This window comes from Perca fluviatilis, chromosome 14 (genome assembly GCF_010015445.1).
Source record: "Perca fluviatilis chromosome 14, GENO_Pfluv_1.0, whole genome shotgun sequence".
Taxonomy (NCBI): Eukaryota; Metazoa; Chordata; class Actinopteri; order Perciformes; family Percidae; genus Perca; species Perca fluviatilis.
The window spans coordinates 34221426-34339859 of NC_053125.1; the positions used below are offsets into that span (position 1 = coordinate 34221426).

The 118434-nt window shown below is 40.4% G+C and overlaps 4 protein-coding genes across 6 annotated transcripts; 2 read left to right on the plus strand and 2 right to left on the minus strand.

Annotated features, from left to right (window-relative positions):
• Positions 1-7436: 7436 nt before the first annotated feature.
• Positions 7437-63525, plus strand: LOC120572816 (low affinity immunoglobulin gamma Fc region receptor II-like). 3 transcript variants are annotated; one of them, XM_039822275.1, is made up of 5 exons: positions 7437-7801; positions 7881-8156; positions 8779-8940; positions 9272-9331; positions 63309-63525. In XM_039822275.1, the coding sequence occupies exons 1-5, from the start codon at positions 7447-7449 to the stop codon at positions 63422-63424; spliced, it is 969 nt and encodes a 322-aa protein (XP_039678209.1). In that variant the 5' UTR covers positions 7437-7446; the 3' UTR covers positions 63425-63525. The 3 variants fall into 3 exon arrangements, with proteins under 3 accessions (XP_039678209.1, XP_039678210.1, XP_039678211.1); XM_039822276.1 differs by having other exon boundaries at positions 9275-9331; XM_039822277.1 differs by having other exon boundaries at positions 7881-8123.
• On the plus strand, positions 39939-47764 carry LOC120572764 (polyunsaturated fatty acid lipoxygenase ALOX15B-like). Its single transcript, XM_039822191.1, has 15 exons — positions 39939-39975; positions 40118-40286; positions 41167-41359; positions 41535-41616; positions 41931-42053; positions 42159-42262; positions 42766-42932; positions 43100-43243; positions 43739-43942; positions 44143-44229; positions 44333-44502; positions 45112-45233; positions 45377-45477; positions 47107-47277; positions 47488-47764. Exons 2-15 carry the CDS (start codon positions 40143-40145, stop codon positions 47665-47667), a joined length of 1992 nt encoding a protein of 663 aa, XP_039678125.1. The 5' UTR covers positions 39939-39975; positions 40118-40142; the 3' UTR covers positions 47668-47764.
• Positions 63526-70934: 7409 nt separating the features above from the next.
• Positions 70935-72573, minus strand: LOC120572892 (Fc receptor-like B). Its single transcript, XM_039822406.1, has 4 exons — positions 72537-72573; positions 72248-72283; positions 71541-71804; positions 70935-71461 (listed from the first exon to the last, which is right to left on the minus strand). Exons 1-4 carry the CDS (start codon positions 72565-72567, stop codon positions 71166-71168), a joined length of 627 nt encoding a protein of 208 aa, XP_039678340.1. The 5' UTR covers positions 72568-72573; the 3' UTR covers positions 70935-71165.
• Positions 72574-80564: 7991 nt separating this feature from the next.
• On the minus strand, positions 80565-101104 carry LOC120572798 (zinc finger protein 239-like). Its single transcript, XM_039822247.1, has 4 exons — positions 100965-101104; positions 89405-89658; positions 88970-89141; positions 80565-82494 (listed from the first exon to the last, which is right to left on the minus strand). Exons 3-4 carry the CDS (start codon positions 89078-89080, stop codon positions 81532-81534), a joined length of 1074 nt encoding a protein of 357 aa, XP_039678181.1. The 5' UTR covers positions 89081-89141; positions 89405-89658; positions 100965-101104; the 3' UTR covers positions 80565-81531.
• Between the last annotated feature and the right edge of the window lie 17330 nt (positions 101105-118434).

Consider the following 118434-nt stretch of genomic DNA (forward strand, 5'->3'; position numbering starts at 1 on the left):
TGTGAATAGAAATATTTACAGTTTTTTTTTAAATGCAACCATTTGACATTCAAATTAAATAACAGCAGCCAATCAGAACTACTAGATATGTAACATTCAAACTATAATTAGGTATTATCAAAAGGCCTGCTGCATGGTGTGAACCTCAGCACCTTTATAAGATGACTATAATTTGAATGTCCTTTTTGGTTGTGAAGTGACCTTGGGTGTCATGAAAGGCTTTAAATAAAATGTATTATTATTATTATTATTATTATTATTATTATTACAAACACTAACAGTAGCCAATCAGAAACAGCTAGCAATTTAACATTCAAATCTATTTTTTATTCAAATTGTTCCAACGGAAAACAAGCTTGCACTTATCATGGGGTAAAAGCAGGATTACACGCACGCACACCACACACACACACACACACACACACACACACACACACACACACACACCACACACACACACACACACACACACACACACACACCACACACACAGAAACAAGGTTTTCATTTTGGTGATGACAAACGACTTGAAGAACGACACCTACTGCCGAATGGAAATAAGTTTACAACCTTTGAAAGTTAGTGAGAGCCCTTTGTTAATGCTTAGAAGAGTATAAGTTAGAAGAGTCTAGGTTAGAAGAGTCTAGGATTGAAGAGTCTAGGATTGAAGAGTCTAGTGGTGTGTCTCAAATCGCGCACTTCTGTACTTATACTAACTATTTGAGTACACTCAAAATTTAACTCGTCGAAGTGTGGTAAATGCAGTGCACTACAAGTACCCGGATGGTGCACTCATAACGGTGAAAAAGTTGAGTGTGGATCGATGGACACTTTCCACACTCAACTGTCGCCATCTTGGCTACGTAGCGGAAGGGGCGGAGCTAACAAAAGGTGAAAAACTTTCGATAATGGCGGCCGAATACGCGACAGCGAGACCCAAATGTAAGTTCAACATTAGTCTTTTTGCTATACTTGTTTAACATATACGCAACCTGTTTATGTATGTGTGGTTAATTTTGCAGTCAGTGATGATTTTTTTACCGCGAATTATAACGTTTATTTGCATCGTAATTTGACGTGCTATCAAGCTAGCTTTAGCTAACCTTAGCTAGCTAACAGCGGCGAAGTTACCGGTTCTTCTATACTCTTTGGTTTAACCACTGGCAAATAAGTTATAACCTAGCTAACGTTACATGTGTTGTGGTATACGGTTGTTGTTTTTAAACTATCGTCCTCACTGTAGACGATTTTAGCGTTAGTGTGATCTGGTAAATATACATTAAGCTGCCAACGTTAGTAGTAATGTTACAGTACGTTAATGTATGCTATGTTATATCATATTAACAGTGCTGTTTCTGTCCTGATCTGACTTATATAATCGTTAGGGACACGGACAATGCTGCCAACTTGAGCCAAGTCCTCCTCTGCTGAAAGGGGAGGGGGCGGGCAGACAGCGGGGGAGGAGAAGAGAGAGGATTTCCTGCGGGGTATTGTGGACAGCACTGTGCACTGTCAGTGTGCAAAGGCTCTGGCTAAACCACGATCAGATGTCCCGCTTGTGAGCCAAAAGAGGAAGACAAGGGCCTCGATGACGGGTCCCACGCCGTGCCGAGGATGTACCGTTAAAGGATCCTGCTGGAGAGTCTGAAGTCCACCCTCATATCACTTTCCCCATCAAAATACAGGGCCAGCAATGAATAGAACAATAGGATCTATTTAAATGTCTATTGTGTTGCCTCTGCTTTCACTCTTGTATTTTCACTGTAATTAATAGCTATTGCAATAAACACCCTTTATATAAACATATAATATGACTATTTTCTATGTTAACGTTATATGTCAGTTGGACACCATTTTAATTGCTCCAATTTTGCTAAATAACTCAAAATGGCCATTTGTGGTTATTTATTTTTGTTTACAATGAATTAAGAGCAAAAGCATGAATATCATCATACCTGGATGTTTACGGTTGCATAAAACAGAGGGCAACAATAAAAACAATCATTCATTTTGATGAACAAGGCAGAAATGTATGGTGACAACAGGTGGTGGGAATGCTCTGCCCTGGGTATAATTCACAACTTCACAGAAGAAGAAGGAGGAGGACTGAGATGTTTTGATCGTCACTTCCGGTAAGTACAAAAGGCAGTGCGCGATTTGAGACAATACTCCTCCGTCAGCGATTTGAGACACACTATAGGTTTGAAGAGTCTAGGTTTGAAGAGTCTAGGTTTGAAAGTCTAGGTTTGCTATCGCCTGTCTTGCGAGTAAATAGCAGAAAAAAACGTTTGGAGAAGCGCAACCCCACATCGCGCTGCGTTTTGAGGAGGTGGAGTCCCGTACAGTAAACAGTGACATCTCTTCCTCTATCGCTTCAACAAGAAAGTTTTAAAACAGCAAACACAAGCCCTGAATTGCCCGGGAGTTTGGGGGACAGCTAAATGTTTGCCAAACAACAAAGCACAGTCGATATCTCTCGCTCGTAAAAAAAATAAAAAAATCTCTCGCTCGTCTCTTTTCTCTTTTTCTTCGTGAAATTAAGCTGCCCTCAGGTACAGTAGGAAACGTTGGGTTCTATAAAAGATCTGACGAAAAACTGTTACTGTGAAATATAAAGTCTACTTGTGCTACATTGGGGGGATTAAAGAATACATCAGGACGTCGCACCACCCTGCGGCGATTGCTATTTTTTCTGAACGCAGCTTCACGCTGAAATACGGAGCTCATTTAAGACGATGCTCTGACTTCCGTTTCCGGTTGAACAGCGACGGGGCTGCGCCGAACAATGATCCACCGTCTCGTCCAGTTGCAGTGCCGTGAACTGGCAGGTTTTAATGTTGCAGAAAACAGTTTTTTGCAAGTAGTTTAAGTGTAAACATGTATTGTTATTGTGAATCTTTGGTTTAAACTAGCTTTCAAACAAACGCCCCCCAAGGGCACCTCAACGCCCCCCTTTCCAAAATATTGCTTCCAACGCCCCCCATCATCTTCTGAACGCCCCCTGGGGGGCGGTACCGCCCCCGTTGAGAAACACTGTTCTAGACTGTTAACTAGATTAACATGTTATGGACAATAACTTTAAACGCTGCATTCTTAATTAAAATATTAATTCAATTATTAATAATTCCTGTTTTTAAAAGTGCCTTTATAAATTCATTTATTTAAAAGACGGGAGCAGAGGAGAGTTGCTGTCAGCTCCTGCCTGCCCCTCTATGCAATCTGTCTCACTCGTTCCAGTCTATATATGGTTTCACCGCGAGGAAAAGGAAGTAGACATGAATCAAGCTCACTCCTGTAGCCAATCATGCTTTAAACTGAGGTTAGGACCTCCTACCTCATTAACAGAAATACAGAAATAAATAAATACATTTAGGTGGACTAAAATGTAGAAATAAATTTAAAGCATTAAGTAATTTATTTCTTTTTTTCTGTATTTTTTATATATTTATTTATGCATTAATTTATTTATTGAGACTTAATTCATGTTCCATCCTCCATAATTTTGAAGTTTAACTTTGAAACTCTTTCTATAGTTTCTCTATTAAATAATGGATTAATTAATACATTTGAAAACCAATTTAATAATTCCTGTTTTAATGTACAAATATAATTAAATAATTATATTCATTTCAATTTCCAAGACCATGGAGGTCCTCTGTCAAGTTTGAGAATAGAATGAAAAAGATTGAATGCGTATTTCAATATTTTGTCTGATATCAATATGTGTCTGTTTTTCTGTTTTGATGTCTTGTTTCATGTAAAAGCTCAAACTAACCTGAGGTTGATTTCTCTTTAGTTGTGACTTCACTGCTGGCCAGCCCAACTAACCAAGGTCAGTAAACTCCTCCTGTCACATCTGGTAGACAAGACAATGGTTGAGGAGCAGGGGCGGATCTACAGGGGGGCAAGGGGGGGCAGCTGCCCCCCCACTGTAGGGCCTTGCCCCCCCAGCTGCCCCCCTAACTTTGGCATTCAAAAAACTTTGCTTGTAAAAACAAACTGCCACTATGTGCACAGGCTTCTTAAAACATTGAAACAAACAATTAATTTATATTAATTCATAATAAATAATAATTGTAGATGTAATCTTAGCCCCCTGCCCCTCAAATACTTAGCTACGTCCCTGCATCAAACGTGCAGAGCAGCGTTCGCACATTCAGGCTCGCACACAGCGAGTCTGCTGCGGTGTGGGGCCCTGCATCCCGGCAAAGACTGGAGCGACTGAGCTGCCCCCCCTCCCCGAGCCTCTCAAAGTGAAGTCTGTTTCCCAGGTGAAGTTAAAACACACGTTTCATCTAAAGTTAAATTTGTAATAATTATAATGTCTGCTAAAGGCGAGTCAGTATCAACAACAGCGCGTCTGTTAGCCAAAAGTCAAATTGCTCCCTCGTGGGTTGTAAGCGCATTCTGCTGTTTGATTAGTTTGATTTCAGTAAAGACAAGAAGAGCATAATACAGAATATTACAAACTGGCATGTTTGAATTCATAACGTTTACAGAGGGTCGCCGTTTCGGTGGCGTTACGTTACAACACACTACACAGTGCTTGCTGAGACCGATCATTTGTATATGATTAGTTAAGGAGTAGGCTACTATAAAATCCACTTCCTCTCACATATCACGGCAATACGGCTGCACAAATTAAACCAGGCAACATACTTTACTGTCAAACTGGGAAAACAACAAATACAACGGGATTAAGAAGGCTAGTCTAAACATAACTGATGTGTGCATGTAATAAATCTCGTCTGATGTTATGTTTTTCAGGCTACTTATTAGCTACAGGGCCCTACAGTGTAATGTAATACAAGAATAACAAGAGCTTTTCACATCTTGACTTTTGCAGGCCAGAGTAGCTGGAGATATTAGCTGAAGCCTAAAAGTGGGGATATTGCCAGCCAAGAAAATCCTGAGTAGTGCACAGGAGGAAGAGGAGGAGGGAAATGAAGAAGGAGAAGACAGTAAACTGGAGAGACCAGGCAGGTCAGAGCAGGAGAAGACCACAGAAGGAGATGCAGAAATGAGTGAAAGAGAAGAGGGAAAGGAAGAATTGACAGTGAGGGATGAAGAGGAGGCTGCAGGTTCAGAGAGAGGGACAGAGGCAGAGAGTGATCAGGAGGATGAAGATGACAGAGAGGAAGAGGAGGCTGCAGTAACCCCTGGACCATATGGTTGGTTTATATTCTCCTTACATATAAATTGCAGTACAGTAACATAACATGTCCTGTGACATGATGTGTTTTCAGTTTTTGGCTATTTCCATTCTGTTGTATATGTTATAGGGTTAGATATGTAAATATTTACATATACAACAACAGTTCACTCTTCTCAAGACACTTTACAGATAGAGTAGGTCTAGACCACACTCTTTAAGTTACAATGACCCAACAATTCTCCCAAGAGCAAGCATTTGGTGCAACAGAAACATCAGACATATCCAGGGTCTTGGTGGTCGCTGGTTACATACAGATGGATACAGATATAGAGAATTATGATTCATAATAATGGTAATTATAGTAACAAAAAAGATAATGGAACTATGAATAGAAATAATAGTTGTAGCAGTTTAGGGCGTAGCAGTTTAGGGCATAGCAGGGCGTTGCGGGGCGTAGTAGGGCATATCAGTTTATGTATGAGGGTTTCCATGTACCGTCTTCCCCTGCCACCCTACCAAGATCTCTTGCTACCCCTTTGCCCCCCCATGTAAAATTTTCTAGATCCGCCACTGTTGAGGAGGGGAAGTTTATGAATACATTAAAACTCTAAATGCAGTTTTGATAGCAGCAGTGCACACAGACTGGAGAGAGAAGATACAACTGAAGATAAAATAAAATAAAAACAATTAAAAACCAGGGACGTTTCAAATGATGCACTGGCTGCTAGAAAAAGAGGAAACACTCTTTTATTTTTTTATTTTGAAGGATGAGAGTGGTTGGAAGGATACTTTCTACTCAATCTGAGTAAGGTATTCTGAATACTTGGATTACTTCCACATTGAATTGCGTTTTATAAGTGTAGGAATGCGGCATCACATACAGCTTAAACAGGCCTATAATGGTGTGTTTTTCTGTTCCAACTGGTTGAATGTGTACCTGAACAGGCAGATAGATTGTTGTATTTGTAGTACAACAATCAACAATCAATTGTAGTAAAACCGAACTGCATACTACAAACATCTACCACAGTCTAAGCTACCATGAGCTAATTTTAGCTACCGTTAGCTAGCATGTCAAACGGGGCTAGTCAGTCTTTCAACGGCTCTGGAGCTAGTAAATCAGCACGTAGGAGAATGTAAAGTCACACGACAACGTTAAAATAGCAAGGTGACCAGTAAAACTACAGCAGATGACTACCCTTGGCTAATTAAAAAAACTAACTTACTTTAAGATGCTTCTCCAGGTTGGAGGTGGAGAGATTTGGACGCTGAAAGGAGGTTGATTGCTGGCAAGCAGAAGTTGCAATGCACAGTAACATTTCCTTCTCCCTGTTCTTTCTTTAATGTGAAATGCTGTTTGAATTTCCAAGATAGAAACGCATTCCTGCCATGGCTAAGTTGTGCCGGTTCCGGCTCCACTGTGACTGATCACGCAAATAGCTCATTTTTTCATTTTCATATTGGGGCTTCTGGGAAATGCATGGAGATGCCTTAAAGGTCTCATGAGATGGTGCTCTTTGGATGCTTTCATATAGACCTTAGTGGTCCCCTAATACTGTATCTCAAGTCTCTTTTATATAGACCTTAGTGGTCCCCTAATACTGTATCTGAAGTCTCTTTTATATAGGCCTTAGTGGTCCCCTAATACTGTATCTGAAGTCTCTTTTATATAGACCTTAGTGGTCCCCTAATACTGTATCTGAAGTCTCTTTTATATAGACCTTAGTGGTCCCCTAATACTGTATCTGAAGTCTCTTTTATATAGACCTTAGTGGTCCCCTAATACTGTATCTGAAGTCTCTTTCATATACAGTACAGGCCAAAAGTTTGGACACACCTTCTCATTCAATGAGTTTCCTTTTATTTTTATGACTATTTACATTGTAGATTCTCACTGACGGCATCATTATGTACTTAACAAAAAAGTGTGAAATAACTGAAAACATGTCTTATATTTTAGATTCTTCAAAGTAGCCACCCTTTGCTTTTTTATTAATAAGGGGGAAAAATCTACTAATTAACCCTGACAAAGCACACCTGTGAAGGTAAAACCATTTCAGGTGACTACCTCATGAAGCTCATTGAGAGAACACCAAGGGTTAGCATGTCATAATTTGTATTCTGAATACGTAACACCGTTACATGTATTCCGTTACTCCCCAACACTGAGGATGGATAATAAGATGGTGATGTCAGGAGGATTATTGAGCCAACGTAATTAATAAATACAGAAACCTGCAGATATGGTTTGTTAGCTCACTGACTGAATTACAGAGAGGATTCAGCAGAATATGAGGAATGTGGACGAAATAAGCCTTAAAATGCAAATCATCTTCTATAACTGCGTCTTTCTCTCCCTCCTCCCTCCAGCCTCTCTGACTGTGAGTCCCAGCAGCTCTCAGATGTTTGAAGGACAGCCTGTCTCTCTGAGCTGTGAGGAGGACGACAGCTCTGCTGGATGGACTCTGAGGAGGAACACAACCAGAGACACCAGGACTCAGTGTGGAGATGGAGGTGACTCTGGCTGGGGAAAACCTGCTGGTTCTTCCTGTAAAATCAGCTACATGGCCCCATCGGACAGTGGAGTTTACTGGTGTGAGTCCAGAGAGGGAGCAACCAGTAACAGCATCACCATCACTGTCACTGGTAAGATCAGACTGTGGAGTCAGTATTGATGAAGCTGTGTGTGAATGGATGACATGCTGTAGTTTGTCTCTGTGTTGAGGTGGACCAGTGATCCTGCAGAGTCCTGTCCTCCCTGTGATGGAGGGAGAAGACCTCACTCTGACCTGTAAAACAAAGACATCCTTCATCCTCTCAGCTGATTTCTATAAAGATGGCTCCTTCATCAGGACTGAGCCTGCAGGTCACATGACCATCCACCATGTTTCCAGGTCTGATGAAGGCCTCTACAAGTGTCTCATCAGCAGTGTTGGAGAGTCTCCACCCAGCTGGGTCTCTGTCACAGGTGAGGAGGTTAAAGGTCATCATTCATCTCAGGGTGCGTTCACACCTACAGTTCGGTAGACAGTGTTACATTTTTGATTTGGTTAGGTTTGTGTTCACACTGCACTTTGTCAAACACCAAACATTGTCTTTGAGATAATAATGGTGTGTGGTCATAATAGGTTATGGATTATCCCTTAAATCAGAATGAGGTCGGTAAATTGTGTGTAAGGTTTAAACTGCACGCTTGTTATGAACAGAGAGCCCTCGTACAAAATGGTTAAAAAAACTAAAACAGCTCAGGTGTGAAAGCACCCTAACACACCGTCTGCTATTTGATCTTTTCTTAAACCAAGGGAATTCAAGCCATGTCCACACGGCTTCATCGTCCAAACGAAGGCTCAAGGGCAGCGTTTAAAAAGATTTTTCATCCTGGGACCAGGTTTTAAAAAGTGCGTCTTCAGGCGTTTACAGGATTGGTTTGGACGATCGGTCTAAACGATGCTAAACATGCGTTTACACCAAAAGGTGTCTGCGTGTGGATGGCCCCTCATTCAAACGCACAAGTTCAAAGTCTAAAGCTTCACATAGAAAAGGAAGAACAGTGTAATGACTGAACATGTTATCTACTTACTTTTATTTATGTGGTTTTAATTATATTCTTTTGTTCATTTTAGAGAAACCCACGACTACAAGTCCTCCTCCAACCTCCTCCAGTCCTGATTCTTCGTCTTTTTACCCCATGTTGTGGTCCGTTCCAGTCGGTGTTCTGGTTCTCCTGGTTCTCCTGGTTCTCCTGGTTCTCCTGGTGAGACGATGCAGCGGAAGGAAACGGAAAGGTTAGTCTCCGATGACAAAAAAGACGAATAATGTTACATTTAAACATCACATTTTACTGTTGATACTGTATGTTCTAATAATATTTCTGAATTTTAGCGAAGTGTTCAAAAAAAGATGAGAAATAAATGTTCAACTCCAATTAAAAACTGTTTCTTTAAGTCAAACCTCCGTTTTAAAATCACTTTTCTGTTGTTGACAAATCACCACGAGGGCCCTTTAGCATGCTCCGGAGCTTTTGATAGAATCCCATAATCTTCCTCATGTTTCCATCTTTACGGATGTCTCTTTAATGGATAAAATGATTGAAACTTTGGTTCATTTCATCTGAAGTAGAAGCTGAAGATGATGACGTCACATACAGTGATGTCACAATATCGAGACGGAGCAAAGGTAAAGATATTTTTATTGATTTTCAGAAGAAAACCGTGTGAGTTCTTGTTTTAATGTCCTGAAAGGACGTTTTGGGAAAAGAGCATTTTATAAAATAGGGATATTTTAACAGTCACAGTGTAAGGTCTATTTTAATAGATAATAGGGTGTGTTGTGCTTGTCATGAGAGTCTGGGTGTTTTGTACCCTGTGGTTAACACGTCTAACAGCTATAAACACCTCTAACAGCTCTAACAGCTATAAACAGCTCTAACAGTTTTAACAGCTCTAACAGTTTTAACAGCTCTAACAGTTTTAACAGTTCTAACAGCTCTGTGGTCGTCCAGTTTCCTGTTTCTCATAGCAACCCTTCAGCTGAGTGGGGGTCTGTTCACGCTTCACTGCAGGCCACAGGACTAAACATAGATGATATATAAACTATAAATTTGCAGATTTATATATCTCTGTATGTTATGATCACTTACAATATATCTGAAAGTAATGGAATATGTTCATGTAAAGAGTAAAATGCCGTTGTTAAAGGAACACGCCGACTTCTTGGAACTTTGTCTTATTCCCCGTATCCCCCAGAGTTAGATAAGTCCATACATACCCTTCTCATCTCCGTGCGTGTTGTAACTCTGTCTGAAGCCCCCACCGCTAGCCTAGCTTAGCACAGATCTTGTAGGTAACCGCCTCCATCTAGCCTACTGCTTCCAATAAGTGACAAAATAACGCCAACATTTTCCTATTTACATGTTGTGATTTGTATAGTCACAGCATGTACAAATAACAAGGTCACATGACACATGAGTGATTAGCGAAACACCTGAAAAGCACCGTTGTTACTCTCTTCTCCTCACCATGAGGCTTCTCAGGTGCTGCGAGCTAGACTCCACCCTAGTAGCAGAAGTAGCAGTGCTTCGCCTTCTGAGAATATAGTTCCCAGTATGTATACGGTTAGAAGATGGCTGTGTGTCATGTGACCTTGTTATTTGTACACGCTGTCACTACCCAAAGTGAGTAGAGTGCAGATTTGAGTAGCGCATGCTCAGATTTAAACGGTTTACGGCATAACGTGTCTTACTGAAATTTGTGTAATCTGTAGAAAAATAAACTTTTCTCTTTGCATGCAATAACAGAAGATGGAAATCATTTCAAAAACGTTTTAGCTATCTATGATTGTTTGGTTGCTAACGTTAGCTCAAAACGCCATTAGCATCTTGTAGGCTACTTGTCGCAAAGTGACGCATGCGCAACTCAAATCTGCACTCTACTCACTTTGGGTAGTGACACACCCTGTGACTCTACAAATCACAACATAAATAGGAACATGTTTGCATTATTTTGTCACTTATTGAGAGCAGTAGGCTAGATGGAACCAGTTACCTCCAGGATCTGTGTTAAGCTAGGCTAGATGGAGCCGGTTACCTCCAGGATCTGTGCTAAGCTAGGCTAGCGGTGGGGGCGTCAGACAGAGTTACAACACGCAGGGAGATGAGAAGGGTATGTATGGACTTATCTATCTCTGGGGGGTACCGGGAATAAGACAAAGTCCCAATAAGTCGGCGTGTTCCTTTAAGGAAACCTCACGAGCAGCACGACTCACATTCACATATGTGAAGAAGGTTCTGGAGACTTTGATGACTTACACAGAAGCATTTAATCAACTCTGGATCATCAGGAGAATCAGGAAAACAGTCCAGTTAAACCACGTTAAAGTGTAATGCCTCCCAACTCTGAGGGTCTGGGAGTCTCTAGACCTCGTTCTGACCTTTAAAATCTGGTCTGAGTGATCTGATGACAAGTAGACAGCAGAATCTTTCTCCAAATGCTTCCTGATTGATCTCACCTCCCCGCTCTATGCAAATAAACACGCACATCATTTCTGTTTAAGCACACAGATATCAAAAGGGCTTGAGCAGCTTCCTTTTATCTTCCTACAGAGAAAGTGACCTTTTTTAAATAAATGAATATAGGCATTTATATTCCTGTTTGCACACAGCTTTCCTGTCAAACAAATATATTTATTAAATAAAGAATTCAAATATCAGGTCGGGAGATTTCCGAGTTCTCCTGCCGGCTGGCCTCCCTCTCTCCCTCCATTTCCCTCTGTCTCTCTCTCTCCCCCTATCTCCATCCCTCTCCCCCTTTCCCTCTCTCTTTCCTTCTCTCTTGTTTCCTCTCTCTCTCTCCCTCTCTTTCTAATAATAATTTTCCACCGTCAGTTCTTCTAAATATATAATTTATTTGAAACTAGTAGCATAGGAAACCTATGCCTGCTCTCATGATGAGCCTAGTGAATACTAAAGCCCAAAGTCTCTGAGTGAACAGATTATTATGTAGTAATGTGTTGAGTATTATTATTAACAGTTGGGAGTGTAGAGGGAATTAATAGAAATTGATAAGGTTTGTGTTGTGTTAATATATTTACCATTTTGTTAAAAAAAGGGTTAGGTTTAGATAAATATAAAATTATTTATTAATCCTTTGACCTTAATTTCACTTATGCCCCCACCCCCCAAAATGTCTGTGTACGGCCCCTGTTCCTGTTTGCATACAGGCTGGTTGTGTGTTTATTAATGTCAGTTGTTAGTCTCATACTCATGAATTAAATCATACATTAAAAACTTGCTGTGAATTGAAAACAGTGCTGCTTACAGTCTGTCTGTGTGTCGACAAATGTACGCATGGAGGAGTCGTGTTATGTTGCTGCTGATGAAGACCCGACATTTCCTGATTTTACCATTTCATAATAAAAGCATTTCAATAAGAAAATAACGGGGAGGCTTTTATTGTGAAGAATTCATAGGAAATGAAACCATTTCACAGCGGCTGATTTGAGTTTGCCAGCGTTCTCCGTAGCAAAAACAAAGCTGTGTAACTCTGGCAATAGAAGACTAATAAATAACTAAAGGAGATGACGTAAGAGCAGGAATATCTGGAGTAATATCCTTCATATTGGTGGATTCTGGGACTTTTTACTAAAAATAACGTTACTGTATACCGGTGGCTGGCTTTTCCAATGAACAGCGCTGCAGAGAGCTCCCAAGAGCAGCAGCACAGTAACACAAAAGTATCAACAACAGTATGATATTAACATCCTAAACACATGATTTAGTGGTTTCTGGCATGAGAAATACTTTGGGTAGTTCTGCTCACAGTTGAGTAGGCAGTCCTAATGTGGCCCAGGACACATTTTCCGTTCTCACTGTTAATAAGAATGTGGAGTGTTTTCAGCTGTACTTAGAGCTGTTCTCTTGTGTTAGAAACAGGGTGCAAGAGGCATAAATCTCTCGCTCAAGCTGTCAAGTTTGTGTTAGGCAAATATATTGAGACGCTCAACTAAATTTAGTTCAGTCTCTTTCTGGGAAATTGACACACTTTTACATTATTTTGTGTGTTAATAACCAAGTGTTGTTTGTGCGAAACCCTGAGATGTTGACACCGTGAGTTGTTCCTCCTGTGGTCAACATGTCTCTAAAAAAGATCAGCTCTGTGAGTGTGAAGTCCATTTCACATGAACTGGGTTTCCTATAAGCCCTGCCATCAGCAACAAGTGTTAAGAAGAAAAGAAAACGGACATTCTAAGTTGTACTTCCCCTTATGTAGACTTTGACACGTGTCTTAAAGCTATATCCTGATATTTGCTGCTAAAATGTATTTACTATTAAGTCATTTTCTAATACTATTGAAAAAGTTTTATTGACTTTAGTAAAATTTAAATAATCAATGTCATTTCTTTTCCAGAGAGTTATTCATTTGCAATCTACTCCGGGTTGAGAACAGAAGAGGCCGATCCCAGCGGACAAATAGGGATCAAAGACAAGAAATCAACCAGGAAGAGACTATTTCGATTAAGCGGAGTAATCCTCATCTGGTGCTCTAGTGAGTATTTGTGAATGAACTCCAGTGTGTGTTCATGGTGATGAAGAAACATGTCATCCAGTGCAACAGGGACCATCTTTACATGCACAATATTTAGCCCTTATTCGAAAAAGATATTATTCCGACTAAGCTGTTTACAACTCAATAATATGACTTCATTTAACAACCCCCACACACACACACACACACACACACATACAAAATTATGAACTTACATAATTGTAAAAGAGTTCTTGACTGTTGTAGAACGAAGTGGCTGATCTTTAATGTAATATCTACATTGCCCATTATCACCAACCATTCACCCAATGTCCCAAAGGCCCATTCTGTTTACTAATCTGATATCATTTTAAAAGGCTAACTGAGAAAATATTGAACACTTTTGCAATGATGTAATCACATAATGTAATCTGAAAACTGCTGCCTTGGTTAAAACAAACAATGTAACTGATCTCAGCTGGTATTTTGGCTGTAATGGAGTGGAATGGAAAGAGAGGGAGACAGAGAGAGAGAGAGAGAGAGAGAGAGACAGACAGAGAGAGACAGAGAGAGAGAGAGAGACACAGAGAGAGAGAGAGCAAGACAGAACGTATATGTGCTCACTGCTCAACAGGGGAGATAGAAACAGAGATACACTTCCTCCTTACACTTTGGAAAAATAGCCAAAAAATAGCAAATGTCCCAAAGTTACCACCAGAAAAGAAGCTGGTAGTTCTCCTAGGAGAAGGGACAGCAGCTCTACTGGCAGCTACATATGGATCTGAGGGACTCCCCACCACTATGAGATCCCAACATTACACATTGGTTTAGGATTGTACAGCAACTATATTATACACAACTGTTAAGTATTATATTGTCTTATGTAATTTTTTTGTAATATGTGTTGTATAACTATCAGTGCAGTATAGAATCTATGTGACACCTACTGTATGTATTTAATATGTAATATGTACTATATATGCATTTTCTGTAAACTGCTTTTGCAACAACATGCTTTCTTTGTTAATACAAATAAAGTTAAATTGAATTTAATTGAGAGAGAGAGAGAGAGAGAGAAAAAAAAAAAAAAAAAAAAAAAAAAATGAAAAAAAAAAAAACTTGTTCCTCCTGCTGTCAACATGCTTATCTTACTATAATCTCTATAAACAGCTGTGTTAGTGTGAAGTCCATTTCACATGAACTGGGTTTCCATTTTAGCCCTGACATCAGCAACAAGTGTTAAGAAGAAAAAACGGAAAACTTTTATTTTATACTTAAAGTGCTCATATTATGCTCATCTTCAGGTTCATAATTGTATTTAGAGGTTATATCAGAATAGGTTTACATGGTTTAATTTTCAAAAAACACCATATATTTGTTGTACTGCACATTGCTGCAGCTCCTCTTTTCACCCTGTGTGTTGAGCTCTCTGTTTTAGCTACAGAGGGAGACATCTCACTTCTGTTCCATCTTTGTTGGGAGTCGCACAAAGTCCCGAGATGGTGCCGTTGATGAGAACACAGCTAGAAGTTAATACATGAAGTCAAAGCCAACTGGGAGAGCTGAAGGGCAGCAACAAGTCTGTTAGTTCTACCTCCATCTGAAGCCCCCCCCCCCCCATCAGGTGGCAGCACAGCACCTTCTCTTTCTTTACACATGTTCAGTTCAGCAGGGAACAGCTCACAGCTCTTTAACTTATGGAGTTTTAATTCAACCGTCACTGTATTAGAGGAACATTTATGCTACAAAATAAAGATCATCACCATGGCAACAGACACATGACATCACACACCAGAGTGTCCAAACCAACAGTTGATTCATTTCAGAACCAGAAAACACAACAGAGACCAAACTCACACAGTTCTACTCAAATGACAGCGGCATGTGCTACAAACAATATTAAGCTGCATGGCAACAAACCAGAGATATTTAAACAAGATTTACCCCACAGCAGCTACACACACACAAACACACACACACACACACACACAGTCTGTACCTTTCATAAGTTGCCACCATGTGGCTAAGGTTCATACTCCGCAACCGAGAGCGAAAGTAGAAACTGTGTAAGGTAGAGTGGTTAACCTGTTATAGACTTTAATCATTTATGAAGCTGTAATAAATGTTTTGATTAGTTAAATTATCAGAAAAATAATGAGTCCGATTTTGTCTTGTAATATATACATTTTACGCTGGGTAGCTCTTACATCACACATAAGTGTCCAGTGTGTGCACTTGCTACTTACAAAGATAACAGCTACAAGTGTATGCACTACACAGGATTTACTTTATCGACAGGAATAGATAGGGCAAACAGCCAGCCACAAATAGTCTACAAAGCATCAGGCTGTCTTTGAGATTTCACATGAACAACGGTTAAAGTTACTCAGGCTACCGAAGAATTAGACCTTAGAGATGCACCCCAAGCCTCCATCCTTAACAACCAGTCATGTGTATGGGCTCACTCAGTCTCTCCACTGCTGGCTGTTCCAATTTAACGGGAGAGAGGAGCAACAAGGGTTAGGATGGTGACCGGCCTCTGACCTCCATCTTCAGCCAGAGAGGACATTACTTCTTCAGCTTCTTCTTGCGTTGTCACCCCGGTGGGAGGTGTGCTAACAGGGCTTGCAGCAGGTGAATCGGTCGTGCTAGTAACATCATCGCTACACAATTTCTTAGTAAAACCAAAATTAATTAAATTGCCTTGTTTTCTTTTTGCCATGGCTTTATGATGCTTACTGCAGAATGGATTTCAAGGACTTTGTGCGCCGATTAATGGCCTCCAACGTTTATCTTTTTCCTACAAATCTTTGAGTTAACATGTAGGCTACTAAACATGAGTTGAATTTGCACCACAGCGCTGCCACGCGTTGATGCTCATAACAAGAATAGCATGTATAGTAAAGTATAGTATATAGTATAGTATAGTATATAGTATAGTTATCTGAAGTGAATTAGATTTAAATCACTGTCATGCATGAATGAATGATATTTTTGCAGTTTTACACATACTAATGCACGATCATCACATTACACAAAACTGAAATTGCACGTCAAAATGACACACTGTTAATATTTTTAGAGATCCCCCAAAATTTCACAAATCACGTTTTGAGGGGAGCGCATGTCTTATAGCTCCCCCGTAGTTTGCACCCTGCAGTGTTAATAAATAAAGATGCCAATCATGTGCTGAGGCTTTGAGAAGAGAGAAAGCATGATGTAATGCAGTCAGACAGCCAGCAGGAGGCAGCTTTCACCCTGTTCTCTAAGGAGCATTTCACTGGAAAGTCTCATTAACTCACTCAGCATCTCTATCAGAGCTCAAACACTGACAGGTCTATAGTATAGTATAGAATAGAATAGAATAAAATAGAACAAATCTTTATTGTCCACCAAGGTGGAAATTTTTCTTTGGCTCACCGGATCTACAAGACAAATAAACATACAGACAACATCTCAGACAATTCAATTCTGAATTCAATTCACACTGGCAGTTGAAATCAGCTCCGTAATACGCAATACGCCCCCAACGGTCCGTAAAGTGTCGGAAGGGTCAGAAGCGAGTGGAACAAAAATGGCGGAGAGATTAGAACAGTTGATTCGTGCATGTGGGCACAAACGACATCAGAGAGGGACGGTCGACAGCACTCCGGAGAGACTTCACCACTCTCCTCTCCACGCTGATGGGCACAGGTAAGCGGATTGTCATCTCTGGGCCTCTACCTACCTACAGGAAGGGTGCTGAGAGATGGTCCAGACTGTTCTGGCTCCACACCTGGCTGGAACCACTCTGCACTTCCCTGAGCATTCCCTATGTCGACAACTTCAACTTGTTCTGGGAGATGCCCAACCTGCTGAAGCGTGATGGTCTCCACCCAAACCGACACGGAGCCAGGATGCTATCTGACAACATAACGACCACACTGAAAGGCAAGTATTGACATTATGTTGAAAATATCACAGATTCATGTCCCCCAGGCATTGATCCTGATAGCACTATACAAGCGGATGAATCTGAAAATGTTTTCTGCAGGATAACATGTAGTACTAGTGTTATTCCAGTAACGTGTAGTACTAGTACTATTCCAGTAACATGTAGTACTAGTACTATTCCAATTATAATCAACAACAGACCACACAAAGTGGTGAATAGAGGGGCAATACTTAACAACCTAATTGGAATTAAAACTACCACTGCAATGATAGAAAAGGAGACGAAAATTAGATGTGGATTACTAAATATCAGATCTCTGTCTTCTAAAGCAGTACTAGTAAATGAATTGATATCTGATAATCAAATTGATCTATTCTGTCTTACTGAAACATGGCTGGGCCATGAAGAATATGTATAGTTAAGCGAAAGGGGCCCCCCCCCCCCCTTTTTTTATTACTCACATTTTAGGGGGCGGCGCCGGCGAGGGGAGTTGCAGCCATATTTGATTCAAGCCTGTTAATTAACCCTAAACCCAAACTGAATTATAACTCTTTTGAAAGTCTTGTTCTTAATCTTCAACATCCAACACGGAAATCAGAACAGCCAATTATATTTGTTGTTGTCTACCGAGCTCCAGGTCCGTATTCTGAATTTTTATCTGAATTCTCAGAGTTTTTATCATGTGTAGTCCTTAAATCAGACAAAGTACTTATTGTAGGTGATTTTAATATCCATGTGGACGTTGACAGCAATAGCCTTACTACTGCTTTCAACTCATTACTGGATTCAATCGGTTTCAGTCAGACTGTGCACAAGGCGACGCACTGTTTTAACCACACCCTCGACCTTGTGCTGGCATATGGTATTGAAATTGAGGACTTAAGAATATTTCCGCAGAATTTGGTATTATCAGATCATTTTTTAATTACTTTTGAATTCTTGCTACCTGACCATACTAAACTAGATAATGGCTTCTACACTAGATGCCTATCTGACAGTGCTATAGCTAAATTTAAGGAAGATATTACAACAGCATTTGACTCTATGTCGTGCCTTTGGAATAACAGAGGACCTTTTGTTAACCTCAGTCCCTCTCGGGGTTGATGCATTTGTGGACGGCGCCCGCGACTTGCCCACGGACGACCTTGGACTCTGTCGCTCCTCTCAAAAGAAGACGATGAAGCGAAGGAAAAAGCTCCTTGGTATAACGAACAAACTCGCAGATTGAAACAAGTCTCGCGAAACCTCGAGGGTAAGTGGCGCCCACCAAAGTGGAAGAATCCCGTCTGGATTGGCAAGAAAGTCTCAAAACCTATAGGAAGGCCTTAAGAAAAGCCAGATCAGACTATTACTCTTCACTAATAGAAGAAAATAAGAACAACCCAAGGTTTCTTTTCAGCACTGTAGCCAGGCTGACAGACAGTCATAGCTCTACTGAGCCATCTATTCCTCTAGCTCTGAGTAGTGATGACTTCATGAGCTTCTTTAATGATAAAATTATAACAATTAGAGATAAAATTAATCACCTTTTGCCCTCAACTTCTAACAGTTCATCTTTAAATACAGGACCGCTAGAACGAACGACTAATCCGGCATATACTTAAACTGCTTTTATCCTATAGACCTTCAACAATTAATGTTAAAGATATCCTCAGCTAAGCCATCTACCTGTCTCTTGGACCCCATCCCAACGAGGCTACCTAAAGAAGCGCCACCGTGGTAAACACTTCACTACTAGATATGATCAATATGTCCTTATTAACAGGTTATGTACCGCAGTCATTTAAAATAGCTGTGATAAAACCTCTTCTGAAAAAAAACCGAACTCTGGATCCTGAGGTCTTAGCAAACTATAGACCTATATCTAACCTTCCCTTTTCTATCCAAGATCCTTGAGAAGGTGGTTGCTAATCAGTTATGTGATTTTCTACAAAGCAACAGTTTATTTGATGATTTTCAATCAGGATTTAGAAAGAATCATAGCACAGAGACGGCACTGGTGAAAATTACTAACGACCTTCTAACAGCTGCAGACAAAGGACTTGTCTCCATTCTTGTTTTACTAGATCTTAGTGCTGCTTTTGACACTATTGATCATACAATCCTGTTACAGAGATTAGAACACTTAGTCGGAATTAAAGGAACTGCACTAAAATGGTTTAAGTCTTATTTCCTGAGCGCGATCCCAATTTGTTAACATTAACGATAAACCCTCCAAGCACGCCAAAGTCAGCCATGCGTGTTCCTCAAGGCTCAGTGCTTGGACCAATTCTATTTTCCTTATATATGCTTCCTCTAGGACATATTATTAGGAAACACTCAATTAATTATCACTGCTACGGAGACGATACCCAATTATATCTGTCAATTAAGCCAGATGAAAGTGGTCAGTTAGCAAGACTTCAACGCGTGTGTTGAGGATATAAAATCCTGGATGACCCGCAACTTCCTGATGTTAAACTCAGACAAAACGGAAGTTATTGTGATAGGACCAACGCACCGTCGAACTTCGTTGCAAAAGATATAGCTACTCTGGATGGTATTGCCCTGGCCTCCAGCACTGCGGTCAGAAATTTGGGAGTTATTTTTGATCAGGATATATCCTTCAACGCCCATTTAAAACAAACCTCAAGAATAGCCTTTTTCCATCTTCGTAACATTGCCAAAATTAGGAATATCCTGTCTCAGAATGATGCTGAAAAACTAGTCCATGCATTCGTTACTTCTAGACTAGATTACTGCAATTCCTTATTATCAGGTTGTCCAAATAAGTCCCTTAAGGCTCTCCAGCTGATCCAGAATGCGCTGCCGTACGTTCTGACGAGAACTAAGAGAAGAGATCATATTTCTCCTATATTAGCTTCTCTGCATTGGCTTCCTGTGAAGTCTAGGATCGAATTTAAAACTCCTCCTCCGGACTTACAAAGCTCTAAATGGTCAAGCACCATCATACCTAGAAGAGCTCTTAGTACCTTATTGTCCCACTAGGGCACTCGGCGCTCCCGGAATGCGGGGCTACTCGTGGTTCCTAGAGTCTCTGGAAGTAGACTGGGGGCCAGGGCCTTCAGCTATCAGGCTCGGCTTTATGGAACCAGCTCCCAGTCTGGGTTCGAGGGGCAGACACCGTCGCCACATTCAAGAGTAAACTGAAAACCCTCCTCTTTGACAAAGCTTATAGTTAGGAGTGAGGGGTTGCGCGCCACCTAACCCGGCCCACCTGCTTCTCCTCGTAAGTGTTATGCTATTACACAATTCTAGACTGCAGGGGTTGCTGTTTCCTTCCTATGACACACTGAGCTGCTCTCTCTTCTCTACTTGTTACTTCTGTATGCATCCTGTCCCAGAATTGCTTGTTACTAATCTAGCTCTGGGGAGTTTACTCCCCGGAGTCCTTATGTTTCTTCTTCGCAGAGCTATGCTCTGTGATTCTCTGCAAATCCCGGCCGCATCCTGCTGCATCCGCTGCATCCGCCGCATCCACCCATGCTCTGCAGCGCCACGTTTCATCCCGCAACGCCCTGCTGTGATGTTACTATGCACAGAGTAGTCTGGATCCGGTATAGGGGACTGCACTACTCAGTATGACACGATGTGCCCTGCTATGACATGAACTTCCACGATGACCTTCGACGTCACTGTGACCTTTAATGTGACTATTATCGCCACTGTTGATCACACCCCCAACCGGCCCGTCAGACACCGCCTACCAAGAGTCTGGGTCTGCCGAGGTTTCTTCCTAAAAGGGAGTTTTTCCTTGCCACTGTCGCGATAGCCACTGCTAATGCTTGCTCTTGATGGAATTACTGTAATTGTTGGGGTTTTGGAAAGTGTCTCGAGATAACTTTTGTTATGATTTGATACTATAAATAAAATTGAATTGAATTGAATTGAATTGAATTGATTCTGTCAGTGTCAGAATGAACAATTTTGTATGATCTATCTGATGAGGGTTACAGAGACATAAATCGGAAGGCTGCTGCGTGGAGGAAAGTTGCCCAGGACGTTGACATGTCAGGTCGGCTAAATGTGATATAGTGGTATAACAACCCAGTCTTACGGCCAGTGCCGATGGCATTACGAAATTAAATTTATTAGAACGTATACCCTCGTGCATTTTGAAGATTTACGTGTTGGGGTCACGTTTTTTTATACTAATGTATTTCAATGAGAAGCATCTTACATAATCACAGCACGAAACTTTCTGCCAGTCGGGCTGCAGCAGAGAAGCTGGATACAGCTTTGATATTATTGGTATTTTTCGCCCAATAACCGCTGTTTTAATCAATATTTATTCACCAGATCTTATCACGGTTTATATGTATTTCTTTTAATGTTATTATTTCGGTCTATTTCGGCCAGGGAAGCTGGATTGCTTTGTTGTTTATTGATATTTTTAAAACTATAACGCTACATCTTTCAACATGTATTTAGCTGTTATCGTGGTATGCATTTCTTTATTTTAATAATAGTATTTCGGTCTTATTGCCGGTAAATATTACAGTAAATAAGACAGAACAGTAGGTTACGATATGAGCGAGCTAGGCGCATTCAAAGCCGATGTCCCACGATGCAATGCGGGCATTCATTCACAGAATCAGACAGCGATCAGCGGGTCTTTAACGCCTGTATCACTTCAATGTACGTAAGGGATCATGTAGAGCGTTGTTATAGCGACTACAACAACGGCGGGGTGATCAGGACCCCGACGCCAATCTTCTTTCAGCGGATCGATTGATAGCTCTCCTCCAGAGGGAACAGAACTGCGTCCATGGCAACGCTCTGCTATGCATGGCAACGTTGTGTTACACTTAGCAACGGTCTGTTATCAAGAAAATAAAAGACTGTATTCTACATTAGAATTCAAGCAAGCCATGTAATAAATATAATATATATAATCAGTGGTTTTGTCACCTTGCTCAGTTATGTTCCAGTAACTTATGCACCGTTTAAAAAAATCAGCTGAAGACTCCGGAAGTGACGTCGTAATTACCGCTCGGCGGGTAGAAAAGATAAAAATACATAATATTCGTAATATTGATGTTTTTGTCTAACGTTGTATTTGAGGAGTTAAACAATAAACATAGCAATAATAATAAAATACAGTTTCATGTATTTGTCTCATGTACTGTTTGCTCAGCCGGCCGGCGGCATCAATCTGAAACGGTACGAAGCCGAACACGTCCGCCCACCCACCCCGGAAGAACTACAAGTGCTCAAGCTTTGTAACAGATTATGGGCCGCGGCCAAAGTGGGTGTTGTAGTTTTTAAATATATTGGTATATTTCTCATATGTAGAAGTTGGTAGTGTAGAATTTTGGATACACCCTGGGTTTATTTGGGATGGGGAACACACTGGTGTCATCAGGTTGTAAAAATCGAATCGTTAAATAGGTGAAAATAGCTTATTACCATATTTGACAGTGCTTACAGTGGGTAAACTTTGGTGACCATATCTACATGATAGCTGAGGTCCAGAGCTTTCTAGAACAGCTGGTCTTATGTGTGTAGCACCTTCTGTTGCTAAATGACAAGCCTTCAAAGATGTACTGGGTTCAAGGTTCAGATGTCAATATTTCAAAGCAGGAATAATTTATCCTCTTCAGACTGACATATGTTACTGTCCAGGCTGAGACCTTTCCAACGATGTGTTTGCTATAGTCCTACGACAAGGTTTTAATTTTCACATATCATAGGGACCATTTTGCAAGCAATACTTTATTATCCCCAGAGGGATATTTGCCTTGAGTTAAAATGCTTCACAAATAACACTTGACATATTGTTTTATCAGCATACAGATGACATACTTATGATAAAAAAACATAAAAAAGTGATATGGAGTCAGATTGAAGCACATCACACAGCCACAATCTATTGCTCATCTTTCACAAACAGTGAGCAACATTATTTTAACTTTAAATTGAGGTAGGTCCAAATTAGGGCTATAGTTTAGAATTATTTAGTTTACATTAGGGTACCCATTTCTTCTGTCAGAGGATAGAGCTACTTGGCATGGAGAATAAAGATTGATCAGACCATATTCTCTGTGCTCCCCTGACAAGTAAGCTTTAAATGAGATGTTTTTAGATATTGCTGACATATTAAAATGCTCTGTAATGCAGCCTTGTATAACATAAACCATCTGATTCACTGTGAGTGTCTGCTCTAAATGATAAGACACACTTTCAACACGGGCCTTCCAGCCAAATGTGTTGTCCATATACACACCATGGTGCCTGTAGGAGCAGAGCCCATTGATTGGTTCATCATTTATGACCTCTAATACCCTCTGACCCATGTCACGACCAACTCCTCATTTTGTGAAATGGTTGAATGAGATTGTTGGTTTGGCACCACATTCTGGTCTCTATTTTAGCAGAATATGCAAAAGTACTTGTGTCTGTGTGCAGTAGGCTGAGGTAGAAGTGTGCCAAAAATGCCAAAACACGTTTGTGTACACGTACCCATACAAAGCTATATACATCTCTGTGAACAAAAACCTCAGCAAAAATCTGCTTAAAATGCTTCCTAAAACTAGCCCCTTCTTAATTTTGAAAAGGTAGTCTCAGTAAAGGCTGCAGAGGTTATAGCTACAAGCTGTACTGTAACCATGCTGATTGATATCAGGATAATCTTCTGAATATAATAATTAATGATAGGCCTACCATAAATTGTTTAAAACAACTAATAATACAGTGTGATTTAAATCAAATTAAGTCCCATACATAAATATCCTTATGTTTTTTTTCCCCTTTAGTCTTTGCTATTAACATTCATCAACTGCAAATTTAGAAAAATTGCGGTTTTTAAATAACTATGCATGGAAAATAAAATGAAAAATGCTTCTCTTTGTAAGTAGTTTTATTTTTTTTTTCACAACATAGCCTACAAGTCAAAACAAATGCCCATTAGTCAAACAAGCCATTAGGCTGTAGTTCTAAACACTTAACTGTAGTTTGTTTATATAGGCCTAGTATTTTTCTGCGACAAGGCAAATCAAAGTGCTTAGCATAAAATAAAAATTTTCATTATTGGTATTTTTATTGTATAAATTCGCATAACGTGCAGCAATTTGTTTTATTTTTTACGTGCAGCAATCTTTTCTATCCGACAGTGGTAATTACTACGTCACTTCAGCAGTCTTCAGCTGATGTCATTTAGCAACAGAAGGTGCAACACACATAAAAAAGCTCTGGACCTCAGCTATCATGTAGATATGGTCACCAAAGTTTACCCACTGTAAGCACTGTCAAATATGGTAATAAGCTATTTTCACCTGTTTAACGATTCGATTTTTACAACCTGATGACACCAGTGTGTTCCCCATCCCAAATAAACCCAGGGTGTATCCAAAATTCTACACTACCAACTTCTACATATGAGAAATATACCAATATATTTAAAAACTACAACTCCCACTATAGCCGGCCCATAATCTGTTACAAAGCGTTGAGTACTTGTAGTTCTTCGGGTGGGTGGGAGGACGTGTTTGCCCGTTCGCTTTCAGATTGATGCCGCCCGCCCGGCCGGCTTGAGAACACAGTACATGAGACAAATACATGAAACTGTATTTTATTATTATTGCTATGTTTATTGTTTAACTCCTCAAATACAACGTTAGACAAAAACATCAATATACTTACGATATTATGTATTTTTATCTTTTCTACCCGCCGAGCGGTAATTATGACGTCACTTCCGGAGTCTTCAGCTGATTTTTTTAAACGGTGCATAACTTACTGGAACATAACTGAGCAACACGTTGTTGCTGGTGACAAAACCACTGATTATATATATTATATTTATTACATGGTCTTTTATTTTCTTGATAACAGACCGTTGCTAAGTATAACACAACGTTGCCATGCATAGCATAGCGTTGCCATGGACACAGTTCTGTTCCCTCTGGAGGAGAGCTATCAATCGATCCGCTGAAAGAAGATTGGCGTCGGGGTCCTGATCACCCTGTCGTTGTTGTAGTCGCTATAACAACGCTCTACATGATCCCTAACGTACATTGAAGTGATACAGCGTTAAAGACCCGCTGATCGCTGTCTGATTCTGTGAATGAATGCCCGCATTGCATCGTGGGACATCGGCTTTGAATGCGCCCAGCTCGCTCATATCGTAACCTACTGTTCTGTCTTATTTACTGTAATATTTACCGGTAATAAGACCAAAATAATATTATTAAAATAAAGAAATGCATACCATGATAACAGCTAAATACACGTTGAAAGATGTAGCGTTATAGTTTTAAAAATATCAATAAACAACAAAGCAATCCAGCTTCCCTGGCCGAAATAGACCGAAATAATAACATTAAAAGAAATACATATAAACCGTGATAAGATCTGGTGAATAAATATTGATTAAAACAGCGGTTATTGGGCGAAAAATACCAATAATATCAAAGCTGTATCCAGCTTCTCTGCTGCAGCCCAACTGGCAGAAAGTTTCGTGCTGTGATTATGTAAGATGCTTCTCATTGAAATACATTAGTATAAAAAACGTGACCCCAACACGTAAATCTTCAAAATAACGTGAGGGTATCACGTTCTAATAGATTTAATTTCGTAATGCCATCACGAACTGACGTGAGACTGGGTTGGAATAAAACCAACCACATTCCGATTTTAACAACATATTTCCGTTTCATGGTTAGGATAGGAACTTTTCTTAAAAGCCAGGCCTTGTTTGTGGTTGTGGACTAGGGTTGGGCGGTAATACGGTATTACGGTATACCACGGGGTTTGAAAATAGCAACGGTATCAGTTTCAATACCGTCATTAAAAAAAATGCAACGCACTTATATAGGAGACAAGGATTAAATATGAAATTGCGGTGACCCACAAGTAAGACAAAGGGCCCTATTTTAACGATCTGAAACGCAAGTATGAAACGCAAAACGCAAGTAGCTTTGTGGGCGGATCTCGGCCGCTGTTGCTATTATACCGGCGGGATAAATGACTCTTGCGCCCGACGCAAATCTAAAATAGGTTGGTCTGAAGTAGCTAGGAGTGGTTTGGGCGTAACGTGCAATAAACCAATCAGAGCGTCATCTCTCATTCCCTTTAAGAGCAGGGCGCTTGTTCCATGGCGGATTGCTATTATGACGGCGGGTTTGCCTGGCGCACGCCAGCGGGAGCTGTCCGAGATGCGGCAAAGTACTAAATGCCCGTCTTGACCGGGTGGCGATGTTGCTGCGGCCACTCGGGCGCATCTCCTCAAGTCTGGAGAGGATTGCTGCAGCCATGGAGCGTGGGCCTCCAAACACACCACCTGCACCTGTTGTGCCCCTTCCTCCTCCCCCCCACTCCATCTCCGTCCACCCGCCCGTCCATTGATGCATCGCGCATTACTCCCGGACCAGATTCCGCCGGAGTGTCCAATCCCACCGTAGTTCAACATCACGTCTCCTTAAGTCCTCTAATATTTCCTCATTTATGTCATCAACACATCCATGATTCATGGAAATGTGTAAAACACAACAAGCCACAAAGAATGCTGCGACTTTTTGAGGACTGTACTGTAAAGTGCCTCCTGACCTATCCAAACAGCTGAAGCGCTTTTTCAGTAATATTTTTCTTTGTAATTATGTATGGTTTGCAAAAATGGGAACTGCTGCATCCATTTAGATGAGAGAAGTGTATGCGCATTGTGTACACGCTACATTATGGCCAAGCATGCGCCCCTAAAATAGCATCTGAATAACGCGCTACTGACTTTAGACTAGCGCCACTGACTTTAGACTAGTACCACTGACTTTAGACTAGCGCCACTGACTTTAGACCAGGTTTTTCCTGGTCAATGGCGGAATTGTTTTCTGAAACTGCAGAATAGCACAAAGTAACGTTTGCGCCTGAACACGCCTCCTCTTTTCGCTGAACCGCCCCCGGGAGCGCAAATACATTCCCTAATTTACCGACGTGCGTCTGTGGAGGGAAAAGTCCGCTGTGCGTCGGGTGCAAAATAGGAATGATACATGCGTCGGTGTACAAAGGCAATTGCGCTGAGTGCAAGATAGGGCCCTAGGAGACATTCACCAAGGTACTGTACCTTTAAGGGAGAGGTGTTATGATATACGAGTTCTGGGGCTGAATTATGTCAAACAACGACGGAGGTGAAAATGCTGAACATTGCTGCGGCGGCGCCGGCTGCTGCTAGCAGCGCGGCTAATGTCGGTGCTGTCTACGCCGGCCACCATCAAGTTACCGGACTTTTAGCAGCACAACCCACGGCCGTGGTTTCAGCATCGAGGCCCAGTTCCAGCTGAGAGGAATATCACAGGACATTACAAAGTATTTCCACGTGGTATCGGCCTTAGATGCCTCAACAACAGCCAAGGCTATATGGCGCTGTTAGAGGCTCCTCCGGCTAACGGCAAGTACGACGCACTCAAAACATCCCTGTTGGAACTCTTTGAACTGTCGGAGCTGGAGAACGCAGAGCGCCTGCTATCCCTGAACGGCCTTGGCGACAGCAAGCTGTCCGAGTTAATGGAGAAGATGCTGGCTGTGCTGGGCGCGGCGATCCCTCATTCCTCTTCGCCCACATTTTCCTGCGGCAGCTTCCAGCACCTGTGCGCACCGCACTGGCCTGCTCCCCCCTCTCTTCCTCCAGAGACTACCGGGCGCTGGCTGTGGAGGCAGACAGGATTTTCCTCGCCAACCGGCAGCAGTTTGTCCACGCGCTGCTGCCCCCCCCCAGCACACGTCTGCCCCGCTTGCACTCCACAAAATATAATGTATGTAATTATGTGTCGTTGTCATTGCGTTACAGTGGAGGAGAAAGTCGTTTTTTGTAAGTTGTTGTTATGTTATTATTGTTTCAGTGTTAGTGTTTGATATTAAGTTCCTGAACGGTGCACAAGCCAACAGTTTGATGCGCTGTCTGAGCCTTACGTCATAATTTTTAATTAGTCATGGTAATACCGTATACCGCGGTAAAATAGGGAGGAGGTATCAAAATCTGGATACCGCCCAACCCTATTGTGGACACCTTGTACTTTTACTAAAGTAAATATGTCTCTGGTTATTTGAACTTTTATTTAAGTACTGAGATTCAGTACTTCCTCCACCGCGGCTCCGACAAGCTCCGACAAGCTCCGACAACCTGTCTCCCAGGAGGTGCACAGGAAGTGTCATGTCCTTATATGGGAATTTCTGGGGCGTTTTCTTATGCTAATTAGGAACAACTGGCACGCGCTTTCAGTTATGAAGACGTGGGATTCATCAATCCTAAGAACACAGGTGCGAACAAATCTGCTGTTTAAGAACACGTCATGAATCCGGCGTAAACTTTTCTTAGAAACCTTCTTAAGAACATATTTAAGAGAAAACTTAGGAAGATATTGGTGAATGAGGCCCATTGTCCCTTTGCAACTTGGAGAAAGTTGAAGGTGTCCATTTGACTACTGTGTTTTAAGGTCCATTGCTTACCACGTGTCTTTGTCTTGGCCTTGAAGTGGAGGCCCCGAGCTTAGGGGGAGGAAGAAGTTCCTCTTCCTGCTGAGTTTAAAACCATAGCAATTTAGTCAATTAAGTAATATTTGAAATGAGCACTTTAAGGACTTGTGTCTCATGTTCAGACCACCACCATTAGTCATTACAGACACTTCAATCACAGCCACTCGTTCACACACTCTCACCATCTGTGTTACAACTGGTAAAAAAACTCAAAAGTGTACCCCAAAGCGCTCTCTGAGCAGGCAGACACAGTGTCCTGATGATCTGGGACCCCCACCTGAGAAAGTAAATAGCCTAATTGATCCATGTTCAGCAACCACATATGGCAAACATACTATGACTATTAGTTTCACTGTTACCTCTGTATGGCACAGTGGGACGACAATGTGTGGTGGTAGCAATGCATGTTCATTTTAGTTTCTAGCTTCCATGTAAATTAGATGGCACCAACATTGGGTCTAATTGTAACAGGTCTGGCAACGCAAAGGCCAGTATTTTGTTTCCATATTTGTGTGCATGGTGACTTATGATGGGGGGGTCTGGGAGTACACCCCGTGAACATTTTGAGCATTAAATACTTAATTTCCTACTTTCTGGTGAATATGTATGCACTTATTTTTCTTTACCTTTTTCTGAATCAATTTATGCTGTAAATATCTTTATGTAAAGGGAAACATAGATTACAATCCAAATATGAAGACATAATGGAAAATATTGCAGTAAGGCTCTCAGGCATTCTGTATTGCTTTCATCTATTTATTCTCCTTTGGATCAATGTTTCTAATTTTATCTGAGTCAGCACACATGTAGCCTAGGCAACATTTACTCTTCCCACTTTTGCTTCTTTTGTTGAGGAAGTAACCTCCTTAAATGTGCATATGACAATTATTCATGTGAATGATTCATGAATTCATTTTAATGAGTTAATAAACCCCTGGACTGTAATATTTTAGATGTGTTTGAGCATGATTTCTGCTCATGTTTAAAACTTTGTGCACATTCAAAATATATCTCATCTGTGTTCTCTGAGGTTTGGAGGAGTCGTGATATTTCAAGAAAAATGAAGTGATAATACAATAGGCAATTACAAGAATAAAGTCAACATATTTCAGAAAATAATCTACCTGCACCATAGTCTGCTGTGCAATACGTGATTGCTCTGCTGATACGGTAGATCCCAGACCTCCTGACAGACTCAGAGCCCCGTTTGGGACGCTGGTCTCTGAATAAGACAGTTTAGGGAAGTGGCTGTAGGCTACACTGCTCTACATCGGAGGTGGAAACACAATACTACGCAGAAATATGGACACATCTGCCGCAGCATGCCCACAGCAGAGCGCGTCCATTATAAACCTGAAGCTGCACAGACCAGGGAAGGCGTGCTGCAGCAGCTCCGTGACTGTTCTGCTGCTCGTCTCTATTTCTCCAGAGAGAGTGGACACTAAGAAGGCTGCTCGTCTCTATTTCTACAGCGAGAGTGGACACTAAGTGACGTACAGGTCTGCTTCAGAGCTCTGTGTGTCAGTCCCGTGGATTGGAAACGTCGCGTAATGAAAGGTTGACAAGTAAACGTGTGGCTGAGGGGGCACCTTAGGATGATCATGTTTAATAAACACGTTTCATTTCGCTTGTCCTTCTAATTCTATTATTAATGGGAAGTAGACCTAAGGGCGACACGGCGCCCCCAACACATTTGACGCCCTAGGCAACCGCTTTGGTCGCCTATTGCAATCGCCAGCCCTGCTGGAGAGGGCCAGCTCCTCAGCAGAAGTGAAGTCCTGTGGAGGAGGGCCCCCTCCAGTCTTCTTCGCCTAATTCTTCTTCCTGTTGGCTGCAAGCAATTTCATTGTTCTATAGGCCCTTTGTATACCAATATATAAAGGAACATGGCAGCAGGTGTGTTTGATTTGTGTCACCTAGCGTGCTGGGTGGGTGGGGCCTCGCGTTACAACTGGTAAAAAAACTCAAAAGTGTACCCCAAAGCGCTCTCTGAGCAGGCAGACACAGTGTCCTGATGATCTGGGACCCCCACCTGAGAAAGGAAATAGCCTAATTGATCCATGTTCAGTAACCACATATGGCAAACATACTATGACTATTAGTTTCACTGTTACCTCTGTATGGCACAGTGCGTCACCTAGCGTGCTGGATGGGTGGGGCATTAGCTAATTAACCCACCTGGTATCCTTGATAACAGATGTTAGTACATTTGAGGATAACAGAAGGGTTAAGGTAGATGTTAACTTTTCATCCCTGGGTCATTCTCTCACATAAACACATATACAGTGCCTTGCGAAAGTATTCGGCCCCTTGAACGTTTCGACCTTTTCGGGCCTCAAACATAAAGATATAAAACTGTAATTTTTTGTGAAGAATCAACAACAAGTGGGTCCCAATTATGAAGTGGAACGAAATTCATTGGCTATTTCAAACTTTTTTAACAAAAATTTTTAGCAAAATTATTCAGCCCCTTTACTTTCAGTGCAGCAAACTCTCTCCAGAAGTTCAGTGAGGATCTCTGAATGATCCAATGTTGACCTAAATGACTAATGATGATAAATAGAATCCACCTGTGTGTAATCAAGTCTCCGTATAAATGCACCTGCTCTGTGATAGTCTCAGAGGTCCGTGTAAAGCGCAGAGAGCATCATGAAGAACAAGGAACACACCAGGCAGGTCCGAGATACTGTTGTGGAGAAGTTTAAAGCCGGATTTGGATACAAAAAGATTTCCCAAGATTTAAACATCCCAAGGAGCACTGTGCAAGCGATAATATTGAAATGGAAGGAGTATCAGACCACTACAAATCTACGAAGACCCGGCCGTCCCTCTAAACTTTCGCCTTACAAACAGAAGACTGATCAGAGATGCAGCCAAGAGGCCCATGATCACTCTGGATGAACTGCAGAGATCTACAGCTGAGGTGGGAGACTCTGTCCATAGGACAACAATCAGTCGTATACTGCACAAATCTGGCCTTTATGGAAGAGTTGCAAGAAAGCCATTTCTTAAAGATATCCATAAAAGGTGTCATTTAAAGTTTGCCAAAAGCCACCTGGGAGACACACCAAACATGTGGAAGAAGGTGCTGTGGTCAGATGAAACCAAAATCGAACTTTTTGGCAACAATGCAAAACGTTATGTTTGCGTGAAAAGCAACACAGCTCATCACCCTGAACACACCATCCCCACTGTCAAACATGGTGGTGGCAGCATCATGGTTTGGGCCTGCTTTTCTTCAGCAGGGACAGGGAAGATGGTTAAAATTGATGGGAAGATGGATGGAGCCAAATACAGGACCATTCTGGAAGAAAACCTGATGGAGTCTGCAAAAGACCTGAGACTGGGAGCGAGAATTTGTCTTCCAACAAGACAATGATCCAAAACATAAAGCAAAATCTACAATGGAATGGTTCACAAATAAACATATCCAGGTGTTAGAATGGCCAAGTCAAAGTCCAGACCTGAATCCAATCGAGAATCTGTGGAAAGAACTGAAAACTGCTGTTCACAAACGCTCTCCATCCAACCTCACTGAGCTCGAGCTGTTTTGCAAGGAGGAATGGGCAAAAATGTCAGTCTCTCGATGTGCAAAACTGATAGAGACATACCCCAAGCGACTTACAGCTGTAATCGCAGCAAAAGGTGGCGCTACTACAAAGTATTAACTTAAGGGGGCTGAATAATTTTGCACGTCCAATATTTCAGTTTTTTATTTGTTTAAAAGGTTTGAAATATCCAATAAATTTCGTTCCACTTCATGATTGTGTCCCACTTGTTGTTGATTCTTCACAAAAAATTACAGTTTTATATCTTTATGTTTGAGGCCTGAAATGTGGCAAAAGGTCAAAGTTCAAGGGGGCCGAATACTTTCGCAAGGCACTGTATAAAAAGTGTCCAGTGTTAATAAAGATAAACTGATGATGCAGACATTGAGCCAATCATGTGCTGAGAAAAGCTGCTCAGAAAATAACCAACACACACCTACCTGCTTTGGAAGACATCTTTACCTCCCGCTGCTTCTAAAAAACAACTATACTGAATGACTCTTCCCTCCCTGCCCACCATCTCTTTAACCTTCTGCCCTCAGGCAGACGAACACTTAAAACACGCACCACTAGATTGTTGAACAGTTTTTACCCAAAGGCCGTCAATACACTGAACACTACCATGAAATGATCCAGCTAACTGGGATTGGGCAATGAATTGTATCTATTTATGTTTACAGAATATGTTGGCAGTGTACCTGCTGATAGTGTGAGTGTCGGTCTGCGTGTGGAAGTGGAATGCACAAATGTTATTTATATAGTTTTGTTTTATTTTTATTGCTTGAGAGCATTCCTCACTTGGTGCAATGGAATTTCCTTGTATTTTTTTACAATGACAATGAATAAAAGGAATCTGAATCTGAGAAGAAATAAAGCATGATGTAATGCAGTCAGACAGCCAGCAGGTGGCAGCTTTCACTCTTTTCTCCAGAGGAGCATTTCAAGTCTGCAGAATAATCAGCTCCACTACTCGAGGGACAATAGGCCCAGTGGAAAGACAGGAACATAACTGCATTTATGATTAATATTTAAAAAAAGAGTACATTTATATGTTACATACAGTTCAGTGCATCTGTTTTCTATCAGTTTTTTCTGCTAGTAAACATGTTTCTGTGTTTCTTGGATCAGCTCCAACAAGTTATTCTGTCTGAATGCAAAACATGTTACGTCACATTTATTTTCTTCTGACAAAGACACACACATGTAGCAGCCGAACTCTAACAAGAAAATATATGAAACTTACACACACACCCATTCAGATACACCTAGATTCATAATACAGTCTTCAGCTTCATAATAAAGAAATTAAATATAGATGATCTCAGAGCTGATTCCAACTGTGTTTGGTCCAAATGGTCCACAGAGAGAGAAGAGGAGACTGAAGTCATGAAGGTCACAACTGCATGCTTTTAGAGTGAGTCACTGAGACTAGATTCTTTTTAAAACATGTGAACCCACATCGTACAAAAACTCTGACTCACACACAGAACACACCTGAGAAAGTTAATGGCCTATTGGATCTATGCTCAGCAACCACAGATGGCAAACAAACTGGTGTATGACTATTAACTTCTGGTGAAACCCCTTGAACTAGAACACCCTATTAGTTTTGTTTTCTGTTAATCATTCCTTGTTTGATGTTACAGTTCAGTGACCAAACTGAGTTTTGTGTAATTAACCCCTAAAGTGGGAGAGTAAAGGTTGAACATCACATTACCTTCTCTTAAAGCAACGACACAGTCAGTATTTGAATCTCTTGATCAGATCTGAATTCAGGGTTGAAATACTTTGCCTCAATATTTAGAAGTTAAAACGGTTTTATAATCGAGTTATAGGGAAAAAATAAGCAGCGTTTATCAGTGAGGGGGGGGGGGTTTATGGTACAGCTTCAGCACACTGACAAACATATACTTGATATATTAGGGTTATACAACCTGCCGGACTGTTGCACTGGACAGATATTTAAAAGATTTGTTCATGTTTGACTCACTTCACACTGAATAAATTACGTTTTTTTTGTTCCCAAACCAACCACTTCCTCTGTTTCAATCACTATTCTCAGCAGCTTTGCACTTATCACGCATCAAGAAACCATAACAGAAAGCTTCCTGGAAAACCCCCAGACAGCCTGTAAGAGATCACAATGTGTTGTACAAGTACTCAATTAATGTTAAGTACAAATGTTTTTTTCATGCCACTTTCTACGTCTACTCAGAGGGAAATACTCCGTACATTTTGCTTCGTAATGTGTATTAAATTGTGAAGGTGTCCCTTTGGGCTCTGGGTGATTGTGACGCCACTTCCATGGATATTTTTAAAAGCATTATTATAGCTTACAGGAAAAAAGAATTAGACTTATTTCTTCAACAAACTGACTGACCGGTGACACTGACACAAAGACAGTCAGCAAGAACCAGTGGCCTTTGAAACATTGTTTATATGATAAATAGATAAAATGATTAGGTAAAGTCAGCCAGTCAGCCAATCTCCACCCAGAAACCTCTATGCCTGGAGAAGCTCTAAAGAGGCAGTGGAACAAGTTGTTCTGCAGGCCCCCCAACTATGCTACACCCCAGAACAGCTCCGTGTACACGTCACAGGTTTAGGAAACACCTGAATCAAATGGGTCTGGAAGAAGCACAATGGGACAGACTGAAAAACCATCCATAAATTCCAGGTCACTCTCCTCCTGCTCTAGGAATGCTAGCTGCCTGGACACAACCACAGGTGTCCGTGGAGACGTAGCACCAGCCCACCCAGCACGCCCCGCCAGGTCGTTGCCCAAAATCATATCAACACCGTCAAAATGGCAACGCAGGGCACATCCCTACAGGGACAATGCACTGTACCAGCCCCCAGTGTTGAAGCTTTAGTGTGTAACTTTTTTAAATTAATGAACGTCCGTTACATTACCAAATGAGTTGCTACAAAGCTAATTACATCACAGAAGGCTTGTATCATGTGGACGCACCCACAGTGTTGTTGTTATTAGATAAGATAAGATAATACTTTATTGTCTGTTACACAAGGGTTACAGAAATACAGAAATAGATTATTTTATAGATAGGAGTCGGACCGATGTGTCACAATCAAACTCTATATAAATATATCAGTAGAAATCTGTTTCAAATGGGACATTTTACCATGTGTACACATTTGCTTAAAATTAATTAATTTGAATCTGCATGCACATGCGGAGACACACACAAACACCCACACACACGGACACACACATACACACCTCCAACACACACATTCATACAAACAGCAGCTGAAAACTTCCTCATGTAATGGATCACATTATTTTGCTTTCCAGCACATGGAAATGCACACAAACACATACATACATGAAAAACATGCACATGTACACATATGTGCACGCACATGCATTCTCACACACACACACACACGCACGAACAACATCCTGAAATTGGGCAATGGATCAATATGATTTTCAGCAGATGAACACGCACACACACACTAAATGGGGTCTAGACAATTTTCCGTAAATTAGTGTTTTCCTTTTTGTTAGCTCTCCGTTGTTTATGAATACAATTGTATCAGTACATTTTGACCTGGGGATATCCTGGCTAATAATTGTCACATACCAGTCATTAATCCAAAAGAACTAATGATTGATGATCCTCATTTTACTCAGAAAGTATGTATAGTTTCATGCAAAGGAGCTCTGTCAACCATGAATGGAAAATGTAAGTGTAAAACTAGTTGTGATGAGTTGGAATGAAGTTGGATAAAAGTGGTAACACAGAATTGAGTGATTAATTATAATTGTCTATGCTTTATAAACAAGCAAAGCAGACCAGGTCACTTTATACCTGGGAAGACACCAGGTGTGATTATTGGCTGCCATTAAAAAGAATAAAATGGTTTCAAAACCATATCCTGACTAATCACTAACATATACCAGTCAGTGATTATCCATAAACATAGATTCATCTGATCTTAAAGGGATACTTCACCGATTAGCATTAAGCTTTGTATTAGAAGCCCATGCGAATGGCCATGCTTCCCTCCTTCATGTCCCCCTGAGACGAGAGATAGCTGAATTGTGGGTCTGAAAAACAACCTCTGATGATGCAAAAATCATCATTTTGCATCATCAGAGGCTTTTTTGTTTATTTATTTTTTGAATTTTTTTATATTTTAGAAAAAATAAGTGTAAAACTAGTGAGTTGGAATGAAGTTGTCTAGAAGGTCTAACATAGAATTGGGTGATAATTTATACTTTATGCTTTATTAATAGGCAAAACAGACCAGGTCTGATTATTGAACAGGTGTGATTATTGGCTGCCATTAAAATAATTGTAATGGTTTCAAAACAGTATCCTGACTAAACTTTGACTTATACCAGTCTGTGATAACCATCAACATATGTTCCTATTGATATCAATGGGCCTCATTCACCAATATTTTCCTAAGTTTTCTCTTATATATGTTCTTAAGAAAGTTTCTACAAAAAGTCTACGCTGGATTCATGACGTGTTCTTAAACAGTAGAATTGTTCGCACCTGTGTTCTTAGGGCCTTTTTATAGTTGTGCGTCGAATTGACGGCTGCGTCTACGCCGGACCCTACGCCGTGCCGCGATGCACGTCGCTCGGCCGTGTTGCATTTCCCCCGACTCATGTCCTGGTTCTCCTTGTCCATAAACAACATGAAATCAAGGAGAGGGTTCACTTCTACTGCTAAATATTTCCCACCGTGGTCAGAAAACAAAGGAAAGACACTTTGTTTCTCTCACTATGATTCTAGAGTCGCTACTCGCTCCGATCGCCGGCACTCTCTCACTTCTCCCTCTACCACACACACACACACACACACACATGCGGCTCGACGCGCACACCAGCGCACAAGTATAAACATCAGGCCACTTACATAGGCTACGGCGAGAGCTCTGCGTGGAGCCTCCGCACAAATGTAAAACGGCCTTTAAGGTGGTGGGGAATCTGTAGCAGGAACAGTTGTCCCTCTCCTTGATTTCATGTTGTTTATGGAGAAGGAGAACCAGAAAATGACTAGGGGGAAATGCAACGCTACCAAGCCGGACGAGCGCGATAACGTGCGTCGCTGCTACGTGTAGTTAAATTTTTCGAGAGGTGCGCGGCAGGCTACGGCGTAGGGTCCTGCGTAGACCCAGAGGGGTCTGCGTCTACGCCGGACCCTGCGCCGTCGATTCGACGCACAACTATAAAAAGGCCTTTAGGATTGATGAATCCCACGTACATATTTACTTTAGTAAAAGTATAAGGTGTCCACTACCACAAACAAGGCCTGGCTTTTAAAAGAAGTCCCTATCCTAACCAGCATAAAACGGAAATGTGTTGTTAGAATCAGAATGCGAATGGTTTTATTCATGGATGTATTTTAAGACGATTTTATTTTCTTTAACCATGCAAGTAAGCAAATAAAGTGTGTGAAGCAGCGGACATGGGGAGATGTGAAAAGGTCCTTACGCAGCCTCGCGGAGGAGTAAACGACGCTGTGGAGAGGCAACTATGATTTAAAAACAGGAATAATAAAAAACAAACATTTTCATTTTCACTTTTACCGGGGCTGTATTACCGAGGGTCATCGGCGCTGCGCCCGGGCTCTGCAGCACCAGAGGCGGCTTGGATCGGCGGTGCCCCATATATACAGTATCTATGGCAACCAAACTTCACTGGTGAGACAAACGTGTGACGGTCAGGAAGACGTTGTGGCAGAGGAGAAACTGATCAGAAAATGTAACGGAACATTGTAGAAATGTAGTGGAATAGAAAGTATAGATAATTGCTGCAAAATGTAACAAAGTAAAAGTCAAAAGTAGGCTATGCACTATTGAGTCTACTTAAGTAAGTAAAGTACAGATACATGATAAATGTACTTAAGTACAGTAACGAAGAATTTGTACTTTGTTACATTCTACCACTGCATTTTGGCTCCATAAATAACGCGATGAATCACCAAATAATGCAGGATTTAATCAGTTTAATTGCTGATGTAAACTGCAGTGTTAGTGTTTTTTGCATATTATGATTTTTTTTTCAACAAATGATCAGAAATACATTACAGTACAATACTATCATTGTAAACGACTGTAGAATTAAATAAAATGCAGTAATCAATTATTTGGAGCAAATTGTCATCACTCAAATGTGCGTAAGAGTGCTTTTCAGTGTTCGTAGATTTTGTTCTTAGCTGAGAACAAATCCAAGTTTATGGAGCATGGTGGCTCAGTGGTTAGCACTTCTGCCTCACAGCAAAAAGGTTCTGGGTTCAAACCCAGGTTGTCTCAGGCCTTTCTGTGTGGAGTTTACGTGTTCTCCCCGTGCTTGCGTGGGTTTTCTCCAGGTGCTGTATAATTAGGACTACAGTTGAAAATTAGCCGACTGGCTAACACTGGCGCATTTACTGAAATGTTCATTAATGTGCATTGTCCTGATCAAATAAACAAAACAGAAGTTAAGAAAACATTAGTGAATCCCAGAATCTTTGTAAAAAGTGCGTAAGAACAGTTGGTGAATGAGGCCCAATGTTAGTCAAAATAATTCATAGTTTCAGCTTTTTTTAAACTCAGAAATTACGTATATTTTTATATGAATTAGGTTTTTTGACCATATATTAAAAGAATAAGCCTAAAAGTAGTGGTAATAGGTTGGAAAGAAGTTGGCTAAGACGACACAGAATTGGATGATAATTTATACTATGCTTTAAAAACTGGCAAAACAGACAAGGAGGACAACAAGTGCATGGTCGACGAGAAGAAAACACTAAGGTTAAACATCTGTGACGTCCTTTGCTGTAGGCTTCTATATAAAGCTCACACCGGTTTACATTCAATTCACATTGCAAGAATGCAGATCTCTGTGAGTTTTAAGCTGTTGCTGCTGCTCGGCTCCGTCTCCGCTAAAGAAAGTTCTGAATGTCCGCGAGACATCTACGCTGCGCTGAGAGACGACCGCCTTGTTTGTTCAAGGCAGACATCAAAATTGTTGCACTTAAGATACAGTAGTGAACTGTTTCACATCGTGTCACAGCAGTTCAGAGATATCCAAAGGTATAGAAATATGTATTTTTATGTAGTGGAGCAAAGTAGAGCTACAACTACTACTGATTATTTTCATGGTGGATTAATGTGTGGATTAAGTTCTGGATGAATGGATGAGTTGTTTGGTCTCTAAAATGTGGATCAGTGTTTCCCAAATGCCCAAGATGACGTCCTCTAATGTCTTGTTTTGTTTTTGTCCACAACTCAAAGATATTCAGTTTCCTGTCCCAGAGGAGAGAAGACAGTAGAACATATTCACATTTAACATGCTGACCCCTCGAATACGAACCATAGGATCATTTCATAACAGTGAGTGTATGTTTATGTTAGAAACAATAAAAATAACTCAGTGATTTGTGCATTTGGTGATTCCATAACTAATATTTGCATTTACTTTGTTTACTTTGCTTGCTACTTTACTGAATTCTCTCTACTGTATAATCCACTAAATGTCTTTGCCATGCCATAGATATTGGTTACTATAATGTTACAGTTTATATATATATATATATATATATATATATATATATATATATATATATATATATATATATATATATATATATATATATGTATATTATAAAACAAAATCTGATGAATCTGGATAAACTTTTAAATACAAATTTTATTAGACTGTGATGCTCACGTCATATACAGTAAGTATTTCATCACCACAGTTGACTATGTACTACTCCTACTGACAGGACACTCCCACCAAAGTGTATGTATAAAAAGAGCATTCAATGGTGACTACTCTTATCAAAAGAACAGTTCATCAAAGGAACATTGTGGTCTCATTAACAGGTAAGAGAGAGGCTTTTTGAAATGTAAAAGACCAATTTAATAGTGATAGCAGTATTTCAAAGATGTTTTGCACTCAGTTTCAGCTAGTGGTAGTTAACCTAATCCATGCTGAGAATGGTTATTATTGATCTCTCCCCACCAGGATTCTGCTGCTTTCCAGAGTGAAAATGGTGAATTATGAAGTGACTCTATCCACTGGCGATCTTGCCTATGCCACCACTTTTAACAATGTCTTCATTAAGCTGGTAGGAACAGATGGGGAGAGTGAACGCACGTGGCTCAATGGAGCTTTACAATTCACCAAAGGAACAGTGAGTCTGAAATATCCCTCTCTCCGTTTATGTAATGTATTACATGCTTCCTCAACGTTGCCTATATGAGATCTTATTCACATCAAATACTGGGATTATATTGCACAAGTTAGACTTTCTCCCCCCTTTTACATTTAGGAATTGTATAATTATTGCGATGTTACGGCTCAGTTCTTGGTTATCAAATACACTCTATGATCATCTCTTGTTTTATGGCTGTTTTTAAATGTAGCTGGCAGGTTTCACTAAACGGTAGGTTTTGAATTGAAAATTATTTAAATTTAGCAATATATTAACCTTTTAAAGTACTTAAATATATAATAAGTAAACCTAAGTCACTTAGCGAACACGTGCAGTGAATGGTTAATGTGCTTTTACGTCCATTTTGGTGAGCACAGAGGGAAAATATGGCATTTTAAAAGTAGCCTACATTTACGGTAGCTAGCTAACGGTAGACTACAGAGAAAGTGTGATATTTTTACGTCCGTTTCGGAGCGACAGAGGGAAAATATTTCAGTCGACACATTAAGCAGAACCAAAATGAGGAACCAAAATTGACATCTAATCTGGTCTGATTCCTACCACAGTGGAACCGGGTTTCGGTACCCAACCTCAGGTAGGACAGGCCAGGTTAATGGAATGAGCAGGTAATAGACCTTTTTCACGGCAGACATGTTGACATGTCATAGTAGGAAAAGCACAGGTATAGTCTAACCATTAATGATGGCTGCATTCCACCAGCAGTTCAGCATATTTGATGAAGTTGCATGATTCTTGCAATTTTGGGGTTGTATCCAAATGGTTGAATGCACTTAATGTAAGTTGCTTTGTACTTGTAATGTATAATCACTTTTATTTCTTTTTTATTTTATTACTCCAGGTGATATCCTGCCCTGTTTCCATTGGAAAGCTGGTCCTGATAGAGCTGGACAAACAGTGTCTCCCACTGTTCCCTCAAGACTCTTGGTTCCCCGCCAAGGTGGAAGTGAAATCTCCTGAGGGAGATACCTACACCTTTCCTATCTACCGCTGGATCACTGACAGCGAGGTGCACCGCTTCCGAGAGGGAACAGGTTTGTCTAAATTAGCTTGGCATCCTGTACGCTGTTCACTGACCACAGAAGACATAAAATAAAGACACGTTCTGCCAGCCAGTCTATAAGAAGGCTGAAGTTAATTCATGCCAACATACTATACTGTATATATGGTATAAACAAATTCAACCTGTGTTGTGGTTCTTTCTCCAAGCTCTGAGAGTCTTCGAAGACAACCATCATCTTGGCAGGTACAGTCGGGAGATGGAACTGAATCAAAGAGAGAAGGACTATCGGTGAGAGCTCAGAGCAACACGTTTTTATTTCATGCACTCCAAAACTAACATGCCTCCAAACCTCCTCCACCTTTGGTTAATACAGTATTCTACATTCATGGCACACAATGATAAATAAACCACAATATGACGTTGTTACACCTGCCAGGGATTATTTAAATTCATTATACTATAACATACAGTATGCTGCAAAATTGCAATATTACATAAATAAATACATGCCTAGGACAGTACATTATTCTTAGATAAATGGGAGTTACACTGGTATGTAGTCCAAAGTTGCTAACCTCTCTGCTCTTCTATATTTATTCCAGCTGGCATGTGTATGCAGAGGGAATACCCCACTGCATGAAGACAACAGACCCTCATTCTTTGCCTTGTGAGGTCCGCTTCTCCTTTACTAAGGACACAGAGTTTCTCTTCACTGCAGCCACTGGGTAAGGTCCTCAATTTCTGGCAGAAATCTATCTGTGTTACTATGTACCTGACTATCAATGCGATTTAAGGCAGAATAATGAAGTTACTCTACTTTTATTTTCTAGGCTGACTGAACTGCAACTTAAGGGTCTGGCTGATTGCAAGAAGAACTGGACAAATATTGATGATATCAATCGGGTGTTCTGCTCCAAACGGACTGACATATCAGGTACTATCATGGACGTTTCATGAAATACTTGATACTGTATTTATAGTAGTACACAGGGGCGTCGGACTGGGGGTGTGGACTGAGTACATGGCGCACTCATGTGAGGAGGGCCCAAAAACATACTAGAATGAATAGCTGTCGATGTGGGGAGGGGCCCATAGAAAATGCCTTTCTACAGGGCCCAGAATTTTGTGCTACGCCCCTGGTAGTACACTACACTGTATTTACTCAGATATTCGACTGCATTCCTACCTAAAAAAACACTACTAAATACTAAATAGTTTATTGGCTTCTGTACTTGGCTCAAAAAGGTGACAGAAGTAAATGTGTCTAAACCTAAGTTAGGGTTTCCTAATTGTATGCTTTGTCCATGTGTAACACATTGTTTTCCTTGTTTCAGTTTCACATGCAGTGTACACATAAGCTGATAACAGTGATGCAGAGTAAGATTTTCTAGCCAACATTTTGAAACTCAGTCAAGTTTAACTCTATTCATTTTCCAGACTATGTCCAGGAACATTGGGAGGAGGATGCTTTTTTTGGCTACCAGTATCTAAATGGTCTCAACCCCATGTTGATCCGACGTTGTTCAGCTCTGCCCGATAACTTTCCTGTCACTGACGACATGGTCTTCCTCCATGGTCAGGGTAGCTTGAGAAATGAAATGGAGGTGAATATCCTGATCTTGATTGACCTTAGTATTTGAAACAATCGTGTTCTGCCCCATGACATGTTCAATTAGGAATTGCATGTTGAATGTTTGCTTAGTGTATGTAATATCCACACTGTATGCATGTGAGTCAAATAGTTTCTCATCCTCACTAAACTTTCAAACAGAAAGGCAACATATTCCTGTGTGACTACAAGCTTTTGGATGGAGTGAAGGCAAACACCATCAATGGGAAGAAGCAGTACTTGATGGCTCCCCTCGTCCTGTTCCACGAAACACCTGATGATAAACTGATGCCAATTGCTATCCAGGTGAGATTAGAACTCAAATGTAGCTTATAGTTAGGCTTTAGGTTAGGGAGTAATCACTCTTCCTACTTCCTTATATGTCATATATTGAAATATTTACAGGGTAGACAGAAATACCTTTAGTAAAATAATTAAAATTACCAATGGAGAGCAAACATACTGCATATGAAGACATGGCTCAGAGAAAAATCTATATTTAAGGTATTTTCATTGCAATTGCCAGACGGCTTACCTCCCTCTTTCCTTATGTCAAAGACATAAGAAGTTAGACATGAAATCATTGTTGATTGAGGATGAACTGATCCTGTGCTCTGACCTGGGATTCAATGAAAATATGAATTTCCTCTTAAGGGATCAACTAACTTAGTAGCAAAAGAAATCTTTAGTAAATAGACGACAACATACAACAATTACACAACATTCTTTAACATTGATAACCAGTACTGGAAATGGATCCATTGGATTGAATAAACCACATCCCCCTTCCTTCTCCTGCAGCTGAAGCAGACTCCAGCAGATGACAACCCCATCTTCTTTCCTACCGATTCTGAGTACGACTGGTTGATGGCCAAGATTTTTGTGAGGAGTGCAGATTTCAGTGAGCATCAACTCAATGTTCACCTGCTGCGCACTCATCTGCTGGCTGAAGTGTTTGCAGTGTCACTGCTGCGTAATGTGCCAATGGTGCATCCACTGTACAAGGTAACTGAAGGCTGAATACTCAACTTACTGTAGTTGTAGTTTTATCAACTTGATTTTTTTTGTCTTCCAAAGTAGATGAATCAGGTTTGTGTGTATTTATTTGCAAGCATTTCTCACTGTTAAATGGTATAGAAGCATCCAGATTTCTGACTTTGTTAACATGTAATAGTGTTACTAACAGAGTTCCCTCTTTCCCTCAGCTCCTCATACCTCACACTCGCTACACTCTGCAGATCGATTACTTAGCTCGAAGTCTTCTAATATCTGAGACTGGAGTTTTTACACAGGTACATAAATACCAAGAAGCTCACTAAACAAAGTTTTTTTTTTCAATGTAATTTACAGTATTTGTGTCTAACTACATTCCTTACATATCTGACTCTTATCTAGTTTGCAGCTTCTGGTGGAGAGGGTATGAAAAAAATCCTGCAGACATCACTGTCCTCAATGACCTACAGCTCCCTCTGCATACCAGACGACATTGCTGAACGTGGTTTGGAGGCTGTGCCGAACTTCTACTACAGGGATGATGGACTCAAGCTTTGGGATATCATCCAAAGGTAGTACAGGTGGAAAAAAGTAGCCCCAAAAGCCTGCTATCTTTAGTAGCTAGCTTTTGTTCTCTTATGTAACTCAGTTCAATTTCTCATGAATCATGTTGAGTCAGCCAACATTTGTGTAGAGTTTCCTGTCCATAATCTAAAGGTATTAACTACTAATCAGCAACATTTGAGCCCCACCACACCTATTAATGTCTTTTTCAAAATAACATTAACAACAGGCCGAACACCTACATTACTTTGACATCGCTGATGAAGTTACCTCAAGTTACCACACTAAGGGCATGCACTCTACCACATGAGCTACCTAGGCGCCCTAGCTACTGCCTCTTGATTTGAGTAGAGTGGCAGTTGGTAATGAAATGTTATCAATATTCCTGCCTGAAATACTTTGATAGAGAATCTCGGTGAGATGAGATGAGAGGCATCCCTACACTTAAACATTGAAGGTGTCAGTTTCAATAAAAACAGAGTGTAAATTGTAATTTCCCCACTCAATAATAAAAAACAAATCATAGACAAAGACTGTCTCACTTCTGCAGTGTGTATAACAATGCATATCTCAACCAGGAATGTGTTTTATATTTTACCTACCTACATTTCTCAAAGGTTTGTGCAGGGAGTGCTCAGTTTCTACTACAAGAATGATGCTGAGGTCCAGAAAGACTCCGAACTGCAGAAGTGGATTTCAGACATTTTTGAACATGGATTTCTTTCCCAAGCACGCACGGGTGAGTTTTAATTTAAAAAATGCTCATTATGGTGATCAATGATGCTTTATGTGCACATTTCGATATTATATTATTATAATGCAAACATAACTCAACTATTCATCTGGATGTCTTTGAGTCAGTTTATTCTTTCTAATTCTCAGGAATTCCACAGAGCTTCACCTCCGTGGTTGAGTTGGTCAAGTTTGTCACCATGGTGATCTTCACTTGCTCAGGACAGCACTCAGCTGTGAATGCTGGACAGGTGAAGCCTTTTCATTTAACCTATTTTTGTGGAATGGGTTCATGAGGTGTTGCAGTTTAGTTCTGAACTGAAGAAAGATGGAAGGCATTAACAAGAGTCTACAGCAGTGGTTCCCAACCTGGGGTCCGGGCACCCCCAGGGGTGGCGGCAAAGTCATTTGCACATGTTAAACAAATTATGATAATACACTGGAATATATAATGTATACAAAAGTCTGTATGGAAACTATATATTTTGTTGTATCCTCGTCTTTCCTGCCGCCACGGCATCACTATTTTATGAATGAAACATGGCGGAGAAATGTGACAGTGCTGATAACTCCTCTGTATCAAAAAAGAAAGTAAGGCTCTATCTCGAGAGTTACCTCAACTTCGGTTTTGGGGGGGGGGGTGCTCAGCTTTTCTTAGACATGAGTAGGGGGGCACCAAGGAAAAACTGTTGAGACCCACTGGTCTACAGCCATGCTAACAGGTCTGTGACGCTGCACTTAGTAACAGTGATGCTTTGAACAAATGCAACACATGATAAAATACTCAAAATGAAAACGCTAACATGCTGACTTTTAGTGTTTATGTTTACCAAGATCACAATCTCTGTTCACCATGTTAACATGTAAACATTTAGTAATCAGCACAAAACACAAAGAACAGCTGAGACGGATGGAAATGTCAGGGTAACACTTTACAATAAGGTACAGAAAAAAATAGGTAGTTAATGATTAGTTACTGTTTTGAAAGGGTAGTTACCTTTTAAATCTTAAGAAAAGGGTAACTACCCTTTTCAAAAAGGGTAACTACCCTTCTGAAAAATGGTAACTACCCTTTTCAAAAGGGTAACTAAACTTCTGAAAAAGGGTAACTACCCTTTTTAAAAAGGGTAACTACCCTTCTGAAAAATGGTAACTACCCTTTTCAAAAGGGTAACTAAACTTCTGAAAAAGGGTAACTACCCTTTTTAAAAAGGGTAACTAACCATTCGTTACACTTCTGAAAAAGGTTAACTACCCTTCTGAAAAAGGGTAACTACCCTTTTCAAAAAGGGTAACTAACCATTCGTTACCCTTCTGAAAAAGGGTAACTACCCTTTTCAAAAAGGGTAACTACCCTTCTGAAAAAGGGTAACTACCCTTTCAAAAACAGTAACTAATCATTAACTACCTATTTTTTTCTGTACCTTATTGTAAAGTGTTACCGTTAACCTCATGGTGGCACTAAGTAAAAAGTCAGGGGATCACCAAAATCATTAGGATCTATCCTCTGGGGACCACGAATCAGTGTGGACCAAAGTGGTGAACCAACTGACCTATTGACTGACACGGCGTGACTTCAAAGAGTATTAAAGCTTATCTTTCGCCAAAATGCAACTTAAGGTGGTTTTTTGAATGTACCTGAGTCAAAATTTAGTTTAAAAACATATTTAGGACGGAAACGCCACTTTTAAGATTGACCGTATTTTCGTTTTTCAGTCAAATGTCCTTTTGAATGGGAGTGCTAGGGGCACTACTATGATAGCATCAAAATCACTATTTTTAAAACACTAAGAAGGGTCCACACAACATGAGACTTTGCTCCAAGTATCACCAGGGGCTACGCTTTAAGCAGTAATCTGTCAATCATGAATTCATTGCAGTATGACTATGGTGGCTGGATGCCCAACACTCCCATCTCTCTGCAACTTCCTCCACCAACCACAAAGGGGAAAACAAGCAAGGCCACGATGCTGCGGACATTCCCTGCCATCAACACAACAGTTCAGGGAATGGCCACCGTGTGGCTACTCAGCAAGCAGTCGTCTGACTTCGTAAGTGCCCGAGATTTTATGAAATATTATTATATAAATCACGTTTATGTTCAGGTTGCAAAAAGTAGTTCACTGTGTCATTACAGCAAGACACCCTCTTTGAGCCACAGAAAGAAATCATGCTCACTACAACTGTACATTATACAGCCAACAGTTTAGGTTCAAACATTTCTAAACAGTGTCTTTTGAATGTATCATTTATCTCATTAGGTTCCTCTTGGCCAATACCCAGAGGACCATTTCAGTGAGGAGATTCCCTGCGAGCTGATAAAGGATTTTCAAGGAGATCTTGAAGTGTTAAGTGCGGTCATCAAAGCCAGAAACAAGAGGCTGGAGGTCCCATACACATACATGGATCCAGCAGCGCTAGAAAACAGCGTGGCCCTTTAAATAGCAGAAGGTGTGACCTCCTCAGCTGTTGGCCAAATTCAGCTTCATATTAACACAAGTGAGAAAGGGAAGAACTGCATGTTTCTGTTTAGTGGAAAGAAATGACTGCATGTGATTGTTGTGGTTATGTATACAGTCTGATTGATTAAACTGTGGTGAAAAAATGTGCTGTTTTAAATCATACACATCCTAAATCTTCTTAGTTTATCAATGACTACACAGGGCATCTTATTAAAATAAATTACAAGTGAAAAATAAAAAATGTGAAGCTGCTGCATTGAGAAGTTTCTTTTAAACACATGTATCTTTCAGAAACAAAATGTGTCAATTTGTGCATGTCTGCCCTCATTGGACTATTTGATTATTTTCTGGCCTGCTCTACAGCAGTGTGTGTTGTGTAGTAGCCTTTAACTGATAACTGAGCTATAGCTTGTTCTGTATGTGAGATTGTTTGTTCTCTGCCAGTTAATCTACAGAACAAAATATACATTATTCTGAGAAAACAATGAAATATATATATATATATATATATATGTACATACTGTATATACACATACATACATCTTATACATCCAGATTTTTTTGCACACCCCTACTAACGCTATATATATATATATATATATATATATATATATATATATATATATATATATATATATATATACAGTTTAAATATGTTTCAAATGTGACATTTTACCATGTCTGCAAATTTGCTTAAATTAATTAATTTGAATCTCTTTCAGATGTTATATACAGTGCTGCTCAGCATAGGTTTATGAACCCATGCTAAAGTTGACTAAAAAGAGGAATAAAAAAACATCTTTAGGAAATTGATCTTAATGCCTTAATTAAAAAACTGAGGAAAAATCCAACCTTTAAGAACACCAATTTCCTTTGTGACTGAATAATGTATGGTAAATAAATAAAGGTTCTTCGTTAAAATACAGGCGGCATAAGTCAGTCCACCCCTATTTTAAATTCCCATAGAGGCAGGCAGATTTTTAAAGGTTATTTCATGGATCCAGGATACTATGCATCCTGATAAAGTTCCCTTGGCCTTTGGAATTAAAATAGTCCCCCCCTACATCATCATATACCCTTCACCATACCCCCACATCATCACATACCCTTCACCATACCTAGAGATTGGCATGGGGTACTTTCCATAAAATCGTCTCTCAATGCAAATCAAACCAGCTATTAGGCTAACTGAAATAAAACCATGTATTATAGCAAATACTGACTAAATAATAATACAATTAATATAAATTAAATATGTAAATATGAATAAAATACCAAGACAAAACATGAATTGTAAAAAAAACAGTTGTAAGCTAATCAGCGGTCTGCGCTAACTTCATCTAAGCTACAAATACATTTGATTAGCATGAAAACACGTCCCAGAGAACGACAGAGTGGGTACACATCTGTTAATAACCCCTATGTTCGTTTTGCGCCGGAAATGTCCTTTAAAAGGTCCCATGGCATGAAAATTTCACTTTATGAGTTTTTTTTAACATTAATATGAGTTCCCCCAGCCTGTCTATGGTCCCCCAGTGGCTAGAAATGGTGATAGCTGTAAACCGAGCCCTGGGTATCCTGCTCTGCCTTTGAGAAAATGAAAGCTCAGATGGGCGGCATCAGGGCTAATCTGTGGGAAAAAAAAAAAACCCCCCTTTTTTTTTTTTTTTTTTTTCCCCCCACAGAATTTTTTTTTTTTTTTTTCTTGGCCCACCAATGAGAGAGAGAGAGAGAGAGAGAAACATCATGGCTTTCAAACGAGCAAAGTGGCAGTTGGTCAAGGCCACACCCTCCACTTTGCCCCCCCTCTCCTCCTCAATAGCTACAGACCCAGAAATGGCACATCCTAAGGAAAGCTAATTGTGGGACTGGCTCTAGTGGCTGTAATTCTGCACCAAGGCTGAATTTTGGGAAAGAGACTTCAGATACAGTATTAGGGGACCACTAAGATCTATATAAAAGAGACTTCAGATACAGTATTAGGGTACCACTAAGGTCTATATAAAAGAGACTTCAGATACAGTATTAGGGGACCACTAAGGTCTATATCAAAGAGACTTCAGATACAGTATTAGGGGACCACTAAGGTCTATATAAAAGAGACTTAAGATACAGTATTAGGGGACCACTAAGGTCCATATAAAAGAGACTTCAGATACAGTATTAGGGGACCACTAAGGTATATATAAAAGAGACTTCAGATACAGTATTAGGGGACCACTAAGGTATATATAAAAGAGACTTCAGATACAGTATTAGGGGACCACTAAGGTCTATATAAAAGAGACTTCAGATACAGTATTAGGGGACCACTAAGGTCTATATAAAAGAGACTTCAGATACAGTATTAGGGGACCACTAAGGCCTATATAAAAGAGACTTCAGATACAGTATTAGGGGACCACTAATATATAAAAGAGACTTCAGATACAGTATTAGGGGACCACTAAGGTCTATATAAAAGAGACTTTAGATACAGTATTAGGGGACCACTAAGGTATATATAAAAGAGACTTCAGATACAGTATTAGGGGACCACTAAGGTATATATAAAAGAGACTTCAGATACAGTATTAGGGGACCACTAAGGTCTATATAAAAGAGACTTTAGATACAGTATTAGGGGACCACTAAGGTATATATAAAAGAGACTTCAGATACAGTATTAGGGGACCACTAAGGTCTATATAAAAGAGACTTTAGATACAGTATTAGGGGACCACTAAGGTCTAGATACAGTATTAGGGGACCAGTAAGGTCTATATAAAAGCATCCAAAGAGCACCATGTCAGGGGACCTTTAAAAGGGACTAAACACGTTCGATGGACATAGTGAATCACATTTGACTTTGAGATCAATACAATTGTCAATATCCGAATAATTTGATTGATATTTTTCGGTTTCATGTTTATAGCAAGGGTAACTTTGGTAAACTGTTAGTTGTTGTTTGTTTGTTTCACTAGTTATCCCTCATTAAAAAGGTGGTTCTTGCTAAGAATATCACCATCTTCTACAAAATTTCAGGAATACACCGTGTTCATTGCAAAACAATAGTTTGCAATACTAAAAATACTGCATCCTCACAAAAGAGCAGCATTTTTTAATAGTAGCTTTCACATAGTGTGTCTGTTTGTATGTTGGTATAGTGGAAGATCAGAAAATGTGGGCAGGAGTTGGGGGAGAAGGCAATGCAGAGATGAAGGACTTCATACCTCAAGAATAGGTGTTTGTATAAGCCTGATCAACAAGTGGTAGACGGTAGCAAGTAGTATTGATAAGGTGAAAGTCCGTGCAGGGAGGTTGGTTGGGGGGATGGACGGGTCAAACAACACGGGACTTTCACCTAGGAAACCAGGGATCGCGTCCCGCTTGTTGCATTTCCTTTCCTCGTTGTTCTCTTCCTAACCACAACCGTCCTGTTGTTGTGTTTCCTTGCGCCCGGGGATTGCGTCCCGCAAGTGGTGGCCCGTCCCGTTGTTGTGGCCGGCGTGTGGCGTTTTGTTTCCCCCGTTGTTGTGTCCCCCAGAGCAGGTTCGAAAATTGTGACCTGTACACGTTAAAAATTTGTGACGTGTACACGAAATAAACGTTGAAATCGTGACCTGTAAACAAATCAATAAACCAAATAACGTGACTATTTCACTAACACAGAACATTTAGGGAACGTTTAGGGAACGTGTGTAATCCGAATCTATCTAGTATTTGGGGCAGGCGCATTAATAATTACCTCTGTATATTAATCTCTTTCAGAAAAGAGGAAAGAGTTTGAAAACTGATTTGATGACCACTGCTGAATTGGCCTGCTCAGAGGAAGAGGCACTAATGATTCCAGAAAACAGGAAACCAAAGAAGAAGAAGACCTACACAGACTTTGGAATGGGTAGGTAATGAACTATCATTAAATCATATCCATCTATCAACGATAAATATTTTAACCCTTTGGAAGTTGTACTTGTGTTACATTTTGTATTCCAAATGTAACCCTATGTGCAGTGAAGGAGAGATACCACACGTCCTTCCTGCTGCTGTCAGACTTTATAATCAACACTGCTCCAAGTAGACCACACGCACCCTATCTGACAATTTACTCACGTGCAACATTATTATGCAATATCAACTATCAACTACTCTGTGCAATACTGTGAATACCGTATTATTAAACTTTCTGTCTGTATACTTAACTGTTTTAACTGCTTTATTCTTGCATTTTACTGATGCTTTTGTCATTGTACTTTCCTTTAGGTGCAGTATCAGTGAAAATGTCCACTATGGGACTAATTAAGGATCTTATCTTATTTAAAATTTGTATATGTTTGTAATTTTTAGATGTCTGAATTGCCACGATGACCAAGATATTCAACGGGGAAATGTGGAAAGTTGCCATATTGCCAGTCATTACTTTGCCAAATAATCTGTGGTAAGTTTACAAAAATCTTAGTTGAAAATGGGACTAGGATGTAAAAATAAGTAGGAAGAAGTAGTAGTAGTAGTAGTAGTAGTAGTAGTAAGTCATTTTATGCAGAGGGCTGCATAAAAAGGCAGCATTGGTATTAAAAGTAAATACTTTTTAAATAATGTTAATTTAGAAAGTGATCTAAATACATATTGTCAGAATGGCCCTTTAACAGCGGCTGAGGCTAGATGGGATACAGCTACGGTGACAACAGTTAAGTTTAGGCACCAAAACGACTAGTTGAGTTCAGGAAACAGATCGTGGTTTAGCAGAGAATTTAACTATGTTAACAACATTTGGCTTGCCATATTCTACTTGATGAAACCGGTCTTCTATTCACATCTGCAAGACTTACGTTACAATTATTACTCACCACTTGAAAACAAAGGGAGAAGAAACAAAAAATAAAATTAAAAAACCTTCCACGCATTAAAAGATACTTCTTCTAATAACGCACAAAACCCAAATCTTTTTTTCTTGCCACAGCAGCAGCAGCAGCAGCACCACCGAGGGATCCTACTTTCCTGAGTCTGAAGCCCAGAGGGCCATCAAGGACTTCCCCGACTGGCAACAACACAGCTGATATGAAGCAGGGACACACAGCTCACGAGTGTGTAGTCAAAAGAGAGAAATACTGTATATTTCAGTTACTGCTACAGATTAAGAAAAATAATGAATTGTCTTAATAAATAAATGTTATTCTTGGCTCAATTGTTCAGTGTCTTTGGGTTCAAATAACATTACCATGATCCCATAGGCATCCAAAAATTGAGAAAGTGACATTTTTTTTTAAACTGAAACAGGGTGCGTTGGACATCCTGTTGTGTGTGTGTGCAACCGCCTTTTTATTACCAGGGGTTTACAGACACGTCTCTACTGATTGGGTATCACCTGGAACACAGCCAATAATCGAGAGACACACCCACCAAATGAGAGAAAACATAACTCAAGCCGTTGCACACCGTTCCCATCTCTTTGCCTGAAGAGAAGCCCACAGTCTCAGACTTTAAAATACTCTGGTTTAAGCTTTTAATAGTGGTTTTGTACATTAGCCCTGAGTATAGACCATATTAGGATGATTATCTCAAAATCTATCTACATACAACAATAGCTTTAAATGTGTTAGTATGCTATTTTCTATAATAATTTGAACTTGTGTAAATTGTCTTTACTTTACTAATTGTAATTTAATAAGTAATCGTGTATGATGTATCTATCTTACTTTAGCTATTCATGTAATTTCGAAAATATATTTAGATAGATACTTTATTGATCCCCAAGGGGAATTTCAAGTAATTTCGTGTGACCTATTAGGCTACTGACCTGTTTTGTTGAATGGGTTAATGCAGGATCAGTTGATCAGCTCATCTTCCTGACATGTGTACTAGGTACCTATAACAGATGTCAGGAAGATGTGCATGAGACCGCATCTGTACAATGTAGGCTATGAAATACGTTACAACGATGTATATCTATCTATATAGTGGCTACATGTCGCTGTAACATAGTCCCAGGGACGTCGTGCCAGTGATCAAACGAGCCTAATAATACCCTCCGTATCCCCGCCATATTCGGATTACATCGCCAATACATCGCTGCCCATTCTGTGTGCTTACTGGGGTGGTGTTTATAATAACGAGTTTTGAGCATGGCTGTATTGATGGGTGGGGGGTTAGGCAGGTAGGCCTATCATGATTTATTTAGGCTACACTGTAAATTGTGTATTAGTTATTAATACCGGGGGCGCCCGGATAGCTCAGCTGGTAGAGAGTGCGCCCATATATAGAGGTCTGGTCCTCGACGCAGCGGGCCCAGACTCGACTCCGACCTGCGGCCCCTTGTTGCATGTCATTCCCCCCTCTCTCTCTCTATCTCTCCTTAAATTAAAACCGTTAAAAAAACGGTACAATATCTGATGAATGCATGTTATAATGTGTTACTCGTTGAGCCAAGTAAGCCTATATGTCAAATAAAACACAAAGAAAAGACACATGTTTTGACAAGTTTGTATTGACAAACAAACAAAGAAAACAGTTTGCCAGTCAAGTGAAAATGATTCAGCACCACGGACAGCGACAGCTGATGGACAGCGATAGTGCTGAACAGGCCAAGTGAGCTCAATCAGTGCCACACTATATATAACTGACATGGCACTATTATATATTATATATATGTTTGTTAAGAAGAGCTGGATTATCACACTGTGAGATCATATGCAGTAATTAGTTTCTTTTAGCTAATAATGTGTCACTTGGCGAGAGCCCCGTTCTCGTCAAGTGGTGTTTGAGGGGCCCCTAATTGGCACGGGGCCCTGGGGCGGCCGCACCCAAGCACCCAAGCACCCACGCACCCACGCACCCACGCACCCACGCACGCACGCACCCACGCACCCACTCTATCTCCGCTACTGGCGCTGGGCTTTGAAGCAAATTTGACATATTGGGCCAAATGGTGGAAATTAAGAATTAGGTAATCAGAGGCAGAGTATATGTATGTAGAGTGGGATATGCCTTCGCCATCCTAGAAAAACACAACTGGTTAACGGTTAACGGACTGCTTAGAATACGTTCAGACTGCAGGCAAAAGTGACCCAAATCTGATTTATTTTTGGGGTCAAGTGACCAGGTCAGACTTCCTCAGAAGTAATGTGAACACTCAAATATTTTCAATGCAGCCACAGTGTGATCAACTGATGTGGATTTGACTTTTACGTCAATCTACATCGACATTTGTCACCATTATGCTCCCGCGGGAGTTAGCCCGAGACACAGACAGTAACAGTCAATGGAGGGAGATTGAGGTTACCTAAGGTTACCTAACCCTAAGACACAGACAGACAGTAGAGGGAGGTGTTAGACCTGATTAGTGTATTCTCATTAATGTTACGGCTGCCATTACACAAACATGTTGAAATAAAAGGTAACTGAGACTGACAGGCCACTTTTATGACAGGGAATACACCACAGACAGGGTTTTCTTTCTGGTTCAATCATTCCCTTCAATATCGTAAATCATATCTCAAACGCAATATCAGTCAAAATCATCACAATTTGACATTTTCCTCATATCGTGCAGCCCTAATTACGAGTGTCATATTTTACTAAATGACAGTCAAGTTCAAAGACCTGCAGGTTCAGTAACTCTCCAAGGTGTGGATGTGATTATCTGCATATATCCTGTGGCTGTCCAGCTGGGCCCCACTCCTCACCCAATAAACTAGATCAGTGAGCTTCATCAGGGGATTGGTGACCCCTAGAGGGTCTTCAGAGTCATTGCAGGGGGGTGCACCAAATTATTGTTTAATGCCTTTTTGAAAGTTCCTTCTCCCAAAGTTGAAATAGGCCCGAAAAATACACTATCACGAATCCAACATACAGTATTATTGGAAAAGATAATTGGCCTATTTGTAAAAAAACAGCTGATATAACGATAACTATAGCCACTATGGTAGCTATCATTATGGTAGCCATCACTATGGTAGCCATCGGTATGGTAGCCATCACTATGGTAGCCATCGGTATGGTAGCCATCACTATGGTAGCCATCACTATGGTAGCTGTTGTTGCCAGCGTCCTCTTCTATGCTGTGGTGTGCTGGGGAGGAAGCACTAAGAAGAGGGATGCTGAACCACTGGACAGGCTGGTAAGGAGAGCTGGCTCTGTTGGGGGGGCTGAGCTGGACTGGAGTGCATCACTTCAATATCAGATAAAAGGACCCTGAACAAACTGGTCAACATGTTGGACAATGACTGTCATCCACTCCACAGCTCTATCACAGAGCAGAAGAGCCTGATCAGCTCAAGACTACACACACTGCCATGAACAGCTGACAGACTGAGGAAGACATTTGTCCCCAGGGCCGTACAACTCTACAATAGAGTCTGCATAGTCTGTCTGCCTCTCCTCCCTCTCCACCAGTCCCACTACCTCCTATAACAACAGTTATGTACCGACTGTCCACTGGCTCACTGTTTACTGCTTACACTGTTTACTGGCTATATTAGCCCATATGCACAACCCCTCCCTTTATCCTGTATCCTTGCACTTTTGGACTTATTTTGCACTACCACCATGACACACCCTCTCATAGAGCACCTTACCATGCAGACTGCATGCCCTATTACTGCAAGCCTCTCATGCTTATACATCCTTTAGTACATTCATGTGGATTTTTTATTTATTATCTTTTCTTTTATTGTCCATATTATTCATGTGGATTTGTTATTGTATCATCCTGTTTATGATGTATGTGTATGTTGTGTGATGTCTGTAAGCTACTGACACCTTGAATTTTCCCTTGGGGATCAATAAAGTATCTATCTATCTATCTATCTATCTATCTATCTATCTATCTATCTATCTATCTATCTATCTAACTATCTATCTATCTATCTATCTTAATAATATTCATAGAGTCATATCTGTGCAACAGCGCCTCTCTGTGGCCACTTTGGTTCATTACATCACAGAAGGATACTTGTCATTCAGAGGGAGAGACACAGGAGGTCAAAGGTCAGCCTGTTTGTGTGTGTGTGTGTGTGTGTGTGTCTGTCTGTGTGTGTGTGTGTGTGTGTGTGTGTGTGTCTGTTTGTGTGTGTGTGTTTGTGTGTCTAATAAAGTATCTATCTATCTATCTATCTATCTATCTATCTACCATCCACAGATACAGTTAAGCTAATGGATTCACTGTGCCTTCCACATGTATGTTTGACATTAAAACATGATGATATATGATATATGAAATGTAAATAGTAACTTAGTATTGCAGGGCACCATAAAAGGTTACACTACACGTTATGGTAGGCCTAGTTTAATAGGCCCAACTCAATACGGTATATGTAGGGGTCCCTGCTCGGTAACCTGTTAGGGGTCCTTGGCCTAAAACACACTGAGGACCCCCCCTGAGCTAGATGATACTGAGATTCTGATAACAGCTGTTCACAACCTGTTATTTTGTTTATTTTGAGATGTGCTGTTTCAAATGTCATCAGTTTTCTCTTACCTAATATTTTCTGACATGTGAATACACAATAAAAAAACTATTTCCTGAAAACGTCATCAGTGACACGTGACGAGGAAGGAGGTGGGCTTTGCTCGGTGTGTCTGGTAGAAGTTAATGTGCTGATCTCAGATGACCAACATTTCAAATGGAGGAATCATCTCTGCAGCTGCTGCTGGGTAAGTTCAACTTAATGTTTCAGGGTTTGTCAGTTGAAATAACAGGAATTCATAATTGAATTCATGAATGAATTTAGAATGCTATTAGAAAAGGCATTTGAAAGGGCAGTACACTTCAAAATTCACTTCAAATTGTGCTGGTTGGTAAAACAATGCAACCCAGTCTCACAGCAGTTTGTGAAAAGGTCACGTATTTTAATCTATTGATTCGTGTACATGGACACGTTATTCTTGTTTTCTTCGTGATGGTTAGCACGTTTATTAAACTAATGTATTTTAATGGGAAGCATCTTACGATACGATACAACTTTATTGTCAGCCAGGGCTGAAATGCTTTGTGGCTCCCTGGGCAGCTCGTATAAAAAAGTGGACATAGACATACATAAGATGAATAACACTATACCAAAGGACATACATGAAAAATTACCACAAATTACATAAACACCCAAGTAAAGAAACAAAGCATAATGTATAACAACAGAAATTGCTGTAAGACGCTACGATATGGGCCGAGCTGGGCTCAGGGACTACGGGCGCAAAATAGCACTTGTGCTACAACCTGGTAGTACATGTACACGGAGTACAGACCGCCATCAGGTGTCGGTGTCCCACCTGAGGTGCACACAGACCGGCTGCAGTCGATGGAAGAGGTTGACATGTCATCTCAGCAGGCATCAGCTTTTTTTTATTTATTTGGACTCAAAGTTGAATGGTCTTCATTCTCTGTCTGTCTGTCCATTGTGAGTCAGCAGTAATGAAATGTAGGCGGCCGATTAACGTACCGTTTCTTTGCATCTTTCCTCGTCTGAAGTTTCCAATTCCCGAGTACAATTAAACGCAGCATTAGTGGCACTGCTAATCTCTACCTGGGCAGACGGAGAGAGACCATCCACTGCTGGCTGACAGCAGTGAGGCTGAATTTGAATTTAGGGCAGTCATGTGCTCAATCAGCGTTGTTTTAACTCACTTTTTGATAGATGCTAGATGGTACGTTCTAGACAGTTAACTAGATGAAAATCTTACAGACAATAACTTTAAAAGCTGTATTCTTAATTCAAATATGAATTCAATTATTAATAATTCATGTTTTTAAAATTGCATTTATAAATTCATTATAAATGTTCTTTATTTAAAAAGGCAAGCAGAGGAGAGCTGCTGTCTCACTCGTTCCAGTCTATATATGGTCTCACCGTGAGGCTAAGGTAGTAGACCTGCATCGAGATCACTCCTGTAGCCAATCGTGCTTTAAACTGAGGTTAGGACCTCCTACCTCATTAACATATGGAAACAGAAATACAGTACTACATAAATGTAGGTGGATAAAAATGTAGAAATAAATTTAAAGTATTATGTAATTTATTTATGATTTTATGTATGATTTTATTCATTTAGTTATACATTTATTTATTCATTCATTCATTTATTTGTTATATGGAGACTTATTGAAACTTAAGTCATGTTCCGTCCTTCACAATTTTGAAGTTTAACTTTGAAACTATTTTTATAGTTCCTCTCTTATATAATGGATTAATTAATACATTTGAAAACCAATTTAATAATTACATTTTTAATGTACAATTAAATATTAAATAAAGAAATGCTCTATTTCAATTTCCAAGACCTGGAGGTCCTCCATCATTTACTGCTGTCAAGTTTGAGAATAAAATGAAAAATATTGAATGTGTATATCAGTATCTCAAACTAACCTGAGGTTGATTTCTCTTTAGTTGTGACTTCACTGCTGAGCAGCACAACAAACCAAGGTCAGTAAACTGCTTTTGTCACATCTGGTAGACAAGACAATGGTTGAGGAGGGAAAGTTTATCAATACATTTTAACACTAAATTCAGTTTAGAAAGCCGCAGTGACACAGACTGGAGAGGGAAGATACGATTGAAGATCAAATTTAAAAATAATTCAAAACCAGGGCTGTTTCTAATGATGCACCGTCTGCTAGAGAAAGAGGAAACACTGATTCTTTTGAAGGATGGGTAATAAGATGGTAATGTCAGGAGGATTATTGAGCCAAAGTATTAATAAACACAGAAACTTTAAAAAGTAAGACACATGTAGACAGATGTAGATATTCTGCTGTGTCTAACATCAACTATGAGAGTTCAATTTGAAAACATGCAGAAATGGTTTGATAGCTCACCGTCTGAGTTACAGAGGAGAGGATTCAGCAGTGGACAGACAGTGAGAAAGCAGGAATATGAGGAATGTGGTCAAAATAAGCCTTAAAAATGGAAATCATCTTCTATAACTGCATCCTTCTTCCCTCCTCCCTCCAGTCTCTCTGACTGTGAGTCCCAGCAGCTCTCAGATGTTTAGAGGACAGTCTGTCTCTCTGAGCTGTGAGGAGGACGACAGCTCTGCTGGATGGACTCTGAGGAGGAACACAACCAGAGAAACCAGGACTCAGTGTAGAGATGGAGGTGAATCTGGCTGGGGAAGACCTGCTGGTTCTTCCTGTAACATCAGCTTCATCCTCCCATCAGACAGTGGAGTTTACTGGTGTGAGTCCAGAGAGGGAGCAACCAGTAACAGCATCACCATCACTGTCACTGGTAAGATCAGACTGTGGAGTCAGTATTGATGAAGCTGTGTGTGAATGGATGACATGCTGTAGTTTGTCTCTGTGTTGAGGTGGACCAGTGATCCTGCAGAGTCCTGTCCTCCCTGTGATGGAGGGAGAAGACCTCACTCTGACCTGTAAAACAAAGACGACCTCCAACCTCCCAGCTGGTTTCTATAAAGATGGCTCCTTCATCAGGACTGAGCCTGCAGGTCACATGACCATCCACCATGTTTCCAGGTCTGATGAAGGCCTCTACAACAACATCAGCAGTGTCTTTTGAGGGTTTGTGGGAGGCTCTAAGTGCAACATCAAGTTTGGGGTATACCCCTGGGTTTCTGCAGGTGGGAGGTTAAAGGTCATCATTTTATTACATTCTGAGTTGGGCTATAATTTTTGTTTGGTTCAGTTTTTGTTTAACACAATTGTATTGATGATGATGATGATGATGATGTGATGTTGTTTATGATTATGATTTTATATCATTATAACTGTAAATTGTGTGCAATGTTAATGCATTGATTTTTGGGTCACTTCGTGTGTGTATCTGATTGCGTTCGCACATGAAGTGACCGAAATTTTGAGCACTTGGAAAAAAGCAGAGACAAGCGACCAGAGTTCTGTTATTTGAGTTTGAGAATAAGCTTTCACACCTCCCCAAACCACTGGGCGTATCCAAGGAAACGCTCCAGGGTTGGTTACCATGGTGTGGAAGCAGCCTAACACACCATCTGATATCAGATATTTCTTCCTCTAACTAGACCAAGGGAACTCACTTACAAACATGATACACAACACTGAAGTTAAAAGTCACATAAAAAAGGAGGAACAGTGAAATAGCTGAACGTGTTATTTACTTACTTTGATTTCTATGCTTTTAATTAAATATTTTTTTTGTTCATTTTAGAGAAACCCATGACTACCAGTCCTCCTTCAACCTCCACCATCTCTGGCTTCAACACGTCTTCCTCTCCCCCAGGCTCCTCTCCTCCCCTGGTCTCCTTTCCTCCTCCCCTGGTCTCCTTTCCTCTTCCCCTTGTGTTGTTGTACATTATTTCAGTCGGTGTCCTGGTTCTCCTGGTTCTCCTGGTTCTCCTGGTTCTGCTGGTGAGACGATGCATCCGTAGGAAACCTAAAGGTTAGTCTCAATAAGACTCATGTTGCGCGCTGCAGTTCAACATCTAAATTTACTGTTGATATTTTCAATTTCAGAATTGGAGTAAAGTGTTTCTTCAAGTCAAAACGTCTCTTAGGATTCTCATGAATCACTTTTCTGTTGTTGACCAATCATCGTCACCACGAGGGCCCTTTAGCATGCTCCGGAGCTTTTGATTGAATCACATAATCTTCCTCATGTTTCCATCTTTACGGATGTCTCTTTAATGGATAAACTGATTGAAATTGATGTTAACTTTGGTTTATTTCAGCTGCTCAAGCTGAAGCTGGAGATGATGACATCACATACAGTGATGTCACTATAGCGAGATGGAGCAAAGGTAAAGATATTTCTTTCAGATGAAAACCGTGTGTGTTCTTGTTTTAATGTCCTGAGAGGACGTTTTGGGAAAAGAACATTTTATAAAATAGGGATATTTTAACAGTCAATGTGTAAGGTCTATTTTAGTAGATGATAGCGTGTTGTGCTTGTCATGAGAGTCTGGGTGTTTTGTACCCTGTGGTTAACACCTCTAAAACCTCTAACAGCTCTAACAGTTCTGTGGTCGTTCTGTTTCCTGTTTCTCATAGCAACCCTTCACCTGAGTGTGGGTCTGTTCAGGCTTCACTGCAGGACACAGGACAAAACAAAGATCATATCAATAAGCTATAAATTTGCAGAATTACATATCGCTGTCTATCTATGATCACTTACAATAGATCTAAAGTAATGGAATATGTTCATGTAAACAGTAAAATGCCGTTGTTAAAGGAACATGCCAACTTATTGGGACTTTGTCTTATTCACCGTATCCCCCAGAGTTAGATAAGTCCATACATACCCTTCTCATCTCTGTGCGTGTTGTAACTCTGTCTGACGCCCCCACCGCTAGCCTAGCTTAGCCCAGATCCTGGAGGTAACCGGCTCCATCTAGCCTACTGCTCCCAATAAGTGACAAAATAACGCCAACATGTTCCTATTTACATGTTGTGAATTGTAGAGTCACAGCGTGTACAAATAAAAGGTCACATGAGACACATACTAACCGTATACATACTGGGAACTATATTCTCAGAAGGTGAAGCACTGCCAGTTCTGCTACTTGGGCGGAGTGATTAGCGCAACACCTGAGAAGCACCGTTGTTACTCTCTGCCATGCACCACGGGGCTTCTCAGGTGCTGCGAGCAAATCACTCCATGTTATGTTACTGCTGATGAAGACCCAACATTTCCTGATTTTGCCATTTCATAATAAAAGCATTCAAATGAGAAAATAACGTGGGGGCTTTTTATTGTGAAGAATGTATAGCAAATGAAACCATTTCACAGCGGATGATTTGAGTTTGCCAGCTTTCTCCGTAGCAAAATCAAGGCTGTGTAACTCTGGCTAATAAAAGACTAATAAATAACTAAAGGAGATGACTGGCAGGAATATCTGGAGTAATATCCTTCATATTGGGGAATTCTGGGACATTTTACTAAAAATAATGTTACTGTATACCGGTGGCAGCTTTTTCCAAAGAACAGTGCTGCAGAGAGCTCCCAAGAGCAGCAGCACAGTAACACAAACACAAATCAATTACAGTATGATATTAACATCCAAAACAAACAATTTAGTGGTATCTGGCATGAGAAATACTTTGGGTAGTTCTGCTCACAGTTGAGTAGGCGGCCCTAATGTGGGACAGTTGGGTTTAGGAAAAGAACGGGAGAGTTGGGTTTAGGAAAAGAACGGGACAGTTGGGTTTAGGAAAAGAACAGGACAGTTGGGTTTAGAGAGGCAAGAGGCATAAATCTCTCACTCAAGCTGTGAAGTTTGTGTTAGGCAAATATATTGATAACGCCATAATAAAGATGCTCATCTAAATCTAGTTCAGTATATCGCTCTCTGGGAAATAGGCCCATTTTTACATTATTTCAAGTGTTTGTGCAACACTGACATGTTGACACCGTGAGTTGTTCCTGCTGCGGTCAACCTGTCTCTAAAAAAGAACAGCTCTGTGAGCATGAAGTCCGTTTCACATGAACTGGGTTCCCATTTAAGCCCTGCCATCAGCAACAAGTGTTAAGAAGATAAAAAAAAACTGTGAAATTTTAAGTTGTACTTCCCCTTATGTAGACTTTTGCAGTTCTGTCTTAAAGCTATCCCCTGATATTTGCTGGTAAAATGTATCAACTATTAAGTCCTTTTCTAATACTATGGACAATAGTTTATTGATTGTAGTAAAATTGAAATAATCAATGTCATTTCTTTTCCAGAGATTTATTCAATTGCAATCTACTCTGGAGTGAGAACAGAAGACGCCAGTCACGGACAAATAGGGATCAAAGACAAGAAATCAACCAGGAAGAGACTATTTCGATTAGCGGAGTAATCCTCATCTGGTGCTCTAGTGAGTATTTGTGAATGAACTCCAGTGTGTGTTCATGGTGATGAAGAAACATGTCATCCACTGCAACAGGGACCAACTTTACATGCACAATATTTTGCCGTTATTCTGAAAAAGAAATTATTCCAACTAAGCTGCTTACATTGTTAACATATCAATATTCCACTAACAGCCAACACACAACCTATTACTAATATGACTTCATTTAACAACTCCCCCCCCCACACACACACACACACACACACACACACACAGTTTTCAGATTACATTATGAATTTAAATAATTGCTAAAGGGTTCTCGACTGCTGTAGAACGAAGTGGCTGATCTTTAATGTAATATCTACAGTGTCCATTATCAGCAACCATTCATCCAATTTCCCAAAGGCCCATTCTGTTCACTAATCTGATATCATTTTAAAAGGCTAACTGAGAAAACATTGGAGAACCCTTTTGCAATGATGTAATCACATAATGTAATCTGAAAACTGCTGCCCTGGTTAAAAAAAAACAATGCAACTGATCTCAGGTGGTCATCTGTCTGTAATGGAGGGAATGGACATTTCTAAGTGACCCCAAACTTTTGACTGGTAGTGTAGGTCAGGAGGTCACAACAAAGAGGGAGACAACACCATGTTAAATGTTTAAACAATACTTCATTCAATTAAATTCAACCAAATTAGACCAAAAACAATATCTAAATTGACTATATAACATTTTGTTAATGTTCATATTACTGTTTATTGTGTTATGTTCAAATATTTGGCAAATTCTATGTTGAAGCTTTGGCAACATTGTTTTTGAATCGTTCATGCCAATAATGCCTCTTTGAATTAAATTGGATTGAGAGAGAGAAATTCAAACACAAACACCCGACATTTGACCAAATAATTAACATCAATAATATGCCGATCCTGCTGGGAGAACAGCCAGAGAGCTGCAGTCTAGCAGCAGAATATTCACTAAGATAATTTACACTTTGAAAAAATAGCCAAAAAAATAGTAAATTTCCCAAAGTTAACATGAGAAAAGAAGCTGGTAGTTCTCCGAGGAGAAGGGACAGCAGCTCCACTGGCAGCTACATATGGATCTGAGGGACTCCCCACCACTATGAGATCCCAACATTACACATTGGTTTAGGATTGTACAGCAACTATATTATACACAACTGTTAAGTGTTATATTCCATCCATCCATCGTCAACCACTTATCCCGCGCACAGGGTCGTGGGGGGGCTGGAGCCAATCCCAGCATGCGTCGGGCGAAAGGCGGGGTACACCCTGGACAGGTCGCCAGTCCATCGCAGGGCCACACATAGACGAACAACCACTCACTCACACATGCACAGCTACGGACAATTTAGGGACACCAATTAACCTAGCCTGCATGTCTTTGGCCGGCGGGAGGAAGCCGGAGTACCCGGAGAGAACCCACACAGACACGGGGAGAACATGCAAACTCCACACAGAGTTTACACAACCTTCTTGCTGCGAGGCGACAGTGCTAACCACCGCACCACCGTGTTATATTGTGTTATGTAAATGTTTGGTAATATGTGTTGTATAACTATCAGTGCAGTATAGAATATATGTGACACCTACTGTATGTATTTAATATGTAATATGTACTATATATGCATTTTCTGTAAACTGCTTTTGCAACATGTTTTCTTTGTTCATGCCAATGAAGCAAAATTTAATTTAATTTAATTGAGAGAGAGAGACCGAGAGAGACAGAGAGAGAGACCGAGAGAGACAGAGAGAGAGACCGAGAGAGACAGAGAGAGAGAGACAGAGAAAGACAGAGAGAGACAGAGAGAGACATCATGACTTGTTCCTCCTGCAGTCAACATGCTTATCTTACTATAATCTCTATAAACAGCTCTGTTAGTGTGAAGTCCATTTCACATGAACATTTTTTCCCTGACATCAGCAACAAGTGTTAAAAAGATAAGAAAACTAAAAAGCTGTACTTCCTCTTAACCAGTGGATATTTAAACTTAAAGCGCCCGTATTATGCTCATCTTCAGGTTCACAACTGTATTTAGAGGTTGTACCAGAATAGGTTTACATGGTGTAATATTCAAAAAACACCATATATTTGTTGTACTACACATTGCTGCAGCTCCTCTTTTCACCATTTGTGTTGAGCTCTCTGTTTTAGCTACAGAGTGAGACATCTCACTTCTGTTCTATCTTTGTTGGGAGTCGCACAAAGTCACGAGATGGTGCCGTTGATGAGAACACAGCTAGAAGTTAATACATGAAGTCAACAACCTGATCTCACAGAATTCCGTAAAATGGGCACGGACCCTTAACTCAAAATCCGTGGCAGTTTCACGGAATTGCAACAAAATCCGTTGAACTGTCACGGAATAATTCCGTTAAATGAACACGGATCGCCAAATTCCGTGATGGGCCCATGGAAGAATTCCGTGTAATGAACATGGATCACCGAAAACGAAATACGGGCTTACGTTACACGCGGATCGCCGAAAAAAAACGGTGGGTGGGCTTACGGTTCCGTGACACGCGACAAGAACGGGACGGTTGGGTTCAGGAAAAGGTCGTGGGTGGGCTTACGGTTCCGTGCCACACGCGGGACACGCTTAAAAAAAATAAAAAAATAAAAAAATAAAAACACAACAACTGACAAACGCCACACGCGGGACGCGAAACTCCGCTCTCCTGAGTGAAAGTCCTGTGTTTTACCCATCCACCACCCCAACCAACTTCCTTACGCGGAATTCCGGCCTTACATACTACTCACTACCGTGCCACGTCATCTTCTCATTGACTTTACATTGGTATTGTTTTCCGTGGTGGCCACACGGAATTTTCACACAATCCGTACCACCATCACAGAATGAGCTGTTACCAGTCCGTGCCCATTTTACGGAATTCAGTGAGACCAGGCTGAAGTCAAAGCCAACTGTGAGAGCTGAAGGGCAGCAACAAGTCTGGTAGTTCTACCTCCATCTGAAGCCCCCCCCCCCCATCCTTAATATCTTCACTACTACACATATGTTTGGATTTAAACTGTTTACATAGTTTTATACCCCTGGACAATAACTACACATTCCTGCTCTAATGTACACATTCATATCAGACCCTTTATATCCATCTTCGTATCTCTTTCAATAAGCTGCTGATTATAAACCTCTCTTTGGATGAGAGCATCATATCAGACCCTTTATATCCATCTTCTTATCTTTTTCAATAAGCTGCTGATTGTAAACCTCTCTTTGGATGAGAGCATCATATCAGACCCTTTATATCCATCTTCTTATCTTTTTCAATAAGCTGCTGATTATAAACCTCTCTCTGGATGAGAGCATCATATCAGACCCTTTTATATCCATCTTCTTATCTTTTTCAATAAGCTGCTGATTATAAACCTCTCTTTGGATGAGAGCATCATATCAGTTGAGTCAGACAGCCAGCAGGAGGCAGCACAGCACCTTCTCTTTCTTTACACATGCTCAGTTCAGCAGGGAACAGCTCACAGCTCTTTAACTTATGGAGTTTTAATTCTACCGTCACTGTATTAGAGGAACATTTAGGCTACAAAATAAAGATCATCACCATGGCAACAGACACATGACATCACACACCAGAGTGTCCAAACCAACAGTTCATTCATTTCAGAACCAGAAAACACAACAGAGACCAAACTCACACAGTTCTACTCAAATGACAACGACAACACGCTGACATAATAACATTATTATTAACATTATTAAGCTGCATGGCATCAACACAGATATATTTAAACAATATAAACTCCACCACTGTTTGTTCTTGATATTAGCCTGGACGTGTTATCTACAAGGTGTAACAGATAAATAGAAGTCATATTGATATATGTACTATTAACTTGGTGCACTATTCGCCAGTTACACATCACATTGAAGAAGTTGCCCCAGTTTACCATTTGATAAACTTGGAAATGATTGACTCGCCTGAATGCACCATAAGTTTTGCTTTCTCTGAGACTTGACCATGTTTTTGGGACTTTCATAGTATTTATTGTTTTCTGTTTTAGAACTTAACAAGTTCTTGCTGCTCCGACATATCCATTTATGGATAAAAAAAAGACAGAAAAGTAGATCTTATAATAAAATTGTAAGCTCAATTGTCAGGAAAATGAGAACATTGGCAAAGGTAAAACAATAACAGTTTGATAGGCTTAAATTTGCCATATTATGCTTTCAGCATCTTTTTTGAGCATAGAGTACCTTTGAGATTATTCTGGAGAATATTATAGACAGTATTGATCATTGCTTTGGATTGTTGCAATATTAATAAAGAAATGACTTCATAGATTTCCAGATTTTATTTTATTATTGAAGCATGCATTGTTCAATGGTATACAAGATACGTGTATTGACTGTCTGTGAGCAAATTAGGGTTTTTCTAGGATGGCAAAGGGATATCCCGCCTTACTCTGCCTCTGATTTACTTACCGTGGTATTCTCACCCTATACCAATCTCACTCCTCATGCCTAAATCTAACAAATCCAACCGACAAAGACATTGAGTACTAGCCAATCAGAGGCAGAGAAGGGCGGGACTTGCCTTTGCCATCCTAGGAAACACAAATTTGCATACTGTTGACTGTATATAAATAGCTGTTTACAGTCAGTGTTGTTCTGCTAGGCAACGGCTGCCCTCTTGTGGCGGCTTGTGACAGGAAACCTGTGCTCTTGGCTTGACCTACTTTCATGCCCTCAGTGAAGATTACAGCTGTGAGTAACTCTGTAAAACTCTTTGTATGAATGAAGATATTAAACCTGTGTTTACAGAAATTTTACAGTATAAGGACAATTCAGAGGGATGTCTAACTAGTATTAGTTCTGAATGTTTATGCTGAAATACATGAGCACATACCTCTCAAGTCTCACGCATTGGGCGTGAGACACACGTATTTCAACCCGTTCACCCGCTCACACGCCACACCTTGTATTTCTCACGCAGAGATATTACCAGGATAACGCCCACCAAGTTACAACGCTATTTTTTAAACAGTGGAACAGGTAGAGGAATCAAGTGAGTTCCCCACAGAGATCAGAAGGCCCTGCCACACACCAGCTGAGTGAGTGCGGATTTCAAATTGTGGCTTTCATCGCTGTTTTTGACTTTGCCTGAGATTAAGTGACAAGTGTACTTGCCCTGTTGTTTATTTTGTTGCCATGACTTTGCAAGTGATGACGTCCTGTCACTGTTCCAGTTGAGGGGAGAGAGAGCGGATGACAGCTCGCTTGAGTTCAGTAGAGCACCATACAGCTCTGTAGAGTCGTGTAATTATGACTTTATATACTACATGTACATAGCGGAAACCCTGTTGTGCGTCTGCCCTATTTCTGATACTGTGGCGGCAGAAATCAACATAGAGGAAACACTGGGTAGCTTTTACGCCTATTATTATTATTATAGCTTCATGTTGAATCAGCTGCAGGACTACTCTGACAGTTTTATATTTATATAAAGACACCCATTTTATAATAGGCCTACCCATAATACTTTTATAACAATACCCATAATAATTTGGAATATTTTTAGTTTTTTCTTTCCTTTTATTTTTACCGCACAACCTCCCAGCCCCCATTGTGAAAACCTTTGGCCTAGGCTATTTCATTCTATTTTATCCAGACAATGCATAGTATTGATTATTGCACGCACGCACGCACACACACGCACACACACACACACACACACACACACACACGCACCGCGCCACACACACACACACACACGCACACACACACACACACACACACACACACACACACACACACACACACACACACACACACACACACACACACACACACACACACACACACACACACACACACACACACACACACACACACACACACACACACACACAGAAAGAAATGCTGAATTAAATAAAAATGTTTTTATTTATGTGTCATTTATCAGATCAGACCCCCGACCCCACCCAAACGCCTGCCACCAAAATCTCACTCTGAACTCTGTTCAAAACTTGAGAGCCCTGTGAACAGATTGCTGAACAGTCCTACCGTGCAAAGGCTTAGCGGCCCAAAATGTCAGGGGCCTCCTGGGCCTTCTGTCGTGGTACTCAGGGAATGGTGGACCCAAAAGTAGTGGTGGGCAGATCGAGGCTTCGTGAAACAGTTGAAGCAAATGTGTCATATTGTGTCGAGGCTTCGAAACAATCTGACACCCGTCTCAACGATGACACCTAGTGGTCACTGGCAGGTGTTGATCTGAAACAACCTTGATAACGAGCCATTAAAAAAATAAAAAATGTATTATTGTATTGTATTATTTTTCTAATATGTGAAGCTTGTAAGGCTTGCAGACTCCTCACTGTGCATAATGCTATTTTGGTCATAAAAAATGAATATTAATAAAAGAAATCAAGCCACAATGTCTCACTTTTTTATAGATTTTCATTCAAAAATATTAATTTCTCTGCTGTGGAAGGACTTAGCCTACTTCGTGTTTTATCTATCTATCTATCTATTTATCTATCTATCTATCTATCTATCTATCTATCTATCTATCTATCTATCTATCTATTTATCAATGTGTCACTGTATGTAGGTCTATACTCTGTCTGTCTCAGTCTATCAGTCAATGTGTAAATTTAAATGTAAGCCTAAATATAACTAAACAACTCGCACTATGAATGTCACTATATCACCAAATATCCGCTATCTCAAAATCAAACTCCTCTCACAAAAACCCACGAGGTCAAGGTGCGTTGACTTCACTTTTATACTGATGTGCGATGTGTGTTCCCGACCCTGTCAATCAAACTCTGATTCATGCCACCTGTTGAAACACTCGTGAAACACTCAGATGTTGATGTTGAGCTCGGTGGTGACAGCAGTGATGACATCATCCGATCCCTCCTTAGCCTGGGTGGGCGTGGTCGTCAACACGGAGACAGGCAAGTCATTTCCTACAGTCAGACCATGTTAGATAGAAAATTTAGATAATTGATCAGCTGAAGAGTTCTGTTAGAGACAACTGATTTTCTCCCTCCTAATTAGGCTGTTGAAATTCAGGTCTGAGTCCATTTTGAGTTTTTTTCAACAAAGACAATTGAAGCTTCGCTGATTTTTTATCCAAAAAGCCACTACCTCAGTTTGGTCTCCGTTTACTTTAAGAAAATTTTGGCACATCCAATTATTGATTTGTTCAATTCACTTACTCAGTGTTTCTATTGGACTAGTCCCCTGGTGATTTGGTTATGTAAACAGTGGGTCATCTGCATATCGATAACCCTAACTTATTTTGTTGTTTTCCATAATCAGAGCAAGTCAAAGCATGTAGATGTTAAACATAAGAGGCCCCAGAAGGGAGTTATGGGGAAAGACGCATGTCATATTTGGCAGCTTAAATGTGTAATTCCCTATAGACACAAATTAGTCCCTGTTCTCTATAGTGCCAGAAAGTCAAACAAAATTTTCCAATAGCACCACTGTCAGTATTTAAGTAGATGCCAATTAAGACCTAAAAAAGAGATAGATAGATATATAGATAGCTAGATAGATGGATATTTCAGAGTGCACCTGCGGCTTTGTCTCGATATAAAGACACCATGATGAAAGTGGAGATGCAGTACGGACAGAACACCAACAGGTGGCAGACCAGTCTGAACACAATATGGAAAGGGTCTGAGGCCGGGGGCGGAGCTGCAGAAGTAGGTGTCCCTGTAGAGAAAATCCCAGCTGTCAGGTGAATATCTGGATGAATGAACTCCTGAAATCAAAGGTAAGCTCCTCACCTGTGACAGAGACCCAGCTGGGTGGAGACTCTCCAACACTGCTGATGTTGCACTGGTAGAGGCCTTCATCAGACCTGGAAACATGGTGGATGGTCATGTGACCTGCAGGCTCAGTCCTGATGAAGGAGCCATCTTTATAGAAACCAGCTGGGAGGTTGGAGGACGTCTCTGTTTTACAGGTCAGAGTGAGGTCTTCTCCCTCCATCACAGGGAGGACAGGACTCTGCAGGATCACTGGTCCACCTCAACACAGAGACAAACTACAGCATGTCATCCATTCACACACAGCTTCATCAATACTGACTCCACAGTCTGATCTTACCAGTGACAGTGATGGTGATGCTGTTACTGGTTGCTCCCTCTCTGGACTCACACCAGTAAACTCCACTGTGTCGTGTAAGCATAAAGCTGATATTACAGGAAGAACCAGCAGGTCTTCCCCAGTCATCTCCACACTGAGTCACAGTTTTATCACTTGTGTTCCTCCTCAGAGTCCATCCAGCAGAGCTGTCGTCCTCCTCACAGCTCAGAGAGACAGACACACCTCTAAACAGCTGAGAGCTGCTGGGACTCACAGTCAGAGAGGCTGGAGGGAGGAGGGTTTGGTGGTTAAAAAACTAATTGATGATCTTTTACATTTTGAATTCACACTTGTAGTAATTAATGCTTGGTCCCAGGACGCTCCAGTATCTTTACCTTGTTGTATATAATGTTTTCATCTTTCTCATTTTCTACCTTAATATAAAACAAGTATCTCTACACTTAAGCTACTCAGAGTTTCAACCAGTTTGGATGTGGTTAACCATCTTTGTATTCTGGGGGAGTTTCTGTGCACAGTGCACCATCTTTTTTGTTAAAGACGCCCCGATCAGATCAGTTTTGTCTTTTTGTTATTCTTGCTAGGCAACAACAGAAGCACCAGTTTTTTTAATTCATGCTCCTCCTGAATAACGCAAGGGCAAACTGCCCCACGCCACTTAAACACGCCTAGGGCGTAACTGTTCTATCTTGAAATTAAAGTGTACTGACCTTGGTTTGTTGTGCAGCTCAGCAGTGAGATCAGAACTAAAGAGAAATAAACCTTGGGTTAGTTTGACTTGGTGATACAAGACATTCAAAGTTTAAATAATAAATGAAAAGAGCACTAAAAACTGGCAGCAAAAGTATTTACACAAACTTTCAAAATTACTTATAATTTCTTCTCATAAACTCATGTTATGTTTACGTTCAGGAGCATTATTAAGACAATTGCTGTAAAAAAAATTTTTTATCTTGTATTTCTTTCAGCAGTTTTTAAAAACTCACACAGTTTACTTACAGAGGAGCCACAGTAGAGATGTTTCCTCCATCCTGACACTTTGGGAAGTGAGACTTATTGAAATGTGCCATAAAGTAACCCACCCCCCTTCCTCTGTGACTGTGGCCCAGCGTTGTGGTTTCCTCTTCACACAGTTTGAGAAAAAGGTTTTTGTTTTCGTTGCAATAAAGCAGATGAATTCATTTTTAAATTAAGTTTTAAAACAAGGCACTAAAGCACAACATGAAGTGAAGATAGACGAAAAACTAAATGTTGAGAGGGAAAATAAGCAACGACCCACACCTGAATGTAAAAGAACATGAATACGATTCAACACGTGTGTGTGTGGTCATTGTTGTAATTCCTGAGGTGAAAGTTACCTTTTCACATACAAGATACACAATGTTGATTTGAATTTGTCATCAATTTATTAGGAAATGACTTGATGATGATTTTCAAGATGTATCTTCCTGTAGCTGGCCGCGGTTTCATTGAGAGGAAGTAAACAGGGGTGGGGGTTGTACCTGCGTCTCTGACAGCTCGCCTTTGTTTAACCATGGAAATGTGGTCAGAAAGAGACTCAAAGAAAGACACTGGGCGTTTCTCAATACCAAGAATGCAAAGTACGGATTTGTATCCTCGGGGAGAACGTTCTGGTTGTTCTTGGAAGAATTAACTCGCAAGTTCACAAGCACAGAAAACACTGTTAACAGTCTGAGACGATGCGTTCTTCCTGTTATTGCTCAACACAGCAGAGAGGCTACCTGCAAGGCTCCAAAATAACAGCTAGAAATAAAAACCACAACAATATAACCACTTTGTATTAAAACAATCTCGGGACAAGAAAACCTCATAATGCTACAACTATTGCAATAATATTGAAAAATAAAACTAATTGAGCTTTAATTTTATAGTTTATGGTTTTAGCTCAAACACCCTTTACTTATTCAAAAGAGTGGAACGCGATCCCTATTATTAGTGTAAGTCAGTTTAAATAAAAAAAATAAATAGGCATATGCTCTGGTGTGTCCTATGTGTTCCTATTAGTATTATGTGGAATTATCATTTCTATATTATTGTAGTGCACTGTATATGCCCAGGGAGATGGAAGTTAGAAATTCAAATTATAAAGGTTGGTGTCTCCCCTTTAGTCTACATAACATGTCATAGCATGTTACCACTTTATGCACAACTGTTCATTTATCATACAGACTGAAACTCAACTTCTAATAAATCAGAAAACAAATACACCAAAAATATGAACTAAATACTAAATATAATGTAGGCTATAGCATATGGCATAATTTAAACAAGTCTCCCGAAAAGAAACGGGTATATCTCATTGACTAATAATATACAGTCTATCTATGGTATATCTCTCCTCTGCTCTGCCGCGCTGTGTGTGTGTGTGTGTGTGTGTGTGTGTGTGTGTGTGTGTGTGTGTGTGTGTGTGTGTGTGTGTGTGTGTGTGTGTGTTGTGTGTGTGTGTGTGTGTGTGTGTGTGTGGAGTGTGTGTGTTTTAACTCCTAAAAGACAGTTAACACAGGTTCCCGCTAATCTTATGATGCACATGTGTTGTGATATTTAAACAACCCCCCCCCCCCCACCAAAACCCCCCTAACCCCCCCCCCCCCAACCCCCCCCCCCTTCCTTCCGCCTCCTTAAAAATTTTTTTTTTTTTTTTTTTTTTTTTTTTCCGATTCGTCAAGTGAGATTCTGCGAAGTGAAATTTTGTCCCGGCTGCCCAAGCTGGCGGCCGCGTCATTTTATGGAGCTCCGAAAACTCTGAAAACTTTGGAGCAAATTGACAATTCGGCAAAGATTTTCGCAACACTGCCTAAATCTAAACCGTTCATTTCTCGCCTAAAATGTTCTCAGAAGTGAATTTAGAATAAGATGGCGAAAATTGTTAAAATTGTCCCGTTTTTGGGCTGTCTATGTACTGGAAATCCAACCATCATTGAATGCCGAAATGAATGTTGGGATACAGGTGCTGCGAAGTTCATACAAGTTACCAACCGATGTATCCTCGGTAAATGGGCGTGTCAAGAATACATCCGGGAATTTTAACTGTTCTTGGCAAAATGCGAACTTGTGTATTGGGACAGTACTTTGGCAACGTGAGATTATGTTTCACAGGGACACAAGAACACAAGTCAATAGAAGAACACATATTGGGAAACGCCCACTGTGTAGCTGCACGCTATCAAACTACACATCAAGAATCAATCAGGTCTGCATTAAGCAGTTAGTGTTCACCTGAGTGTGTGCAGGTTTACGTGGAGGTCTGTCTCCTAAAACACACCAATAAGCTCGGCAGCTAACAAACAACACAACTATTCCACCGCCAGCCACAGATCACAGTCAAACAACAAGACTTTTGGTTCGTTTTGGTTCCTCAGAGTCTGGGTTTTTCAGATTAAAGTTTAAAATGAAAGAAGGCCGCCGCCTGGAGGTAAGGAGGGAAACAACAGATCCACATTCAGTTCATTAATCAGTTAGTGGTGGACTGGAACTGAGGACATTTACTCAAGTACTGGACTTTACTTGAGTATTTTCCTCACTACATCTCAGAGGGAAATATTGGTCTTTTTACTCCACTACATTTATCTGACAGCTTTAGTTCTGCTGATTCAGGAACATTCACAATATTGTTCACATTCTTTATTCTTCAACTTTCTTTGGACGTCTCTAAGTTCTGCATACTTTCAGCTAAAAAAAAAAAACATTTAAATATAAAAATGATGATGATGATGGGTCAACTGTTTTCTGCTATTTCAAATTTTTGAAATAACACATTTTTTTTACATTTTTATTTAACATTAGGGACTGATCGTTATTTAATTAGGGGGCCCCCTTGAGGAGTTTTGGGATCTTTAGTCAAAACAGACTTGACCCTCCCTTTGCCAGCAATACATTTTCTATGACCCTCCAAAAGGACTGGGAAAATACACATGATCCTCCCCACCATTCTATTGATAAATAAACATAAATGTTTATTGTTAAAGCAGATTACAATTGCATTGTAACAATTTACCCTTATGAAATCCAATTGAGGCACGTCTGTCTTGGATACGCAATAGACAGATGGTGGCGTAATGCCCCCACGCTTAAATTCAACTAAAATGTAACTGTCAAAAATCACTGTTGGACCTTCAGTCTGTTGAAATGTCTCTCCAAATGCAGAAACGAAGCGCAATCACACCATAAAATGTTAACGCGCGTTAAGAAAAAAGATCCGTATTTTGCAGTAATCCAATAACACACACAAAAAAAAAGTAATCCACAGCGATCAGTAGATCCACAAAAAGGGTCACGGTGTATCCAGCTCCAAACAGGTGAAAGAGGCCTCCACGTCGTCGTTTAAAGGTCCCATGGCATGAAAATGTCACTTTATGAGGTTTTTTAACATTAATATGAGTTCCCCCAGTCTGCCTATGGTCCCCCAGTGGCTAGAAATGATGATAGGTGTAAACCGAGCCCTGGGTATCCTGCTCTGCCTTTGAGAAAATGAAAGCTCAGATGAGCCGTTTTGGAATCTGCTTGTTATGAGGTCATAACAAGAAAGGGGAGGTAACCTTTCTCTGCTTTGCCCGCCCAAAGAATTTGGCCCACCCATGAGAGAGAGAGAGCAGTGGCGGATCTAGAAAATTGTACATGGGGGGGCAAAGGGGTAGCAAGAGATCTTGGTAGGGTGGCAGGGGAAGACGGTACATGGAAACCCTCATACATAAACTGATATGCCCTACTACGCCCCGCAACGCCCTGCTATGCCCTAAACTGCTACGCCCTAAACTGCTACAACTATTATTTCTATTCATAGTTCCATTATCTTTTTTGTTACTATAATTACCATTATTATGAATCATAATTCTATATATCTGTATCCATCTGTATCTAACCAGCGACCACCAAGACCCTGGATATGTCTGATGTTTCTGTTGCACCAAATGCTTGCTCTTGGGAGAATTGTTGGGTCATTGTAACTTAAAGAGTGTGGTCTAGACCTACTCTATCTGTAAAGTGTCTTGAGAAGAGTGAACTGTTGTTGTATATGTAAATATTTACATATCTAACCCTATAACATATACAACAGAATGGAAATAGCCAAAAACTGAAAACACATCATGTCACAGGACATGTTATGTTACTGTACTGCAATTTATATGGAAGGAGAATATAAACCAACCATATGGTCCAGGGGTTACTGCAGCCTCCTCTTCCTCTCTGTCATCTTCATCCTCCTGATCACTCTCTGCCTCTGTCCCTCTCTCTGAACCTGCAGCCTCCTCTTCATCCCTCACTGTCAATTCTTCCTTTCCCTCTTCTCTTTCACTCATTTCTGCATCTCCTTCTGTGGTCTTCTCCTGCTCTGACCTGCCTGGTCTCTCCAGTTTACTGCCTTCTCCTTCTTCATTTCCCTCCTCCTCTTCCTCCTGTGCACTACTCAGGATTTTCTTGGCTGGCAATATCCCCACTTTTAGGCTTCAGCTAATATCTCCAGCTACTCTGGCCTGCAAAAGTCAAGATGTGAAAAGCTTGTTATTATTGTATTACATTACACTGTAGGGCCCTGTAGCTAATAAGTAGCCTAAAAAACATAACATCAGACGAGATTTATTACATGCATACATCAGTTATGTTTAGACTAGCCTTCTTAATCCCGTTGTATTTGTTGTTTTCCCAGTTTGACAGTAAAGTATGTTGCCTGGTTTAATTTGTGCAGCGTTATATTGCCGTGATATGTGAGAGGAAGTGGATTTTATAGTAGCATCCTACCTTAACTAATCATATACAAATGATCGGTCTCAGCAAGCTCTGTGTAGTGTGTTGTAACGTACCACCAACCAACCCACGACCCTCTGTAAACGTTATGAATTCAAACATGCCAGTTTGTAATATTCTATATTATGCTCTTCTTGTCTTTACTGAAATCAAACTAATCAAACAGCAGAATGCACTTACAACCGACGAGCCGGAGCGATTTGACTTTTGGCTAACAGAGCGGCGTGTTGTTGATGCTGACTCGCCTTTAGCAGACATTATAATTATTACAAATTTAACTTTAGATGAAACGTGTGTTTTAACTTCACCTGGGGAAACAGACTTCACTTTGAGAGGCTCGGGGGGGGCAGCTCAGTCGGTCCAGTCTTTGCCGGGATGCAGGGCCCCCACCGCAACCAGACTCGCTGTGTGGCGAGCCTGAATGTGCGAACGGCTCTACGCGTTTGATGCAGGGACGTAGCTAAGTATTTGAGGGGCAGGGGCTAAGATTACATCTACAATTATTATTTATTATGAATTAATATAAATTAATTGTTTGTTTCAATGTTTTAAGAAGCCTGTGCACATAGTGGCAGTTTGTTTTACAAGCAAAGTTTTTTGAATGCCAAAGTTAGGGGGGGCAGCTGGGGGGGCAAGGCCCTACAGTGGGGGGGCAGCTAACCCCCCTTGCCCCCCTGTAGATCCGCCCCTGAGAGAGAGACATCATGGCTTTCAAACGAGAAAAGTGGCAGTTGGTCAAGGCCACACCCCCACCCTCCACCTTGCCCCCCCTCTCTCCTCCTCAATAGCTACAGACACAGAAATGGCACATCCTAAGGAAAGATCATTGTGGGACTGGCTCTAGTGGCTGTAATTCTGCACCAAGGCTGAATTTCGGGAAAAGACTTCAGATACAGTATTAGAGGACCACTAAGGCCTATATAAAAGATACTTCAGATACAGTATTAGGGGACCACTAAGGTCTATATAAAAGAGACTTCAGATACAGTATTAGGGGACCACTAAGGTCTATATAAAAGATACTTCAGATACAGTATTAGGGGACCACTAAGGTCTATATAAAAGAGACTTCAGATACAGTATTAGGGGACCACTAAGGTCTATATAAAAGAGACTTCAGATACAGTATTAGAGGACCACTAAGGTCTATATAAAAGAGACTTCAGATACAGTATTAGAGGACCACTAAGGTCTATATAAAAGATACTTCAGATACAGTATTAGAGGACCACTAAGGTCTATATAAAAGATACTTCAGATACAGTATTAGAGGACCACTAAGGTCTATATAAAAGATACTTCAGATACAGTATTAGAGGACCACTAAGGTCTATATAAAAGATACTTCAGATACAGTATTAGAGGACCACTAAGGTCTATATAAAAGATACTTCAGATACAGTATTAGAGGACCACTAAGGTCTATATAAAAGATACTTCAGATACAGTATTAGAGGACCACTAAGGTCTATATAAAAGCATCCAAAGAGCACCATGTCATGGGAGCTTTAAACAAAGTGGAATAAACGTGGAAAAGTCCAAATATACACAAAACGTGCAATTAAACTGACATCAAATGTATATACATGGCATTTAGGGAACCTTTAAGCCGGTTACACACTGGACACGTCGCGCGAGTCCATTTATATTTCGGCTCCCATGTTAACAGGTTAGAGCTTTCACACTGCCTGCGTGAGACACATAGAACCGGCGCCTATTTTTCACTCGAGCGTGTTGGAAGCGTTTCCAGACAAAATAGAATAGGAAAATATGTTTATATGTCATTTAGACACAAATGCATATTAATAAATGACACGTTGATGTTTGAAAGCCTCTAGGTTTTGATATAGATGCACATATATGAATGTAATAATAAAAAAAAAAATCAATTTTCTAATTTTGAACCTCTCAATACAGAATGTAATATTCTGTAGCCTATTTTGCCGTCAATACTGCCGACGTTGTCTTTGCTGTAATCAGATCAGAATATATTTATGTTTAACATGGTATTTCATTTATCAATGGGAAACATACATGTCTAGACAAGGCTAGCAGCAGCAGCGCCGCATCAGACATGCTTCTGGTGTGTACAACACAGAAAAATCCAAGCAGCTGAGACACAGCAGAAACGGCACGCTCGCGGGACGCGTGCAGTGTGTCAGCAAGGTGTCTAGACTAGCAATAGTAATTTTCTTCTTTTGCGTTCTGCTGCTCCCATCGTCAGGTAATATTTGTTTACTAAAGCAGTATATGAAATCAGATGTATTACCTACCACCATTTATTTGTATTGTGGATTTTAAAATATCTAGTCATGCCAGACGTAATTATTACACTCATTTTTTAAACAATGCAATTACCCGTTTCTGCCCACCCCTGGCAGTGCTCGCTTGCCCCCCAGCAAACTCCCCATATGGTTCAGTTTCTATCAGGACTACTCAGTTTATTTAAAGGTCCCATAACGCTATCCGTAACGGGACATCCTCAGCGGTGAAACGCAGAATGAGGGCAGGGGTATTACCTAGCTAGGTGGAAAGCTAACGCTAGCCGGCCACCTGTCCCAGCAATCCTGCTTGCAAGTGTCCGATCATTAGACAACAAACTGGACTACATCCAACTACAACAAAACTCCCAACGAGAGTTCAGAGATTGCTGTGTTTTTGTTGTTGTGGAAACATGGCTGAACAACAGTGTACCGGACTATCCAGCTACCAGGCCCGCTGCTCTGTCGCCGGGTAAGACTAGTGGAGGTGTGCTGCGTTAACACGGACTGGTGCAGAAATGAGCTGCTTGTATCTGTTCAATGCCGACCTTTCTACATTCCATGCTAATTTACGGCTGTTTGTACTCCGTGTTTACACCCATCAAGCGCAAATGCTAGTATGCATTAGCTGAACTTTACGGAGCCTATAATGTTTGTGCACTAAATGTAGCCGGTTTCCTATGTCATTTTTATATAATATCGTTTTATACATTTTAAATGTGTAACACCACTTGAGCCACGGTGAAACTTTGTTTTGTGTATATGGTTGAAATGACAATAAAACACCCTTGAGTGTTAAGTTGAATGCCTCTCTGTCTGTAAATGGTAGGCGTGGCTTGGGAGTGGCCTCATAAAGCAGCGAAGCAAGTGCATTCTGCGATTTGGTGTCTTTCATCCACATGAGGCAAAAACATTATCTGGCTTTTCTCGGTCTAGAAGGCACCAATATCTAAAAAGTTTTTTACATTTCTACTACATAAGTGACTCAATTTAAAGATATATTCATCTTTCCAACGGTGAAATATCCCTTTATTTCAGTATCAGGACAGTAATTTAACTTACTGTTAACTTAAAAAAGGATTAATGTTACCTTTTGTGATATTAAATGCAACACTTTCATAATCGTATAATATTGTAAAACACATTTTTCCTCTGTGAAATTTTATTCCATGTTACTTTTTTTAGCATTTCCTTTACATGAACATCCAAAAGCAGAGTCTTTAAGATCAGTTGTTCGTCCCTAATGGCAGCGGCACAGATGCAGTTTAAACCCTAACTGTTCATCATTTTAAGCAGCAGCAGACATGTTCTGATTAAGCTTACAAGTTATGAAAATCTGATTAAGCTTCCCAGTTATGACAATTTGCTTCTTTTCTTCATCTTAAGGGACAATAGACTAAATATTTCAGCAATTTGACATTACGTTAGTACACAGTAATGGGATTTTGTTTTTTGAAAAACAAATACTCCTTCGTTGCAACGTTAGTTACATAGCCCTAGCAGTTGAACGCTGAACTCAAAATATGTTATTACAGAAATAAAAGCTAATTTTGACCGGAATTAATCCCTTCCAAGGGAGGGAGCGTAATATGTAGTTGTAGCCAGGATAACATACATGCTGTTCAGAAGATAAAGTTACTGCTGGTCAGCCCTCAATGTGGAGAGAAGATCAGAATATAACAACACAGCTATCAGGGCATGAGGAGGAGGCAGAAGGAAACCGCTTGGCTCTGAAACATGTTGACTACGAGGCAGTGTGAAGACGCTGGTGGTGTCTTTTAAGATTACTGGTTTGAGAAAAAGTTTTTCCACATTGTTCTGTAAGGTTTCTCTCCAGTGTGAATGTGTTGATGGCTTTTTAGGGTACTCTGTTGTTAAAAAGCTGCCCCACATTGATCACAGCTGTACATCTCTCCCCTGTGAATGCGTTGTCTATTCAGGGTACCAGGTTGTGTGAAAGCTGCCCCACACTAATCACAGCTGTAAGGTTTCTCTCCAGTGTGAATGCGTTGATGTTTTGTTAGGGTATCCTGTCGTGCGAAAGCTGCCCCACATTGATCACATCTGTACGGCTTCTGTCCAGTGTGAATGCATTGATGGCTTTTTAGGCTACTCCGTTGTGTAAAAGCTGCCCCACATTGATCACAGATGTAAGGTTTCTCTCCAGTGTGAAGGCGTTGATGTTTTCTTAGGGTATCCTGTCGTGTGAAAGCTGCCCCACATTGATCACAGCTGTAAGGCTTCTCACCAGTGTGAATGCGTTGATGGCTTTTTAGGGTACTCTGTTGTGTGAAAGCTGCCCCACATTGATCACAGCTGTACATCTCTCCCTTGTGAATGCGTTGATGTCTGTTTAGGGTACCCTGTTGTGTGAAAGCAGCCCCACACTGATCACAGTTGTACGGTTTATTTCCAGAGTGAACGGGTTGATGTAATTTTAGGTGACTCTGTTGTGTGAAAGCTGCCCCACATTGATCACATCTGTACGGCTTCTGTCCAGCGTGAATGCATTGATGGCTTTTTAGGCTACTCCGTTGTGTAAAAGCTGCCCCACATTGATCACAGATGTAAGGTTTCTCTCCAGTGTGAAGGCGTTGATGTTTTCTTAGAGTATCCTGTCGTGTGAAAGCTGCCCCACATTGATCACAGCTGTAAGGCTTCTCACCAGTGTGAATGCGTTGATGGCTTTTTAGGGTACCCTGTTGTGTGAAAGCAGCCCCACATTGATCACAGCTGTACATCTCTCCCTTGTGAATGCGTTGATGTCTGTTTAGGGTACCCTGTTGTGTGAAAGCTGCCCCACATTGATCACAGCTGTGTAGATTCTGTCCAGTGTGAAATCTCTGATGAATGTTTAAATATACAGATGTTGTAAAAGATTTGTCACAGTGTTGAAAGTGCTGACATGTGGGTCCCTCTCCTCCTCCCCGTTTCTATAGCAACAGACAAACAGAGAAAGAGTTAGTGAACAACCTTCTTTAAACCCTGGACTTGCTCTGACTCACAATTTTAACTGAAATGTGTGCCGGTTGCAGACATGTTATTATGGAAAGAAATGTACTCTTCATAACTTATAAGTCTCCCCATTCGACTGAAAGAGGAAAATGTTCAAAACTAAATCATGTGCGCACTTGCTTCAGTTTTACTTTCAGTTAGAAATTCCATGGTTACTGTAAAATAACACTAAACATTCATACATTCTGGGTATTTTTCATTCTTTTAGGCAAGACACAGCAGGCAAAAACATCAGTTGGGTTCTCACTGGTCAATTTTGAGATTGTGGGCTATTTGTCTTCAATAACCTGTCTTCTTTCAAACTTGGTTGGAAAGCTCTCTCTCTCTCTCTCTGAACCAACTATGGTAATTTACTTTTTATCTGAAACCAATTGTGAAAGTAATTTCCGCGGTAGTTCAGAACGTCAAAATATGTGTGTGTCGAAACTCATCTCAGAGAAGACAAAATTAGTTGTCATTAGCAAGAACACACAGGGGATTACAAACTAGGACAGCTGATGTCAACATAGTACGTCGATGTGTAAACGGTCGTACGGAAAACAGGAGTTTTCAGACAGCGGAGATACACTCGCTCGATCGCTCTCTTGCTCTCAAAGCAGTTTACAGAAATTCATAGCCTACATGTCATATTAAATATGTATGTCAGATATATACTATTCTAATTAGGGGTCCAGCTATCGATCATTTTAGTAATCGAGTATTCTACCAATTATTCCATCGATTAATCGGATAAGAAATGCTTAGTAAGAAACATTGAGTATTACTTAAAAGCAATAGTAAATATTTATTATTGCTGTCTTTTGTATGTATTTAAAAAGACAAGTTTCCTTTTTTAGAAAAAGCAAAAAAATGTATTGCCAAATTCACGACCCTTAAAAAAGAAAAAGTACATTTTTGGTGGCACAAATGTTAATCTTTTTCGCCCCCTTCCCCTTCTTGCCTCTGGCTCTTTGCACTGGAAATGCAAAAGAGCTGTTCACTGACCAGAGGGTAAGTTTGACGGTACAAAGCTGACAGCAGGGCTATTCAACTGCACTGTTCTGGGAGACACATTTTCAGAAGCCTAATACACAGTAGGAGCACAGATATATCTGCTATGAATGCAGACATCACCGGCATGATGACGTCATTCACGTGCATATTAAGTAGCCATGCTGGGGGGAGGAGCCGGTTCGTCTCTGGCAGCAGCTAAGTTTCCAAAGATTAGTAGCAAACTAGTTGGACTACAAACAGACAGCTTTTTGTGTGTGTAAGTATGTATTGAGTTGATGTAAATTAATGTTTTTTTAGTTTTTTTTAATCCGATTCATCGATTAATCGAAAAAATAATCAACAGATTAATCGATTATCTAAATAATCGTTAGTTGCAGCCCTAGTAGGCAGATACATATTTAGCTGTCAGTGGAGCTGGCGTCACCTCTCCTAGGACAACTTCCGGCTTCTTGTCTGGAGTTAACTTTGGGAAGTTTTATTTTTTGGGCTATTTTTTCAAAGAGTAAATCTCCTTCGTATCTCTGAGCGTGCAGATAATCCGAAACAATTTAGTCTACATAAACTGCTCAAAAAAATAAAGGGAACACTTAAACAACACAATATAACTCCAAGTCAATCACACTTCTGTGAAATCAAATTGTCCACTTAGGAAGCAACACTGATTGACAATAAATTTCACATGCTGTTGTGCAAATGGAATAGACAACAGGTGGAAATTATAGGCAATTAGCAAGACACCGCCAATAAAGAAGTGGTTCTGCAGGTGGTGACCACAGACCACTTCTCAGTTCCTATGCTTCCTGGATGATGTTTTGGTCACTTTTGAATGTTGGCGGTGCTTTCACTTTAGTGGTAGCATGAGACGGAGTCTACAACCCACACAAGTGGCTCAGGTAGTGCAGCTCATCCAGGATGGCACATCAATGTGAGCTGTGGCAAGAAGGTTTGCTGTGTCTGTCAGCGTAGTGTCCAGAGCATGGAGGCGCTACCAGGAGACAGGCCAGTACATCAGGAGACGTGGAGGAGGCCGTAGGAGGGCAACAACCCAGCAGCAGGACCGCTACCTCCGTCTTTGTGCAAGGAGGAGCAGGAGGAGCACTACCAGAGCCCTCCAAAATGACCTCCAGCAGGCCACAAATGTGCATGTGTCTGCTCAAACGGTCAGAAACAGACTCCATGAGGGTGGTATGAGGGCCCGACGTCCACAGGTGGGGGTTGTGCTTACAGCCCAACACCGTGCAGGACGTTTGGCATTTGCCAGAGAACACCAACATTGGCAAATTCGCCACCGCCGCCCTGTGCTCTTCACAGATGAAAGCAGGTTCACACTGAGCACGTGTGACAGACATGACAGAGTCTGGAGACGCCGTGGAGAACGTTCTGCTGCCTGCAACATCCTCCAGCATGACCGGTTTTGGCGGTGGGTCAGTAATGGTGTGGGGTGGCATTTCTTTGGTGGGCCGCACTCCATGTGCTCGCCAGAGGTAGCCTGACTGCCATTAGGTACCGAGATGAGATCCTCAGACCCCTTGTGAGACCATATGCTGGTGCGGTTGGCCCTGGGTTCCTCCTAATGCAAGACAATGCTAGACCTCATGTGGCTGGAGTGTGTCAGCAGTTCCTGCAAGAGGAAGGCATTGATGCTATGGACTGGCCCGCCCGTTCCCCAGACCTGAATCCAATTGAGCACATCTGGGACATCATGTCTCGCTCCATCCACCAACGCCACGTTGCACCACAGACTGTCCAGGAGTTGGCGGATGCTTTAGTCCAGGTCTGGGAGGAGATCCCTCAGGAGACCATCCTCAGGAGCATGAACATGGCGTTGTAGGGAGGTCATACAGGCACGTGGAGGCCACACACACTACTAAGCCTCATTTTGACTTTTTTAAGGACATTAAATCAAAGTTGGATCAGCCTGTAGTTTGGTTTTCCACTTTAATTTTGAGTGTGACTCCAAATCCAGACCTCCATGGGTTGATAAATTTGATTTCCATTGATAATTTTTGTGTGATTTTGTTGTCAGCACATTCAACTATGTAAAGAAAAAAGTATTTAATAAGATTATTTCATTCATTCAGATATAGGATGTGTTGTTTAAGTGTTCCCTTTATTTTTTTGAGCAGTGTACTTTGTTTGCTTTCTCAAAATGTTCTAAAATATTCTCTTTTGAATTCTGTCTTTTGAATGATTCATATGAAGGTCATCCCTGTGTTTCACTGGATGTCCAGTGACGTCTGTTCAAGCACATGCAGCATGGAGGCACTCAGAATGCCAACAAATGCCTCAACTCGGTCATATGGGCCCGATGTCCAAAAACAGTGTTTGTGGGGAAAAGCAGGGTTGAGGCTGCAGCCAGTATGGATATTTCTATATTTAATGAGGGTGCCTCTGCCATGCTGGCTGTGATGGAGAAATTGTGGCTTCAGAGCACAGCTTGCCAATGCAATGAAGGATGATGACATGGTCAGGATCTCAAAAGCCAATTGTGTCCATTCCGCCAGAGCAAAGCAGACCTGTAAAAGTGTAAGCACAGCCAAAAAATTGAAAAGACACCCGCAGGAGATGGAGGAGGGCCCAACATATGGTGCGGCTATTGGGGCTAATAAATCAATATCATATCGATATCGTGATCGGGGACTAGATTTTGTCTTAGATTTTGGATATATCGTAATATCGTGATATGACATAAGTGTTGTCTTTTACTGGTTTTAAAGGCTGCATTACAGTAAAGGGATTTACTTTTTTTACTTACCAGACTGTTCTAGCTGTTCTATTATTTGCCTTTCCCCCACTTAAAACATTATGTCCACATTACTGATGATTATCAGTATGACACAATGTGCCCTGCTATGACATGAACTGCCATGGTGACCTTCAAAGTCACTGTTCCATTATGTTCAATGTTACTATTATCACCACTGTTCATCACACCCCAACCGGCCCCATCAGACACCGGCTACCAAGAGTCTGGGTCTGCCGTGGTTTCTTCCCAAAATGGGAGTTTTTCCTCGCCACTGTCGCAATTAGGGTTGGGTACCGAAACTTGGTGCCAATAGGGCACCGGTTCCGACGTAAACGGTAGTAACGAGACCGAATAAGAACGAACATTTCGGTGCCTGACTTTACACTACACTGGACAGCAAGTAATGTTAGCCTACCTTTAGCTAGCAGCTGGATTAATCACGGTTAAAGTGCTGACAGCTAACGTTAAACAGTGTAAAGTGTGACTGGATTTCAACACTGGGACACAACAGTGTGCTCTGCAGCGCAGCAGCTGCCGACGTTGGAAAAACACAGACGGTGCGTTCACTGAAACTGGTAACCTACAGCTTCGCGGTGCATTCAAAGTTGTTGTAAAATACACTTTTCCCACCTGGTGGTTGTTGTTGTCATTCAACAGCAATTTACTGGTGAAATAAGTCATTGTTTATTATAAGTTATAGTTATTACATTACTAATAAATCATTTATTTTGGCCATATGGCCGTAGTAATAAACATGTTTTTCGTAAATGTCGCCGACTGTTGTTTAGTACCCTTCTTTTTTTTTTTTACTTTCTTAAAAAGTATCGGTTCAGGCACCGGCACCGTTTTAAAAGTACAGATTTAGCACCGGTATCGGAAAAAAAAAAACGATACCCAACCCTAGTCGCAATAGCCACTGCTAATGTTTGCTCTTGAGGGAATTACTGTAATTGTTGGGGTTTTGGAATTTATAGAGTGTGGTCTAGACCTACTCTATCTGTAAAGTGTCTCGAGATAACTCTTGTTATGATTTGATACTATAAATAAAATTGAATTATCTAAAATCTAAGTGTGAAGCTATTTTGTTAAAGCACCAATTGTCAAGCCTAGAATATTGCCGCAATATCGATAGAGGTATTTGGTCAAGAATATTGTGATATCTGATTTTCTCCCTATCGCCCAGCCCTAGCAGGCATGGATATGTAGACTGTAAGCTAACTTGGGGAACTAGGCTGTGTAATGGTTGTGTTGTGCCAGTTTGGAGTTTGTGATGTAATGGTCTTCAGTTGAAGGCCATGTTGAGGTTTTGTTTTGGATGTTATGATCAATGTGGCTGAAGCAATAATGAGTTTTGGATGTTGCACAGTGCGATTCATGGATCTTACATTGAACCTAAAGCATATTTTGTCTGTAATTCATGGCTTTCAATACAAATTAGTGGAATTTTGCCATAAAAATCTTTAAAAAGGTCCCATGGCATGAAAATTACACTTTGAGGTTTTATAACATTAATATGAGTTCCCCCAGCCTGCCTATGGTCCCCCAGTGGCTAGAAATGGCGATAGGTGTCAACCAAGCCCTAGGTATCCGATTTTACCTTGTCATAGTTGAAAAATTAGTAATTTAGTGGGTAACTAGGACATACATAGAAGCTCAAAATCCCAATGACACCTCTTTCCTCTGCAAATCTCACTATTTGAAACTGCCTCTGAAAACGGGCAACAAGCCGCCTAGTTAACGTCAACTCGGCGGCTCCTCCTCATTTGGCTCTAGTCTCTCTCTTTGTCATGCCGCAACATTTGCATAGGCTACACAACTGATCTGAGGTTAGCTTAGTCTGCTGATTAAGCCGGGCAGATCTCAAGGAGTTCAGCGGCCCGTGCTGCCTCGCCGCCCAGCCTGCCTGCCTTCCTTCACAGACCCCGGCCTGCTGTGAGGTAGATGGAGCTCCGTCACGGCTGGCAGCTCACAGCACTCCATACCCGCGCAAAGTCATCGTTCTGTGGGGTTAGTGGACCAAACGACGCTGCCCTGACAGAGCTCCAGGGCCTGCAGCTCCCTTCTTCCTGCTAATGGCCGGTGTGTGTGTGAGTGAGAGCACGGTCAGCGAGCTTGTTATGCCAGCAATATTTTACCACTGGTTCCAGTTAATGTTTTAATGTGTGTAATTATAATTTGTTGAGTTATTAAAACTACGATCGGTGAAATAAACGCCTATAACGTCAAAGTTATTGTAAAATACCCTTTTGTCAGCTGTTTTTATTGTTCAACAGCAATTTACTGGTGAAATAAGTTTCATTCAAACCTTTATTCAACCAGGAAAAAAACTCCTTGAGATTACAAATGTATTTTACAAGAGGGTCCTGGCAAGTGGCAGCAGCTTATGTTATTAATAGATTTTTAATAAATCATTTAAATTTCACCTTTTTTGGGCTGATCCGAAAAATGTATCCGATCTGTGAATCAAAACCGTGATCCAAATTAAACCCCTACTATTTTGCATGTATGTATATGCATGTGCATATTGCTATGTGGAGAGTAATTTATGTATAAATCCTAAAAGACATTTGTGAAACCCTCTTTGTGCAATCATTAATATTGAGATTAGATTTCTGGGACTCTTCAGTCTGGAGTAACCGCTTTCCTTCACTCACCTCCACCTTCTTCCTCTTGCTCCCTCGCGCCTCTGAGTCTCCCGAGGCCTCACTGACAACTTTCCTCTTTCCCTCCTTCTTCTTCTCCTCCTTCTCCTTGTGTTTCTGCATGTACTCAGCGATAAGGTCGGGGCAGTCCAGGTTGTCTTCCGGCTCCCATGTGTTATCCTCACTGGAAAGGAGAGTGCAGACAGAAGAAAATCTCCTCAGGCTTTGTTTTTAGGCAATACATTCTGACTCTAATTGTTAATTCGTATTATTCCTTTTTTCTAATGCGATTTCGTAAGTTTATTTGCAGGTCTGCAACTTAATGTCAAAATACCAAACCTTCAACTTTGAGGGCATGATAGAATGCCGAAATGTAAATTTGTATACACATATACACACACACACGACCAAGAACACCAGTTATTAATATTATAGACTCGTACTTACTCTGAGAACGCCTTCCATTTCAGCAGAAACTCTACTCTTCCCTTCACCACTCTGCGGTCCAAAACCTTCTCCACCACATACTCCTCTTCTTCCTTCTTCACTGCCACTGCAGGAGGTGCTAGAGGCTGCTGTACCTCCTCCTCCTCTTCCTCCTTTACTGCTGCTGCAGGAGTTGCTGCAGGCTGCTCCTCCTCCTCAGCCTTGTTGCCCTTCTTTCCTGCTACGGTCGCCAGCTTGACGTCTACTGAGGGCTCCTTTGGTAGACCCAAGGGGGACACATGCAGAGATTATGATACAAGGGTTAGAAGAACTAATGGGAGGTGTGAGTGAATTATAGTTTACCATGTTTTACTATATTAAAATGTTCTGTTTGAATGGAGAAAATTCAAGGGCTGATGAGGTGACCAATCCATAGGACTTCAGAGTGCGAAGTATCTCGTGCATTAAAACTGAAATAACTACTAAAATATAAGCCAAAACGTCATTAACTGGAGCTATAAGCTACATGCACAGTAGCCTCGCAGACCACAGAAGTTTGGGAAAAAGTGTATTTTACTTTCATTTGGATATGAAGACAAACATAACACATTGATTCTGAAAATGATGTTTATTTGGGAAATGTTATGTGGTGATTATGGTTATTACTTACTGATAAAGTAAGTGATTACTCACTTTATGATGTTCATATGAGAAGGAATGTGAAATTGAGAACATATGATAAAGTACATGTTTATATGTAAAATAAAGTCTGGCAGAAGCGAGAGAAGGAAACGCAATACCAGTTACCGGCTCACCATTTAACACAGGCCTCATGCCCGGGGCCTGTTACATATATTGTGACATGTTAATAAAAGGAAAAACTAACGGCACTGCTCTGGTCGCTCCAAACGCGACGCCGACAGATTTGCCCGCTTCCACTGAAAATGAATAACTTCCGGTAACTTTAGAAGCTTAAGTTGGCGGAGGTGTGTACGTACAGTTAGCCTACCGTTAGCCTTCCCCTCTTTCCCTCACTTTGTTTACGTCTCAACCAGGCTTACGTGCACTTCCGGCTGACGGAGCTGTGTTGATAGACCTCGGCAGTGTGTAGTGTATTTGCATTTTTTAAATGTCCGCTCCGAAATTTGCCACACGCTGCTGTAGAGCGGAGACTGCTTCTATGAAGAACAATTACACATGCTAAATATAGAACTACTTACCTCGTATAAACAAATAGTGCTTGTGTGAATGTTCTGAGCTCCTCTCTCTCTGGCTCCCTTATTACTCAATATTTCCCACACAGGGAGTTCGATAAGTAGTTAGCTTAGATACTCCCCGATCCACGGAAGTTTAAATACCTTACGGTCCAGACGCCTTAATTTTGGCCGATTTGACATGTTGAATTGGCGGGGAGGGCACTGCCGGCAGTCTGACTTAAATGACCCATCTGATTGGTAGAGTGCTAAACTGAAACGGAGAGTGGAATGAGTGTGACTGTCTCTCAAAATCTGACGAAAGTCTTTTAAACTGACCTTTGTTGATCTGAAAAGAAGACAGATTCAGCAACTGCACGGCCTATTACTCTCTTTTCTTCACTGTTTTCAAAAACACGTTTCGGTGAACTATTTTAGTACAATATGAGATTGTATTCTGAACAAGCCACCATGTCTTTGAATTTCCTGAGAAACCAGACCCACGTGACGCGTTCATCCAATCAGCTGCCGGTTTTCTGCCTGCTGTTATGGAGACGTATTACGTCTCGTCACTTCGGTGTGAAAATTGCGTTGCAGGTCTAGTTAAGTTGTGCGCCCCTAAATTTTCTCCCTGTGGACGTAGATTTTTTTTAGTAAAAAAGGTTAGTCTGAAGCCCTGTTGAAAGCATTGGCAACAACACAGAAAGTTTTAGAATTCATTGTTTTAAATGCTCAACCAATGTCAGCGGTTGAAGATGAGGGCTTCCGTCGCATACTGGAAAATACTTAGAGCCAAGGTACTCTCTTCCATCATGCAAGTATTTTTCAGAGACTGCACTGCCAGAACTGTACAAAGAAGTGTGCGAACACATCTCAAAAGAGATTACAGTAATTCCTCAAATAAAAGCTGGGGCCTTTATTTACCTGAACTGCAGAAGATACCAGGCTTTTATTTGAAGCAGCCTTTAATTAAAGGAAGGCCTTTATTTCTAATTCCATCTTTGATAAGTATAATTGTTTTAAATAAACTGTTTAAAATGAAAAGCCATAGCGTTCCAGTGGACAGAGATCATTCATTTTTTAAGAAACATTTGCAAAAATATCACCATATACCATAGATATATATACTGACGTACCGTATATCTATGACCATATACAACAACAGCGAGTGGGGCGTCAAAGCAATTTGGGTCAGAATGAATCAAACATCAGCATTGTGTCAGTTTGAACCCTGTAAATGGACCGGGTATTTATTTAAAATACAGGTACTAAAGTATTGCTGGTAGATTACTGTAAGAGCATACAGTAGTTTAGTAAAACACATGTACCAGTATCTGATTAACTTTACTGACGGTAGCTAGCTAGCTTTGTTTCTCGCTCCAGGCTAACTTGTTTCCTCCCACCTCCAGCTAGCCGTGCTCTGCTCTTGTAGGCTAATCTTGTCAACTCATCCTTCTGTTTCTTACAGGTTTATATTTGAAGAATTACGGTAAAGATATAAAGGCAATGAGCTTCTATACAGATATATGTAGCCAAGGCTCCAGACTAACTTTTTGCCTTGGTTGCACTGGTGCGACTAACTTTTTTATTTAGGTGCACCAGCACCTAAATACAACGTCACCTTTGCACACTCCATATATATTATGTAAATGATTTTAAACAAGAGTAAGGTGTAGTGTAACCAAGGTTAAAAATCTATATTAAGAGCTAAGTTTATATTAAAAAGTCAATTCATTCAGTATGTTTTTAATTTTAAAGATTAAAAACATTTATTTAAAAAGCAATTCAACTGAGAGAGAAAAATAAATAGGAAGTTTATTTTGAAGGAGGTGGGTTGGGGACGTACTGTCAGCCAATCAGGAAGAAGCTCGGACTGTTGACCTGCACGGAGCAGAGTTCACTTCCCCTTGAGCTGTTGGAAGAGCAGAGAGCAAACCCCGCTTCGAACGATACCTACCTCATGAAGACATTCCAATGAAAGTTGTTAAAACTCGGATTAAAAACTCTTAAAAACAATCCAGTGTGGAGCCCTGGACCTGTGAGAGTGCAGCCGGAGAGAACTGACGTGTCCCTCACGAAGAAAACGCATCGGTGAGAGATCGTTTTTACCATGCTAATACTAGCGCACCTGGAGCGCTAGCTGAGATGCTAACTACAATGGCAGACGCTATTCACTAACGCTAAAACCATTAGCTTGGTATGTTAAAGCTGCAGACTTAATCCAGTGCTGTGTAATATGTTTGTTTAGATAATTGTTACACACTTAACTGTGGAATGTGTTGATTTAGCACTTTTATCTGTGTATTTTCGGCACATTAATATTTAAATTATCCTTAAGCGTTACATTTTATTTGAGATGTGTTTAAACATGCCTTCACATGGCCAAGGGTACACAAAGTGTGTCTGCTTACTAGTATCTGTTATTTTGTGTTTTAACTATTATGTGGAAGCAGTATTTTGATATCATATTGAAGAGGTTTTTCAATCATCTCTAAGCATATTTTGAGAATAGTTTGTTACCGATATTGTGATATCGTATTACAATGATTGTTCAGTTTAATGATATGATGATTTAAAATGAATTGTATTCTAGTTCATGATTGAAAGCTAAAAGAAAAAAGCTAAATGATTGTTCTGACCTTACTCACTGTAGGTAGGTCACAGCCCAGAGGAGAACTAGAGATACGGCGCCTGCAGAATTCAACACTTCATTACATACACAAACACCCACCACCAACGGTGCGGTAGAACAAACTCTCTCCACTTCCACAGTGGACCGAACTGAACTGAATTGAAGTGACTGAGAACAGGGGGGGAATTCCGAACTTTAAATCACAGCTGTGAGTTTTGTTTACATTTTTTATTTTTTCTACTTACCCGGGTAAGATTTTTGCAATTTTAAAGTGTGTAATTTTCATATGTTTTTTGGCTATCCTTCCCACCCATGTAATAAAAGGGAAGCGATTTTGTTTCTCAAAGAAAGTATAACTGTGTTTGAGTCATTCGTGGTGTATTGTTTGGTTACTCCTGGGCTCCGTAGTCGAACATAGAACTTCTAATCCCACTTGCCATAATTAATCATTTTATAGAGTAATCCATTTCTGTTCCCCACCTCTAAAGGGTTGCAGTAGGTAAATACTTTTTTTTATTAAAGTCAACAAAGACCGATTACCTTGTCTTGATGCCACTGCCACAAAATACCTGTGTGCCCCCTGCACTAGTGTAGAAAGAGAGTGTTCAGCAGTGTCCAACATTTGGGATGAAAAGAGAAATAGACTTACAGCAGAGAGAGTAGGTATGCTTGTCTTCATGAGAAATAATTTACCATTGCTGATTAAGTGAGCATTCCCAGGTCATGAGTGTTGTGACACTGTACCACATGTTTACAATGTTTGGTTATTTGGATGTGTGACCAACTTTTTATTAGTTTATCCTCAGGTTCAGCTGCTAGGTTTTATTTTGAATTCCTGTTTGCAGGACTTTGTACTTAATGTTTTACATGTTTGGTTACTATTGTATGTTTGACCAATACACTATTTTGTTTCTACTGTTACATTTTATTTATTTTAATGTATTTTAAGAAGTTTAATTACATTCTGTTTTAGATTTGAATGCACAATAAAATATTTTTTAAGGCGAGACACTACAGGTGAATAGGGTACAATTTTAAAATAATAGATATAACAATGAAACTTCCTCAGTTTATTTCTTACACAAGTATATAAAAAATGAATTAAATGTTTTGAAATGTGTATGTTTAATTATGCAAATTAGGCATTATCTCATTAAATATGTATAATTTTGCATATATTTTCGGTAGATAGATCTGAACATATGATAAAGCCAGGTGCAAAATTATTTTTAATTTTGTTTACAGACAAGATGAAAACAAAATTACAGAGGGATTTCAGGATATCTGCTTTCATTACCTAGGAAATCCAAATATATTGTCCATAGCCTTAAAAAAAATATTTTCTGCATTATTTTTTGATTCAAATGTGACATAAATTAGGCCAGGAATGATGTATTAACAAATCCCTCTGTAAATATCTTCAGAATATTACTAAGTACATCTCTATTGGAAAAATTGATGAAAATGCTAAACAACAGAATAACTGCTCAGCCCCTTAGTAATAATATAGAATATTTCAAGATCATGGAAATTGATTATTTAATAACATGGCAAGAATATAAGGCCTACAACTGCAGTAACTCAATGAATTAACATTGGCGTATCATGCACAAAGTTGCCTACAAAACACACGCTAGACAGTTGTATGGACACAGAACAAGAACAAAAGTAGATGTTCTAAAGTCTAATTGTCCATTCCAGCACCATATGTATTTTAGCTGTGCTCAGACTCTTGCGCCTATGTTTTACACTGGCAGTTGAGACGGCCTCAGCTTTCGAGATCACAACTGTGCTCTGAAGCCACAACTTCTCCATAACAGACAGCATGGCAGAGTCACCTTCATCAAGATGGGGATGGCCATACTTGCTGCTGCCTCAAGCTTACTTTCCCCACAAAACAGTCCGGTCAGGTGAAACTGACTAACCAGGCTCCCATCAGCACTGGTTCATAACAACACAACAGAACAAAACTAATTATGAATCATTCAAAAGACCAATATTTAGAATATTGCAGAAAGAAAATAAAGTAGACTAAATTGTTATTTGACATAGTATCTGCACACTGACGGATCCAGACTAAATACAGGCTCAGTGACCACCAACTGGGTCAGATAGAGATGAACATCCTCCTCCATTGTGAAAAACTATCTTCACTAAGAGATTTATACATTGGAAATAAAAAAATAAAACTTCCCAAAGTTAACACCAGAAGAGAAGCTCCACTGGCAGCTACATATGTATCTGCTAGTGATGTTACCCGTGAACCCCCTGCTTCGAGGCATGTATCGAAGAAATGAACCAGTTTGGAATGAAGCTTTGTATCGGAGCTTGATTCATTTTGAGATAAATCACGTGACCAGTGACGTCTGAAGCTTCGTTTCACACACACACACACACACACACACACACACACACACACACACACACACACACACACACACACACACACACACACACACACACACACACACACACACACACACACAACCAGCTTTACATATAGTGCGACACAGGGCGCATATTTGTGGGTTGTTGCAGTAGCGGAGTCAGGAGAGTTAGTGAATATAGAGAGATTATTATAGCAATTATTATAGCGATTATTATAGCGAGTAGCATAGAGAGTTCATAGAAAGCTTATAGCGAGTAGAGAGTTTACTGCAGGTAAGAAAAGAAATAGGCTCAGCCCTGGAACAGTGGAAAAAATGCTGTTTCGGAATAAAAATGACATTTGATGTCTATTCCCACAAACATTTGTCAACAAGCACAATAATATCCCCATGACCTGTCCACGAGCACAGTTATTGTCCAGAAGCACCATTACTGTCCCAAATAGGGTGACCAGATGTCCCGAAAAATTTGGAACCGTCCCGGATTCCAAGCAGGTGTCCCGAATCCCGCCCTAATTATCCCGAAAATTAGAGCAAAGTCTCAAGAGCAGACTCTGGAGTAGTTATAGTCTGATTGAACATTAAAAACTGTTCATGGTGGTTTTTAATTGAGTCGTCCTGCAGCCAGCTCCCGTCATCACCTGAGTTTATGATTTTAATGATTTTGTATTTTGAGTTTTGAAATTCATGTTACTTAGTTATTTATGTCATTATTTATCCATGAATTCATACACAAAATGTATTCACCTTCGACTCAAAAACATTCATGCCTAATATCTTATTTTTGTCGTGATCTAATATTTTTATTTATACAATTAACAAACGATACGTATCGTACACTGGGACATAACGCGTCCCAGGAGCATCTGTGAAACAGTTTGTGACACAATGCTATTCTTCCGTTCACCCCTAGATAGTAGGCACTACTGGTCATCCCTAAGACCAAACGTAAATCCAGGGGTGATCGTGCGTTTGCGGTGGCAGCTCCGAGACTCTGGAATGAACTGCCTTTGCACATCAGATTGACCGAGTCTCTTCCCGTTTTTAAATCTCGTCTTAAAACTCATTTATTTTCTTTGGCTTTTAACTCAGTTTGAGTGATGATTTCTGAGGCTGTTTTTTCTTGTTTGTTTGGGGGGGGGGGGGGGTCCTTAGAGTACTGAAGCTTCGAGTATTGAACCTTTTTTTAGCTTCACTGGTTCAGAAAGCTTCAGTTAGCCATCACTAGTATCTGCCTGCCACAGCCTGAGGGACTCACAACCACTTCAGGATCCCAAAAATTACAGATTTGTTTAGTATTATACAGTAATTATATTATACTAGGGATACAAATTATCGATTAATTCATTAATCATTAGTTGATTGACTTTATCGATCAATTAACTGATAAGCGGCTTTTTTCCTGAGAATGTAAATTTCTCACTGCATCAATAGTGTCTTTAACATAAAAAGACAAATATTTCTTATATACTGAATAAAAATGCATGTTATGTTGCTCAGTTGATGTTTTATTCTACCAGTTGGGATATGGTACAGATAATGGCATTTATGTAGTTTAACAAAATAAATTATGCACAGAAAATTTAAATACATAAAAAATAATTGTGCAAATGTTCACCTGTTTAATGTGAAACAACAAAAACAAAAAATAAATTTTAAATAGAAATCTAAAAAATATGGGTAGGCTTAGCCTAAACTATATTAAGCCTACATATAATAATCTGGTAAACTATCTGGAAACATTAGCAGCAACACTTATAATCCCCCGTGGTCTGAGAAAGGTAACAGTAAGATTACTAGCCCTGAAAACTGAAAATATAGAACTGAAAACAACTGAAATCATCCCTGAGGAAGGTGATAGTACAATTAGAGGGTGTCCCTTAGAACAGTCAAATGATGATATAGGCTACCTCTCCTGAAACAAAAAACATTCCTGTCTCCATGTGTTTTGAATAGGCTCCTGACCTAGAATTAGCCGACAATTAATTTAATCGAGTAAATTCTTATCGACAATTAATCGATAGTCGATTAACTGTTTACATCCCTATATTATACAAAAACTGTTACTGCTGTGTAATGTAATTGTTTTGTAATATAGTTTTATTGCAATCAGTAAAGTATATATGTGACACATATATCTAATATATGACATGTAGGCTATGACTTTCTTCTTTCTGAAACAAATTTATATAACCTTATCGCCAGGGGACTATAGTCAAATACAACAACTGACTAAGTGCATTGAAAAAATTAACAACTGGATGTGCCAGAATTTTCTTACATTAAATGACGAAAAAACTGAGGTGGTTGTTTTTGGAGCAAAAGAACAATTAAAAGTCAGCACTCAGCTTCAAACGACAATTTTAAAAACAGACAAAGCCAGAAATCTGTAGGAAGGTGTAGTCATGGACTCCGACCTGAATTTCAACAGCCACATTAAGACATTTACAAAGTCAGCCTATTACCACCTTAACATATATCAATGGTTAAAGGACTTATGTCTCAGCAGGATTTAGAAAAACTTGTCCATGCTTTTATCGTCAGTACACTTGACTACTGTAACGGTGTCTTTACAGGTCTCCCTAAAAAAATCAATCAGACAGCTGCAGCTGATTCAGAACGCTGCTGCTCGAGTCCTCACTAAAACCAGGAAAGTGGATCACATCACTCCAGTACTGAAGTCTCTACACTGGCTTCCAGTGCCTCAAAGAGTTGATTTCAAAATACTTTTGCTGGTTTATAAATCACTAAACGGTTTAGGGCCAAAATACATTTCTGATCTGCTACTACATTATGACCCACCCAGACCTCTCAGGTGGTCTGGGACAGGTCTACTTCCTGTCCCCAGAGTCAGAACTAAACAGGGGGAAGTAGCGTTCAGTTTTTATGCTCCACACATCTGGAACAAACTCCCGGATAACTGCAGGTCCATCCACTGCAACTCTAAAGACCTATCCTTTTGATGTTGCCTTTCTTTAAATAACATTTTATAACATTTGTTATACTGTTGCATTGATGACACTGTATGAGACTCGATAACTGCTCTTTAATGTTTAATTTCTTATACTGCACTGTAACTTTTATTCGCGTATTTCATCTCTCAGTTCTTTAAATTCTTATACTGCACTGTCAATTTTATTCTTGTCTTTTAATGTTTTAATTTGTTTTTTTAATCGTTTTCTAACAGCTCTTTAATGATTTATGTAAAGCACTTTAAATTGCCCGGTTGCTGAAATGTGCTATATAAATAAAGCTGCCTTACCTTCTGTAAACCGCTTTGAGAGAGAGAGACACAGACAGAGAGAGTCAGTCTGATTACCTCCGCAGCCTGAACACTTCTGTTTTCTGAACGACAGTTTACATATCAACGTACTATGTGAAGGCATTTCATCATCTGCTGTCTTAGTTTATAATGCCAAATATAGTTACTAGTAATAAATTTAAAAAAAAAAAGAATTCAACACATTAAATCTCTGTTATTTTGTCTTAGTTAGCAAAGTCTGGTAATCTAGATAGCTGCACAGAATAAATCTCCATAGTAAGTTATCTGCCTTTGCTTTAGTAAAACCAAGTCAAGGATTAACACATCCAGGATACCTGGGAAATCCTGGTCTAATCCACTATCTAGGTTTGGTGAAAAGCCCAGGTTCTGGTTGTCCTCCTCCATTCCTCTCTGGTCCTGAGATCCAGCAGATCTCCACTGGGGCTGCTGGACTCCCTCTGGATTCTGTTCAGGACAAATCAAAGCCCCCAGAGATATTCAGGAGCTGCTGTCTCCTCTCGTTTTCCTCCCATCCACACACAACTAAAACAACAGGCTGACAACTCAAAGCAGCGGCTGGAAAACTGGTCCATCTCCTTCCTAGCTACAACATGAACTCAGAGGAGTTTGGAGAAAACAGCATTATATTACAGCTGCTGTAGGTAAGATTGTGAAGATCCAGGACTTTGCCAACAAATTTGAACAACTTCTCAGTCCCTCCCCCCTTTCTGCTGCAGCCCAAACCGTCTCCTAAGCCCCTCCCACACAAGGGAGTTTGACAGAACTGCCTAGGCATGTCAGACAACATTTTCAATAACTAAACATAACGTTAACTTTACTCACCAACAGTAAAACGATGCTAACTAGCAGGCTACCGTTAGCCAGTTCAGCATCATATCAGACCGACCACTGTGCATACGTTACTATTATCCTCACCAACGTAGCTTTGTGGACTTCTGACTACTAATAACCAAGTGAAAGATAAATCATTCATGGTAATTATGTTACCTGTCGAGAGGAAATGTGGCTACGTCTGCATCGTTCTTCAGATCTTTAAAATCCTGCAGCCACGCCACCTCTGAAAAGCCACTCCAATATTCACGCAGTTTTGGAAAACCTTTCTGCAGCTTGTGCGCGGGGAGGGGAGAACGCTATTATATACGTGTGCCTAAGCAGTGATTGACACGCAGATAGACCCCGCCCCCCTGTGGCCCTGATTGGAGAAAATCAACCGGGAGCGGTGGAATTTTGCCAATGGCACTACAGGCTGTTGGTGGTGCCAGAGGAGCTGTTTTTATTTTACATAATTCATGTAGTTCTACTGGAACACAGGGTCAGTTTCAGCAGATATGACAGAAAGTTGGTTTTATAAGACTTACCTACTGCATATTTAAACTGGGAATAAATCTAAAGGTAAAAACAAACGCTGGCTTTTTGGTGTCTACCCTTCACAATAAAAGCCCAGCTTAAATTCACTCAGAGCATTTCACTAAAAGGAAACTCAATAAAAAATGATTCTGCCGACACTTGATATCAAACAAAGGCTACACACTATATCTTATAACTTTCAACCTTTCACACAGTTTACAGACTTAAATATCTGGTTTAAGGGATGAGAACGTTCAGATCCATATGTAATGCGTGTGCAGGTTAGTTCCCCCAACAAATGGGAATGTCTGAAACTCGTTTCTCAGCAGGAGATTTATCCAATTCATAGCTGCCGAATGGGAAGCTAACTTCAGCGTCGTTGATGCAACAACACATGAATATGAACTACTAGCTAGCCTGCTACATTACATTACATTACATTACATTACATTACATGTCATTTAGCTGACGCTTTTATCCAAAGATACTTCCAGTTAAGTGATTTCAACCCTGGAGGTGTAAACTCCAGACAACAAGTAGTAAGAGCAAGTCCATTAGCTTTAAATAAGCTAAACTACAAAGAGCCATATGAAAGAGCTAGCTAGCTTCTGCTCAGCTCCGTTAGCATTAAGCAGCCGAATGGGAAGCTAACGCATGCGCAGCTCTGTCTTCTCTTGTCTCTGAGTGCCGTGTAAAAGAGCAGTTCTTAAAGTGTTTAGCTGAGTGTGTGCGGGTTTACCTGGAGCTCTGTCTTCTTCAAACTCACTAATAACAAACAGCACAGCTATCCCGCCGCCAGCCACACATCCCAGTCAAACAACGAGACTTCCGGTTTCCTCTTCTTCTTCTTTGGGATTTTACGGCAGCCGGCATCCAAAAAGTTGCATTGCTGCCATCTATGGAACTAGCACCTTAGTGCACTATATCCGGTTATACAGCCCAGTGGCTATTAAAAATTTGAAAAAACAACGTTTCCCCCCCCCGTTAGACCATACTTGTAAAATACTTTTCAGTTAAAAATGTAGTGTATTGCTATATATGATTTTCGCCAAAAATGAACAGCCTTGTTTAATAGTTGTGAATGGAGCCATAGCCGTTTCTCAATGTCAAGGATCCTTCCTTGGTAAGACTAGTCCTTCCAAGGAAGGATCATTCAGAGGCTAGGCCAGACTCCTTAGCATTCGGAGAACATGTACATTGGAAAAGGCTAGCAAGTACACTGTAAAATATTACAGACCCATTTAGTTATGTCCACTTATTTCTTATTTTTAACTGAACGAGCTTATACAAGTTGTCGATTTTGAACTCAACTTTATGAGTTTTTGAAAGTTAAACTTGCATTTATTCGTTGGCTTGACTATTTAAAAAAATGTATGTGTTGATTGAACTTAGGTATGTAAGTTAAGTTATCAACCAATTGCAGTCAAGACTGCAACTGGTTCATTGGCTGGCCAATTCCCATGATGCAAGGCGGTAAATAGAGTTTTGTTAAAATTTGCTGAAAAGTTTGCAGTTTGTTCGAAATACAAATGTAACTTTATGAATTCCGTTTATTAAACGTGTGTTTAGAATGTAGTATTTTGTTGCCTGGTAATTGTCATTGTTGTGCTGGTTTACTTTTGTAACCATGAGTTAAGTGACTGTTACGTTTGGTAAGAAGAGCAGGAGTATTACAGTGTTAGACATTGAGCAGTAATAGGCTTTCTTCAGCCATTAATCTGTGGTGTCACTTCACTAGTGGCCATTTTATGTCAAGTGACACAAGATCAGCAGAGTGGCCGCTATTGTGCACAGGTCCCTGGGGTGGCCCCACCCACGGTATCTCCGCTAGAAATGTGGTTATTTTGTTTTAACTTGAAAGTGTGAGTTGAAATAAAGAAGAAAGGTATGTCTGTTATACTAGGCAAGGAAGGTTTCTTGCATTATTAAAGAAAATAAATGATTTGTTTGAACTTAAAGTATGAAGTTAAACCAAGTAATACAAAGTTAAATCAACTAAAAGAACAACTTTAACAAAACTAGAACACTGTAGTTACATCAACCTCATTAACTTTAATTTCTAAGTTGAAACAAAGGCAGTCTTCAAGTTGAGTGAACTTCGATTTTCAAGGCAGCAAGGGAACTTGCATTTCCAAGTTAAACTAACATGAAATTTATTACAGTGTATGTGGCAAATGCGGTGCAAAATATGATCAGCATCTACAAGGTAAACGCTACCAGCTAATGAGCTACCACAGGCAGTTTGATATGTGAGAAAGGTTAAATTGTACTGTAAACACACAAGCTACAAGGCTACATCCAACATAAAAAAGTCATAACACCATTGATAAACACCCACAAACACAGTAAAGGTAGCTAGGTGTAAGTGTGTTAAATGGTCAACAGTTGTCAGTTAAGACCATAATGGAGACCACTACACCACTACACAGTTGCATTAAGTACCTTAATGTTACAGTATGCTTAAATATATTTGTGATACAATTCTAATCTTACCAGGACAGATTGGATAAGTACTGGACTAACCATCAGCAGCTGAGTCTGATCGCCGCTTCATGTTAAATATACTTGTGTACAGTATATAGTAATGTTTGAATAAATGTTATAATAAAGATGCACGTTTCGTTAATGTCTTTTTAGAGCTTCTATACCTTACAAGTTTTTGAAACAGGTACCATCTGAATATAATTATTCGGTTAGAAATAGACATTGAAAAACGTTTATATTATATACACACACCCAAAAACGTAATGACAATTTAATGTATTTATTTTCAGAATGCAAATCTCTAATAGGCTTTTGCAAATAATCTAGCTATTCAACATCTTTCTTTAGCCTCTGTCTCCCTGCTTGTCTTTTGCTTTCCCATCATCAGTGACCGCCTCCGTTTGTCCCTGTTAAAAGACAGCAAACAAGAAAAAGATGTTTATCATTATGAATGCTATAACGTAACGTTATATGGAACATTATACTTTTTACATGGGAAACTACTCATACATTTTAGCCTTCATGTAACGTTGATAGTGAAGTAAATAAGGTGCAGCGTTACCTAGCTACCACCCTGCAACTACAACTGATAAACACACACATTTCTAAATCTCGGCTAACGTTACGTATATAGAGTAACAACATATAAAAAAGATGAAAATGCCACCGGACATTAAACTTTAAAAACACAAATGGCACAAAAAGACAGCAACCTAGCTAGCTAGCTAACAGCCTAATGTTAATGATAGGTTCAGTTAGCTTAACATTAGCTCGGGTGTACCTACCTAATTACTATAGCAATTTGAACCAGCATTGAAGCGTTAAAGTGATGGTTCGGAGTAATTTCACCCTATGGTCCTTTGCACCATGACCTTGAGCCAAACACTCCCCCAGAAGCTTTTTTCACCTGGGTCTAACATTGGGAGAGTTAGCGTAGAGTAGCGTTATTAGCTGAATAGCTTAGCGCAGGGGCTAATGGATCCGAAGTGTCTCTTAACATTACCCCACTAATAATGCCCGAAATGATACCAAACGTCTACAGTAGTACAAATACGTTATGCACTCATAAAACAATGGATTGTAAAGTTTGTAAGTACACCAGAAGTGTATGTAAATACACATGCCTGTTGGCTTCTCGTCTCTGCTGCTGCTGCTGCTGTTACTACCGGGCAGTAAGAGTGCTTAGGGCCATCTACAAATTACAAAAACGAAAAGAGATGCAACAAAAATATTTATTAATTTAATGATTAAATAAGGTAATGTCTCCAAACTTACCTCAATTATAACTTGTCTCCTGCTAGTTATTCCACAGCACTTACTTTAAAAAATAAGTTAAATTAATAAATATTTTTGTTGCATCTCTTTTTGGTGTTGTAATTTGTAGACGTCCCTCAGCACTCGTCTTACAGCAACAAAAAAAAAAAAAATCTGAACTTGTAAAATGAATTTGAATGAATTTGCACTTGTAGAAAATATTCACACACCTGTATTCTGAATGTGAAGTTGGAGAAAAAAGATAGCCTGATAAGCCAGACCCACATCAAGATGTTGGGTCTGGGAACTCACCATTGATGGAGCTCGATCCGAGGGGCGGGATAAACGGTTGTCTTTCAAATTCCCTCTGCACGTAATAGGATAGCGCTCCAACCAGGCAGAGCAACGAAGAAGGTTGCGGAGCTAGTTGATAGATTAAACTTTTGCCGTATCCGGTCGGCAAAACTCCAAACACATCTTCCTTTTTTAAGTCAACGGAGAGTGCCTAGACCCCCCCTGGCTGCCAAATAAATTTGCTGCCACTAGGGGGAGTCTAGATTTCTAGGCTAGAAAAAATATTCACAAATGTGTGGATTGGTATTTGCATGAACACGACAGCTGCAAACTTGTAGTGCCACATTTACTTGTGTACTTTTTTTTTACTCAGGTTCATTTTCCATTCCATAATTATGGTCAGATCTTGGTCCTGACTGATGGGGAAGTGATATTGATAAGAGTTGTGATTTACACATAACAGCGTCGGCTAATTTGTTGCTAACTTTCCTCCTGTTTTAGGAAGCAGTGACTGTATTGCATTTTGCCTGTAAAACCGAGTCTGTGTTCTTCATATTTATGTAGAATTATAATTTGCTCTTCTTATAAAACATGCGGCTCTTGTAGATGTTTGCGATTGGTCGTGCTGTGCAAACACCACCTCTTTTATGTGAACGTGAGCACCGCTGGATTGGGAAACTTTGATGGTTTACTGAACTAGTTGTTAACCAGCGTCGTGACACAGGTTATGCAGGACCACGGTTGTTAGATTAGGTGACTAGCCGGGTAACTGAAATGTATCCAGGACAGGTTGATCTGGATTCGTAATACAGCCCTCTGGTTTTAAACTCAGACATAAAAAGTATTGTACTTGGCGCCAAACACCTCCGAAGCTCATTATCTGAATATAGCTCAGGATGAAATCACCCTGGCCTCCAGCACCAATGTAAGGAGTCTTAGAGTTATCATTGATCAGAATATATCCTTTAATGCCTACATAAAAAAACTTCAAGAACCGCCTATACTTAGGCACAACCTGTCTCAAAATGATGCAAAAGATCCAGTGTGATGGCCCCTCTAACCTCTGTGTCTGCCTGCTCTAATCCTATGCATGACAGGTTTTTAAGGTATCAGCTGATGCAGCCTGATTTGAAGCAACTGGGCCCATTGCTCCACAGGAAATAAAAGGACCAGCTTCCTAAAAACCTGATTTATTGGCATTTTTGTGTCTCTTCCAAGTTGTTGCCATGACCTAGAGCTAGGTTTATTATACTAGTGCATGCATTTGTGGACTATTGTAATTCCTTATTATCTGGGTTGGCTTCCTGTAAAATCCAGAATTGATTTTAAAATCCTTCTCCTGACCTACAACGCTCTTAATGGTCAGGCACCATTATATCTTACAGAGCGTGGGACTTCCTAAGACACAAGGTAGATGTTACCTTTTCACCCCTGAGTGTTACATTCATTCACACACGCATACATATATAATAAAGTCTACCATTTTAATAAAGAAAGAAAGCATGATGTAATGCAGTCAGACAGCCAGCAGGAGGCAGCTTTCACTCTGTTCTCCTGGGCCCAGTTTTTCAAAAGGTTTAATCCGGATAAAATTGATCCGGATTTAGTAATCCTTTTTTTTGCGATCCGTGATCACGTAATCCAGCTTACTTTTGAGGCAGTTTTTCAAAGCATCATCGGATTGGATCAATCTGATCCGGATAGGAACTTTTCAGGATCACCAAATCTGGATAACCAGTGCTCAAACAGGATAGGAAATCACAATGTATAACTATAGATATGTAAAGAGCAACAAGTAGAATAGCCAGTGTGGGGTCAATATAAGTTTATTCATATTTGAAATGAAAACACACACATTTAAAAAAAACTAAAAACAAGAAAAACCCCACCCCTGCATTCTGCCAGAACGAGCAACCAGGACGTGCAACAAGGGACGCAATAGTTAGACACTATTTCTGATTTGGATTTGTTTTGGATTTCAAAAATCGGTGATTGCCATTCTTTGCATTTTTTTTGGTTATTCTGTAATCATTGCATGCATCGCTAATAAATATTCTAAAAACAAAAATATTTTCGATTGTGATGAATATATATATATATATCAATTAGTGACAGAATAAACTTTATTGTTTTTGGTCAATTTTGACAGCTGTTTGGGGGATTATTTAATGAGGCCAAACTCTTTCTACTTGCTTGATTTAAAATTAAAAACCTTATGAATAAATAGGATATCTTGTAAGATACTGCATGATCCAAATATAGTATTATTTGATACATTTTTAAAGTTTTCATTACATTTTGGGCATGAAATCCACGCTGAATCCACCCTTCTGATGGGATCAGTTTAATCCAGATTTTTTGGATCAAAGTGATCCAAATCCTACAAAAAAGTTCTGAAAAACCCAAACTAAAGGTTTGATCCGGATCAAAACCAAGATTGGATTACGTGATCTAATCCGATTATGTAATCCGTTTTTTCTTTTGAAAAACCCATTTTCAAGATTTGATCCAATCCGTTATCCAAAATCCTTGAGGATTACTTTTGAAAAACTGGGCCCAGAGGATAATTTCACTGGAAAGGCTTTCACTTCCAGGAAGTCTGCAGAATAATCAGGTCCACCACTGGAGGGACAACAGGCCCAGTGGACAGACAGAAACAGAACTGCATTTATCATTAATAATTTAAAAAAGAGTTAATTTATGAGTGACAAACAGTTCAGTGCATCTGTTTTCTATCAGATCAGCAGTTTTTGTGTTTCGTGGATCAGTTCCAACAAATTATTTTATCTGAATGCAAAACGTGTCACATTTAGGTTCTTCTGCCAAAGACACACCAATGATGCTGAGTTCCAAAAACAACAAGACAAATATGTAAAACTAAAACACACACACATCCATTGAGACACACCTTGATGCATTAGAATATAGAAATAAAGATGATCTGAGAGCTGATTCCATCTGTGTTTATTCTAAACACAGTGAAGAGGTGACTCAAGTCAAAGGTCACAACTGCATGTTGGTTGCCTGTTCCCTCCCTCACTTGATCTGTTTCTGTATGACACTGCTTTAACCCTTGTGTTGACTTCAGGTCAAATTGACCCGTTTTCAATGTTTATATCATAAAATATGGGATGTAGAAATAAGCGCTGAAAATGTGTAGAAGAAAAAAATTACAATTTAAAACGTTGGAAAAAGCAAAAACAAAGGTGGACAAAATCCATCCATGGTGTTCTGAGTGAGATACGGTTTCTGAATGTGTCCTGCCTTCAGTCTCCTGGTGAGCTGTTCAATATCCATGGCTTTCTACGTCACTAGCCGAAACCAGGGGGCTAATGCTAGCATGCTAGTTTTTGTTTCTATAGTTTTAGCAGGCAGAGATAGAGACATAGAGAGAGAGAGAGAGAGAGAGAGAGAGAGAGAGAGAGAGAGAGAGAGAGAGAGAGAGAGAGAGAGAGACAGCAGGTCAGACTTGGACTGCATTGGGTTTGGGATCCCTTGGAACACACACTGGGGTAGTAGTAGAACACACCTTTTTAACCATTTAAAGTGGCCATATTAACATGTATTAGCTTGACGCTATAATTAAAAAGAACATTTCAGATATCCATAATGTCATTCTTCCGATCCACAATCATCAGATAGATACGTGCACGTCTAAAAAAATATTAAGTACTATAAAATAACCAATCAAAGCTAGAGGTGCTTCCTGCGTATAGACTCAGGTCGTTTAGTCCTATAGCTGACACACAGCATGAAGCCCAGCTGTCTAATGTAGGCTCATTAAAGACTCTCAGCATCTGTCTTGACGGTCCAGCTGTGACTGGGACTGTCCAGGTGTGTCCTCACACAGTGAGCTGGGTGATACTGACATTAGTTTTCTATTACTGCTTGTCAGAAAGCCTCATGAGTGACACGTGACGAGGAAGGAGGTGGGCTGTACTCGGTGTGTCTGCTTAGACGCTAATGTGCTGATCTCAGATGACCAACATTTCAAATGGAGGAATCATCTCTACAGCTGCTGCTGGGTAAGTTCAAAGGAATGTGTGTCTCCAACAGGGACGTCACTAGGATTAAAAGAAAGGGGGGACTTAGCCCCTAGGCTATGCTAAATCTTACTTACAAACATTACTCTAATGTTAGCTTTTAGATTTTTCAAAGCTGCATGGGGGAAACTTACTTAGGCTGTCTTCCTGCTGAGTTATTCTGTAGGCTAGCACTTAAATGCTATCTATCTGCTCGTCTAAATGTATGATAAAGTAATAACATACCTAATTCCTCTCTCTATTAGATAAATTGTCAAAATAAGACTATTCAATTACACTAATTACTGTTATTGACAGTAGAGTGGTTGAATCAGTGTCATGGCAACATCCAAAAAGTGACATCCAACTCAAATCAGTAAATCAGACAAACAGAGATCAGTTTACTACGACAAATAGCAGTACAATAGAGAGAATACAATAATAAATAGCCTTTGTTGCATACTTTATCATGTAAGCTGTTGATAAGGATTTTTAAAGTAGCTACTGTTTGAATTTAACCTGATGGCGGAAGATTAAAAGTTTTAACGATTACTATATGTATGTATGTATGCATACATGCATATATGTATGTATTGTGTAAGTTTACGGTATGTATGCATATCATTTTCTCACCAGAAACGTGATTTTAACCCTGACGTTATTCATTTTATAACATCGGCCCTGGAGGTAACGAGTCCTTTTGGTTTTCTGACCAAAAGGTTAACACATTGAACATTAATAAATTAAACAGCTTATTAACGTTTGCTTGTTGCCTCGTGTGAGCTGATGCGCTCATCTGTTCACATTTCCGAATCCCTTCCTACAGTTGCTTTATAAAAGCTTTCCAAACAAATAAACGTACATGTGTCATTAGTATGAGAAAAAAATTAGATTTTAACTGTGTCGGGCTCAGGTCGGGCTCGGACACAAATATCTTAATGCCTGTCAGTCTTGGTTACTGCTCTGTTGGATGCGGGCCGGGCTCGGACAGATCAGCACTCAAATACATACATACACATGTATGCATACATGTATGTATGTATACATGAAATGCATACATATATGTACTGTATGTATGCTCGTGTATAGCCTACATTTAGGCACATGCATACATACATACATACATACATACATACATACATGTATGCATACATACAAACCCAACTGTGCCGTTGTTGTCCCATGTCCCGTTATTGTTTTCCTAAATCCAACCCAAGCTGGAAATGCTACATCCCGTTCTGGCGTAGACATACACACGGATAGCTCATGATGCGTACAGATAAAGCGCGCCACTTGGCTTTAGAAAGTGACGTATATGTTTACGCGAAGTCATGATGTCACATTGCATAACTATCTCATATCAATGCAATGTTTTTCGGTGCACTACAGCCAGAGTTTTTCTGTTTTGATGTCTTGTTGCCTGTTAAACTAACCTGAGGTTCATTTCTCTTCAGTTCTGATCTCACTGCTGAGCTGCACAACAAACCAAGGTCAGTAAACTTCTTTGTCACATCTGAAAAGTTATTCACTCACTAATAGAAAAGTTAGTGTTTCAGACAGTGTTTGAGGAGTTAAACTAGCCTGGATGCCAGCCAAACTTAGCCCCGCCCACAAAATTTTAGGTCGGGAAGTTCGGTCTGGAGTCGCTCCGTTGAGAAGTAATTATTGCCCGAACAGGATCTGTTCGGACCAATCAGATTGTCGGACAGATGATCAACAGTAGACTGAAGAGAGAGAGCGTTATATGGTGGAGAGACATAGAGAGTGAGTGAAGAGGGACCGCCGGCGCTAGAACAAAGCCGTGTCTCATTGAAATAAAACGTGTTTTCGCCGATCCATCTCTAGAAATGCGACTGTAGTGAACATGTCACTATCACTAACGTTATCCACATTTATATTTACATGCAACAAATGATATATCCAGCTTCAAAAAAGTCTAAAAGTCGGAAGTTAGAACCAGGTTAGAACGAATGCACGCGAATGCATTGTGCAAAGAGTGGTTGCTATGGAGACGATACACAGTGTTGAGTTGCGTTGCTCTGATTGGTTGGAGGTCTATCCAATGAATGCTTTGTCCTGGTTCTGTTGGAACACGCCCCATAATCACAGTCCAATGGAGCGGTTTCAGACTCACATTCTGACTAGAATCTGAGTATGACCATGTCAGGCTAGAGTTAAACCGCAGTGCAGTGAACAGGGAAATGAGAAATATGAGGAATGTGTCGGAATGAAAATCATCTTCTATAACTGCATCCTTCTTTCCCTCCTCCCTCCAGCCTCTCTGACTGTGAGTCCCAGCAGCTCTCAGATGTTTAAAGGACAGAATGTCTCTCTGAGCTGTGAGGAGGATGACAGCTCTGCTGGATGGACTCTGAGGAGGAACACAACCAGAGACACCAGGACTCAGTGTAAAGACTGGGGAGGAATAAATGCTGGTTCTTCCTGTAACATCATCTACATCCTCACAACGGACAGTGGAGTTTACTGGTGTGAGTCCAGAGAGGGATCAACCAGTAACAGCATCACCATCAATGTCACTGGTAAGATCAGACTGTGGAGTCAGTATTGATGAAGCTGTGTGTGAATGGATGACATGCTGTAGTTTGTCTCTGTGTTGAGGTGGACCAGTGATCCTGCAGAGTCCTGTCCTCCCTGTGATGGAGGGAGAAGACCTCACTCTGACCTGTAAAACAAAGACGTCCTCCAACCTCCCAGCTGGTTTCTATAAAGATGGCTCCTTCATCAGGACTGAGCCTGCAGGTCACATGACCATCCACCATGTTTCCAGCTCTGATGAAGGCCTCTACAAGTGCAACATCAGCAGTGTTGGAGAGTCTCCATCCAGCTGGGTCTCTGTCACAGGTGAGGAGGTTAAAGGTCATCATTCAACTCAGGACGCTTTCACACCTACAGTTCAATAGACTCTGTGATTCAGGGACATCATTTTTTATTTGGTTCTGTTTGCTTTCACACTACACTTTGTCATGTGCACCAAACCTGGTCTTTGAGATGATGATGATGTGTGGTCATTGTAGGTTATGAATCTGAAAGTTATCGTCACTTGAATCATTTATACATCTGTAAATTGTGCGCAAGGTGGAAATTGCAGGCTAGTTAATGCATTGATTTTTGGGTCACTTCCTGTGTGTGTCTGATTGCGTTCTCACATGAAGTGACCGAAATCTTGAGCACTTGGAAGAGACCAGAGACCTCCGTATTCAAGCGACCAGAGTTCTATTATTTGGTCGGCACCAGAGAATGAGCTTTCACACCACCCCAAACCAACACGGACCAAACTGCTCAGGTGAGAAAGTTATGGCTAGGGGGGTTAGAGGGTTAGGGTTTCTGACCAAAATGCTGCAGGGTTGGATTAACACGGTGTGAAAGCAGACCGTCTGATATTTGATACTTCTACCTATAACTAGACCACATGTGTCAAACTCAAGGCCTGCGGGCCAAATCCGGCCCCTCACAGATTATGATCCGGCCCACATAACAATTTACGTTCACAAAACATTTTGGCCCGCCTAGTTGATGTCACTTTTTCCGACATTTTTGGGTGCTTTTTTCTATGATGGCTAAGGAACTTTCTCTCTTTCTCTAAGACTTCATGTTGACCAAACTGTATGTGAGAAGACTATATGACACATGCAATAAGACAGTCAAAGATATTTGAATTTTTTAAATAAAAGCATGTCAATAAACTCTACATGTCTGGCCATTGGTGTGATTCTCATAGAGCTGTAATCAGGCCTTAAAAGTTTGGCCCGAAAAGGACTGAGCCCGACAGAATTCGGCCCGAGCCCGACAAGTACATTTTGATTGACAGCTTTTTAAAAGCCCAAACCTGTTTATCAGCAGTGATTAGAGTCGGAGAATAGTGCGGACACGCGCTTCACACCACGAGCGGGCCCACTCCCCTCTTGGCGGAAAAGAGACTGTGCCACACGCACACAGCTCTTTTGTCTTTCGTCAAGAATGAGTAATTTCTACATGTTTTAACATAATTTATTCATGACTACCGTAGGCTATAGGCCACTTGGAAGTTGGAACAAAGAAATAAAATAAGTCTTCCAGAGGCTAGCCTCTGTTTCACCTCCTCAGCATCCATTTAATCCAAAAGTATCACCTCACAGCTCACTTACCCCGCAACCCGGAGCGCAAGCCTGAGCCCGGCCCGAGCCTGTATTAGAAATTAAGGTCGAAGCCGACCGAGGTTCGGGCCCCGTTGGGTCCCCTCGGGTCCCGTTGGGTCCCGTCGGGTACCATCGGGTTCGGGCAGAGATCTTCAGCTCTAGATTCTCATTTTCCAGTGTGGCCCTTAGTGAAGTTGAGTTTGACACCCCTGGACTAGACCAAGGGAATTCACTCAATTACAAACATGATAAACAACATTAAACTTAAAAGTCTAAAGCTTCACATAAAAAAGGAGAAACAGTGCAAGAGCTGAACGTGTTATCTACTTACTTTTATTTCTATACTTTTAATTCTATTTTTTGTGTTCATTTTAGAGAAACCCACGACTACAAGTCCTCCTCCAACCTCCACCACCTCTGGATCCTCTCCTCCTCCCCTTGTGTTCTGGTCCGCTGTTTCAGTCGGTGTTCTGGTTCTCCTAGTTCTGCTGGTTCACCTGGTTCTCCTGGTGATACGATGCATCCGTAGGAAACCTAAAGGTTAGTCTCAATAAGACTCATATTGCACTGCAGTTCAAGTCAAAACGTCTCTTAGGATTCTCATGAATCACTTTTCTGTTGTTGACAAACCATCCTCACCACGAGGGCCCTTTAGCATGCTCCGGAGCTTTTGATCCAATCACATAATCTTCTTCATGTTTCCATCTTTACGGATGTCTCTTGAATGAATAAACTGATTGAAATTGATGTTAACTTTGGTTTATTTCAGCTGCTCAAGCTGAAGCTGGAGATGATGACGTCACATACAGTGATGTCACCATATCACGTAACCTGCAGCAGCCAATCAGACGGAGCAGAGGTAAAGATGTTTTTATTCATTTTCAGAAGAAAACCGTGTGTGTTCTTGGTTTAATGTCCTGAGAGGACATTTTGGAAAAAGAGCATTTTATAAAATAAGGATATTGTAAAAAACTAATTGAATGTTTTCAGTCCACAACAGTCACACTGTAAGGTCTATTTTAGTAGATGATAGGTGATGGGTGTGTTGTGCTTGTCATGAGAGGCCGGGTGTTTTGTACCCTGTGGTTCAACAGCTCTAACAGCTCTAACAGTTCTAACAGTTCTAACAGTTCTGTGGTCGTCCAGTTTCCTGTTTCTCATAGCAACCCTTCAGCTGAGTCTGGGTCTGTTCACGCTTCACTGCAGGACACAGGACTAAACTAAGATTATATATATAAATTATAAATTGGCAGATTTAAATATCTCTGTATGTTATGATCACTTACAATAGATATAAAGTAATGGAATATGTTTATGTAAACAGTAAAATGCCGTTGTTAAGGGAACACACGACTTATTGGGACTTTGTCTTATTCACCGTAACCCCCAGAGTTAGATAAGTCCATACATACCCTTCTCATCTCCGTGCCTGTTGTAACTCTGTCTTACACGCCCACGACTAGCCTAGCTTAGCACAGATCCTGGAGGTAACTGGCTCCAACTAGTCTAGCTTAGCACAGATCCTGGAGGTAACCGGCTCCATCTAGCCTACTGCTCCCAATAAGTGACAAAATAACGCCAACATGTTCCTATTTACATGTTGTGTGATTCTGCTCCTCACCACGGGGCTTCTCAGGTGCTGCGAGCCAATCACTCCGCCCAAGTAGCAGAAGTAGCAGTGCTTTGCCTTCTGAGAATATAGTTCCCTGTATGTATACAACTAGAAGATGGCTGTGTCTCATGTGACCTTGTTAGTTGTACACACTGTAACTATACAAATCATAACATGAGAAGGGTGTGTAGGGACTTATCTCTGGGGGATACGGGGAATAAGACAAAGTCCCAATAAGTCGGCGTGTTCCTTTAAGGAAACCTCAGGAGCAGCACGACTCATATTCACATATGTGAAGAAGGTTCTGGAGACTTTGATGACTTACACAGAAGCATTTAATCAACTCTGGATCCAGGAGAATCAGGAAAACAGTCCAGTTAAACCACGTTAAAGTGTAATGCCTCCCAACTCTGAGGGTCTGGGAGTCTTTAAGGTCTCGTTCTGACCTTTACAATCTGATCTGAGTGATCTGATCACTAGTAGACAGCTCTAGGTGTGTGTGTTCCCACCTGGCAGCAGAATCTTTCTCCAAATGCTTCCTGATTGACCGCTTATGGTCTGACCTCACTTCCTCGCTCTATATGCAAATAAACATGCACATCATTTCCGTTTAAGTACACATAGACATCAAAAAGGGCTTGAGCAGCTTCCTTTTATCTTCCTACAGAGAAAGTGCCTTTTTTACATAAATGAATATAGCCATTTATATTCCTGTTTGCATACAGCTTTCCTCTCAAAATATATTTAGTGAATAAATAATTTAAATTTCAGGTCGGGAGATTTCCGAGTTCCAATGCCGGCTGGCCTCCCTCCCTTTCCCTCTCTCTCTCTCTCTCTCTCTTTCCCTCTTCTCCCTCTGTCTCTCTCTCCCTCTCCCCCTTTCTCTTTCCCTCTCCCTCCCTTTAACTCTCTCTCTTTCCCTCTGTCTCTCTCTCTAATAATATTTTTGATCAATACATTAATGTCTTTAGGTAATTCAGTATTCTGGCTGTGTGAAGCTGAAGGTTATCTTGCTTGTGAAATAAAAATGTTTATTAATGTCAGTTGTTAGTTTCTTAATCATCAACTAAATCATTCATTAGAAACTTGCTGTGAATTGAAAACAGTGCTGCCTACAGTCTGTCTGTGTTTTTCACAGACAGACTGTAGTGTGCCAACACATGTACGTATGCTGGAGTCGTGTTATGTTACTGCTGATGAAGACCCGACATTTCCTGATTTTGCCATTTCATAATAAAAGCATTTCAATAAGAAAATAATAAGCTTTTATTGTGAAGAATTTATAGGAAATGAAACCATTTCACAGCTGCTGGTTTGAGTTGCCAGCTTTCTCCGTAGCAAAAACAAGGCTGTGCAACTCTGGCAATAGAAGACTAATAAATGACTAAAGGAGATGACGTAAAAGCAGGAATATCTGGAGTAATATCCTTCATATTGATGAATTCTGGGACATTTTACTAAAAATAACGTTACTGTATACAGGTGGCTGCTTTTTCCAATGAACAGCGCTGCAGAGAGCTCCCAAGAGCAGCAGCACAGTAACACAAAAGTATCAACAACAGTATGATGTTAACATCCTAAACACACGATTTAGTGGTTTCTGGCATGAGAAATACGTTGGGTAGTTCTGCTCACAGTTGAGTAGGCGGCCCTAATGTGGGACAAAACACAGTTTTCTTTCTCATTGCGTAAAATACAGACACTTGGTCAGGTGCCTGTGGCGTTGTTATTGATGCTAAAAGTCTCCTTTAGCGTCATATCTAAACGCGCTGGTCGGGACTATTGGCATCAGTTTTGACGCAGTTAGGTTAAGGAAAAAACGCAGGACAAGAACAGGACAGTTGAGTTTAGGAAAAGAAGAATGGGACAGTTGGGTTTAGGAAACCTGTCTCACGTCCTATGTTGTTTGACCCATCCAACCTCCCTACACGGAATTTCGGCCTTCCATACTACTCGCTACCGTAGTCGCTCTTAATACTACGACATCTTCAAGCCCCGTGTAGCTGCTTCTCTGCCCGGTGCTGTACTTAGAGCTGTCCTCTTGTGATCTGATCACTCAGGTCTGATCTTAAAGCCAGTTGGTAATGGGGTGCAAGAGGCATAAATCTCTCGCTCAAGCTGTCAAGTTTGTGTTAGGCAAATATATTGATGGCGCCATAACAAAGATGCTCAACTAAATCTAGTTCAGTCTCTCTGGGAAATTGAAAAACACATTTTAACATTATTTCAAGTGTTAATAACCAAGTGTTGTTTGTGCGACACCCTGACATGTTGACATTGTGACTTATTGTTCCACCTGCGGTCAACATGTCTCTAAAAAAGAACGGCTCTGTGAGCGTGAAGTCCATTTCACATGAACTGGGTTTCCACTTAAGCCCTAACATCAGCAACAGATGAAAAGAAAACTGTGAAATTTTAAGTTTTACTTCTCCTTATGTAGACTTTGACACTTGTGTCTTAAAGCTATATCCTGAAATTTGCTGCTAAAATGTATCAACTATTAAGTCCTTTTCTAGTACTAAAGGAAAATAGTATTATTGATTGTAGTAAAAGTTAAATAATCAATATAATTTCTTTTCCAGAGAGTGATCCTGCTGCAATCTACTCCGGAGTGAGAACAGAAGACGTCTGTTATGGACAAATAGTGATCAAAGACAAGAAATCTAACAGGAAGAGAGGTACGGCTGCTCTTCTTAACATTGCGAGCATTATAACGTGTGTTACTAAGTGACCACGTTTGTCTCTGAAGTAAAGGCTGGACTACAATAGAGCTGTTTGGAGCAGTTTGTGAACAGTGTTTTCTGTTGGAGATGGTAAGTCCCTTTGGGGGGGACTTTCAGCTTTTTCACTTTGTAATCCTATAACGTAATCCTAACACAATAAAGGAAAGGGAAAAAGCCAAAAGGCACAATATGAGCTCTAGTAAAGTATTACTGATTGTAGTAGGAGTTTGAATAATCAGTATACTTTTTGCATAAATAGTAAATATACTGTACAGTCCTGATATTAATAATGATATTTCTTTTCCAGAGAGTGATACTGCTGCAATCTACTCCGGAGTGAGAACAACAGACGTCTGTTACGGACAAATAGCGAAGAAAACAAACAGGAAGAGAGGTACGGCTGGTCTCCTATGTCTCCATCACTAGAAACATAACACATGTGTATATGTTCATGCTGATGAAGGAACATGTCACCCAAAGTAACAGTGACTACGTTTACATGCACAAAGTATTCAGTTTTACAAAAAAGAATCAATATTCTGAATAAACTGTTGACAAAGGAATGAAAATTAATATTCCACTAATATTCCTGTTTACATGCAGCTGTTAAAAAACAGGATATTTTAACAAAGTGTTCCAGCGGTAGAGGACATTTTGGAGCGTGTGAACTCAGCGTCCCTCTTTCATTCCTTCAACCAGCTTCTAGATTCACAGCAGGTCTAAAAACCTGCAGACATAAAGGCCATAATAAATCTAATAATAATTCTACATTAACAATAATCTTACAGCAGTATAAATATTATTATATCCAGAGAGAGATCCAGCTGCAGTCTCCTCAGCAGTGAGAGGAGCTGAAGATGTCAGTTATGGACAAATAGTTATCAAATCAAACAGGACCAGAGGTACAGCTGCTCTTTATTTCTCAACGTTGATCTGAGCCGGTTTCCTGTCTTTATGCTAAGCTAAGCTAACCACTTCCAGCTCTGTACTGAACATACAGAAAATACGGCTGATAGTCATCCCCTCTCACTCTCAGGAAGAAAGACAATGAGAGGATTTGCTACAATATGTGGGAATATAATGAACTATTCCTATTAATAGATACAAAAGGACAAAAACACTGACTAAGTCAGTGACAGGTATGTCACGATGCCAGAAATCTAGTAGTTGGTGCCGGTACCACCAAGAGCCTGGCATCACCACACAGCCAGCGTACGTTAACGTCTTCCCTGAGTTCACCTGGAACTCCCAGACAGCCAACATGGTTATGTCTGTTCTCATGACATCCATATTTACACACCAATGTTTCAACATCGGGAGCAAGTCAGGGTTCAGTGCAGGGCTGGACTGGCCATCTGGCATACCGGGCATTTTCCCGGTGGTCAGACGCACTTTTGGGCCGGATCGCCGATATACATAGGCCTTTTTTTATTTTTTGGCCGGGCCGGCCCATAAAGAACTCACAGCGGCCCATTGGTTAATTTTCTTTACTGGCACTGGCCTGACCCAATGAAATCCAGGAACCCCCTTCCCCACTCTGGGCCGCAAATTTACGAATCCCACTATGGCCACTCCTCCTGGCCCTGAGACACGAGCTGTAATAGTTATGCTGGAAGTTTAGCATCCATGTTAAAATGGACAAACGACCACTAAAGTGCAGAGAAATTACAGGAGAAAATGATTA

Excerpts from the sequence above, each read along its gene's own strand:
- LOC120572798 (XM_039822247.1), bottom strand. The coding sequence starts at position 89,080 with ATGCAGAAACACAAGGAGAAGGAGGAGAAGAAGAAGGAGGGAAAGAGG. Across the intron at positions 82,495-88,969 it reads GCAAGAGGAAGAAGGTGGAG|AAACGGGGAGGAGGAGAGGG; the intron begins GTGAGTGAAGGA and ends CTGTTGCTATAG.
- LOC120572892 (XM_039822406.1), bottom strand. The coding sequence starts at position 72,567 with ATGGAGGAAACATCTCTACTGTGGCTCCTCT. Across the intron at positions 71,805-72,247 it reads GAGCTGCACAACAAACCAAG|CCTCTCTGACTGTGAGTCCC; the intron begins GTCAGTACACTT and ends TCCTCCCTCCAG. Across the intron at positions 71,462-71,540 it reads CATCACCATCACTGTCACTG|GTGGACCAGTGATCCTGCAG; the intron begins GTAAGATCAGAC and ends CTCTGTGTTGAG.
- LOC120572816 (XM_039822275.1), top strand. The coding sequence starts at position 7,447 with ATGAGGAATGTGGACGAAATAAGCCTTAAAATGCAAATCATCTTCTAT. Across the intron at positions 7,802-7,880 it reads CATCACCATCACTGTCACTG|GTGGACCAGTGATCCTGCAG; the intron begins GTAAGATCAGAC and ends CTCTGTGTTGAG. Across the intron at positions 8,941-9,271 it reads CAGCGGAAGGAAACGGAAAG|TAGAAGCTGAAGATGATGAC; the intron begins GTTAGTCTCCGA and ends TTTCATCTGAAG.
- LOC120572764 (XM_039822191.1), top strand. The coding sequence starts at position 40,143 with ATGGTGAATTATGAAGTGACTCTATCCACTGGCGATCTTGCCTATGCC. Across the intron at positions 42,054-42,158 it reads CTCTTCACTGCAGCCACTGG|GCTGACTGAACTGCAACTTA; the intron begins GTAAGGTCCTCA and ends TTTATTTTCTAG. Across the intron at positions 45,478-47,106 it reads CAGCTGTGAATGCTGGACAG|TATGACTATGGTGGCTGGAT; the intron begins GTGAAGCCTTTT and ends AATTCATTGCAG.